Raw genomic sequence first — 127,932 nt, forward strand, 5'->3', positions numbered from 1 at the left:
TATGCTTACTTTTCACCTTGCTAAAGGGCACATTATTTCCTGCATTGGCACTGAATGTTAGACATAGATTGTATGGAATCATCCAATATGAATGTAATTCCTAGTGATACTGGGCTGGTGGTATAGGCAAGATACCACAAAAGACTGTTTCCCCGTTGACCTGTGCCTTCTGACAGCAGAAAAGAGAACAAAATCAGGATTTAATGAAGAATTCCTCTTCAGGGATGGAACAAACCGATGGCGCACCTCTGATGTATGCATGGACTTCTGCAAAGGATGCATCTTTAATCTTCTCTTTCCCCTTTTCCACTTGTTCACATAAATGAGTCCTAATGAAAAATCTCACCCCCCCCCCCCCCGCCTGGTACCGCTCCTGATGTGAAGTTGTTCCTTCACCACCACACCTGTGCTTCCATACCTGTTTCTTTTCCAGCTCTCTTCCTCCATTCCTCATTCATTGATCCCTCCATTGTTGAACACCTCCATGTGAATAATGTATAACGTGTTCTGAGAGAAGCAAGCGAGACATGAACGAAGGTGCTGTTTAGGTCGGGGAGCTTAGCGCCTAACTTATTTCTTGCCAGTGGTCTGTTGTCTCTGACAATTCTCCCGCGTTGTAGTGTATGCAAACACATTTCACATTGGGGGTATACACTCATTCACATGCATACATATGAATACATGCATGCACACAAACACAGTACCGTGAATCCATCTTTTGTTGCAATTTCTACCCACCCAACCATAGAGATATTGCTCATGGCCTCCTGTACTGGCTAATAGACCCAATTACTGCACAGCCCTGTCTGAGAGCTCCACAGAGGTCCAGGCCCTGGCACTTTCTATGGATGTGTGTGTGTGTGTGTGTGTGTGTGTGTGTGTGTGTGTGTATTACAGTATGTTTATGCACTTGTTTTTTTGTGCCTGTAAACATCTTGCATGGCATGCAGACAAAGACTCTGGAACAGAAAATTCAAGGCCAAACAGATAAATGTTGTTTCCTCTGCCCCATCAGCCCTCCCAATAAACAGCAAAACATGCACACACAAAACTACAATTTGCATGCTTGCCAAGAGGTGCACACACAAGCCCATGTGCAATGTAAGTCACAATACACACACTCACATTGAAATTGACCCTGGTGAGATGAGGCTGCAAAGTTTACCCTCAAGAGAAGTAGGTGGGGTGAAAAGACAGAGAGAAAGCAGGGAGACAGTATCCAAAACAGACAATAGAAAAGAGAGCCAGAGAGAGAGAGAGAGGGAGAGGGGTGGGGGTTATTGTGGAAAAAGTACATAGTGATGGAAAACAAGGGAAGATGCAGAGGGGGGTAGGGAAAGGAGACGAGGCACAGATAGAAAAAGATATAAGAGGCATTCTAACTGTGAATAACTGCCACTCTGCATTCTGGTTACAGAGCTAAGAATTTCGCTCTCTGAAAAGTGTCTCTGGCATTTGGCAGTGAAATGCCACCCATATAAACCAGTTATCATGGCATGAGAGAGCTTTTTAGCTGTAAACTGCCAGCGAGCACAGAGAAAGACCATTATAGACTTTGATACCCTGACACTTAAGAGGTCATTACAAGGCAGAGCACACACACACGCGCGCACATCTGTATGCACGCACACAGACATACAAACACTAAACAAGCAATCACGAGCGAAAGTGCCTTGTGAACTGTCTGGTTCTTGTGTTTGAGTGGGTTATGGCTATTCACACAATCTGGAGGGGGCCATTATTCACATTGCACCCCACATTCACTACATATTATGGCTATCTGTCTCTATTGTGAAAAATGACAGGGACTTCAGTTCACTGAGCTTGAATAACCCCCACCCTTGTCCCCCTCTGCCTTTCTTTCTCTCTCTGCCTTCCTGTCACTCCCTTTTGCTCCATCTCCTCTCTCTCTCTCTCTCTCTGTCTCTCCAGGACTAGGACGTCCAGCTGCCATTGAGATGTGATTCTCTGGGGGTTTCATTTCACTTTGACAAAGCAAAGTACACTATAACAGGTAAGAATATGTGTACCCGTATGTGTGCGTGCAAGTTTGAATACACGGTATATCACCCCATGATAATTTTAGACATATTTAAACAGGGATGTTGACTCAGAAAAGCATTCTTATTTACAGCAGGCTTATTTAGGCCGGGGGGATAGTCACGCAAATACATACACACACCTGGTGTGTTGTTTTTGCCGACTCTACAGTACGCTTTATGCTTTTTTAGAACCCAAATATGACCCAGCGTTCTCCCCGGAGATGTCAGGGTTCCATCTGTGCCAGGAAGTGCTCTAATTGGCCCGACAAATGTGTCCTCTCAAACTGCTAATCCAATCAGATATGAGCCACCGAGCTTCAAAAAGAATACAGAACAGCATGCAATATGCAGCGACTGCAACAACAGAATAGAAGAGAATAGAAGAGAATAGAGTCAAATGGGTAGTGTAAAGACAGTGTGTGCTGTTAGCCCCAGAGAGATTAAAACACAGCACAAAAATTAAACAAACATCAAATGAATTGCAATCAGCCTGCTGTTCTCTTGGAGGCATCAACAGGAGTTAAACCACAAAACCAGACCTTCATCTGCCCATGAAGCCACTTGCTACAACTTATTTACAGTGTATTTACAAGCTGAGCTGGGCCTGTAAAATGTCGAATTTACGAGCTCCTTTTTAATTAGAAATACTGTCTCCTAGAGTTGGGCTGATGAATTGCACATTCAATTTATTGACGATAGAGGCGGGTGCAGTTCTTGGGTATTGACAGCTAGTCAGAGGACCCTGGTTGACATCAGTTTTTCACTAAGAGGAGGAATATGTTGCATCTCTGCTGTAGAAAAACCCTGAGGCCATGTTTTCATGTGGGATCCTGTTTTTAATTGATTGAATTGGCTGAGAGTAATGTGAATGAGGCAGCTCTCTCTCTCTCCTTCTGTGTGCTTTGGCAGTTAGTTTTAAGTTTTATCTATTTAATGGCCAAGGTCATTTCACTCAAGTGTCCTACCACTAGAATAAAATATAAAGACAAAATACACAAAGACATGTGTGGGACAAGTAATTCCAAAATATGAGTTGGGAGTATCAAAAGATTGGCTAGTTTGGAGTTTTGTTTTTACAACAGAGGTTGTGTCAGTGTATTTAACTCAATTCAAGTTTGTGTTTTTATTAAAGCTTGAAGCTAAAACATTTGTTTATCCTTATCATATGTATATTTTCTAGTTAATGATATAACCTTAGTGTGCACATGTGTGTGTGACGTGTGTGTGTGTGAGTGGTGAGTTTGTGTGTCCATTGTAATACACTTGTGTCCTGTCCTGTGTGTGTGTGTCACCCTTCATGCTTTCCTTCCTTGACTCTCATGTGACTCTGAATGCTTGCTTTGAAATCTACGTCTGTGATATCAAGGCTGCATTTTGCCTTTATTTTACTGAAACAATGAGTGAATAGAGAGAACAACAGGAAAAGGGATATATCATTCTTCATATGGGGGATGTGCTTCTTTCTCTGTGTGAAACAGGTGTTTCCCGCTCCACATGGATAAATACACAACCTTCATTTACCACATTACTAATGAGAGCGAAGATTGAAATACAATCCGTATCAGTTTCATTGGTTAAACAACGATTACATGTAAAGTGAGTCACACGGCAGTACAGTAGACATATGCATGGACAGATAAGCAGATGAAGGCTCATCTGGACATGGTACATTCAAAACAACAATTTAACACATACTGGGCACCTAAGAAAACTATATGTGAAACTGAATCTTAGGAAATCTTATCTACTTGTAAAAGTAACATTGTATAAGAGAGGAGAGGATTTTTAAAATGTTCTGTCTCTGGATAAAATTATTTTGTCTTTTTGGCATCTGCTTTATTTGATAGGACAGTAGAGAGAGGGACAGAAATGGTTAGGGAAAGGGGGCGGGGGGGTGACATACGGCAAACGGCCCAGGCTGGATTTGAACCCAGGCTACTGGGTTAAAATTCCAGCTGTAGCAGCCCTTACACAAATTGCACCTGATGTCACACACACACACACACACACACACACGCACAGACACACACACTCTCCTTGGCCCCTGTTGACACCCCCCATGACTACAGGCTTATTGTCTTATAATGTGACCTTTGCCTTGAGTGGAGAGGCCTTTGTCCTAAGACAATAGGGTCCATATTGTAAACCATGCCAGTCAATGCCGTCCACACAGCTGCCAGAGAATGGATGCAGATTGTCCAGGGTCCAAGTTGAAGGCTTTGAGGCAGGCACTTGTGGTGTGTGTGTGTGTGTGTGTTTGTCTGTGCCTGTGTATTTTTGTCTGTACTGTTTGTGTCTGTGAGATGCAAGCCTGTTTTCCAGAATCAGCAGATGGGCCTGTGCAATTAGACTCAGCCTTCTTCCCATGTGTGCATACATGCACGCACAGACACACACAAACCCACACAGCCACACGTATACACACACACACACATACACATACAAACACACCCAGGGATGGGCATGAAGCAGATGTCTTTGAAACACTAGACCTGACAGATACTGTAATGCAGGTGGAAACTGAGGAATGAGTTGCCAGGGCAACCACTAAACATCACTCAAAAAGTTGATCCACCTAACTACTGTCTATCAATTCAATTCAAAGGGCTTTATTGGCGTGAAAGCTTATCTATCTATCTATCTATCTATCTATCTATCTATCTATCTATCTATCTATCTATCTATCTATCTATCTATCTATCTATCTATCTGTCTATCTATCTATCTATCTGTCTGTCTGTCTACATTAAAGGGTACAAATCTCTGCTCATAAACAGAAGTAGAATACCATCTGACTATCTCAGTACACCATCTCCACATTCAGCAGCACCAGTCATGTATTAACCTGTAGTAACAGATAGGCTCAGAGGAAATGAGCTTGTGACTGAAAGGTCACAGTTTAAAATCTGAGTAGTACAGTTGCTGTGAAAATCCTGGCAGTTTAAATCCCTCAACAACCACCATCAGGTCTGTGACCTCTGGGCACTTAACCTTTAACTGTTCCAGTGGAGCAGCTCAGTGCCCAATAGTGTGAGACCGTGTGGTTGTGCTGTGCAGCTCCCAGGTGTGACTGTGTTAATGTGTGAATGTGGTCCGGCTTTCCTTCCTCCCAGCTACTCCCCCTCAGCCGTTCATGCAAACATGAATGTGTCCTTTCTTAGTCAATGAGCCACGCTAAATGAGGCTTATGACTTGATAGCTTACAAATGTGTGGCATTTTCGGTTATTACTCCAGCTCTGAGTGTTACCTATTTCATTCCTAATTTGGTGTACTGCATCAGTGACAGTCAGGGTAAATTCTGTTGATCTTAGATTTGCTGTTTATTGTTGACACATGAAATTTCACAATGTCTGCTGCCTGGTGGCTGAGCATCCTGTTGACTGTGCTAAAGATACCAGTCTGTCCCTTATGAACTCTTTTTTTCCTTCCTAGGATCGAGACAGGGCAGCAGGGGAGCAAACACACACACACCTACTCAGACACACATACACACTGACATAAATGCATAAACAAAGACTCACACATACACCTCTTACAAACACAAATACATTGCCACCTGAGTGCAGTGGTACAATCCCCCAACACACCGTACACAACACACACACACACACACACACACTTGACAACAGGGAGTAGCCCACAGAGATGCTCTTTGTCAACAACTTGGAAGAAAGCAGCTATTTAGGGCCACTTTATTCCTGGAAGGATAAGCCATCTTATTTGTGTGAAGAGCCTGTGTGAAACAAAACAAGTTATGGCAGTTACTATCACTCTCTCTTCCCTACTGTGTCTTCTCCTATTTGTTGTGTTCTGCTTATGAACCTGTGCTAATTGTGCAAAGCAGAGTACAGTATATTGTGAATGCATTTCCAATGGGCTTGGTGTGATGATGAGCAGATGCACTCGCAGATGTTTTCCCTCCATGTGTCTGTTTACCAGTTCAATTATCCCCATCGCATACTGTAGAGATTTGTTGTTCTATTTAGGCGCTTCAGCACAGATTCCAACAAAAACACTAGTTAGTGAAGTATCACAAGCCCTCCATTCTTGCTGGCACTAGAAAGTCAGCTACTGTTTGTTTGATGCATTTGTGAGTGTGAAAAAGTAAAAAATAACCCACTACAAATGTCAAAACTTTAATACACTTTAACTTGGTCAAAGATTACTATCTAATTGTACTGGTAAATATTGTGCAAGCATAGGTGTTGCTGTGCCAAGTGTAATGGGCGGCTGTCAGATTTTTAATAAAGAAACAAAAATAAATTAGTCTATCCTACCCATTGTTAGAGAGGATTAAATCCGTTGAATGTCCTCTCTGTATACATTTTCATCAGTTGTATGGAAAGATGCAGACCTCACTGGCATCCATATGTGACCCGCACATTCAACTCATGTTGTCGGAACTTGAATCTATCCAGAATTACAATTTTGACAGGGAATCAATGTCCTCTAGACCTCCAGCTACAACCTGAATATGAGATCTGAGCAGCATAAGATGAATTTTTGATCAAATATTTCTCACTGGCTCAATTAAGCATTAATGAAACAAGGGGAGTACATAGTTCTAGTTTTTCTTTTGGTTTGGACTTTATAAGAATAAACTAGTTTCTCACTATTTCTGTACTTACTGTAATATAAAGCATTGTATTTGTCATTTTAAAATGCAAAACTCAATTGAAGCACATCAAATTGTTCAAAATGCCAATGGTGATGTAAATATATGTATACAACAGCAGGGAAAGCCCTTATAGGTATTATTGCAATGGCATTATAGAAAGCAACAATAACGTGCTGTATATGAAGTATGGCATATTACATGTATGTCAGCATTATACAGGAAACGATAAACATTCAAAAATCTATTACAGAAGGGAGATGCACAGTAACAGTTGTGGTCCACCCACCGCTCCCTTGAATTATTTTCAAAGCATCTGCCTGCTCTGGTTTGTTGATTGGAATACATCAGCACACCAGGGATATGAAACTGCAATAAGATCCAGACCTCTACTCTGCGTGATTTGAATATGAAATGATTAGATTATTGATTTGGGTTATTTGGGCCTCGCGCCCCGAGATGATATTGTGGCAGCGCAATCACCATGGCTGACATTTAGCACTGTGTTTACCTTTGCTGTCTCCATTGATTGCTTCAAAATCACCACCCATACATCCTGCCGGAGCTCATTGTATCACCAGTTTTATGCTATTTCAGAAAAGTGATGGATACAGCTTATCAAAAATGCAACAGTTTTGGTCTGTGCCGGAGCAGAAAATAACCACATTGCCTTGCAATCACGGAACAGTGGTTCTTACAGGCCTGCATTTCAAACACCATTGAATATCTTTGTAAAGATAGTAGATGCAATGCATATGGGGGGTGACTGACTCTAAAATAGGTCTTTAACATAGGTTTGATAACACAGGAATGAAATATATAGCTTTCTCCATTAGACTGATGAAGGTTTGAGCTCAAATCTAATGATATGCCAAACTTTTTTTCACCCTGCAAGCTGAAAACTCAGCCTCGTCTCAGCAGGGAACCGTAACAAGTCTTGATTTTTATGTATTAATGTTCCAGGTACATTTCTTGCACTGAATAACCACCGCTGCACCTCTTCAATCCCACTAAACCTTGAAGAAAATCTCTTCTTCAGTTCAGATTTTTCGATTTTGTTTCCGGAGAGAAGTGAAAATGTAATATCTAACAAAGCGTTTGCTGACAAATACCCCAATATCACTGTGGACATCTGTCATGAGACATTTTACACGCATCATTGCTCTGAGTGGCACAGCCGGCAAAGTGACTCAAAGAGATTAGTGTTAATGTTACTCCAATATATCTGTGAAGGAATATATTTCTTTTCGTGTCCACCAGCGCATTTTCTTACGCAGGAGTCAAGGTGACGGTTTGCAAATGAATGAATGTACTCCCCTCTTAGGTAGATCTCTCTGTATTTCCAATGCCATTTTCTCAGCAGTTAGACAATCCAGTGTTAAGTGCCTCCTCTTATATTTATATACCAGTGTTGGTGCTTATGCATTATTAAATTATGAACAGGGCCCAGTAAGCGCCCTAGAAAGGCCTTTTTGAATAAATATTTCAAGACTCTGATATACACTGTTCATATCTGCTCTGTAATTCAAGAGGTTTGGTCCTAATGTCTTATGCAGAAATCATCTTTTTCTAACGGAACCAGTGGAATCTACATTCGGACAGAGTTTTTGAACTTTAGTTTGCTGATTCTGAACAAATCTTTAAAAGTTTGCATGCATGTGTTTCTGTGGATCTATCTAGCATTTGGAAAGAAAAAAAACATACTGCCTTAGTAGGAATCTCATTATCTAGGTCCTGAGAATCTGAGAACAGGATTAGTCTTTTATGTGAGGTTATTTTGAAATGGAGAACAATGGGTGTAGAGGACCTGAAGACGGCAAACATTTTTAATCTTCTTTACAGAGAAACAGAGGGAGCTGGATTGGCAGGGCGGATGATAGTGGGGACAGATGAGGCAGCATGAGAGAGAAGACAAAATGAAAAAGGAAGGCAGAGAGAGGAAAGAACTGTTAAAAGCAAATAAGACTGGATGGTGGATAACAATAGGGGATGAAAATAAACTGAGGAAGGGAGGGAAACTGAAAAAAAATAATTGATGAATTGAAGAAAAAGCTCAAAAACAAGAGTAGGCTACATGTGAACATTTGAGTGTATTCTCCTGCTAACCAAGCCCGGGCCTTTCACGAGGGTTTCAATCTAGGCCATGAGTGCCGTATCCTGCCTGTTTGTCTGCCTCCTCTTTGATGCAGCATCATTCACTGCTGAGGTGGCTGTTCTCTGTACTGTACAGGACAACTTTTCTTTCTCTCTCTCTCTCTTCTCTCTCATAAACACAATCACGCACACACAAACTTTGCCTCTCTCTGCCTCTGGCTTTAAGGCATGGCTTTGATGGATCCATTGTGACAGTACTGGGTTCAGAGCACAGTGACAGAGAGGAGGAGAGGGAGATGGCGATGGGGGGGGGGGGGGGGGGGGGGGAGAGAAAGGGTGGTATGAAGGAGAAGACAGATAAATCAAAGGGAGGAAAACAACAGCAGTGGCAGTGGAATCAACATCACTGCATCTCTAGTTGACATAATTGATTGTATCAGAGGCAGTTTTGTAAACCATTAACTTCCCCCTTATGGGTAACTCGGCTGCACTGCCACGCAGAATTGAGAGACTGCACATGTGTGTGTGCATATGTATGACTGTGTGCTTGTGTGTGTGTGTATTTTCGTGTGGCACAGCCGTTTGTTTTGTGCATTCATTTATTTATTTTTGCCATGTTTTTCTCGCGTTGTCATTAGCAGAGGATTCTCGCATGAGCCAACCTACTCATGAATAGGAGTGATGAATTCGATTGGTAAATTAGCTTTAGCTAAGTCTAGCTGTCACTGCACTCCGGCTAGCCTTAACTAGCTGGAGTGTGGTCACTGCAGTTTGGTTTAACCTTTAATTTTAGGTTTTCTTTTAGAAAATTGTACATTTCTATGGCATTATTTTTACATGGTGAAGCAGATGGAAAAAATGTCTGATTTTAGCTCAGTTTTTACCAAATATGTAGCCAGCTCCTGTGTTTTTGCTTTGTAGTATAGTTTGTTATGTTTTCGAATTTTGCCATTTTAATAATTCTCCCGTTATAGTCGATGGTTGATCTTTTTATACCACTATCTGATGTCTTCAGGTTTTGTTTTATGAATCTTTGTCCAAGTATTTGAGGGCACTGATTGACAGGGAGGAGAAAGATAAATGCCTTGGGTTATTAACTTGCTTTAAGAGTCTCCTCGACTCACTCTGATCGCTTTTGGCACTCCCTCTCTCTCCCGCTGCCTCCCTCCATCCTCTCTTGTCTCCATCCCTCTGTAACTCCTCCTTTATCCCATCTTTCCATCTCTATCATCCTCAGCCTTTTTCCTTCCTGACCTCATCCATGTATCTCTTCCTTCATCTTCTCCCCCCCCCCCTCTCATATCCTTCCCCTCCCCACCCCTCCCCTCTCCTCCATTTCTCCTCCTCGCTCTGTTCTCCCTTGCACATCTCCGCCTTAGCCCATCTTGTCTCATGAGGGAGGGAGGGCGCGCAGAGTTGATTAGACTGGAGCATTAGAAAGTTCAGAACAGAACAGAGCATGGTGTCTAGCCGCCGGGGCGGTGAGGAATCAAAACGGCAGTTCCTTACAGACGAGGTCGTCGGCGGTGGATTTTCAGGGTGGTTTTGGTGCATCGGATTTCTGGGAGCGTCCTCAGAGGCAGCCATGCGGAAACAGCAGTGGTCCGGTCAAAGCCGGAGCCTCCCCAGACGCAATTTTCTGACGGGCATAGAATGTCGAACATGGAGGGAAAGGATGAGATGTGCAGCCCAAAGCTTTGAACTATTTTAGTGTGGAAATGATTTTAAAGGGCTAGATCTCTTTCAAATAAAAATGATGCTAAATGCAAAGGAGGTCAGATTCATCCTTACTCTGCTCTGTCACAGTCCATTATCCCAGATCATAACATGTTAAAATAGAATACATGCTTTGATTAAATTATTAAAGAAAATGGTATAAAAATGTGCAATGAGAAATTTAAACCCAACAAATAGGGCGATTACCAAAGTCAACCATTATATGACAGTGCTAAACTGCTGCCATTCATTTTTCACAGAGGACTTTGAATTTAGACCACAATGACCAAAACATGTCACACTGATGTGGGGGTGACCTATACCTTTAAGGCTACACTCCAGCACTCTGCAGTTCTTTGCTGTGAAGCCACACAAAGGATTTACAACCAGCGCTGTACAAAATAAATTGCCAGCCAGGCCACTTGTCTTCAGGGCACAATGACAATTGTGGACATTCCTACAGTGAAACAGCCCCTCACCCACCTACTCACACATACATGTGTGCACATGTGTGTACTGTACATGTTAGAAAATACCCAGTGGGAGCAACCATACTGCATCTGGCTGTACCAGCCAAATGTATAGATTCAAAATGAGAGACACAAGCTGACATGACTGTTTGTCTTGTTGAGTTAAGATTTAGACAGCACAAACATGTGACATTGACTTATTATTATTAATTGTGATTTTAATGTGGTCCGAGGGGGCTCCCCCTCCCAAAACACCACGGCTCATGCAACAGTACAGATACATGTTGTGGCCGACATGTCAAGACATTCATATTGTTGGGAGCTGACAGTATGTTTTCCCTGAGCCTCCGGTCACACCGAGGGGCCACTCTTTGCTAATCAGTATCTCAGACTTCATCAGCACAGGGCAATTATGAGGGCGGGCCCTCTGTCCAAAATCACTCTTGACAGTTTGTGTATGCATGTTGTATGTGTGTGTCTTTGTTTGCATTGTGCGTACTTGGTATGAGTGTGTGTACATGTGCTTGTTTGCAAGTGCATGTGTGTGCTTGTGTCTTATGTCTCTTATTATAGGCCACAGGCCAGACTCCCACCAGGTCCTATCCTGATTAGTCATCTCTTCAGCTCCACGCTGCCAAATTACCTACCTGAAGTTGTGTGTTTGTGTGTGTGTGTGTGTTTGTCCGTGTGTGTGGGTGCATGGTCACGCTAATCAAAATTCTCCCAGCCTGTCTACCTGCGCTGATGATAATTTGCTATACTACCCATATCCACTTGCACTCTGGCACCCACACAACCTCATTCCAACCTTCTCCATGCACACACACCCACACGCACACCCATGCACACACACACATAGAAATGGTCCATGGTGGTTAAACCTACCCTAGCAAGCCAACTGGAGGTAATTTACCGTAGCTTGGCGGACACATGCCATTTTACTGAACACGGTACATGGCCCCCTGAGCTTTGTTCCGCTCAGACTTCTCTCCAACAGAGCAAAGAACGAACAACTGAAGAGACTAAAGAGAAGGAAGAAAACAGAACAGGTGAAGAAAAACTAAATGAAGAAAAATGGCAGGGGGAAAAATAACGCATAAGTTGCTCAGCTTCTACCTGTGCAATTATAGCCTTTTGCACAACGGATTGGTATGACTAAATATATATGTATAAAATAGAACATTTGAAGATATATGCATCAGTGCATTATTCTTTTCTGGACAAATACATCAAATGCCTCCTCTTACTGTACTACAACAAATGTTTTCAAAATAATTTCTTCAAATTGAGAGGTTTAACTACTGACGAGCATTTTTTCTGTCACAACTGAAGAATCCCATCTTGTTTACTTTCACTCCGATTAAGGAGAACACGAAAATGCAGTTACAGATGGACTACAAAATACTAGAATTTGTTGTTGTATAGTATCTTTTTATTTTTTGTGATTTACACACACACACACACACACGCACACACGGTATTCTTTTAGGCATACGCACAGGGTAGACTACAAACGCAGCATCGACACTCTGCCTCTGAGACTCTCTGCCTGGAGGCTGAGGGAGTAGGGCATCTGGTCTCCTAGTGATAAGCATGTGTGTGCGTAAATGTGTGTACGTGAGGGCGCGTGCACATGCGTGTGCATGTGACGTGTGTTGACAAGGTAGCCCAATCCGGTCAGCACTCATTAGTGAAAGGGAGAATCCCCGAATGAGGAGTGCTGCGACAGGCAGGACTCTCGTTAGGGGACTATACTCACACATACACACACACATAGGGTCAGACTGCTTCGGTGCATCAGCCCAACATCAATTAGTTCATGGATGCATGCAATATAGTCTGTAAGTGTAGTGGCCCCGGCAACAGCTCTGTCAATGCCGGGGAAGGAAATGAAGATTCAGGGCAGGAAAATATAGCACATAGAAACCAAGTCACTTGTGCATGCAAGACTACTGGGGAGCAGCTTGTCCTAGTGGTACACTAAATAATAGGTAGCTGTTGAGAAACAATTAACTCTATTTAATAAGATCACACTAATCTAAACATAATTATAAATCTTTTTTGTCACAGATTTTGTGAATTTTACTATACATTTTGGTGGCAAAATAGTCTGAAAGGAACAAAAATGTGACATATGTTTATGTTTCTGGAATGATTAATAGATGTCTGCCGAGCAGATAAAACTAGGGCAGAAATGGATAGAAACAGCAGGTAGAGCAAAGGACTTGGATCCAGGGACAGCTATTTGTTTTGGTCTGATCCTGCTTATTAGCTGATGTTTTCCTCAGTTTTATGCAGATGCTGCTTATCTGCCAGGGAGGGTCTCCAGTGAGATATAACTAGCTCAAGATGGGAAATATTGAGTTCATTTAAAATATATGGCTCGATTATTTCATCACTTTAACAGTGAGTGAGGTTTAGACGGGGCATATGATGATTGCTGAACCTTATGTGCATGATCAACTGATGAATACGGGGTGTAAACACATCACATATGTTCTGATAATTAGCACCATTACTGCCTGTTTATTCATAATGTATTAACCAATCACCACATTAAGATAATGAAAGGGAACAGGTTAGAGAAAGAGGGCAATGCTTTGGGCGATCACCATTGTCTGTGCACTGTGGACTGAACATATTTCGTTATCTGAGCATATGGGCGTGTGCTGCCCTGCTGAATTATGAACATAACTCGAGCGATTTGAGTTTAGATTATTCCTGGACTGCTCGAGGCTGTCACGGAACTATTGTCTTTAAAGGCACCGTGAGCATGGTGGAAATGAGAGGGTTAATTAACTGATGAGTGAGATGGTGGTGGTGGAGCATACGGGTTGATGGAATAGCTTTTGAATTATGGAACAGTGGAATGCTGTGGCTGGTGGCGAACAGCCATATGTCAGTGTGCGCCTCCTGTGTCTCACTCGGGACAGCTGGTCAGATTGCTCATGTTCAACTGCGTTAGGGACCAATCAATCAAAACGCGGCAGCTTGTTGAGTTGTTTAAGGGGGGGAAGAATAAAGCACGGGAGTCTATTGTGATTCTATCACTTTGGTGCCATTATGGATTTGTCAGGAACTGTTAGCAGATATGAAATCACTCTCTATCGAATCAGTTGCACCACCTCATATTTAGAAAGGTGAATATGTTGGTAAGCGCGGCATTCTGGGTTATTTGAAGAGGGTAAAGCCTGAGGTCATCTAAACTGGAACTTTTGAATTGTGGGATTAAAACCTTACTCTTACTTTTACTCGTCATCCCTTTTGGTTAGTGTAACAAAACTATGCTGCCATTTTGACCAGAACTTTATTGCAAAATAGATTTTGATATCAAGAGACCAGCCTGGTTAAGCAGAGGTCACATAAAAAAAAAATAAAAATAAAAACTTAGTCACAATCACAGGTCAGTGTTGTTAGAACTCATGAAAAGAAATGGTAGTTAAACCTGTGTTCTTTCCTTTCAGCTGATGGCAAGCCATTACAGACTTGTCAAATGGAAACGTGTAGATTTGTGTCAATGAACCAAAAGAATTAACTTCCTAAGAACTTTCACTTTGTTCCACTATTCAGATCTAAAAATAAAACATCTTGAAAATAAAAATGAACTGACTGAACTGAACTGTTTCATGCTGGAATGCAAATAACTGTCAAAAATACATTTGTTTACTTGGAACCTGACGAGCTCGCCTTGCACACGAGCTAGAAAGATGATCTCTTCTTGCTGACATCTTTAACTTTTCCTTTTCTCCTACAATCGTTCCAACTTTGCAAAAATTAATTTCGGCCTGTTTTCTTTATCGCGGTAATTTTAAATGAATTTTCAATTTCAGGGATTTATTGTGACATCCTAAAAAGAACGGAGTCAATAAAACCCCCTGATGACTACACAGCTCTTATCTGACTGTGTTTCTCTGGTATGGGTCTGTGCCCAGAGATTCAGATTCTGCTGTGTGTGTGCCTCTGGGTATATCTGTCTATTTGTCCTGTCTGCAGCGAGAGGCCTTTTGTCATTGTAGATGTTCAGAAGATGCATTATGCATATGTAGCACGTCGCTGGTGGTTATAGAAAGGTCTGTATCATTCTGACAGTTTCTATAAATAAAAAAGGGAGCTGGTATTCTTATATCAGTAGTTGTAGTTATCCAAAAATATCTAAGGGAGAGACTGTGCCAAAGCGGCTATTTGCCCTCACAGCATGCCGTGACGGAGATAGCTGGCTATTGTCTTAGTCTCTGCTGGGCCAAAATGATATGGTCACACTGATCAATAGTCTCTGTTGCACAAGATGTATTTCCCATGGCTCTGGCTGTCTGCTTTACTCCATCTGTCCCAGGCTGTCGCAAATTTCTGCAGTCTCACACACACACACGCACACACACACACACACACACACACACACGCACGCACACACACACACACACAAACTCTACATGCCTGTTTATTTGGAGCTGTGTACGGGTTCCCTTGAGAACAGTGAACATTTAGGCAGAAAACAGGACTGCTTTTACCTTTGAACTACTCCCATGAAAAATTATGTTTACTTGACATCAGCCAGGATGATGCAATGTCGCTTCTGCAGACTTGAAAAGATACGATACAAACACAACTCAGAGTGAATATTCTAGTTTTTCATCATCAAAAAGTGAATTTGGGAGTGCAGAAAGAAGGTGGAGTTAGTTGCTGGTTGAGCGAGTGATTGAACAATGCTGGTCAGCTTAATCAGTTTAGAAAAGAAGACGGAGGAATGATGCTCACCAGTCTGTCACTGCTATATCTAATAGTAGCCCATCCTCTTATTAATTGTTTATCGCTGATAGACCATGAAATGAACAATTAGATTAGAGCATCAATACATTTCATGCTTTGATGCTGATGTGGAATACCAAGTGAAGTGAATCCTAATACAAATGGCAGCGTCATTATGCAAACATTAAGCACCATTTTGTTGTGTTTTACTATTTTATTCTACAAGGCCAACATTCAGCATTTAGTCCTGTATTGGATTTGATCTTCGTGGATTATCCAGCATATGGTCTGTTGCCTTGTGAAATATGCATTTGTACCAATTTTCCTGTTTGTGTTTCAAATTCAGTGTCATCTTAGTTTTACTCCAACTGTATTGGAGCTGTAAATGCTACAAAACAGCTCTGGATTCCTTTAGAAATAATAACAGCATAATGTGAGATAATATGAGACTCCAAAGACAAAAAAAAGACGATTTGAGAACAACTTATTGATGAATGAACTTCCTAGTTGAATCTCAGACAAATTAATGTGAAATTAAAAATAGTTCCTCAGCATGAGTTCCACAAAGTACAATGTTTGCCATCTTGCAGTATGTACACATGCATAATTATGAATATTATCAACCTTATCTCATTGCACTTTTGCATTGCACTCATTGTTTGACTTGTCTGTGTACAGTACACTTATGAATAGTCTCACCACGCCACCACCGCCAACCCAAATCCACAATTTCCCTCTTCTAATTATATTTTCCTGATATTCTACATATTTTTCATATTCTATAAAAGTTGGTTCACACACAATTACCATTTGAGTTACTATTATGCATCTTAATCATTTCAAGCTCTCAAGATAATTACTGATTACTGTCTAGTCCACTGTGACATACGTTGACAGGAAGCTGCATTGACCTTAGTAAAGTACTGTTTGTTAAAGCATCAATCTGCCATAAATAAACAGAGTAAAAGGAGGTCAGGGAAATCTTTTGCTTTTCTGCATAACCTTTGTAAGGGTAATAAGAGTTTGGTGTTTAAGCAGTTTATCAGTAAAGATCAGGATGATTAGGATTTCTTGTAAGCGCTTAATAAATCTATGCGTGAGATTTTTTTTTAATTCACAGTTCACGAACAAATACAATAATTAGTGGTAAATTGGTTGCTTATACTTAATGCACATGATACAGATATGTCCAGTACATAGAGATAAGGCACCTTAACTTTTTCAAATATGGCATCCAAGTGAACAAATCCTCTCTGTGTGTCAATTTGCAGGCCCGTATGGTGTCAGGAACACTGAGCTGTGAGAAGAACAGCTCACCACAAGGCCGTCTGGGCTCAGCAGGAAGTACCTCCATATCTACTTCCAGGTCAACCTCAGACGTCATGTGGATCAGATGCCTGCTCTTCGTCTCGACCTTGTTTGCTCCCATCGCCATTGGTAAGATACAAGACCACACAAAGTACAGAACTAAACATACATTTACATCCAAGACGGTGCACGGCAACCCAGGCTGGGAAACACAAAATGAGACATTGTGGTTTAACATGTAGCCAATCTACGGTTTGGAGGTATTTACTGACCATCAACAACTAGCTTAACGCTAACCTTGGAAAGTGCATGCAACGCTCCCGTTCTCACAGTGAAGCTGCACATGGTTTTTGACATGTCACAGCAGGAAAAGCACAGGTGTAGATGATGAAATGAATGATGGCTGAATTCCATTTAGCTCCTTCAGTTTCAGGGTCCTGGTATTGTGCATGCTGGCTTGCTGTCACACACTGTCATGGCTTACTGGGACTCTTGAACAGAACAGAGCCATCGTTAATGTCACTGGCAACACCTGTTTTCCTACTCTGACTGACTGTCTAAATGTCGTCTAAGATAAAGGCTTATTGCAGTAGTTTTTACAAAAAAAGAGATGGTATTTGTTGCAGCGCTATTGTAACAAGTTGCATTTCATTGGAGGTGTCTCTAATTTTCTGGTCACTCAGGATAAATCTGCACACACTTGCAGGCATGTGTCCACCGAGAAACACATTTCTACTCACAGTGATTTACTATAAAGTTTGGCTCCTCATGTTCCACAGATTTACTTTATACGCCCACAACTACAAATGGAAGTAATGACTGTACAGCACTGACTCCTTCTCCACACACCCGAACACTTGCTCGAAACACTGCAGCTGCAAAACCAAGGAAACACTTAACTCACTTACTCTTGTTCATTTACACACATCCTCTGTCTTATTGCTGGGCGCATTTATATCTTTCACTCACTCCCCTACGGTCTCTCTCTCTCTCACACACACACACACACACACACACACACATTTGCACTGCACACACACAGTCACACACATTTATACTGCACACACATACACAGTGCAGATGCAGCCCCAGTAGGTTGTCTGTATGTTTTCTTCTCTCCCCTGTGACGGTGGGCTTTGAAGAGTCCTAGAGGGAGCTCTGGCCCACTTGGACTTAATCCTATTAATGGCTGCTGTCAATCACACAGAAAAAAACTGCCGCACACGTGCAGACACATTCAACACACACACACACACGCTCGAGCATTTACTTGTTCACGTACCTGCTGACATGCATGTGCACACTTTAAACGCTGATATATACCGTGCGCCCACATGGACGCAGATTCTCCATACAAACACACGCACACGCATAAACACACTCAAGTGCACGCATGCATGCTCACAGGCAGACACTTAGACACACAAACACCAAGGGCTTTGCTTTCACACCAAGAGATGAATTTCAGTCAAAGGTATTTGCATCAATGTCTAAAGAATAAGTCGACATATGCAAATCATGCTGTTTATACTTAGCAAGGATTAGTTGAAACAAAGACAGTTTAGCTTGAGGACACACAGCAGCGAGCACTCCATCGCTCCCACTGAGCCGTGTCTTGTCATTATTTCAGGGTTGTGTAGACAAATAAAAGAGAATGGGAAAGCATAGAAATGTATGTAAACCCCAGAAAAATGTATCTTTTCTGTGGTTGAGAGTATATTTCTGGCATGAACAGTGTTAAACCTGATAGAGTGGACTTGTTGATCATGTTGCCGCTGGAAAAAATGCTACAATTGTCGCTGCAGATGACCTCAAATTAATGGTGGCAAATATGGACATTTCACAGTGTTGAAGGTAAGGCTGTTATTGTTCTATATTTTTCCTGTCAACAAATACCATGAAAAGACAACAACTAAAATATATAAGTCCATTCCTTAATACTTTCTGTACCTGGCACTGGGGGTATTATCCCAAAGTTATTTATTCCTACTAAAAACGAACACATTTTTAATGAAAAGCTAACTCGTTTCTTAAAGTGGCCGGACACTGTAGTTTTTAGCAAATGTCACTCAAACAGGAGTAAATAGTGCATTTGGCGTTTTTTTAGCTACATTTCAGAAATAAAGTACAATGCCCATAGTCAGAAAGTGTGACAGAAACGTGTCATGCAGTGCAACGATGTAGCTCATTTATGTGCTTTTAATAGTTTTTTGGACAATGATAGGAAAACCAGCTGCACAGCCCAGCCTGTGCAATATTCATTTATTGAGGCAACTTTTTTAGTCAGGAACCTTTTTCAAGAGTCCCAAGGGAAGTGGTTCCCTGACCAAAAGTTCGCCTCAATAAAATTGCACCAACTGGAGTGTGCGGATGGTTTTGCTATCATATATTAAGCCTCGGCTCCAGCACCTCAGAAATAGCCTTTATTTGGTGAGCAGTGAATTTTATATACTGGACATAAATTTAAGTTTTTGGACAACAATGGAGCTTTATAGCACAGAGGGAAAAACGATATCAGGCTTTGACTCCACAGGCAGAACTTGGGTCAATTCATTGTAGGTTTTTGTTTTTTTCATGGGATTTATTGACAGTAAGAAAAACTTAGAATATTGCAAGCCTTATCCTTTAAAATATCTTTTGCACTTTAAAAATGTCTTGTCTCTGCTTTAACTCAGAAGACCCACATTTCAGACACGAGCACTGGCCAAACGCTTTGGCAGTTCGAGTGAGAGATCACCTTTTAAATCTCTCTCCTCTCTCCTCTCACCCTCTCCTTCTCCTTCCTTCCATCTATCCACCTCTTTCGCCACTCTCTTGTTCTTGGCCCAAATGTAAAAATCGATATCCTTTTGTTTCAACCCCCTGAGGCAATGAGAGTGTCTGAATAAGATTGTCTGTACTGTCTGTGGCTGCCAAGTTTCTGTCACCACTTACACAACTAATGACAGACACATTAACATACGCTTGCCAGGTCACAAATTTTTGCATGTGCGCATAGACAGAGCTAAATATTGGCGCGTACTGCATGTGCGTGAGTGTTTATGTCATGTGTCTGTATGAAGAGGTGCTGTGTGACTGCACATGCTTGTTTGGAAAAAAGTGACAGAAATATGAGCAGAATGAGTCCTTCGGAGGCATGTTAAACACGGTGCAGTTTTATAGGTGAGGCAGCTGATATAAACAGATGGATTAAAAGGTGACAGACGAGACAGGACGGTGTGTGCGAGTCAGAGCATTTACTGCTGCTTATGAAGGCAGAGTGGCTTTTTAATTGGAATACAGATAGACCCCTTATTTGAATTGCGTGTGTGAGAGTGTGTGTGTTTGTGTCATAATGCTCTCTTTATGCCCAGCGGGGACTCTGTAAGGCAACACTGTAAGACATCTGATCCAAAGCCAGTCTGGACAGCTGCCTTACAATACTGCGTATTGATCCCCTCGCGCTTCAATTAACCCTCTCTTCAAAATTTACATTCATGCTCACGAAGGCGGGCATGATGCAGCCATTGAAAAACTAATAAACTAACACTCATATTAACACAATAATGACCCACTGCCCTAAGCACTCCCCTTTTACAAACACAAAAACGCATGGAGTCCTTCAAATCCTCAGCCACCACTGAGACACACATCCTGACTGAATGTGTGCTTAAGGTCTAAGCATAGCCTGCGGTGATATTCGTGTGTGTGTGTGTGTGTGTGTGTGTGTGTGTGTGTGTGTGTGTGTGTTCATTAGAGGGGACATTTTCATTAAATGTCACTTATATATCAGTCTTCTCTCTAAGCTAGCGCCTGCCATTATCAATGTAGTACCCTCAGGTACCAGCACCACACAGATGTTGGTACACTGGCTACGAATTTCTGCCTCTACGTGTCATCACTCAGGGCATTTGTATGCCTGTGTGTGTGTGTTCGTGTGTGTGTGTGTGCTTGTGTGTGATGTGGTGAAGGGCAGTATTAAGTAGAGCCCGGGCAGAGTGTCATTGAGCTCATTCAGATTCTTTGCAGCATTCGTGTAACCATGACGCTCCTCCAGCCAATGAGAGAGCTAAGGGAGGGAGGACAGGGTTGCTATGGTTATCGTGACAGGGAGAGCAAGGAAGGTGGTGCTGTGCCTCGCTTTTCAGGGATGTTGTAGGTCTGTGTTTGAAGTGCGGGTAGCTATGTGTGTTCATACATTCACATGTGTATGCACGTGTGTATGTGTGCTTTTAAGAACTGATTTGGAAGGCCTTGAATGCCCGTGTATTCTTCAATAAAAACTGCAAACAGTCCGCAATCACTGGGCCACAAACTACAGACGGTATCAGATTTAATATATTTTATTTGTTTATTCGACAGGGACAATACATATATTATGTATATTGCACCAGATATAGCTGCAATTCTCAGATGAGGTGCTTTGGCACGCAATATGAAGCTGTGTAAAATTAAACGCAATAAAATCTACATTACAATTACAGTCGGGCTACGTGATAACAAAGACGAACAACACAAGTGAACACCTCAGCTGATAACCTATCTATCAAGGGATGATGGCTGATGCACACAGGGATCTATGCTCCCATGAACAGAGAATAACAACATCCAAGCTACACCACAACAACCAAAATCCCTGGGAACATCCAGCCCCACACCATCAATACCACAGCACCCTACTCTAATCACAAGACAATATGTATCTAGTGTGTTAATAAACACAATTAAGGAATAAGCACACATAAAACCGCCACATTTCTTCTATGATGCTGAATATAGTCAGTGCTGGGACCATACCTTTTTAGTTTTTGGATGACAACAGAGTTTTAAGCTACACCAGGGTGTAACTACATGGACAGTAATTGTTAGCAGAATAAGATAAAATACCAGAATGTTGGTTTTGGTATAGTATACATGGTTTTAGTCATAGGTTTTGTTGTCAAAGGTTAGAAAAGATAAAATAACTCCAGCGTTACTCAACACATGCAAGTAGTACAAGTATTACACACATCTGCAATATTTTTTAATCTATTAATTAAATGAAATCACTTACTGATAGTATACTTTTAATAAAAATACCATTAGGTCATGTTCTTAGGACAAATATTTTAATAACATACAGCAAAAACCTAAAATGTCACATTATAGTACTGATAGATCAGACATAGATAGATAGACATTTTGACTTGTCACAGCAGGAAAAGCACAGGTGTAAATGATAACATTAGAAAAGACTGCATTCCATTTAGGTGAGCTAGTTTCAGGGTCCTGGTATTTTGCATGCAGGCTCAGTGTCATGGTTTACTGGGACACTTGATGTGACTGAGCCTTAATAAAATTTGTTTCACCTGTGCTTTTCCTGCTGCAAGGTGAGGCATCCCAGAAGCAGAGCGGCAAGCTCATATTCTCTTGAAGCACTTTTTTTGTTGTTGTGCTTTTTGGTTGCAGTGTGTGTTGTCTTGGAATTTGAATGGGAATATGAAGAGCACATGCCCCATCATATCATATGCCTCTCTGCACCACAGAGTCACCACTACAGTTCTCATCTGTGGCGCAGAAGCTGCCACTGATTCCTTTTGTGATGATCGCCAGACATTCAGTTTATAGGATATCTAGACTGGATTAGTCAATGGCAACTTGATTTCTGTTCGGTCTTGGAGATGTTTCATCATCTAAGAGGCTTCATCAGTTATATTCATTAAACCAGCAAGGAAATAAAGCAACAGCAGTAAAAAAAAAAAAATCAGTCTCATTGGAATTAATGACATTGTTTCCTATTTCAGTACGGTAATATTGGATGTATGCATTAAATTTGTCACTTCTGAGAATATTTAAGCATTACCATCTTTGAATAATCTCTGCAGCACTAAATGCCTGTTGAAATTGCCAGGCAATTACTCTCTATCTAGAGTGATGTCTAAAACCACTAAATGCAAAACAGTAATTACCAAGTCGACTTGCGACAGTGGACATGCCCTTATGAAAAATCTTCAGTGATGCAATTGTTTTCGTATAGTGTGGATAATTAGGCTATATGACAAGGCTACAAATGCAGTTTTAGTTGAACACAAATCTGTGCTTGTACAATTTGGCCTCCAGTGCACACATTTTAAAGACAGCCCCAAAAATAAGTCTCGTATTCCAGTATTTTAGTAGGTGGGAGAAACAGTTATTATAATGTCATACATCATCTTTGTACTAATGTGTGTGTTTTTTGTGTCTGTGTGTCTAGCCTACGGCCGTGCCCCGATCCCCATGGCAGTGGTGCGCCGGGAGCTGTCCTGTGAGTCCTACCCCATCGAGCTGCGCTGCCCGGGCACAGATGTCATCATGATCGAGAGCGCCAACTACGGCCGCACCGATGACAAGATCTGCGACTCAGACCCCGCCCAGATGGAGAACACACGGTGCTACCTGCCTGATGCATACAAGATCATGTCGCTCAGGTCAGTGTACAGTATGTGTACATGTGTTTGCGTAAGTGTTGCCCGTGATAGTGTGAAATCCAGTGCTGCTATATAGCTCTTGTGTCGAAAGTTTCCCTCAAGTCTCCCATTTCCAAATTTTACAATTTAACAAAACCACAGTGAAAATAATTAATTCTCTGTATTGCATTGTTAATTACATTTGTCCCATGGTACGCTTTGGTGCAAAATGCACAAGGCCTCATGGCACAAAGAGCTTTAGCCAAAACAGGAATACTTGTTTTAGTTGAGTTGTTTTACTTATTCGTACAGCCAAAGAGACCGACAGCTGTGCTGTGTCAGCTGTTCATTTAGTATTCATGCTGGTGAAGTGTCAACGTTAAGTTCTGCATTACTCACACGTTAACCCACTTTCACAAAGTTGACAGCACGCAACAACAGGATAACAACGACACAACAGCGCAAGCACACCTGTCAGATGTAGTGTGATGGAAAAAAGGAGAAAGGTGATGAGAAATCTGTGGAAACCAGTGTAACCCGTGAGCACCACCTTACGCTGCTGCTCTCAGTTCCTGTGCATGCGGTACAATGCCATACAACTGCAGAACCTTATCAGACAATGGAAATTACTCAGGTAACACTTCCTCTACAGCTGGCCAGTGTGATCGCCTCCTCTCCTGACAGCGCAGCTAGGAGAACAGCAACTGAAGCCAAGAAGAACGCTCCACAGAGTTGGCAGTTTATCATTGAACAAGGGTTACAATACACGCGTAGTATTGTAGTATAACAACAGTATAACAACCCCTGAGGCATTCACTGCTGCTTCACATGCCAACAAAACAGCCACAAAATAAGCATGAGACTTGAGATATAGGTTAGGTATCATAGTTATGTTAGCCAACAATGCCCTGACTCCCACCCATGTTTAAAGAGTGCTTAACTGAGTCTCAGGGGCCTAAACTGGATAATTAGGAGCTTGATAGAATATGTAAATTGTGGATGAAAGACAGAAATGATCATCACTAATATACAATGTAAAATTTTGTATCAGCAAGTTATTTTTCCACCTATCAGCTCTGTGAGAAGAAAATGTTTTTTGGTTGCAAGATGTATTAATGCTGTCTGCTTCTGCTGCTCTCGTACCTCCTCTTTCCTCATTTAACCCTGCACAGCGCTCGCTATTTCTCCAAATTACAAATTGAACTTTTAATAACAGGAGACAGAGCGCTGTTTTACTTACTGCTTGAGTGATTTGAATTTTGTTCTTAATGAACATTTTGTTAACACTTACTTTGGTCCACAAAGTTCTCAAGTTTTACTGGTGCTAGCTATAATTATGAAGAAGTGGTCTTTTGGTTTTTGGTTAGTTGTGTTGTTAATGGTCTTTTATAGCACTGTGGTCTCTATACAGTGCCAACTTCTTGTATTGGGCAGGTATGATGATGAGACTTAACTGGAAAATAATAGCAGAACAAAAATAGCAATGAGGGGAAAGGAATGCTCTGTGTAATGAGAATGTCTGGATATAAATAATTCATTAATGTCACCATTAGTATCTCAGTTTTTCAGATCACGTGTTACTCTGACTTTGAGGGCTCTTTCCTGCTGTCTCATTATTTTCTCTCTCATCTTTTTTCTGTCTCAATATTGCTGACATCTTTCTCTCTCTCGCTCGCTCCACTGTCTCTCTATCAAACCACCTGTCCGTGTCATGTGGTGGTGCTCTGACTGCGATTGCTTTGGCCTGCCTCGGCCTCTGCACTCGCTCTGGCAGCTGCAGTTTGTGTGGCCACTCTCCTACAGCCCTAGCCATCCATAATTTATACACATGCGCGCACACACACACACACACACACACACACACACACACACACACACACACACACACACACACAGCATGTGCCACACACACACACGCATACACTGCCCAGGGGCTACACCAGACTTTAAGCTCCAATTAGCAGAGCCAGAGGCCAAACTTAATCTTAAGGGATCCTCTATGGAGGTGACTCAGACCGGAAACAACTGTTTATCACATATATTTTCAGTGTTTGTGTGTGCTGAAGGCTGTATCAGGGGTTTTACACACAATGCAGTGGGTTTGGGTGTGCTTTTTCCCATACTCACTTCTCTTCTTCAGTCTGTTTCAGCCTGTCTGGTTTCCACTCTGTCGTTCCCTCCATGTCTGTATCGTCTCTGGTTTTCAAGCCCAGCTCAACTGGCTGATAAAATCAGAGCATGTTCCGCCTGCCCAGTGTTTCCTCAGTATCACATTCTCTCTTTGTTTTCCTCTCTACCACTCTCCAAGGCCAGGGAGTGTGTGTGTGTGTGTGTGTGTGTATGTGTGCGCGCGTATGTTTGTGTGCGTGCGTGTGCGCCCATACCACATAATTGGTCTTGATATCAAAGCCTCATATCTCCAGAGGGTCTCACAAGGCTTCTCAGGCAACCTAGAGAGGACCTGATATCGCTGCATTTCCCAGATTATCTCCCCATTGGGATACACTGGGTTGAAAGGGAAACAAAGCCGTGGCCATGAAAGTTACGCTTAATCTGTTTTAGCGATATACTGGCCTCAGTTCAATGACTCACTCCGTTTTATCGCGTTTTGAACTGAAATGCCTCTATTTTAAAATGGCTACTGAGCAGTCTTTGTTTTAAGGCCTGTTGCGGCTTACTTCAACTTTATATAGGTTTTACCTTTATTATTTAATCAAGAAAATGCGCATGTGATTTCAATTTGTATTGTTTTATTAGGCTCTACTCTACCCTACTCTCCTCCACTGCACTCTTATGTGTTTTCCTAAAAATCGGAATCAATTTCATTGTATTTTTCAAAGCAGCCGTGTTGGCTACAGTCAGGGTGTGGTTAGGTTGAGTGTACATTAAAGTGTCACTGGGGAGAGTTATATCAGGACAACAGAAGCATTTGAAGGTTTGGGTTGTTCAAATTCTGCTCAGGGAGAGAGCTGCAAGCCAAAATGGTGGAGTGCCTGCAAGTTATAGCGATCTACTGACATAAAAGTGACTTGATGGCTTCTACGGAGATGCTTCACAATGCACTCCTTGTCCCTTACTGATACTTGAGTGCTTCATGGACCGAGTACCTTTCAGCGCGCTCTGTCTCATTCTGTCTCTCGATCTCACACACGCACACCTGCATTCAGGCACTTGAGGTGGCAAGTGTGAACACAGAATGTATACAGTTCACACAGGCACACAAACTCTGTTTTGCTGCCTCTGCCACAGCTACCTTGTTAGAAAATTACTTCTGGACTTCAAACAGACTTTCCCCTGACACTTCTCTACTGCCTCTCCCACCTTGTCACCTTGTTTGCCCTTCACCCTTTCTTTTTCTCTGTTTCTCTCTATTGCTCTCCTATCCCTCTTGAAGAAGTCCCTCAACACAAAGGAAAGGAAGACAAGGGTAGGGAGTTGTTCCCCCTTCTCTTCAGCTCCCCGTCTCTCCTTTGCTTTTCAAAGTGTTAAATAACAACATACTTCATCTCTTATTCTGAAGTATATATATTATATATTAATCTGTCACTCTCTTGATATCTCCATTTTTGTCACTCCATTTCCAGGTTTATTCCTCCCTCTTCTCATTCCTCAAACTGCGTCTCGCCCCCACTTCTCACCCTCACTGTCACTTTTCCTTTCCCAGTCAACATCTATTTTAGTTTTCATCGCTCTTTCCTGTTTTTCCATTCACTCCTTTCTTTCCCCAGCTCAGGGAAAAGGTGGGGTGGGGTTGAGGCTGAAGTGCACAGGCTTATGGGGTTCAACATGTTGCCTGATTTCACAGTATTCTATATCGACCATCTTGACCGAATGGACCAGGTTTGAAGGCCAGAGAGACAGTCTCTAGATGAAATGCCAGCATTCAGTGGCCACAGGGAACCTAGGTGCACCATTGCGCACACACCAATGAATACACATGCATTCATGAACATTCTTACTCACTCATGCATGCCTGCTCACACACTCTCTTGCCCACATACACAAACACACACTCAGAGAGAAATTGAGAGAGTTGCTCAACAGTTCCCCAGCTTGGTCAACTTCTTCTGGCAGCCTGTCTCTTTAGAACTGAGTCTCAGCCTTCAAAGCACCAGGCTAGTGTGCTAGTGTGCGAACACATTTGTGTGTACGTGCCTGTGTGTGCGCGTGCGCATGTGCGAATGCGTACATCTATAGTTGCTTTGCTTTTGCATGCGTGTTGGCGAGCGTGCACCCCACGTTTGAACCATTGAGACTGTAAAGAAACCTCTGAAGTTATTTTCCTTTGATTCTCTGAATTATACAAAAACACTTGAATCATAGACTGCAATCTAGTGCTAGCCATGTGCTGCAACACGGGACTGCGTAACCAGTGAACTATGCCATTCTGGCACTTTTTTTTTCAAGCATACCTGCCCTTCATCTGTCTCCTCCATTTGAGTCTAATCCATTTTTGTAAACACAGGAGGCGAAGAGAGAGAGGTGGAATAGATAATGGCAGAGACACGGATACATAAATGCTCTAAACCTTACATAAATCATACATTTTTGATCATTATTCCAACCAAGTGACTCCGAATGCAAAAACAGTATTATCTGCTAAATTGAAGTTTTGCTCTGAGGTGACTGAGGCTGTGACTACTGGTTTGTGTATGTGTGTGCGTGTGTGTGATGTCTTGCAGAGGTGGACTCACCAGGATATTTACAATTATTTCTACCTATTATATCTATCTCTGACTTTTTCTCTCTTCTGTTCACTGATCTTCTCCCCTCCCTCCATTAACTATCCTGCTTCCCACTGAATGAGGTCATATCTGGAAATGTCCTACTTAATGTATGTATGTGTGTGTGACTGCGTGTGTGTGCGTGCGCTGCCACCCTCATATAGTCACCACGGTTACAGGAGATGCCCTGCGGCACCCTAGGGGCCCAACTGTCACCCTTGCTCAGTGCGGTAATTAGGGCCCACACACATACATACATATGTACACACACACACACACACACACACACACACACACACAGATATATCTAGAGAGAACCTGGAAGAGAAGATACACTTAAAGATGGACAGATTCTGGCATACAGTCAGTCCTGAAACACGCATACAGTAACATTCCTTCAGATATGTGACAGCAATGAACACAAATGTTCCTTTATAATCTTATCAACACATAATATTTTTGCCCCTTACACATAACTGCATTCTCCGTCCACCCACTCACGCACCAATATACATTAACCCTGACTGACAGCTGTGCAGCTCTCCCAAAACCTCTGTATTTCCACATGTCAAAGTCTCCACTGTCTGACCCTTTTCTCCTGTCGCCACAGCTCTGCTAACCTTAGTTATCATGCTTCACCGAGCACCTAAGCTACATGGCGGCCTGAGAATGGTTTGAGAATGGTCTAGACACCACACGCTCTCTCTTTTTCTCTCTCTCTCTCTCTCCCACATGCACACACACAAAGCCTGACACATCCAGAGACTAGCATGTGAGTCAGTGCCTCAGACAAGCTGGCATGTAGACAGTGACTGACTTCCTGACTGAGTTAATACTTCGACATTGACACTGAAGTGCAGGACCAGGACTCGAAAAATAGCCCTCCTCCCCTTTCTCGTGCACATACAGGCGTAGACACAACAGTATGCACTTTTTGTGCATCATGAGGTGAGGCTAACTAAATCCTACAGCGTCTCAGTGTGGTGTGGCTCCGTCGTCTTGGCGGCGATGGTGTCTTACATGCTTCTCTGCTTTTCACCAACCAAGACAGACAGCCCAGCTGTCTGAAATGCTACTCGTCTTTTAGCTTTTAGGAGGATTTGGAGTTTGTGCAAGCAGGTGGTCTTGGATTAAAGAGGTGTTGCACAGAGAAATGCACACAAACACACACAGATGTAAGGCAGAGAGAAACACAGGAATGTCAGCACAGGAATGTTGCTAGGTGGAATCAAGAGGAACACTCCCCGAGTGTGTCCTGGAATCGGACGACGTGGAAGTTGCCATGGTTACCAGTGGAAGAGGAGAAGGGAGGAGAGTAGAGGAGAGATGGCGGAGCTCAAAAACTACTTGGCCCTGAGCCTGCTAGCGAGAAAGAGGATATAACGTGGTTGTGTTAGCATTATTTGTGTGGCTCTGTGTGTGATAAGACATAAAATATTAATAATATTATCCCAGAAGATAATTTCCTGTTGAAAAAAAAGAAAATGATTTAAATATGATTCACTATCACCAACAAAATTGGTCCATTTCAGAGGTTGTATTAACATGCATCACATATTCTATCCAGTTAGGATTTATACGCTCTGACAACCTTACCCTAACATTTCACATGTCTTTTCTTACCATATGTTGTCTTAACAATGTCACAGGCATTATGTATTTACTTTTAAAAAATATTTTATCATCTGTTCAAAGAAATTAGTTGGATCCAGGATGAAAATTTGATTTACTTTTCAAGTACACTTGACTTTTGAGGTTGACTTGAGTGATTACCAAAGTGTATGCGTGAGAATGCCAAGTATACAGGGAGGTGCCGTTTGTCTGACAGAAACTGCATATTGGACATCTAGCATATACAGTATTCATGGTATCCACAGTATATATTGCATGTTGTATGTCAAAAGTGACTCTTGACATGCTCAGAAAGAATGGGAGAGAAATGGGAGAGAGTGACATCCTCCAGCCAAATATTAATAATGTAACACATTTCAAAGCTTTTTCCCAGTAGAGAAAACAACATTATTTTACCTGTGGCTTGTCTGACAGGCTGCTCGAGAGCTGACAGAAACGCATTCAGGGACCGCAGACGAGTGCGTCAGTGTTTGTGTGCATGTATAAGTGTGTGTTTGTGTGTGGGAGAAAGAGAGAGACAGATCTGTCATTTCTTTATAAGGGTGGTGTGGTGGTGCTGGCACAGGATGTGATGCATCTGCTTCACTATATCCCATGGTAGACGTATACACAGACTGACTCACACAAATACACACACACCTGTCTTTTGCTCCCTTTCTCTTACCTCTGTCAATCACTGTCCCTGCATCACTCTTCAATTACTTACTACATCCCAGTTCTTCTGCATCCATCCACAGACCCCCCACCCCCCCCTCCCCTTTTTATTCCTCCTGACCGACATACATTCCCATCACTCCATTTGTCCATCTCCAAACAGCCCTACTGTATATGTGTGTATAACCACATCAGGGAGCTAATAAAGCAGAAACGAGGCCAGCAGCAGCGGAATCTCATATGTGGTGTGTATGTGAGAGAGAGAGTATATGGCCGGCCTAACTGCTTTTTTTCTTGTAGCGAGATACAGTAACTATGCTCTGTCTGCTGTCAAATGGGTTTCCTGAACTCCCGCAGGACATAAACAGCCCATGAAATCATCTCTCCCCCTTCCTTTTGTTATTTTCACAAACTGTCTTCTATTTTATGTTTTTCCAACTGCTCAACTCCCTTTGCTTAATTTTTCCCAGTTTGGGGATTTTAATTGAATTTCCTTCCAGAATGAGTTAAAGGCTTACAAAATCAATCTTTTATTTTTTCAACCATGGGAAATATGTTTAGGCTTATTGTAATACTGTCATCATTCATTCATTTTCAGGGATAATTTGGACCACTGATACAGTGAAATTTAAAGTGGCATTATCTGGAAATAATAATAAATTGTGTTTAATCTGTTTGTTTGAACTAAATTCTCGCTAAAGGAAGGAGGAAACATATGGGATTTATGTTATCTACAGAGAAACAATCTCTAAAGGCCTCTAGACAGCAATGACAATGAACATAAATATTTTTGATTAAGGAAAAGGCAAACATGTGATCACGAGGCAAACATATTCATGTGATGACATCAACTCCTTCACCATCCACTCTTCATATTTTTGTTTCAAATAATCTGAGTAAGTGTTGAGCCATCCCAGCCATCCCCACCATTTTCTCCATATTCTGCTTATGCATGAGTCCAACTGTCAAAAGCAGAACATGTTTTCCAGTCTGTTACCTCACAGTGTGGGTGAACTAGCTGAGAAAACTAAAATGGTGACATTACGTGCACCATTAGTCCACATTGCATGTTCCAACCATTGTGCAACTCTCAGGAGGAGCTCTACCAAAAGATTTCCCAATATTCTGAACCATCAATGCTCCGGCTGCCAAAATATGCTCAGTAATGCAGTTATGACACATGTTGCAAAGTAGTTCAAGTGAGCTATTTAGTTTTGTTGTTTTGTTTGTAGCTTGGATGATCGGGCAAGTTGGTCATTAATCAGAGGGTTAGTGGTTTGATCCCTGACACCCCTCTCCCCTCTGTCCATATGTAAAAGTTCCTTGAGCATGATGTTCAACCCCAAATTGCTCTGATGTGTGAGTGTCTGCCAAAATGAATGTAGTTAGTAGAGCAGTTTTGCAGTAGCAGTAATATGTATCAGTATCAAAGTTATCATTAACACTACCACTATGCTAGTAGTAGTTTGTATATGTACAGAGATGGGCACAAATACATCAAAACACAACTTGTTACAAATTACAAATACTTTTTTATCAAATGAATCAAAATAAAATACTGGTCTTAGAATGTATTTAATTAAAGCAATTTGTAATTTGAAAATACAAAAATACATTCTACAAAAACTGATATTATAACATTTTAGGCATTTAGTAGTGAATATTAATAAAACTGTCACCTGGCATAGCAAACACTGTAAAATGTTATCCTTATCCTCAAGAGGACAGTGCAAGCTATTCCCTGACAACTATCAAGAATGGCCGCTATTAAAATGCCTAAATGTAACTATGCTAGACATTTATTTTGTTCTGAGTTACAGAAGTTGCTAACAGTTAATCTTGCTAACGAAGCTTCTCATATGATGACCAACCACAAGATGCAACTGTTCCAGGCTAGGGTTAGTGTGTGTCTGTGTGGTTAGCTGGTATGCTAATGTTACTAGCTATTAAGTACATTTGGAGGAACTCAAATGAAATAAGGTAGTTCACAATAAGAGTATTGCTGGACCTGACTTAACAGTTTAAACCTGGGGATAGAAAAAATGGCTGAGAATAAAATGACACATTAAATAATGTATTTTAATTAGGCCTATTTCAAATACACAAATACATGCTTGTAAAGGTCAGTACATTTGATTGAAATTCTGCCCATCTCTGTGTGTGTATAATGTCCTAGTTTTGTTTTGTATGTTTTCAGAATTTTCAGGCAGCACAGTGTGTGCTGTTTGTGTGTGTGTGTGTGTGTTCACGATATTCAGACACCGTTCCAGAAAGTTTGTATGTGTTAAGCATGTTCATACAGTGTTGTAGATGAGTGGAGTGGTTTGACTGTATTCGAATGCTGATTCCTGACTGTGCTGAGGCTTTGTGCGTCACTCACTCTCAGACACCTCTTTCAACTCATAAGGATTAGTTCCCAGCTCTCACTTGCTCTGTAATTACATAGTTCTTCAACACATCTGCACTCAAGCACATACGCACATGCAGGCAGACGCGCACACACACACACACACACACACACACACACACACACACACACACACACACACACACACTCACAAATATTTATTCCGTTTTACATCTGCTCACAGACACATGCATGTGCCAGCGCATATGCACACACATTCCCACACACACGCTCCATCCGCCAGCGTCAGCCTCATCAAATCATCAGTCAGTTATGTTTATATGAGGGATAGAGACAGAGAGACAGAGACGGAGTGAAGGGAGGTCTGCCAAACAAAGTGAAAAACATCAGAGACAATAACAACAGCAGCACCCACTGCAGCATCGCAGCTTTCTCTTTCCCTGCCTGCCACAGCTCGGCTTTGTTAGTGAATAGTTTGTTTGTGTGTTTGTGAGCGTGTGTGTGTTGCTCGTTGCAGGGAAGAAAGCCAGCAGGCAAGGCGGTATCCAGGCCACTGCCTTGTTTTGATGTGGTCATGCTAATTAAAAAAGGGAGCTTTTCTGCCAACACCAAGAAAAAACACACACAAAAAATATTGAGCTATTTTGGTGTGAAAAAAAGCAATAAGTTGAAAAGGTGTGTGTCTGGTATGTGCATGTTCTGCATCTAGGTCCATTATGGATCAGAATGCAGAGAGGACATGAATTTTTTGCTGATGTCTTTATGTTTTGTTAGGCTGCTGGATAAACACATTTGCAGAGAGTGAATGAGAGTAACAGAGAGAGAGAGGAAAAAAGAGAAGGAGATGGAGGTACTGGGGACATAAGGGAGTCTTTTTTGGATCTGACTCAGACTACTGGCTCAGACAGAACGGTGACGTCAGCACAGGCTTTACTAAGGATGGAGGGATGGAGGGAGAAACAGGGGGAGGCTGGAGATGACGCCCTGAGGGAGGCAGGAATGAGAAAAGATATTAGGGCGGGAGAGAGGACAGACACAGACAGAGAAAGAAGCAAGCAATAAGAGGCCTACCACATATATAGTATCTGGGTGTGACTTCGGAAACTGCAGCTAAGTGGGCTCAAGACAGATAAACAGACAGAAAGAAAAGAAAACAGACAGTCGGAATGAGAGACAAAGAAGGAGGAACGGTGAGGAATAATTCCTTGGCGGCAAGGATGAAGACAAAGGCTGAGAAAGAAATTAGTTTATTATCTGGGCTTATGGGGTGTGGGGAGAAGAAAAAGAAAGGCAGCGCAGACAGAAATAGACAGAGAAAGAAGGAGTGATAGCGAAGAGATAGAGCGCGCAAGAGATTATGTCAAATCTTTGCTCCATACCCTCTATTTAAAATACCAGTCAATAACCTTCAGTGCTTTATGACTCAGCCGTGAAAGTCCCAAGAACGGAGCCTTTTTTTGCAGTATCATAAAGTAGAAATAAACGCACACACATACACATACTCGCAGCTTGTGCAAAACCTACATTTTCTCCCTTTCTGCTCTCTTCGAACACATTAGCATCTTCTACACTGCCTGTTCCCTGCATCTGGGCTTTTTTTTAATGTATTGTATTTCAGTTACTTATGCATTCTGCTGGCTTTGTGCTATGGCTTTTTTTGTGGTGGTTTCACTGCCCAGTTCACTAGCATCTTTTTGTGTCAGTTGTATTTTCTTTCCCTTATTCTTTAGGGATGAGACATATTTTTATAAGCCCCTGTGGTTTCTTGGTGTTAACAGTGTTCAGGTTCTTTCTCCTTAAAGTTTGTGAGTGGAAATAATTTATCCTACGCTTACGCCTGTGGCTGTGACTTTTGAGCACAAAAGTTTGAGTGAAACAGGAAGCTCTAATCGCTTGTCTTCATCTCCCAGTGTGATGACATCATAACTATTGGGTGTTTTTTTTTGCGCTAGCAAATATGAGAGGTCATTAAATGGGGTTTAGCGCTCTGATTCACCACTGTGTGCCAGCCAGTCGTGTCCATTGGTGGGTGTTGTGAGCAAAGTTGTGGCGGCGTGTCAGTTTGTGTCCCCCCCAGTCCACAACTTGCACTGATGACAGGTGACCGATGATGAAGGCACCCGGGCAAGAAATTAAAAAGCACAGAGGCGAGAAAAAAGAAGGGAGGGAGAGAGGAGAGAAGACTGGCGGGTATTGTTATTAGAATATGACATCGCAACACATAGAGTTTGAAACCTTTTAAACTCCAATAACCCCTCACTTGACCACGGACGCACTGGTCAGTAATAGACACCAGTATAACAAGTGGATGTGCCGCGTACATTAGTTCTCTGTGTTATATGTGAATATTGAACTATATATTAAATTAGCTCTCATGCATATTTCATTATGCAAATGATGGAAGGATACTGTAAGAAAAGAGACTTGAGGGGTTTGGCATGCTCATTAAAAATATCTCAATGGGAGAATCTGAACGTTTTTAAAGTGAATGTCGCCTGTTTGACAGGTGCGCAGAGAGGGAAAGAGGGAGAGACAGAACAGTTGTACTAATTGAGAGAAAATATTCAGATGAGAAGAGAAATGGCTCATCAGCCTTCCTAAAATAGGCCTTCTTTTTCTCCTTACGCGTCCCTACTCTTGCACATGATATATTCTTCATTCACGTTATTTCAATAATTTATTTAAACCAGGAAGCGCCATTTAGATAAAGTGGCACTTCGTTGTGGGGTAGCATTTTATGTTATTACATGCATCTATCATGATAATGTATGGGCTCCGACCATCCCTCAACAAATCATCTTCGGGTTGTGAGGACTGGCCTTGGCAAGTGTAATTACAAACACTTACACATAAATGTCATATATGCATTTTTATAGCCGCACACCTATATGCATGCAAACACAAACCCTCACAGGCGCATAGTAAATATACGCAGTGTGCTGCCTTACATAATCTGTGTTAATACGAGTGAGAAATACTTACTTTTTGTGAGTCAAAGGAGAGGGCCCCCCCCTGATAATTAAAATTAATTATCTGGAGTCTGGGGCAAAATACTCTTAAAGCCATAGGTTATTTTTCTCACTGCTGCACACACACACACACACACACACACACACACACACACACACACACACACACCAGAAGTGTTCTTGCATAACAGCTCCTCAGTCGCCATTGTGGACCACCTTGTGTACGAGTGAACTCAATGTTTCCTGTTAATGTAATGTTCACTCCAGGTGTACCAGTAAGGACTTATTGTCTGCTCTCTTGTCAATATAAAGGGTCCTTGAACATAGATGGCTCTTGACTGTCAGGGTGAACGTTGTGAATCATACGCGTGGATATAATACATCTCACTGTATATTACAATACATGTGTCAGGGTCTGTGTGCTGCATTATAGAGCGCTTTGGCCTACAAAGACACGTGTGCATCCTTCAGTGGGTGTTTGTTAGCATATATCTGTGCATCAGGATGTGTTCAGTTAACATGTCTGCCTCTTCCTTCCCCATGTAGATGCAACAACCGTACCCAGTGTGCAGTGGTGGCTGGGCCTGATGTCTTCCCTGACCCCTGCCCTGGCACATACAAATACTTGGAAGTCCAATATGAGTGCGTCCCATACAGTAAGTCACCCCCTTTTTAAAGTTTTCTAACATTTTTTGACCTCTTATCTCTATGACTACCACTAGTCGCATGTTTGAGCGTCTCGTCTTCAGTAACATTAATCATCCACATAATGTGAATGCCAGTGAAATGTGTCTGAAATACTTAAGTCTTTGAAACAATCAAATTTTAAGATCCCGATACATATTTGTTGTTTTTTAAAGTGAGATAAACCTGCAGTGTTTCATTCTGGCTTACCCTAACAACATGCAGTTTGAGTCAAAAGTGAACGTCAGTAACTTGTGTGCCAGAGTAACTGGGCTCCGCTCCGCTCACTGGGAAAGTCCGAGGGAGGGAGGATGAGAAAGAAGGACGAGCTCCAGTGATGACAGATGGTGATATGACCCTTGACCATGCGGTAACAGACTGGGAGGTCGTATTCACTGGAGTGAAACATTCATGGGACATGGTCGCAAAATTCCCAACAACTGTGAAACTTTTTTTTTTTTTTTTTTTTTTACCAGAACAGTTTTTTACCAAAATCTAGGTTACAGCTTGCTGCATAATAAAAGGGTTCAGGGTGGAGACTTAGTGGATTAAAGACATCTATTTGTTCTTGATGTTTATTTCACACTACACTCCAGCTTGGAGGGTTTGTCCAAAAGCAAAGCTAAAATGCAACTTCTGTGTCTGTTTTAGTAACAAGCTAAATCTCAAGTGATTGCCTCCAGTGCTGCCTCTCTTTCTGTCACAAGAGGCGTTACAATTTACTTTGTTCACATGGTAGTTATAGTTTTGCTACATGTTATAGCAGAAAACCTTACCAAAAGACAGCCAAGCAGGTGAAAACTCAATTGTTATTTGGAAAAACAAAATGTAGTATACTATATGCCAAAATTATAGTGCATTTCAAATGCAACGAGAGGGGATCTATTACCCAACACAGAGAACCGGCACTGAACAGAGTAGAAAATGAAGATACTTTCTCAATACAATAGAAGACTACTGCACTTAAGTCTGTGGAAGATTCCAAACATAACTTTCAGATGAAAATAGATGATAATCATTTTTTCTTAACTTTATACGTCATTCTACTCCATATTGCATGACCTTTATACGTGGTCTCCTTTGTAAAGCTCCCATAGGACATACAGAGTTGGAGTTGAGATAAAATATAGTTAGGTTATATTTCTATCAAAAAAGTCCATTCCTTCTTATCTGTAAATCTTAAAATCGGGTGAAAAAGTGTACTGAGCCTCACTTGTTTTGAAGAAATTTGAAGTGAAATCTTGTTATGAGTAAACTGCCTTGTTTCAAGTTATTGTCAGTACTTTAAAAAAAAAAAAAAACAAGGTAAATGAGCTTCTCCTTAGGCAGATTTTGTTTTATGTGTTAGGGAAATTTTTGAGTCAGAATGTTCAACTTTTTTTCGCTGTCTTCCTACATTAAGAAATGTGTCTGTCACATATGAGCACGTTTGGAACAAATATTTTGAACTTTAGATTTTTATTCATAATTCCTTCTAAAGCGCTACAGAAATCACAGATCCTTATTTTGAGTCTTATATCTATAACATTGTCTGAGTGTACAGCATTGGCACCACGGTCCATACAGACGGCCAAGGTGATCTCCCACACTGAAGCATTCAATTATGTCTGGCTAAACGGCTCTTGCCTGGCGTCTAGAATGACCAGCAGATTAAATAATAGGACTATCAGAGTCCTCTCTGGAGCAGATGGAAACACAACCTGATACCTGCTTAATGCCCCTCCAAGTGCACGCACACACGCTCACGCACCACACACATGCATGCATTCAAACAGGGTGTGTGTTTTCGCTCTCGTCTCATCCATTCATTTGAGACTTGCCTGCATGTTCTGTCTTTATTGTTGTTATAACTCCACGTCTGCCTGGAAATACAGCACTCCTTATTTCACTGATTAATCACTGTAAAGAACAGTTGCTCAGGAACAACTGAGTGCAAAAGGGAGATGAGTTGCGTGCTGATCTGATAAACAATGGGTCAGTCAGGGTAGCGCCTGCCCCCGCAAAAATAGACAGCATCTGAAACCAAAGTCATCAGAGAGCTCAGCTAACAGAGGGAGGGACATAGAGAGATGGAACACTGGAGTAAAAGGTAGAGAAGGAGAGAGAGATGGAGAGAGAGAGAGAGAGAGAGAGAGAGAGAGAGCCTTTGACAGTACATTAGCAGTTTCCGTGTACTGACTAAGTGTTCAGGCTGGATCAGGTAGCGCTGTGATACACTACCTGGCTCCTGTGGGTGTGTTTTAGCCGTGAGAGATGTTGCACAAAGTTGCAGAGAAATATATGTTGTATAAAGGCGAAACATGTCCTTGGATACCATGACTCCACACTTTACACTGTTTTGTCTGAGAATAAGTCAAGCTTTGCGTGGCAAGACCCTTCACAGAGCCCTCATATCGCATCCTTCAAATATTTATGAAATCAATTTTCTTTGAAAGGCGTAATAATGTCTGCGCCTTAGAATAAGATACTTCTGTTCGCCGACATTCAGGCATCCAGCCGTCTACGATCAAGCTGGCGTGCTTGACATAGCAAATCAATGCTGTCAGCTGCGTTGTTGTGAAAGATGCATTTTGTCAGACATTAAGCGGTGATATATCTCCAAAATGTTGCCATAAATCAAGACTGATCAATAAAGGAGGCTTGTTTTCTGAAATATATGACAGTGTACTCAAACTGTCGCATTCCTAAAACACTCACAAGCTGCAACTTTAACAAATCATCATATTTACATTCGAAGGCAGGGTTTGCTTTAGTGCACTCAAATGGCTGTAACATCAAGGGACGTCCAAATCTTACGTAGGTGTCCCTCGACATTTCAGCACACTGGTTGCGCCGGTTGTTGAGTGTAAACACCTGACCCCGAGCGATCACCTCTGAGGCCAGGTGCTGCTAATCAGAAACTGATTGCACGGAAAGAAAATGAGCTGAGCTCCAAAGAGACACCACTTCATACTGTAGATGTACTTTTCCCGAGCACTGATGTTGAAGTAGAGCTGTTATGTTTCCCTCTACATAGATATTGCAAACAAATCTCAAAGTGGGTTGTAAAACAGGTAATTAAATTATGTACGGTTCAGTTTTCAGGGAAATTTTGCCCCTCCACCTCCCTTCCTTTTTTTTTTTTTCTGGAGGATTTTTGGCTTGCACTACCTTCACAGCTCTTCATCTCTCCTCCCTACGCTGCAGGTTTTTGGCTTTTTTCCAAAGCTAAAATCAAGTGCTCTCTCACTTTCCCTCTCTGGCTCTCTGTGGTATGAGTGTGTGGCTGTCATGTGCCAAACTAGCCAGCTAGCTTTGGCAGTAATTAGCCACCTGTGTATACTTGCTCATAGCACTGCAGGCAGACTATAAATATCCATACATTAGCACACTACTGTACAAAGTGCTTCTCCAAGGCAGCTCTCGCACACGGATACGTTTAATCTCTACAAATACGCTATGCTGCAGAAAACAGATATATGATGATTAGTATTGTTTCATTCATTGTCTTCCATCAAAAAAAAAACCCGGGAACACTTGGGATTATGTCTATCCATTTCCTAATCTACATGCAGTAGACCCTGGCTCTCCAACTGCCGTTATGAAGCAATTAGCCTACTACCACATTTAGAGTATTAATCAGAAAAAAATAGTGATATGTTATGCAATACCCATGCAGTCTATTTTAGACAATAGAACTTGGCTCAGTAGGAAAGCTAATTAAAAGATAAAATCACCTTCTTGTCTGTCCAATTAAAGACTTCTGTCAGATTGGACCCTTGGAATAACTTCATCATGATAACATGAGAAGAGCTGTTTGTGTGTAAGCGCATGTGTGTGCGCTTGTTGACGTGGAAACAATTGCTCGCAGCTAGGTTTCTGTCCCTGTGTGTGTGTGCAAGTGTCTCTGTATGTGCATGTACAGTATATACTGTGTGTGTGTGTGTGTGTGTGTGTGTGTGTGTGTGTGTGTGTGTTTGTGTATGTGTGCACATATGCAGGCGATTTTGTGTTTCCCAGAGAGAACGAGGGAAGATGGAAAGGACCCAAAGAGACAGAAGGAGAGACGGAGTGAGGAAGCCAGGGAGAGGGAGAGCGACAGCTGAAACAGAGATAGAGAGAAATAGGTTAGACGAGGCCGGCAGACGAGGAACAGAAAGAATGAATTAACTGATAAAAGACACAGTGTGAGAGGTGGACAGGGTTTGGGGTTGTCGGAGGTGGTGGAGGTACAGAGGACGTAATGTGGAGAGAACAGAATGGAGTGATGAGAGAGAATGGTGAGGATGAGAGGACAGAGAGAAAGAATAAAATAATGAAGGGAGGAAGAAGAAATGTCCATAAATGACCTTGGGCTTCAGTCGGCTGAGCTGATTGGAGATCAGAGATAATAGTGGTAAGGCTGCTGTTGCCACTCGTCTGCTGAAACACGCACGCGAGCGTCCAATGCACACACGCGTATTATACACACTCATGAGCACACGCGCCGTCTTTCCTCCTAGACGAATACCTCCTTAATAAACCATACGCTTTCAATAAAAATGCTAATTATCTTTACACCGCAGCGCAGTCAGGTTAACACTGCTTCTGTGTGTGTGTGTGTGTGTATGAAAAATAGAAATGGGAAGAGGGAGGGAAAACGACAGAGAAGGCATCCAAGGTACAGTGGCAGAGATGTTACTGTCATTAAAGAAATTTTGAAAAATTTAGAAGATACTAACGCAGACATTAATGAATATTTAGATGATTTTTAATGAATGTGAAACCAGACAGGCGACACATTCTCACAACACAGCCTTGCTGTTGTTCTGCTATTGTTTTCTAATATTCATCCAAAGCCTTGCTGGGAATAAATGAGCTGATTTGTTTTTTTTTTGTAGCTGCAGAACTAACTCTTCAGTAGTGCAGTGTATGTGGTTCTGCAAATGATCAGTCAACGATAAAAACATGCCACACCTCCGCAGAATTCAATTATGAATAACACCGAGAATAAGATTGAGAGAAGATGCTTTCTTGTTGATGTTTTCTTGGAAACAAAGACGTTTTCTGGCAAGTTGTCATAGTCCATATTTTTTCTCTTCTTCTCCTCGGTGCTGAATTAGCAACAGCACAAAAGAACTCTCGTCTCTTGCATCATCTTGCATGCGTGAAGTAACCTTGAGAAAACCTTTCAACCAATGTCTCACCAACCTATATTCACTCTGTCAAATCCTGCGCGCTGAAAGATGAATGACTGTGATTCGTGAAAAACGTTCTTACCTTTTGTCACAGAGATTAAAAAACAGAGTTGCCTCGAAAAAAATCTTGCAATGAGGTCACCGACAGGGGCATCCACTAATCTAGTGAAACAACGAGCAGCAATACAAATTGAATGACATTTGTTTGACATTTTGTGTGCCATTTGGTATACTTGTTGCCGCCACACTTTTTCATTTGAAACCTATTAGTTGCTGGGAACCTTGAACTTGTGTTTTCCTTTGTGTCTGGGTTGTACAACAGAAGTCCTTGTTGTTCGGTGTCATTAATCCCCATCTTCTCAACCACAATGTGTCTCTTTTGTGTTGTTTAAATGTGTGTGTGCATTTCTTACATCAATATCTGTCGTTCCATTGCTCACACACCGCCCTGCACGGACACACGATCTGCTTTCTTTCCCGGCTTTTCTCACAGGGGGGTGGCTTCCTTGTGGTGAACCATTTTATATCTTCACTTGTAACAGCACACTGAATCACACACACACACACACACACACACACACACACACACACACACGCATATACACACTTGTTTTAGGTTTAACACGATCTCCTTCCAAAGATTGCTTATTTATCGGGAGTTGTGCTAAGCCGCACTAGTTACCATGCATTTTTCATGAGACTAGGATTTAATGGTTGCTTGTGTTTGTGTGTGTGTGTGTGTGTGTGTGTTTGTGCATACATCTGTGTGTTTCTGTGTGTCACGTGTGTTTGTGTATGTCTTGTGGTTGGTGATGAGTTTTGGCTTTAATGTGTTAAAGAATTTATGCATGTACTGTGCAATATGTAGTGCACTTGTGCTATATATAAACATGTGCCATCCAGAAGTCCTTCCAAATGTTTTTCCTTTGAGGACTCTGCCTGTCTCTGACTTCATCCTCCTCTCCTCTCCTCTCCTCTCCTCGTTTCTTCTCTCGGGGGACCAGTTCCATTCAGCAGGTCTCTAACAGTCTTGAAAGACACAAGGGCACTGCCTGCAGGATTAGGTTTCTGCCATGTTCACATTCCACTCAGCCCCCCCTGGGAGCGAGGTGGAATGGAATTCATATGTTTAAGAGGTTTCGAGCAAGTGTGCACATTTCATTGCGGGGCGACATGAGCAACCCTCCGTCGAAGCTCTAAGGATAACGCTTTGAATATAATAGACAGGGAATTGGTGTTGGGGTTGAAGCAAACCAGTATGCTGCCACCTCCACACACAGATGATTGCCGCACTCATACACACACACACACAGTCGCAGAGAGTAGGTGACATGCACAAAGCATTTGCTCACCCACTGTGCATCAGAAAGCATTTTAATGTGGCAGTTTTGGCTGGTCCACTGAAATGCAATCCCAGCAATCAAATCAATTTTCTGGTTTTCATTGTTCTGTTGCTATTAGCATACATTAAAGAGCTCATTATCTCAGGTCATTTTGTATTGCTGTATTTTGTTCTGCACTAGAGATGGGACCACTATGGATACTGTGAATATGTGTGTGTTTGCTGTGTCATGCCCTTGTGTGTTGGCTCTCAGTCTCCCTCTCCCTCTCTCTGTGTCTGCATGGCACGTGTGTGTCTGTTCCCCCATATGTGTTTCTGTGTGTGTGTGTGTGTGTGTGACATATGTGAGATGCATTACTGTCAGCTAGCTTCCCCGTTGCAGTGGAGCCTCCTCAGACGCTTACGTAATGTTATTACCAATCACACATGGAGAGCATCCTGGCGCTCTCACAAGGTTAGAATGAAATATGAGAACGATTATGGAAATCTGAGATTGTGTTATCATGATTTCCTTATTATTGCATCATTAATCTATTTTTGTCTCTTGTCTCCATCTCTCTTTTTTTCCCCCTTCAAATCTTTTGCCTATGGCTCATGCAGAAGTAGAACAAAAAGGTAAGTCGGTGAAAAAAGCACGCCCACATTCACACATGCACACATGCTCAAAATCTGGGGTTGGGGTGTCACTTTTTGATGCCAGTGCCTGAAGCGTTTTGTACCTCATGGCAGACTGACATCTCTTTCAAAGTCACTGCTGCTATATTAAGACAGCTTGATCGCAGCATATAGAGGCAATTTTGAAACACTGGTTCTCATTAGACACACTCTAGGCCCATATTATTCCATGGTATCGTGTAGAATGTCACTTAACAAACTCTCCACGGGTCGAGCACATTTTTATGATGAGCCAATGAACAGAGAATTACATTGACATTTAATATTTCAAATGCTTCCCCGTGATATGAAAATTATGCCAGCGCTTTGAATAGCCAATGAAAATTAAATCAATATTCCCAGCCCTGGAATTGTATTATTGGGAAGAATGGGAAAACCACAATGCACATCTGGCCCGGCTCTGTGTGTATCTGCGTGTGTGTGTGTGTGTGTGTGTGTATGTGTGACAGCATTCCAGTTAAATTACAAAGGTCCCTATGACTCCGGTCGCACTGGCTTCCCAGAATTTACTACGTCTCCCACATCACTCATAAAACATGACCCCAGTATTCTAAGATGGGAATACCAAGCACAGAGTGGGAAATGAATTATTGTAACAATTGCAGAAACAGCAGGCGATAAAAGACGTGTTCGGGTCTATAGTTGGTTGTTACTGACAGAGATAGAAAGGGAGAGAAAGGAAGAAAGAGCTATGAGACTAATGAGGAGCCGGAGAGGGAGGCAGGAATGGGAATAGAGGGAAAGGGTGGGGGTAGAACAAAATGTGCCATTTTCTCTTTTTCTCTTAGCTTTGAGAGCAGGGTATTATCTGTTGAATAGGAGGCATGCTGTTGCTGTGCTTAAGAATGACAGTGACTATACAACATCCAAATCACAACACAGTAAGCCTATCATGTCATCCTCACTCACTGGTGGTTAAGGTTAAGTTAAAACACAATGTAACATTTATGAAAAGAGGCAAACATTTCACAGGCACTGTCAGAAATTCTAGAGAGAATAGTTGACATTTTACTGCGACTGCATAAAAATTAATCTAATGTGAAAATTTTGTGCCACAGTATTTCTCTGCCCCGGCATTCTGCGAGGAGTGTACCAAAGCGAACATCTCTTTGAGTCCGATCACCAGTCGGGTGCGTGGTGCAAAGACCCGCTGCAGGCCTCAGACAAGATCTACTACATGCCCTGGACGCCGTACCGCACAGACACACTGACAGAGTACTCGTCGAAGGAGGACTTCATTGCAGGCCGTCCCACCACCACCTACAAACTCCCACATCGTGTGGATGGGACCGGGTTTGTCGTATATGACGGTGCACTGTTCTTCAACAAGGAGCGCACCCGCAATATTGTAAAGTTTGACCTGCGCACTCGCATCAAAAGTGGCGAGGCCATTATTGCCAATGCCAACTACCACGACACCTCACCATACCGCTGGGGGGGCAAGTCGGACATTGACCTAGCGGTGGATGAGAATGGACTGTGGGTGATCTATGCAACAGAGCAGAACAACGGGCGCATCGTGGTGAGCCAGCTCAACCCGTATACCCTGCGCATTGAAGGCTCCTGGGACACCACCTATGACAAACGCTCTGCCTCCAATGCTTTCATGATCTGCGGAGTCCTGTACGTGGTCAAAACCGTCTACGAAGATGACGACAATGAAGGGACGGGGAACAAAATCGACTACATGTACAACACCGATAAGAGCAAGGAGATGACGGTTAACATACCGTTCCCTAATTCCTACCAGTACATCGCTGCAGTGGATTACAACCCGAGAGACAACCTGCTGTACGTGTGGAATAACTACCACGTGGTGAAGTACTCGCTGGACTTTGGCAACAATGGTAGGTCCACCCAGTTCAACTCTTTCTCCACCTCTTCCTGCTCCTTCCTCCATTCTTAATGTCTTAATGTTGGTTTTTCGACTTAACACCAGTTTGAGTACTTATCCCCGCTAAATTTATTGGACAGGCTGTTATGTGATTTTCTTAAATCTTCACATGAAATACCTTGGCATATTTGTAATGCTTTTAATATTCATTCATTTTAATATTCATCATGATAAATGCTTTTTTTGTTGTGACATAAGGAATACTTACAGGCACTAATCTTACTCCAATAATTAATTCTGCAAAATGACTTAAAAAGACAGAAAAGCACCATCTGTGCTGTCACGATTCTCAATTATGACTGTTCCCCCACCGCCCCACCCATGGTATGTGCATGTTTTAAGAATAAAAAAAAAAACAACCATTAAAAAAAACTTTTTTAATGCCTTCAGAGGTGATCCTGGATATACCGGTGTCATTTAAATAGTAGATGTCTGCAAAGTGACTATTTGTGGAAGTGTTTCTGCCTTAGTTAACCAAAGAATAATTCACAAAGACATCAAACAGACTACCTTGATTTCTACCTTTAGAAGAATATCTCTTATGATGTCATGCTGAGCCTTACATACTGTAAATGTCTCTTGCCTTTTACTGTACCACTTGCCAGCCTTCTCTTTAGTTTCCCCAGCTGCTTAACAAATCATAATGCATTCCTCAAGAATGGAGCCAAGGGTGTCTGGAGGGAGCAAGAACTGATACCGCTTTCATATGGAACATCCGCTTATGATGACAATCTGAAGACACTACAACCTGTGTTTGATTCATTTGGGTTTTTTTTTGTTTGTTTGTTTAATGTTGACCCATTCGTATGAGGCTGCTGCCAAAGGTGTATCCCTGGTTGTCACAGAGGCTCAAATCTGCAAATGTAGTTCCATACATATTACCACTCAAACACACCAGATCAACAATTTTGATAGGTACTATTTCTTCAGTTCCAATGAAAACAGTTGGCGAGGTTTTCTCTAGAAAGACGCGTTGAGGTTTGATTTTTTAAAGCTGCACTGATCAATATCTTTATATCAACAGTATATCTAATGACTACATGTAATGTGAAAGGAGCCCACAGAAACCCACAGATGATTATCAACCGACTCTGCTGTTCCCCTCAGCTCTATCAAGTGTTTTAGCATATTTCAGCTCATTGTTTGGGTTTTATAACTTTTTTACAGCCGCAGCTGTTTTTAGCAAAAAGCTTTGAGAAACTGACTGAACGCTACCTGCACAGCACCAAACTGCAGACAGACAAGGTTAAAGACTAGCTGGTGAACATAGCGGAGTATTTAGCTGCTAAAAGCCAAATATTTCACTCAGGGGTTGGTGGAGACCAAAACAGAGCTAACAGGAGAGTGAATATTGAACTTACATTCATTGCTGAATGTATAAATAGGCAGCTTTTTGCCTCCACGTTTGCAGCAGCAATTTTAGTGGGGGTGATAAAACCTTGTTCTGCTGCCAAGTGGCCAAAAAAAATCAAGTATTGCCGCTTAAAGCTTTTAAAATCGTTTTGCAAACGTAATTCCATTCATCTTTGCGTGACCAAAACCAAAACTCTTGGCATGGCTAGATACCACAAGGGTTACGTAAGAAAATATGAGAAATCTGGGTGAATTGATGGAAAGCACTCTGGGACGGTCATGTGTTGATCAAGTGACATGCAGGTTAAAGTTGAGTTTGGTTAAGCAAAAGAAATAATATGCTGATCTTCTGTATGAAACTTATATAGATATGCCTGTTTATCTAAGGTGCACAGTGTCTGACCCATTTTCAGCCCAGGCCAGGGGGGTGATGGATCCAGTCTGCAGGTTGACTCATTCAGATCAACCTTCATTGTGGGTTTTAACTAGCATCCCTGTGTCCATCTGAAAGGACAAGGACTCTGTCTAACCCAGAGTGACTTTCAACTCTGGTGTGAGGTTAGAGTCGGCCCTCCCCTCCTTCCTTCCTCTGGATGGAAGGGCTTAGGCCCCTGGAGCCTGAAGGGCTATTTGCCCAACGTAATTGCCTTTCAGCACCTTTCTATGGAGTGGTCAAGGCAGTCTGGCTGCGTGTCTTATTAAATGATGTCTGAATTAATGCATGCTCTTACACGCAGTTAGGAGGCGCAGTACAAGGAATTATAGAGAGAGGCAGCATTAAACTTGGTTTCTACCGATCAGTGTGTGTGTGTGTGGAGGTAGGCCACGCTGTAAAAATATGTGTATGTGTGTTTATGCATGCATAATGGCGAGCATGCCCATGTGCTAATGTACTTACAGTATGAGTTTGTGTTGCTCTATTCATGAGCTTGCATATGTGTTTATTGGTGTGCGGTTGAGAGTGTGATCACTCTCATAATGGAGCTCTGGGTGTCTCAGGAGGCTCTAAAGAGGAGATCAATGGGGATTCAATGTGGAGAATGACCTCCAGTGTACAGCTGCAAGCCAGACTGCTGACCAGCGGGAGATACATACATACAATCAATGCTGCCCCACTCGTTTACTCTCCTCCTCGCTCCGCTCCCTCACTCAATGAAGACAGGGAATAAATTAACTACCTTAACTGCACGATTTTCTCATTCTTCGGAAAATGAGGCTACAAGTCGATTCATTCAAGTTTTATTTTGTTGTTGTATCCGGACTCTATATTTGGCTCTTCATTCCTTCTTGACTTGTCTGAGAGAGGTGTTTTTCTGTACTCACTATAAATATATTAAGCATATACTTTAAGGTGACTATGGTCAAACCTGCTATGTCCCAGCCATGGTGTTTTTTGTTTTTTTTCCCTCTAAGTTAGTTCAGGAAACAGGCCAAGGAAAGGGGCCATTCTGAGGGTTTCCGCTCATTACTGATGTAGCGTAATGCTCGCCCTGCTTTTGTTTCAGCTCATATGGACTTCTGAAAGATATAAAATGAGACAGGAAATGGACCATGAAGTAAGGGAAGGCTGAGGTATAGGCCACTAAGGACTGCAACACAGAGAGGACCAATTACTGCGTTTTGTCTGTCCAACTGGCTAACAAAGGCAGCTCACTGGACTGTTTAGAATCAGTCATTCTGAGGCATTGTCACTGTTTGGACTAGGCAGTTTATTTTTTAAGACACATTTCTGAAATGAAGTTAAAATAAGTCTTAATATAAGTCAGAACTTTGCCAGTTCTGTACTACTACATTTCAGCAAAGCGCTCATGGCTTGTTTTTATCAAATAAACAAAAAATGGTTTAGAAAAAAAGTGTTTAAATCTCTCAAAGTATAAGGTCTAAGGAAGTATCCAATTGATGCCAGTATTGAAAAATGTAAACGTCTAGCCTAGCCCTATATATCACATGAGGTTTGCTTTAAACATAAGAATTTAAACATCACAGGCAGGGGTGGGCAATATGGCCAAAATCTTCTATCACGGTATATGTAATTTTATATCACGGTGACAGTATATATCACGATACATTCATTCTGTAAATTAAGAAAGGAAAGCTCCCGCGGTGGAAACAGTATATTGCCAAATCTACCGGTGAACACATTTCCGCCGTTGCACTTTATATACCGTCATAACACCTAACCCTTATCACAGGGAAGAAATGAAAATAGCAAGGTTTAGTTCACCTTAGGCCAACAGATAATATTAAGGTTTACTCCCATGTCTTCCATCACACCATTGATGCAGCATGCAGCAGAAAATGATCTTTGTGAAATGCATATTCTTCCTCCCTTGGTACTTGAGAAGAAAGTGAACTGCCTCCTACATTTATTGTTTCCCATGTCTGTTTGTGTTTCTTCTTTGTTTCTTCCATTCTTTCTCTCTCTGTCTCTCACTCAAACACAGACACTCACAATGGCAGGAATCTCAATATTTCCCCTTCCCCTTCTCATATATCTTTCTTTGTAACTCTGTCTTTTCCACTGTTTTTCTCTCTGTCGCCCTTATCTCCCGCTTAATCTGCCCTCTTTTTCTGCGCTCAACCCTTTCCCTCATCACACAAGGCTATTTCATCGAGTGTTCTTAGATGTATATATTATAGAGGCCTAGTGCGTGAATGCCTACATAGAGTCAGAGTCAAAGTCACTTGTCTCTGCATTACCCCTTCCTCCCACCCCACACTCCGCAAACACTCTCTCTCTCTCTACTGTTTATGGAGTTGTTTCATCATGTCTTCTTACATGCATATTATAGAGGCCTGCCCTACGCAAGCGGCATGGCTCCGATGAAACATTTGAATAATTTATCACCTCCAGTCTGCCTTGCCACACTTTAGAAAGTTTTCCCAACAAAGTCGCAAAATTATTCATGTTATCTGCATCTTCGGGATGGGAGGGGCAAACAGCTGCCTTTCCCATCTTTGTTGCGCCTTTTTTTCCTTTCTCTTCATTTCTCTCTCACTTTCTCCTGCTACTCCACTTTTCTTTTCTTTTTTGTTCTTTCTTCTTTGATGCTAATTGTCACATGCTTAAAGTCTTGCAGGTACCATACGTTGTGCTCGTAGTGCTGTCTCACTTTAGACCTTTAAGTTCATGATCTGCTTAAGCTCTTAAATTCAGGTGAAATAATCTGATTGCATATTCCACAGGAATTATGAAAGTTTCCTGTGCAACCCTGGAGGTGTTTTTGTTCTATCATATAGTGTTAAAGAAGTTAATCAGAAGAAAAATACACTGTTTTACAACTGGTTACAGGCATTTTATAATAACTTCAACTACAATTTATGTCATTCACTCTATTAAAAATTATTTCAATGTTTTTACATGTATGTGCAATGTTCAATTTTGCCGTTTTAAACATCTGTTGTTACAGAAATATTACTCAAAAGCAACCACCAAAGCTTTGCGCATGTACTGTACAGCTCAATTTCTCCAACCTCTTAATTATGCTGTACAAAACAATAATAGTGAAAAAGAGATTTTTATTTGCATTTGAGAGTTTTTGCATTTTGCTCAAGCATCAAAAAAAGTCAAAACTCAGAGTGAAATTCATGTAACCACAAATAAAAACTCAATGATGCTAACCCATCGCTCACTTCAGTCAAATGTTTGAAGTGTCAAGAGTGATATCCTCACTCTTAGTTAGAGAGTAATTAAAAACTGGCATTCTATTCTAATCTATTAAATACGCAGTTATATAGCGATGACCTCTAATTGCCACTCTGTCAGTTTAGGGAAATTTAAAGGTTCACCTTTTGAACTCTTAATGGCTGAAATGGCAGTGTTCCATTTCCTAAGGAAGTCAAGCATGGAGTATCTATTGTCTTCACCCCCCCCCCCCCCCCCCCCCACTTATTTACACCATCCTCCCCCACCTCTCCTCTCTTCTCCTCTTCTCTCCTTTTTTTCCTTCCTTGGCACCAGATTGCAATCAAGCGACAGGGCTAAGCAGTGCAGGAAATGTTGGAAACAAGCTAAAGTGGGCAGAATAACAAGAGTTAATGGCTGAAGTGGAGACCCTCTTTCACCAAATCACTGATTAGTCTAACCCTCAGCACATTTCTATTCTGGCTTGTCACATCAAGTTGTGTGTGTTTGTGTATGAGTGTGTGCATACTGTGTGTAAAGTCCTTGACAGACCTGGCTGTTCACACCACTTGAGATGATTGAGCTCTGTCTAAATGAAAGACGGTTTACTTCGTATGTTTTATGATTGTTTGCAAAACATGAACCTTTAAATAAAACTTTTGCAATTGTTTAGTCGTTATCCTAGAATCAGAACATTTCATATGTGGCTTATTGGATCCACAATCCTGTCCACGATCCACAATCCACAGTAAACAGTATTATACAAGGCAACATGAATACATGGTGTCTTTCACACCTTAGTCTGCACGCCTGCTCTCACTTCTGCCCTCTCTCTTCTTCGTCTTTTGCCTCCTCCCTCCCTGCCTATCTCCCTTTTTCCCAAATAACATTACGACATAGTCGTCTCAGAGTTCAGTCTCTGCTTGTGAGAGTCTGCTGCACCTGTTCCCAGCCTGCAGTGTGTGTCCTTATCGATTGAATTGCCCCAGCCGGGCCCGCTGCGTGCATTTGGCCTCCGCACCGCTTCTCCTCTGCCAAAAAGCAGATGCCAGATTAAGCAGACCTAGCCAGGACAACAGGGTGGAGGGGAAACCCACAGCCTCGCAGGAAGTAAATACAGAAGAGAGCAGCGAGCAGAGCGTGTCACCATGGCTGTGCCCTATTCAGATTTCATTTTTGAAATTTATGAAAATGCACAGGAGGCCAACAAAGTGGATACCATCTTAATCTCTAAATTATGGGCCCTGGTGATAAATTATGGGGAGCAAAATATTGAACAGCCACAGGGTCACTTGCTGGAAGATACGGCTTTCATTCTAACACAGTAATGGGATTTTGCTGGATTCCTACTATATATTCAAACTGTACCTGTTGCATCCTTGACAGAAATTCAGTGCATGTCTGGAGAGGCCTCAATCTGGACTTTAAAGGAATATGCTGATGAATCCCTCCATTATTAAACAGAAAAACAAAATCGGTCCGTCCCATTAGCTTTTTGCTTTGAACGAGGGAACTTCCCCTGATTAATAAGGAAGCATGTAATTGGCCAACTTGCTGCAGGTGTCTCCAACCTCGGCGGTGGGATGACATGATTATGCAACTGGTAAGCCAACAGGGCTGAGCGGTGATGTGTCTGTGTGTGACACGTTAGCTGTGGAACGCGGTGGTGCCTGGCAGCCATTTTGAGGGAGGCTCTATTAGTTGAGGTTGTTTTCTATCTCCAAGTATCACTGCTTTGAAGTGCTCCGTTCTGTCTTATCAGCAGGCCCGAGCCACTCGCCACAAGCTCTGTGTGCGCATGAGTGTGAGTGTAAAAGTGAATTTCTGCTCAAGCGTGTGTATCTGCATGCATATGTGTGTGTGTGTATGTGTGTGTGTTTGTGTGTGTGTGTGTGTGTGTGTGTATGTATGTGTGTTGCTTGGAGTACAACTGACAAAGTAAGTGTCTGTATAAGCATGTGTACACTTGTGTGTGTGTGTGTGTGCACTCCAGCCATAGGGGCAACGCGTTATCGCAGTATGCAGCCCTATTCAATGTCTGTGCTACTATCCAGCCTAGAAAGCTTTGTGCCCTCCAGATTATAATTTTGCTGTTACCCCTCTGGATCCATCCCTCCCAACTGTTCAGGGTGGTGTGGTGTGTGTGTGTGTGTGGAGCCAAGGAGGCAGTAACTTTTAAGGAAACTGCAAGAAAGTAATCATCTTGCATATTAAGAAGACCATACCAGTATAATAGACACTTCATCTCAGTTCTGTGAAACTTCTGTCTTAATTCAAATCCCTCTTCTCTTTGCTTCCGCTTCACTCATCCTCCCTCTCACTCGCTGTCTACCGCTTTTCTGACGATGTGGGAAACTTGCCAGGGGAAGTTAATTTTCCCTTTCCTCTGCCTTCTACCTTTTGTGTTGTGGATTTACGATCCCTCTGTTTACCGAGTGAGAAGTCAACAAGAGCATTCTCGGCAACTGAGCAGAGGCAGAGACAGGCAGTCTTACCCACACAGAAAAACATCACCACACACAGCCATACACACACACACACACACACACACACACACACACACGTCTGTCTGCATGTCAGATGATCATGTGCTAGCATCCCAGGCTGACAGCATCTCTGTGGCCCCTCCAGTGTGGTGACAGATAGACAACTCCAGGAACAAGTTTACTGCCAGCCTGACATTGTCTCACCTTCCCCTAGGCTCACCACTGGTCAGGAAAACAAACAGAATAGAAAAGAATAGAATAGAAACGGAAAAGAATAGTCAACAAGTCTCACCATTTCCATCTCTTCCGGAGCTTTCGAGCATACCAAACAGTCATTAATGATTTAGTTAAATAATTTTTTACATCTTGCATGCATATACAATACAACCTCCAAACCACAAATTTATTTAGAAAGGCAATGTCTCAATATCAGTCGGATCTTAGTCACATCACAAGTGTTAAAAGACAGTTACCACACCCATAGCTATCTTTTCATTTATTCTATTTTCAAATAGATTTGTGCCTACAAGTGATGTGCGTCTAATTCTGCTTCTTCTGTTTTGCATACATATGCCATTTTGTGATATATTGACATTCTTTTTAATATCGTGTGATTGATTGCAAGTATTTTGCCCGATGCTAAATAGAGTAGTTAATGCTGCGATAGGACTTTATCCTGAGGGCGGAGAGCCAATGCAGCAAGAATGCAGAAAGAATATAAAAAATCTAATTTCTTACATTTCTGCAGTTGAATGTTGCTGTTGAAGAGCAATGTTTAGGCATGTGATGTGATAACTGATGTTTCTACTAAAGCATCTGTCAAAATAGTCACCCACATGCATGTGCAGGGCATACATATAGTGCAAAAATCGTAACAGAATTTCTGACTGTGTTTTTGCTTTGTGTCACATATTTGTTCTTGTGGCATCAATCTCAGCAAAGAGCACAACGTTTAGGTTAGCTGACATCATGAAGTTGTCATGGCGCATTTACTCAAGGCCTCCTAAGCTTAAACGCAAGGAGATATGTCAGTCGCCATGAGCACAACCTCCAGCCTTTTTCTCTATAAATGTTTCATGAAGCTGTTATGTCATGTTGCTGTAGTTCCCTACAGCATCTTTCACAGCGTCCTGAGTGACGCCAGTGATGAGTTCATCACATTGCAAGATTTTTTTTCTTTTTTTTTCATCGAAATGCTGCAAAAGACAAAGCAAAGGAGGACAAAATAAAGACACAGGCGAGCACACTTGGGAAGTATGATGGGAGGTATAGAAATTGAAATAGGTAGAATAAAAAGTGTGGCAGAAAGTGAAAGAAAGTTGTGAAAATCAGGTGGAAAATGTCAAGAGAACAGCAAAGGACGGAAGAGAAGGAAGAGATAGAGCTGCATGGGTAGTGATGTGCTGTGGCCCTTTGCCTGTGACGCTTGCAGGCTTTTGTGTTACCTCACCTCAAGCTGCCAGCCCCTGTGTTTTCTCCCCCTGTACTCAAATGACAGCAGACATCAACCTCAGACACACACACACACCATTACTCTTCTATTGTTGTGGCAGAGCCCCTAATGGAGCTTCCCGTTTGAGTGCAGATAGACACACACACACACACACACACACACAGACACACACACGCACATAGTCACTCTCTGTTTACACACACACATACACACACAGATTGACAGCTAGTCCCTAGGCCACTGCTGCTACGCATGATTGATGGCAATGTTCCGTGGAGAATGCATGAGGCAGGGCGGCAGTGATTCAGGAACGGGGAGCAGCACAGTTTAGGTACGGAAACACTCCATTGAGTTGAGGAGGAAGAGAACAGAACGTACAGGAGGAGCGGGACGTTACATGGCTGTCAGTCAAGCAGACGGACAGACAGAAGGGAGAGAGAGAGAGAGAGAGACAAGTACTGTGCATTTAATTAAACTTAAAATCCACAGGAAGGGACAACTTCAGTTCACAGTAAATAATATAAACACCCACTCTTTCCTACCACTCACCCGTCCACGCACTCATTCCACACATCATTCTCCACGCTCACACCTTCCCTTCACCCCCAAAGGAACAAAAAAAAAACCCATCAAAATTTACCAAAACTAATTTTGAGCACATCACACCCCAAATCAGCCCTCATGGAAATCTAGTCCCCTCAGATTAAGCACATGCTGATGACTTTCATTACACCCATACAGTCTTTTATACAGTACACCGAAAAACCCATTGCAGTTACAAATGTGTCCAATTATGCCAGCCTGTACTAAATTCATACAATCACAGCCCTTTCCGGAGCAAAACATACAGCCCCATTGAGAGACGAGAAACTCTATAACCCTTCAATGTCAATGACCAGCATGTAGTACATATTATGGCCTTAGGCACACCAAACCCTCAGACAGAGAAACACAAGTGCCCGTGCTTTCCATTAGTGCTGAAAATCATAGAATCGGGAATTTTAACATCAGGGCAGACTTAAAGCTGCACAAGGCAACTTCACACTTTCGCTACCCCAACTGGCAGCAAGTGATATCTGACTTTTTTGAGAGCTTGAAGGACTCCATTACCCAGAAATCATGTAGTGTGGTGTCGGTATATTGCACACTCTTCAGAGAAAAATAAATCTTACTCATAGTTGCTGGTTGGCGTGGAGGTGGTGAGGAAAATCTTTTAAGGCAAGTTCGGCCAGGTCCAGCTTTCTCTGCAGTATTTCACTGAAAGGTTTGTGTGTAGGAGATATTTTCAGCCAGACTTAGCATGGAAACTGAGATTATGATGAATATATATTTCTCTTGTAAAAGTGGCATAACATAAAATTGCTAGAATTCATATTTGAGTAGTTTTGTGATCTGGTAGAGCTGTCTCTGTGTTTATGTTTGTTTGTGTGCGTGCTTGCCTTTATGTGTACTTCAAGAAATCCACACACTATGGAATTTTAACAGGAAGAAAAAGTATATGCAGTGTGCTGTGTTGATTTGGCATAAGTACTCAGTTGTAGTTGTATCTAGAAGAACCAGGTGCAAAAGTATATAGTATACAAAACCTCTGTAGGTTCAAACTTAATACACTGTGGTGGGTTTGTTTTCCGTAATTACACATTTACACAAGATATTCTTATAATTTACATGTTTTCTACTTCAATGTGTTTAGGCAGTCTCAGCTGTATAATAGAAGTATTCACAGTGAGAGACAAAGCTGTTTCCTGCTTTGTTAAAGAATGTTTCTAAGTGAAGACGTGGCTTTAGATAATGGGCTCCACCTGTTTGCCGTATTGCACATAATGACAAATCCAAATGACTTGAGACTGATAGAATAATTCAAATGGAAAATGATGGAAAACTGTAAATAATTATTTCCCTCTACCAAAATTTCCATCCTGCCATATTGATTTGTGCCACGAAAAGCAAAGTGGCGTTGAAAGCAATGGGGGGGTTAGCTGATAGTGTGAGACACACTGGTATAGTATGTTCACAAGAGGACACTGTACCACTTCACAAACACATGCTCTCTTCCTCTCTCTTCCCATCATCTCATCCATTCATTCTTTATTTCTGTCCCCTGAACAGGGTCAATGTGAATAATTGAGCCTTTTTACAATGAAATATTGACAATAAAAGAGTGTGTCATATGCATTTAAGTGGCCTTTCTGCCTCTCGTGATGTCATGGTGTTATGAATCATGCATGACACTGAGAGAATGTTTTTTTTCTGCCAGGTTAGGCAGCAAGAACCTCCACTATGCACCAGTCCCATAGGAAAGACCTATGGGACCGGTGCAACCTTGTGCATGTTTGCAGGACAAACCAATTGTCGGTCTTGCTTGGACATTATTGCAATTATTGTACCACTTTAGCACACACATTCATGTTGTTCTGTAATAACTGTTGCTGGTTGAATTGTTTGGAAACATGTCCTGAACTTTGGAGTAACTGAGAAAGAAAAAAAGCCCCACAGAGATCTGGCATATGACTACATTGACTAAGGATGAAACACTAACGTTGAGAAGTCATCAGAAACATGAGCTACTCCCTGTCAAAGCTATTTAGAGCTGTGTAAATGAATGCCTGCAAATGTGTTAGTGTCTGTCACTATAATATTATTTACACTTGTAAGCCATTGCTCACATCACTTGGTGCCGATATGTTTTTTTTAACACTGTTATTCTTACTTTTTCATCCTGGGAATACTTTTTGAACTCTTGTACTGACATAAAGCTCTGGCTCTTAGTTTAAGAATCCATGCGCTGTGTTTTTGTGAATTTAAACCCTGTCTCTTTCTCATTTCTGTTCAGACTATCGCCCACCTCCCATGATCCCTCCCAACCGAGGAGGCGGAGGAGGAGGTCCAGTTAGTGGCGGAGGTTCCTCCTCTTCATCTACCGGCCGCACCACCACCACCCGTTCTCCTCCCTACTACACCACCCCACGGCCTCTCCTCACCACCTCCCCCGGCCAGCGCTATCGGACCACCACCACGGTTCGCCAGTCTGTCCTGGTTCCTGCCGGTGGCTCGTCATCTGACACCAACCAGATTCCAGACACCAACCAGAAAGCTGGAGGACGCTCCCCTCCGGTGCCGGTCCCTCCAGCAGTCCCACAGCCTCCTGCCCTGCCTCCCCAAGACTTCTGCAGTCCAAGGGTGACAGCTGACATATCGTGGCCCCGGACACAGCAAGGCCAGACAGCCAAGCTGCCCTGCCCTGTAGGGACACTGGGTAAGTAAGCTGCATGGGTGGGTGGATACAAGAATGTATAGAGGCGTGGTAGGACCACTATATGGTTGGTTAGAATGTGTGTGAAAGCCTTTTCCAGTGCAATGTGTCTTTCTCTATGTTGTTATTACATTACAAGTGTTTGCTCTTTTATCTCCTCCATTCTTTCATCTGCAAAGGTGGAAACATTTACCATCCTTTGCTTAAAAAAAGCATCAATACCATGATTAAATACAATAATGTTGTTGCGGTTTTATGTACTCCACATGCCACTGGCTAGTAGTATTGAGCATTATGTGTGTTTGCATGTGAAACCTTGCCCTGTAAACTAATCAGCATTACAGGGAACATGAAAACGTAATTATTTGTTATAATTAGAATTGATTAATTGTATTTAAAATTTCCCTTTTAAGTACGTTGGTAAACATTTGTTGTTTTCAATAAATACTTGACGTGCATTGACAATTAAATGATTCAAATGAAAATAAATAGACACATTATTTTAGTGTAATACACACACACACACACACAAAAAAGATCACAAGATGTTAAAGTGGCAGTGTAAAGGACAGTGAGGGATAAACTTTTCTACAGCAACGTTAAATGTTCGATCACCCTTTTTAAGTTCAAGGGGTGATCGAACAGTAAGAGGAGAGCAATAAGATAATGGGTAATGGGTCTGAAAACGGAATAGGGACTGTTAAAAGGTAAACATATACATTACAACATATACAATTCCCTCTGAAAGCGTAGTGGAGTTGTAGCCACAAAGTGTCATGAGATGCCTTTTGTTGTGATTTGGCGCTATATAAATAAAATTGAATTGAATAGTATGAATCTCACAACACGCACACATGCACACTTCTTGAGGACAAATTCTCCTATTTTAATCAATTAGTTCACATGACCAGGATGATTCTTCTATCCTCCAACTACCATCCATGCACACACAGACGCACACACTGACTGCTCAGTGAACCCCAGGCACCTCAAGAGTCTTCGTGTCTCCTGGTGAATGTCAGCGCTGTCTTACCCTGTTTGTTTTGCTTGTCTTGCAGGCGTGGCCACATACGTGTGCGTGGCCCATTTGGGCTACTGGGATCCCCAAGGCCCTGACCTCAGCAACTGCACGTCGCCCTGGGTCAACCACATCATGCAGAAAGTAAGTCTGAATGCTTCAGCAGGCCCTCGTGCCTCCCACCGAGCCCTAGTTTAAGGGTATGTGTTATGGATATAGTCCTGGAGCAATTTCTCACGCATGAAGACGCACTGACCACAGGGGAAGATATAGGCCACGTATCCATCTTCATTTGTTAACCTTAACTCGTGTTTGAGATCTTAGAGATTCTCTATAGCTGTAGGGGAATGGAAATGTCCGATAAGGTCATTCACTCACACTGTGCCAACATCATAATAGGCGTCATGATAGGCTAATTTGCAAAGAATGCATTGCTTTTGCATGGAGAACATTACTGTGTTTGACTCTTACAGATACTTTTATTCTGGTGCTTCCCCAGTTATCACAACTTCCTGCTATTTCAATTTATTGCTTTGTGTCTGTTCTTACATGTGCTGCAAGGCTTTAAGGCTTTTCAAAACATGGGGAGAATGGTGCCTGTTAAATCAGCATGGCAGCAGAGGTGCTAAACTGGGACATCTTTCTGTAAAGTATTTGTAAATGTTTTTATGATAACAGTTGTAAGGTGCTGGAAACGCAACGCTGACTTCCTCTTGCCTCTTTCAATAACTTTATCCCTCTTGTCCTCTTTATGCTCCTCCATCACATCCTTGTTCTTGTCTTGCTCACCTCCATTCCTCCACATTTACTTCTCTCACTCCATCCGTCCTTAACCTCTCTGCCCTTCCTCTCCTGTCCTTTCATTTTTCCATCTGTCTTTCGCTGTACTCTTCTCTCTCCTCCCTCCCACTGTCTTCTTCACGTTCTCACTAACCTTCTCTCCACTTCCCAACTTTCCCTTCACTTCTCACCTCATCTGACTTTTTCTTTTTTTTTTTTGCTTCCATCCATCTCTCTCATTCTTTCACTTTATTCCTCTCTCCGCCTCCGTCACCCTGTTTGGCTCCCAGCTCCGTTCGGGCGAGACAGCAGCAATCGTGGCCAGGGAGCTGGCAGAGCAGACCAAAGGACTTCTGCGTCCTGGCGATGTGCCATCTACAGTGCGGGCCATGGCCCAACTGGTCGAACTGCTGGACGTCCAGCTCAGAAACCTCACCCCCGGGGGCAAGGACAGCGCTGCCCGCAGCCTCACCAAGGTAATGCAGCCCCTGAGGTCAATGTATAGTGAGTGATTGAGTGAGATTAATGATTTTCTTGCAGGCACTGGTATGAGAAAGGATGCAAGGTAGATTAAGAGAAAGAGGGATGAGAGAGAGAGAAGGGAACAGATAGAGGGACTCTTTCAAGTTAACAGTAAGATGAATAGCGTTGGTGGTTAGTGTTTTTGTCTTACACTCATTCTTCAGGGGTTAGAAAAGTCTCTGCGTGCAGAGTTTGATGAAAAACCATACATAACACTGTAGAGTTCCAGATGATAAATAGCTGCTTTTAGACATTATTTTATCCTCTTCTGTGTGTGGGTCTTCGTAGCAAGTTTTGCTCAACATTGTGGGTGATAGATAACTGCTTTTAGTCTTTGGCAGGATTCCTCAACTCTTTCCAGATCAGGACTGAAATTTAATAAAACTCTGTCTCGCCCTGGGAGTTATTCTCATTAAAACATACAGTACTTGAGATGAAAACAGGCTTGGGACACGTTTTACGTCACAGCTCATTGTTTAATGAACTTCAGTCTTTGAGCTACGGCTACGAAGATGCTGTCGACAAGCTGGCTTGAGTGCTTACTTCAGGGTTACATTAATGGAAACTCGATCCTGAGTATGCAAAGGATCTGTTTTACTACTACGGTAGACAAGGAAAGAATTAAGTTCTGTACTTTGTTCAAGTAAGCATTCAATTAAAGTGAGTTAAATCATTGGGGAATGGCTGACTGGCCGGCTTGGCTGGCTAATTGACAGACTGACTTTATGGCGGACTGTTTCTTGATTGTCTCTGCGGAGGTCAACAGTGATAGGCGGGGTTTAGCAGCCAGATTGACAGCTGGTGCCACCTCTTATACAGTCGCTGGCTTGTTTTTCCTTCTCAGCTTTAGCCTCTGAGTCACTGGATCTGCTTCATTTTCGCTCTTTTTGTCACACTATCACACTCTTCTCTCTTCATCTCCTGTGCTCCCTCTATGTAATCCAGTAACACAAGTGAAGTGAATACATACTGGAGCATGTGAAAGTGGATTCAATTAATATGTGTTTTGCTGTTGACCAAATGGCCTGTTAAAGGTTGAATTTGTAGAAAACAAGAAGAAAAGCATTCCTCCTATTTTCAATAATGACCCAATTATATGTACCTAATTGAGTAATATGCCGGCTTATTATGCTAATTCTTGTTAGGAAATCGAATATGACCAATCACGCACAAGTGGCATCGTAATTAATGCCATCAATTCACTTGACGGTAGATGCAGAGAGTCAGTGAAAGGAAATGGAGGAACAGAGGAAATTATGAAAACAATCTGGAAGAAAAGGAGAAAGGAATAGAGACAGAGGCAAGAAGGAATAAGAATATAAGAATATCAATATATTTCAGCCACAGAAGTCTTTTTTAGCAATGTTAATTAAGTGGGTGTGACTGTCTTTGTGTGTGTGTGTGTGTGTGTGTGTGTGTGTGATGGAAAGGTGTTATATCGCTAACAGCTGAATTGTTTGAATTTGCAGCTTCAGAAGAGAGAAAGGTCCTGCAGGTTTTTCACACAGGTATTTCCGCTTCCTGGTATTGTTGATTACTTTGCCACACCGTAGTCCCACTTTCTTTTTTCAGTGTGTTTTATTTTCACACTCAGCATGTAATCCCCAAAACCAGCTTGTGTGTGTGTGTGTGTGTGTGTGTGTGATCACACATTACAACGCTCTACGTAGAATTCTAATTCTGTGTTGCAGCATTTGTCTTATGAGTTGCATCTAACCCTTTGAAGAGGGCGGTCATTAATGTCTCTTCTGGTCCTGAACTACAGTGTGCATCAGAATCGCATTGGTAACCATCCACTGGTGTCTGCTAACAAAAGTTTTAGTCTCCTCAAAGGGTTCGCTGCCATTCTTTTGTTTTCAATTTCTTTTTTTTTTCTTTTTTTTTGCATTCAGAATCAATGGCACTGATAAGAGGCCATGATCAATATCAATAATAGCTCATCTATTTTGCAGTTCTGTCTGCAGAATTGTAAACAGGCCTGCCTGGAACCAAATGACTCGCTATCCATCTCCATTCAATGAAATGTCCTCTCAGCTGCTGTATCAATAGTAGAAGAACTGAGTGTGATGGATATTCTGTTGCATATTGCTTGGTCACGGACTCACTGCCTTCAAAATAATACCACCTTGTGTTTGTGGCTCATTATTAATTTATTTGTCTGCTTGTACTGATGTTTGTTCGTGTTGATGCCATGGGCTCACCCCCGTGAACTGAAAATTCAACTTCATTTAGACATGTTTCTGGTCAGCTAAAATCACTATTCAGAACATCAAAGGACCCCACCTTCCTCATCCATGTGCTGTAGATAGACTGCAGAGTCTCTCTTTTTCTCTCTCTGCATCCTCCGACACACACACACACACACACACACACACACACACACACCCTTGATGGGCTAGCTCTTTTTCTCCTGATGCAGGCTTTTTTCCACTCTCCCCTGAAAAAGTCTTAACGTCAGCACCAGTCAGCAATGTCACATCATAGAACATGGCTTAGGAATATATGCAAGCTGACACACACACACACACTCGCACGCACGCACGCTGCAAATATATAAATATTTTTTCAACAATGATCTTATGCCGTCACATCAAAACAGTCAGCCATTTTGATGTGTCTCCTTAATCCAATAAATGCAACATTTGAAAGAGTGGCTGCTTTCAGACAGCTAGTTACAGGTTAAAATCAAAAATGTTCCACCACACACCTTGGGTACTGCAGGGGGCTGGGAGTGATCGATTATATAATTAGCCTTAGTAATGTGAAACAAAATTATACCAACAGTCCCTTACTCCGCCAGATAGAAATGTGCGTGATTAGGGATGTGGTGTGGTGCTGCCCTCTCCTCGTTAATTATCTACAGCACTAATTGCCAAGTGAGGAGAGTGGGCAGGAGGTTTGGGTTCCTAATAGAGACAAAAAATAATTGAATTCTCTCTCTCTGTCTCTCTCTCTCTCTCTTTCTCTCTCCCCCTCACTTCATCCCTCCTCCTCTCTCACTTCGTTTGGGGAACTGGGGACTCGTTTCATGTATACTAAATTGGCAATTTATTCATGATGAAGTTGGTGGTGTGGAGAGGCTTTGATGCTGTAGGGTGGATTGATGGAGCGAGGTAGAGTCTGCAAGGTAGACTGAGAAAGAGAGAGGAAGATGGGGGGGACAGGGCGGGAAGAAATTAAACAGAAGAAAAGAGATTCACAGAAACAGAAATGGAACGTGAGAGAAAGAGAAAAACAATAAAGGGGGCAGCGAGGAGACAGTGATGCTCAATGACAATGTCTAATTTGCCCTCTATTTATGGATGGCGGGTCAGAACACGGCATGCTGTGAATTTAAAGCCTGATTTAGCTGCAAACTCATCCTGTCAGGGAAGACAAACTCCAACAACAACTGACAGATAAGCCTGCTTCTCTGATGAAAACATTTTCAAAACATGCACTTTCTCGGAGCCCAGCCAAGCGAGTAAAAGAAAAAAATTCCATTCTTTCCTCTTCTCTCACCCCTTTCCATGCTTCTAACATCCCAACATTTTTGGGAATTAATAATTTGCTGCAGCCACGAGCCCAATGTGTCCTACTGTGCGTGAGTGTACACATACTGTACATCCATGCACATGAGCCTGTGCGTGTACCCGCGTTCCCCTTGCGTAGCTGGGAGTAGTAGAACAGCCCAGCTCTAGTCTGTCTTGCCGCTGCTGTTTACGCTGGATTACCCCAACGCTTCAAAGCATTTCACTTCTGCCCCATTTACTGGTGTGTGTGTGTGTGTGTGTGTGTGTGTGTGTGCGTGCACGCTGTTTGTACGTGCACACACATGCACGTGCATACCCTGTAATACATAGTCACACACACACACACACACACACACACAAACGACACCCTTATCTGTCTCTGCAGAGTCTCTCCCCTCTTTGAAGACCCCTAAAAAACCTGTCTCCATTTTAGCCCTCAAGTCCTCATACTTGTGCGGATAGAAATGTCACCAACGGCACCAGAGCTTACAGGCACATCCACACACACACCCACACACACACACACACACACACACACACACACATCCATCTTTGAGTTTCTGATGTGTAGATGTCTGGACCTCAAGGAAATCACACCCCTTCTTCTCCTTACCTATCTCTCTCCTCTACAGATGCAATCTCTGCGCCAGCGAATTAAATTTCAATGAAAAAATTATATGAAATTGAAAATGCAAGATAATCAAAAGTTCAATAAAAAGCAATGAAAAGTTTAATGAGAGTAGAAAAGGGGGGTTATCTGAAGCACATCAAAGTGAGCATTTGGGAGCAGCACCACCAGCGTGAGTGAATGGAGAGCAGTGCCACTGCTGTCATATCTGCTGTGCCCACAGAGCATCCTCTCCTCTGCCTCTCTCTGCTGCCTGGACTGCTACTGTATAGCAAGTGGAGCAGAATGATGCACTGCAATGCTTCTCCCAGCCCCTTGTGCACACCCTCAAACACACACACGTTTTAATGCCAACACTCACATGAGCACGCATGCATCCCATACGCTATGCAAACACACATACCTGCACATGAAACAAATGCACCGCCACATTGTATGTATGGCATGCATATGTCAGTGCATATGGACTCATTCATACACACACACACAATACAGCTCTAGGACCACAGAGAAAGTGTTATTTCCACAATACAAGCAGTTAAACGGAAATTCTGTTGTCATACAACTTGGGTCCTATTTTTGTAGTTTTGGCTGTCATTCCTATCAGTGATAATTGTACTCACCAAGTTAATTGCAGAGATCTGGGAATGCAGCAACATTGCTAATGTCCAACAAAGAAATACAAGTTGTTAGATGATTATGCAGGTTTTAATCAAATCCCCAGATTAGACAAAGCCATTTGGACGAGATAACAAAGGCAAATCGTAAAATTATTACCGTATTGTCTTCTCTGTGCCAGACATCCATCACACTTACCATAGACTTAGAGCACACTGTTTGTTTTCCTGTGCAATGTGGGATTGTTACCAAATGTTTGGGTATGCTCACTTTCAGTTTTACCTCCTAATAAAGTGCTTCAGATAATCTGGATAAACTGTTGGCTTGTTTGAGGGCTTCAACTAATGATTATTTTTATTATCGATTCATCTGTCAATTATTTTTTTTACGATTAATTAATTGATGTTATTTATTTGCCTATAAAATATCAGATAAGAGTTTAAAGAATCACAAACCCCTTCCATGTGCACAAGGAGATCTATCACAACAATATGCATGCAAATTACAATGATACAAAACAGCAGCTAGAATCATTATAAAACTGTTGATATATGAAAAGAGAAAAGCAGAGGGCCAAGAACAGAGCCCTGAGGTACTCCATACTTCACATCAGAACACACAGTGTTCTTCCAGAAAGATTTCAACCATGTGGGAGCCAAGCCAGAGACGCCAAAATAGTTTTAGAGATGATCTAGGAGGATGCCAAGATCACTCTGACCACTCTCAGATTTTCTGACCACTCGTGTTTCCGGCTCCCTCTGACTTGTCGTTGTGTTCCCAAATCATCACTTTGGTGTCTACAATGTTAGTTGTAATAAAGTATTGGTGCTTGTAATCCTCCGTCACAGTCAATCAAACGATGGAGATGGAAACAGATTTGCGGGTGTATGAGTATGCATGTGTGTGCTTCATATCCACTCCTGCTTATTCTGGTTGTTTGCTGAAGCAGTGGATTAATTAGTTTTTGTTTACATGTAGCCCTCCCAAACTCATCCGATATGCATCCCAGCTAATTAGCTGCTAGCGCTAAAAAAGGACATAATATTATCATATTAGCTTGTTGGCTAAGCATCCATTTCATGTGTGTGATATGCTGTATCTACATGTGGATATCACACCCCCAAAATAAACAGGTAGGATTAGCTCTAATCCCAGAGGCCAACTGCACGTTTTGTAGCACATGCCATCAACACTCACATTAGTCATCATCTACAGTGTTTTTCTATCTAGGGCGCTTTCCCTACCCATTGCACACACACACAAAAACACACTCTTTACTTATCGACAACCGCTGTTGCTGTCTCCCCTCCTCTCTCCTGGTCTCTCACTTCTCCCTAACCCTGGGTGAAAGGGGCAGGGAGGAAGTCAAATGGTTGATGTGTGAATGCCAATAAACTGATGTCTCTCACTCTTCCTCCCTGCCCTTGCAATTCCCAACTGGAGACCCCCTTTGCTTATATAATGGCACCTGTGTTCCTTTTTCCATTTTTTTTCTCCATCCACCTTCCTCAAGAGAGAGACTCATTGAAAGAGCGAGAGATATGTGAGGGATGGGAGTGTGGAAAGGGTGGTTTACAGTCAAAGCAAGAGAAAGAGAAAATAAAGAGACGGACGGGAGTGTGAGATGTGCGTGTTTGATAGCACCTGTATTCGCTTTTCTGCCTCCCTTGTTCCCAGCGGACGCCTGTCACCATGGACTCACTGGACTGTTTTATCGCTCTCCCATGGCTCCCCCCTTCTTCTCCCCCCCTCTCTCTCCACCGGCTCTCTTTTCTCTCTGTTTCTGTATCTCTCCCAGGGTCTTTTAAAAATGTGTGGTGCTCATGTCTGAAAATGAGGAGGTGAATTCTTAAGAGCATAAAGGAATGTGAGCTGGAGACAAAATAAGTATTGTTTATAAGTAACATTTCATCTATGTGAGCCAACTCTCCTCCGTTTGGTAATATTTTTGGATTCAGAACTGTTCTGCACGGCTGGATATGACCCAGCAGACATTATCTGATAAAACTCTAATTTCTTCTCAGACCCTCAAGCGCAAGTTTTCCAACTCAAAGATAAGACTGTTGCTTTTATAAAAAAAAAGAGAAAAAAAAATGAACCAGGTTTGGGGGTGTAGACACATGGTGATTGCAATCAGCTAATTAGCTTAGCATGATTTTCAGAACATCTGTGATGGATTTTCTATCACAACATCCTTTTATGAAGAGATTTTTTTTTGGGGGGGGGGGGGTGATGAACATTAAAAAGTGTGGACTACAACTTTGGAAATATACTTTTTATTTAACAGCTTCTGTCTTTTTTGCCTTTGCCTTTATGTCTGCATGGGAATGCCACATTTGCATCGTTAACATTTTTTTGTTGTCATGATTTATCTTCATGATAAATGAAAAGCCACTGCATTCTCACTGTTGCATCCCACTGACTGCTGTCTTCAGTAGTTATGGTGTTGCAATGTTATTTGCACTATGAATGGATTTGCATTAATTTTCACATTAGCATCATTGACTGAAAGTGATAAAAAAAAGTGTTAGCATTGGCTTCCTCCATGTGACCTCTGTGTTTCTGCTGCTGCCCCAGGCTATGGTGGAGACTGTGAATAATTTGCTGCAGCCACGAGCCCAGACAGCGTGGAGAGAGCTGCCCACCAGCGAGCAGCTGCACTCGGCCACTCTGCTCCTCGACACTGTGGAGACCGGAGCTTTTATGTTAGCTGACAACCTCCTCAAGACTGACACTGTGCAGGAGACCACTGACAACATCCGTGAGTACATTTGTTGGTTCCTTCCCGTCCTCCAAACTCAGCTGGACCCTGCAGCTGTCAAGGAGCCTGTTGAGATGCCCTCAAGCAAGGCACTTAACCTGCATTTGCTCTGGTGCAGCTACACAGTGGCCAAGTGTTGGAGGCTGTGGCTGCAGTGGGCATGTCTTAGGTGTTGAGCTGGAGGAGTGCAAAGTATGGCTCGGCTGGAACAAAAGCATTTTTGCGATCTGTTGACTTTACCTGAATATGATGTAATGGAGGTAAGAATTTCTAGAACGCGCCCTTATTTTGGCTGAAATGTGGTTCTTAGATTTCACTATTTTTTTTTTCTTTTATAGATCTTATGACAACGTAAACCAGCTCAGGCTGCTAAAGATCTAAGAATATGATGTAATATCATTGTAAGAGGCAACGCTGACAGCAGGCATTACTGAGCCCGCTGCCTCAGATCTATGTTTTATAATACAAACGAGAAACAAAGTATACCATCTAACTTCCAAGTTCGTGAAAAAATAACATCATCTTTCATGTCTGCAATTACACACACACACACATACGTTCTGTACATGTGAATGGACATGAGTAGACATGAATGGAGGTAGGGCAGAATAATGCTATTGAGAGAAACGTATGTAAGATTAGTTTGTAGTTTGTGCGCATGAATCTGAGCTGCAAGGTGAACTAAACAGCACCTGGACTACACATGACTGGCTAAACTATTGCCTAATTGCATGATACATAAGTTACAGTGACAAGAATATGAAATACTTTTATACTGACTTTTTGGACAGGTAGCCAACGATACCTTGGTAAAAATCTGGCGTATTTAACACCACTATAATATTGTATACAGCATTATGTGTTCATATATTTGTCATATTATCTGTTTTTAAGGGGTTCTAAAAGAAAAAAAATAAGATGGGGGGTTGTAGATGAAGATGTGCTTGTTAATGTTGCACTGTAGTTTCATGTAGCTCCCACTAGACAGGACTTTAAGAAATTCAGACTGACTCCTGAGTGTAAAATATTTAATCATTTTTGTTTGTGCTACTTGATAAACCACTCTGTCCAATTAATAATTTGTGTGCATGAATAAACAAAACAGAAATAAAAGAGAAATCTGTTATCTATTTTATATATATATATATATATAAAACTGTTTATTTTGCACACCAGCATGTGTGCAGCTTGCAGCCAAAGCTGACCAGCAAGAGTACAAGAGAAACTACTGAAACAAACAAAAAAAAAGTGCGGCAAGGGCAAATGGAGTGAATACAATAACAACCATATGAATGTGAGGGAATGTATTGAGTAATTTCACAACAAAACACAGCCTTTAAATGACCAATTTGTGGTAAAATATTATCAAAACGTTTACCCTTAATACCTGACTGGCTCCATAAACGTCCGTATAGACGCACAAAAAAACCCAACAATAAAAACAGCTGAGTAGGCTTGTAAAGCTGTCAAAAAGAGGTCATGATGAAGAGGTCCAGGTTGTTGCGTGAGAGGCTTTGAAGGGTCAAGTCCACAGAGACCCAACCTAACGAAATGCAGGGAGAAAAGAAAAACTGGCCTTGATTCTTCTAAAGCAGGGATGAATTGTTTGCCAGAGACAATCATTTTTATTTATTTATTTTTTCCGTATTTCCTTCCCTCCACTTGTAGGCGGAATTGACAAAGCAGAACAAAGCTAGTTATTATGGCGTTGTGCACACCACTCTCCTCTCTCTTTCTCCTCCTTCCATCATCTCTTCTCATCTTCTCTCACTGATCCTCTCATCATCGGGCCATGGAATAAGGCAGAAAACCCTCTTTTGCTTTTCATGCCTTCAGATGATGATATATCTGTGAGCCTTCGTTTCATCTGCACCCAGACCAGTGAGTTGCACTCACTTATGTTTCCCTTGATAATCCTCCTGTTTACTCCCCTTTTGATTTGATATTTCAAAATTTCCTACACATCATCTCCCCATTACTAGGATTCACTGTGCTTCTATGTTACCCAGTCAGAGATGAAAAGTGGCTTGAGGGGGATGATTGTGGTGGAATGTCAAATGATGCTCTGAGGGGTTTATTTTGCTCACTTTCACATCAGCAAGCAATAAAATCACAGCTATTTAAGTCACACGATGTGGTGATACAATTTTTTCTTATCACAGACAGACAGTAGAGACAGATTCCACAAAGTCAGTCCGTACAACATGACTTTGTCTTGTTTAAGTACAACAGTTCATCCCAACGACTGCAATTCTACACCATTTCACCTCACATAATTTCCTCCAATTCTTATTTCCCTTCTCGAGCGCACCGCATACATATGGTTACATAAACAGTCATCAAGATGTAGGCTGCCACATCTCTGAAGAACTTAAAACAGGAAATCATCTTTTTGTGGAAAAATTTGTCTCCGCATTCCTCTCCTTTTTGTGCTGTTAATCTTCCCTCCCAGCTAATCCAGTGGGCAGATCCACCGTGATTATCTCTTCCCTTTATTCATAACCGGCCCGATGCCGCCTCTCATCTCTCTTTCTCTTCTTCCATCCTGGCTTCACTCTCTCTCTCTCTCTCTCTCTCTCCATCTCCTCCCTCTCTACTCTCCTCATTGCACTTTTTAAGCCCCCCCCCCCCCCCCCCCCCCCTTCTTTTTAACGAGTCTTTCAGAGGAGAGTGAGCGGCAGGAATAAATTATTTGAATGACGCATATTAAAGAAGCCACTGCAGCTACTGTAGGTGATATTGTTGTGTGAGATTGTGTGTGTGTGACTATGCGGCGCAGTATTAGGCAGATGAATAAATAGTGTTATTATTAGAACCAAAACAGTGATTTGAAGGGATAACACAGCGGTAACAGCGTGCGCGTGTGATAACGATAATGAACAAGTGTGTTTCTTGGGAGGAGGATTGTCATGACAAGGATGCTTTAATTAGATTAGACTCAGCGTGTTTTGATATCCCGCCACTGTGTGTGGGTGTGGATGTGTGTGTGTGTGTGTGTGTGTGTGTACATGTATGTGCATGTGTGTGGGTGGGTCAGTGTGTTAATGTGTGTGTGTGTGTACATAGCTTGAATGTTTAGTTTGGCTCTTGTGCAAGTGAGGAACCAGTGTTTCTCTTTCTTTCTGCCAGTATTTGCATATCGGTGTCTGTGTTTATGTCTGCCTGCCTCACTCTGCCTCCATTTCCTCTCTCCCAGACCTTAGTATCTCTTGCCTTTGTGCCCCATCTATTCGTTCTGCCTATCACCACTCTAGTCCTCTCCTCTCAACGTATCTGCTCGTTTCCCATCTCTCATCCATTCTGCTCCTCTGACTACCCTCTTTACTTTTTTTTTCACCTCTTTCCACCACTTCTCCCTGACCTCCTCAACTTCCTTTCCTTTCACCCTCTTCTCCCACTCCACCTCCTCTTCCACTCTAGTTTCCATCTGAGCATGTCCTTGTGTTGTTTATTTGATCAGGGAGCTGTTTTCACCATGAAAGCAGTGTCTAAATCACCAAATCACTCAGAAGCACAAGATAGCGATACACCAAAGGTATAATTAGTCCTTAATTAGAAACTTTATCTAATACATTACACAGCCGTAATCGGCAATGTGCTAACAAACCTGGATGGTGAAATTAGATTCCCACAATGCAAGAGAGAGGCTGGATTATCTACCTCAATGTGTTGGACCCAGTTGCCTGGAGACATTGTTGCCTTTTTTAGTATAAAAATCCAAGTTATTTCACTTCGATGCGTGTCAGGTTTTTTCATTTTCTTTGTTTAGAAGAAACTGCTGCAGGATTCATGCCTGCGTTCGGCTGTGAAGCACTTAGTGAGAAAACATGGTTATTACAAGAGGCTGCAAAACAAACCTGATGTAACGTGCTATGCTATGACTTGACATTAGGGTGTGTGTTCATGTGTGTGTGTTCCAGAGCTGGAAGTGGCCAGACTGAGCACGGATGGGAACCTAGCAGACCTGACATTCCCTCAGTCAGAGCTACATGGAAACTCCATCCAGCTGTCAGCCAGCACTCTCAAACAGCACGGCCGAAACGGTAGAAGAGAAATCTCACATTCTCTCTTCCTCTCACTCCCACTATGCAGTCTATGAACCCTCTCTCTCTCTCTCTCTCTCTCTCTCTATCTCTCTTTTGTTACGACTTGCAATCTCTCGCTCTTTCTCACATCCAACCGTCTATTTCTGTCACCACAGTTTAAGCCAACAATTGTCGAGTGCACCTCCTCCATGTTCCCGTGTGTCTTCTTACAGGCGAGATCAGGATGGCCTTTGTCCTGTACAGGAACTTGGGCTCCTACCTGTCCACAGAGAATGCAAGCGTTAGACTGAGCAGCGAGGCGGTCTACCCTAATTACTCTGTTATCGTCAACTCCCCGGTCATCACGGCATCCATTAACAAGGAGAGCAATAAGGTTTACCTGTCTGAGCCAGTGGTCTTCACTGTCAAACACCTGCAGGTAAGAAAGGTGCAAGGTGATGACTTCTTTTTTTGTCAACAATAAAAAAAGAACTTGCTGTGGGATAATGGGACAGACATAGAGGTTAAAGGATAAGGCTAGTGATATTCTGTGTTTTATTAATAAATTCCATGAAGAGACCAAAACCAACAACGAGTTAAACCTACTAAAAAGTATTGTTGAAGCTTGAAATACTTTATTCCTCTGTGCTATTGACCTCCACTGTAGTGGGCACTGTAGTTTACTTTACCGTTCTGGTGCTATAAATACTTACTAGAGCACCAAATGTGTGTTAATCCACAGCTGAAAGTTCCCAGCAATTTCCCTCTGTTTGAATGTTTGCTAACAGTGCCCAGTTGTTTTAGTGTTTAGCGTTTTTAAAAAGGAAACTATACATTTGTGACTTGTTTTTAAAGATTTTTGTCTTCAGGAGGAACGATTTGGGCCTGAGTACCACAGACAGACTGGGGAAGTTGCAAAGTATTGAGAAATGTACTAATGCATAGTTGGTTCTGGTCTTTTCATGAGATATATTGACAGAACAGAACAGAAGCCCTATCCAAACTGTAAATGGTAATAACCAGAGCTGTATACTCTAGATTTGAGACTGTCAGAAATTAAAAGCAACAACATTCACTCATGTTTTAAGAATATAACAGAGAGAGCCACGCAGCTTGAATGTTTAATTATAATCAAGACTTGTGGACCTACCCCAAAGGGCATGAGAACTGCTCTGGTATTAACAATAATTACAGACTGAATTAGGGTATAATTCCACATTTGCTTCACACTGTACGAATTGTGGTGCTCAATGCATTGCGTTGCTCATTCAACAAGCAAATGCTGATCCAGTTGGTGATCCAGCTTGTCGGCAACAGAAAGATCCTCACTGTTTCACTTGCTCATTTTGAGTGTAACTGTACAAACCCAACACACACTGCTTCATCAGTTTACACAACACAAGCAGCTCCTACACTCACACAACAAGCACGGACACACAGCACTGTCACCTCCTGCCACGGCTCTATGTTTATTTGTTGCTGCACTCTCGCATTCTGTCCCTTCTGTTTGTTGTTTTGTTGTTGTGTGTGCTTGACTCCCTCTCTGTGTTTCTTCCGCTCCATCCCTTTCTCCACTAATTCCTCCCACCATTTTTCTCACTTTTTTTTTGGCTCTCCCACCACTCGATGTTTCTACCTCCCACCTCCCCATGACTAAGTATCTGTTCTCTGTCTTCTTGCTTCCCCCAACCCTCCTCCTCTTTGTCCCTCTCTCTCTATCAATTTCTTCCTCTTGGTCTCGGTTTCTCTCTCTCACTCTCTCTCTCTCTCTCTCCCTTCCTCCTCCTCCTCCTCCTCCCTGGCCCCTAGCATTCGGAAGAGAACTTCAATCCCAACTGTTCATTCTGGAGCTACTCCAAGCGCACCATGACGGGATTCTGGTCTACACAGGACTGTCGTCTGCTGGGCACCAATCGCACACACACCAGCTGCTCCTGCACACACCTCACCAGCTTTGCAGTGCTCATGGCCCACGTGGAGGTCAAGGTAGGCGTTTAATCTGCCGTGCCTGCCGGGGGGGGATTGGGCAGGATCAAAGGGTCAGTTGTTCATCATTTGATTAGCTGTGGCTGGCAAGGCTGGTCAACAGATTCTAAAAAAAAGAGGAAGGAAGAGAAGGAGACCACAACATCTGGAAAATAGATTATAACTCTCCAGACTCTCCAGCACTGAGTAATCAAACTTGGCAGGAGAAATTTTTACAATTGATTCGTCAAGCCAGATGATGATATTGGGTTGACAAAATAAAAAAATCACTTCAAACAGTCAGTCTATGGAGTTGTGGATTACCAAAACAGATACATTTTAACTTACCATAGAAACAAATGCTGCTGGTCCTATTTTATCGTAAAAATTATATTTGACAGATCAGAAATTTAAAGTGGCTCATTTATTTTGATATCCATGAGCCACTGTGGGCGGCGGATAACAAACGTATTGTCCCGCTGTGTGTGGGATAAGTAGTTTTTGTCTCCCTCTTTTGTTACGTTAAGACCAAGTTCCTTCTCACAAATCGGCTCTTGTAACTCTGGATATTGTGTGACACCCAGTCTCTCCCTCTGGGCCAGAGGATGTGTGTTACTTCTAAAGGGGTCATGGTCAGAGCTAGCTTGGCAGCCCTTTGTGAACACAGTGTGAGGGTTTGAGCAGTAGATCCATCACAGCAGTGCTATGTTGAACATTGCTCTGCCTGCCAGGTTGCAGGACACTGATGGATAGAGCCAGCACACCTGTGCAACGCAGCGTAACGCTGTGGCCCTGAACGTTCAGCGACACACAGCCAGACTCACGAGTCAGGGGAGGGGGGGATGTGTGTCTGTTCCTACAGTATGTTTCATGTTACAACACTATGACTCATGTATGTTTTTAGCAAACCGAGGCTAAACATAGATAAATATAGTAGCTGTAACAAGCCATTAGATAATCCACTCAAGCTTGTCTCTCTCTTTTCTTGCACTTCCCACAGAAAGCAGACAGCATGCACGACCTGCTCCTGGACGTCATCACATGGGTGGGGATCCTGTTGTCGCTGGTTTGCCTACTTATCTGCATCTTCACCTTTTGCTTCTTCCGCGGGCTGCAAAGTGACCGCAACACCATCCACAAGAACCTCTGCATCAGCCTCTTCATCGCTGAGTCATTGTTCCTGGTCGGGATCAACAGGGCCGATCAACCGGTAAGAAGGCTGTGATTTTCTTTGTGAGTGTGTGTGTGTGTGTGTGTGTGTGTGTGTGTGTGTGTACAATTTACAGCATGTGCACATGCATATTCTTTTTACTACTAGCAATGAAATGGATAAATAAAAACAAATATTTTGCACACAGGCTCCATTTCAAAATGGGCTTTTTTAGTCATGCTGTGTTGGCGAAGGCTTGGCATAACTGTCCACTGACCAATACCACTGATCATACTGCATTGTTGGCAGAGCAAATTGTGAAATGTTTACTAACTTGCTGTCCGTGGTTGACCACATTGCCACTACATGAATAAGAAACAGAAGATTTGGTACATGCAGCGTTCCCAGAATAAATCGAAAACAGAAGTTTCTCTTCGTGACTATTAAACAAACCATATCTGTGTGTTCAAACCAGCCTGGATTATGCAACTTTTTTTCTCATAAATTGTGAAAGGAAAAAACAGAAACAGAGTTTACTGGCATTGTTTGTACTGCAAATGCTGACGTTTCCATGAAATCATTACTATACTGAGTGCTACAGCCCTCCTCAGATTAAGTGCATTATAGTTTGCGGCTAATGCAGAAAGGATTGCCAACCAAGGCAGAGACAAAAACATTTCTATAACATTAGGCTACTTGCACAGTTAGGTTGTTATACTTCTTGAATGGCAAATTAACCTAAATATAATAAATATGAAGAGTAAAAAAAAAAACTAATTTGCCTAGTCTTTGGTCTGTTCCCAGTTGCAACAGAAATGATTTACAACACACAAAGTGCATATTACACAGACTTGCTTATTGGCTAGATAATGTATTAAAGCTTGTGTATTAGCTTTGTTATAGCTTAGCTGATATTAATGCTGTGCTCCAGTTAGTCATTTCCCCCCTCAGGCTGCAGCTAGCTGCAGTCTATCTCCTTTGCCAGGGAATCCTGTTGGTTATGAGGGGGATGTTTGTAATAACATTACAACTTTCACAAACAAAGCCCATAGGAGCAGGGTAGTGAGTATGGGTTCAACTTGCATTCGGCCATTAGAGTGCTGTCAGGAACAGTAGTTTCACACAAGACCCATGTGTGCACACATCAAATTGTAGAACTACCTTGTATAAATCCAGCCATGTGTGGTTAATAGAATTCCCTTTGATGTTGTAATATTTACTCTGGATATTGATCATGAAAGTGCAGGCAAAGTGGTGACACTTATTTTCTTTATCTTCTTCTTATAAAAAGTTGATGCTATGCAATCAAACATTTTCAAGTATCTCTGAGACTGAAAAGAGCAGAATTTATGTTCGCTACATGAATGCTGCCAATATGTGACATAGAGATTTATAGTAGAGTATAGTTGTACATTTATAGAAATTTCACATGAATTCAATTGTCAGTGTAGAAACACTTACAATATACACCACCATGTTGCAAGCACCATGAGCAGGTCAGGCCAGGTCAGATAAGGCATGCTGATATTCACACCAACCTTGGGGTTAACTCTGGGTCACTGTGTCAATCTGAATTGGCTGTATGTCATTATGTGCGTCAAAATGTCGAGCAACATACTATACAATGATCCTCGTGCTTCAGAGTCAGCTGTACCCTCAAGTAAAAACTGTTCATGAATGCAGCATGCGCTACACCTCTATGGTCATAGCAGTAATATTAGTGATGGACAAACCTCTCAAGCCCCTCTGCTAGTATCAATGACGCCTTCTTTAGAGTAGCAGGTTGATTGGCTCAACTGGACTCTAGATGGTTGAAATGTTGCTCAATGTGAATTCCATCTAACAGCGGTGCTACTCTCTGCAGCCATTGAGGCTTGTGCAAATAGGGGCAAAAGTGACTTAAATAGTTAGAAACCTAATTGGTCACTCTCTGTTTCTCACTCCCACTGCCCGAACCTTACCAGATTGGGACTTTCTATTACGGTTAATGATGCATGACCTCTACTGCTCATGTGCTCAGCTTTCGCAGCTCAGAAGAAGATGAAGAACAATAACAAAATCAACAGATATATGGAAAAAGATATGTTGTAACAGCTCAAGGTATTGGGTTGTTAGCGAACTAACATTATCTCGTGCGTGTACTTGTGTATAGGCAGCGGGGGTTGGTTGAACTTATCTTGGTTCCACGTAAAATACAATTTACACGAGCTAAATAAAATTTAAAAAAATGTTTTTTCTGTGACAGTACATTTCAGGTGTTGTTCTTCTACTGTGGTGTTTTTTACATGTGGAATAGAGATGTGCATTTTCAGTACAACTAATGCACCCTAAACTGCAATGGTGCTGATGATGGACCCATAAGAAATAGCCCTGCCCCTACAGAGTTTTAAAAATCCCAGAGTCACAATTTGTGAAGCAATTTTTACATATCAGCAAGCCAACCAGTGTCATGCTCCATCCCTAATGATGCACAGTGCAGTTTTGGCTCAATCATCAGAGTCCATATGGTCTGCATTCCAACCACAGCCCATGTTGTATAATCCATATGGACTGCATTCAATACGCCAATCACGGATTAGGGCTTTAAACCTCACTTGCACAAAAATCGTATGGGTCAGATTCTGAGAGGAGACGTTTTCCTTTAATTCCTCTGGGCAAGGTCACCCAAATATGATCAATATACTTTAGGAAACATCGATGTGTGCGAGTACTGTCATAGTCATACTGTACTATGTATGTACACAACGCAGTTTCCAACATTGTTGACGTCTTTGTGCTAGGTAGCCTATGTTTTCTTTGTCTGTGAGCTGTTTGAATCGTGAGTGTATGTCTGTGGGGGAGGATGTGCTCAGGGCTGTATCCTTTATCTCCTCCATAGTATTCAAGATACCTCAGAGCAGCCGCAGGTCTTTGCATCCCGCTGAGCGTTCAATGAGAAGAAATTCTCATTGCAAATGAAGAGACAAAACATATTTGATAGAATGTGTTTTGACATTGAGGGTTTTGTCTGTGTGTGATTGTGTGGGAGGGATCATGTTTCTTTGTATGTATGTGCGTCCGCTGTATTTGTGTGTGTGCCGTTCTCCTGTTAATTACTGGTGACTATTTGTGACCTCCATTAACATCCTCAGCGTCACTTAGCTCGCAGCCGGTTAAGCCAGTAATTCCAGCAGGAAAACTAAATGACTTTGCATAAGCAGCCCCCTTTTTTTTTTTTTTTACCTGTGTGTGTGCGCGCATGTGTGTGTGTCTTTGTGTGTGTGTGTAAGCTACACTGTGCGATCATTAGAAATGGAAATGAGTGACTCCCTCGCCCCCTAAACTCATTGTCTCTCAGACATTAGGTAATTGTCTCTCGCTGCAAACCCCTCCATTATAAAAGTCTGTCTGTTAGCTCTCCCATTCAATGATTTAGGAGTGACTCTTTAGATTAGAACATTGCCATGAACGTGACGGGCCAGATCTCACCGTTCATTCTTTCCTCTTTCTTAAGCGCCCCTCTTTTCTTCCCATCCTATTGCCTAAATTGTTAATGCGGTTTTAGGTTTGATACCCCTCTTTGATTTTCCTACTACTCATCCTTTGCTGCTCTGTTTTTCTCTTTTTTACATTCAGGAGACTCTCTCACAGGGTTTTCTAAGTATTTTATCATCTGCCTCTCTAACTCTTTTACATCCCTTTCATCCGTCACTATTCACTGGCTACTAACAATGTGATTTAAAATCCATTCACTCACTTTCAATGTGAATGTATAACCACTGGTGGGTACCAATGTTAAAATTTTTATTTGATATTTGATAATTACCATTTCACAAGAAACTAAATTAAGAACCTGTGCCGTATTTTGATCATGTTATTCACTTAAAACATACAGTTCAGCTCTAGTAATGGCATAAAAACTGTAATTTTCCCTCAGCTATTCAGTATCTAAACTGATGTTACAGCTGGCTTTTTCCAAGCTCAAAAATGTGTCAAATTTTATGTGTGCTTTGTCTCTTTCATACCAATCTGCTGAGTCATTTTTGCAGCAGTTCCACTCATTTTTGTTCATCCTTGGCATTGACGAAAAATCATATTGTATTTTCAAGTGTTGCCAAGTCGCTCGCTCCTCACCAACACAACCCTCCCCTCCCTTTCTCTCTCGGCCCCATTTGAAAGTGCTGTGCTACTTTTGTTTGAAATGTGGTCAATCAGCAGAGGCTGCTGCACCAACTTGTCACTTATGTTTTCTTAATTATCTTCTTGAATAACTTGTAGATGTAGACGTGGGGTAAAGTGTGAAGGAGGCTCGACTAATATTGCTATCTTGACGTGATTTTGTTGCCTGTAATTGCTGTTATAGTATTATGATTATGAGTACTATGATTGTTAGTTCCCTCTATATCTATTTGCCTTATCCTCTCCCTCTCCTGTCTATTTCAGTATTGGCAGCCCAATTTTTAATCCTTCACATGTCCTTCCTCATGTGAATATGTTAAATGATTACATTCTAAGTCTGACTCATACCCCCATCGCCTGCAGTGTTTGTGTCTTTTTTTTCCACTTTGTAACTCATCAGTGCAAATGTCCACCAGATTAAATATTTCCTGAGCGTTATTGTGGGTTGTGTTACTGTATATTCAAATCCTCTCCATCTTTTCTTTCCCACACCAGATTGCCTGTGCAGTCTTCGCGGCCTTGCTCCATTTCTTCTTCTTGGCAGCCTTCACCTGGATGTTCCTGGAAGGGGTGCAGCTCTACATCATGCTGGTAGAGGTGTTTGAGAGCGAACACTCCAGGACTAAGTACTTCTACCTGGCAGGATATGGAGTGCCTGCTGTCATAGTGGCCGTCTCCGCTGCAGTGGACTACAGGAGCTACGGCACAGACCGAGTGTAAGGATCGAGGGGTGGTGAAGAGAGCGTAGCGTTAAGGAAAGATGGGTGATGGGGCGAGAGAGGGAGCTGGGGGGGGGGGGGGGGGGGCTGGAGTGCCTGCTGTCATTTTGGCTGCATCTGCCACAGTGGACTCTACAAGCTGTGGCACTTCTGAAGCGTCAATACAGACAGGTTGAGAGGGGAGAGAAGCAGAGAAGGAGAAAGAGGGGGAGGGAAGTAAGTGGACAAGCAGGAGAGGATGCACCACAGAGTGCCTGCATGAGCACAGCAGCGACAATGTGTGAATATGGAAGGATTTAACTGGCAGGAAAGAAGGAAGGGGTGCACAGTGGAGCAGATTGAGGGAGAAAAGGAGTGGTTTAAGTGTGAGAATGGAGGGATGGCGTAGTCTGTCAGAGTGTGTACACGTCCACATTGGCTTGCCCTTCTGTGTGCGTGTGCTTAAGAAAAAAGCTGGCTTCCCTGGAGGAAGCACAGAGTAGTGAGTGAGATGAGGACGTACATTTAGAAAACATGGTAACATATTCATGCATGCTTGACTTGTCCAAACCAAGACACAGGGTGAATCCAAGAAAAGGCAGCCAGCATCTCATTCATATGAAGTACATGCATAACAGGCCACCTACAAATACACTGGAGTGAACATAATAACACTTCCACATGCGTGACCTGTCCATTCCATTCACGCTGGGATTTTGAAAAGAAGCCAGCATTTTATTCATACAGTGCACATGCATAATATGTGCTTAATGTGCATATAATATATATATGGTGCACATGTCTGTGACCTCTCCTGTATCCTGTGATGGTATGAAATCATGAGGACTAAAGAGGCCATTAACAATCTGGACATTGCATTTTAAAACTTGTATTAGAAAAATCTCTTACCTCAATTGCTTATAAATGAGCGGCTCCCTATAGAAAGTGAAAAATGACAGGACACTATGGGACTGTTAAATGATTCACATGCTCAAATTGTCACGTTCTCTGCTGCTCTTGGGGCCTTTTGTAGTTCAGACCATGTAGCTTTCCACCAGCTACACATCAGCTCATGGAGGTTTGAAGACAGTGAAAAGGCTTGAATTTCACTGTGTTTAACCGTCAAGCCACACCAATTCTTATGCCACTTAGATCAATATTTCATTGTGGGATGATCATTTAAACATGAGAGTCTGAATGCCAAGATCTGGATGAATAATCAGACTGCATGCCATTAGACTAGGAGACTTGAATTGAGACAATGGCTATGGTTTAACAGTAAAAATGCAAAATGAAGTGATATCTTTTTGGAGAATAATGTAGAGCTTATCACGCTGAAATCAGTGAGGGTGTAAAAGATTCATGTCATCGCCCAAACAATCATTGTTTCTGCTTTCAAATGGCCTCATGCCTCGTGGATGTGAAAAGAAGTTCAGTGGAAGAAGCATTTTAATAGCAAAGCACATTTCATTAAAAGCAGAAAATAAGTTACATGACTCATTTATCAGTCCAGCCTGGAAAATGCCACCGCTTATCATGTTTGACATAACACATTGAGACAAAACCTCTGAAAATATCATCTGCCATCCCTGCTGTGTCACCTTGTCACATAAAACACCCCATTCTCCCCTATATTAGCCAGTGGCACTGAGTCTCATTCACCTCCCATAATGAAGGTTGCTATGACTTAGCAAAGGAGCCCTAATGGAGGATGCAGTGACACAGGCAGGGACCCATAATGGAGGGTTCTCTAATGTGGTGGAAATTGAAAGATTAATAATTCAAAAGCAGCTGGCCATGAATCAGTCGGCCATTTTGCTCCAGCGGTTTTTCTCTGGCACCTTTTTCCTGCAACCCGTTGGGTCTGACCTCAGTGGAGGGCACTCTGGGACATTTCTTTCCCTTCCCTGCTAGCTGCAACTGATGAGTGAAGATGTTTGGGGTGATATAATTTAGCATACAGCAGTGTGTCTTTTACTACAAATGCTAACATTGTGGTCAGAAATTAATGTGTGGTTATGTGTGTTCATCATGCGTGTTTGTTATATATGTATATATGTGTATGTGTATGTGTGTGTTTGTGTGTGTGTGTGTACCTCCTCTCTCCTTTAAACTCACCACAGCCATTCCCAGACTCCATAAATAGCCTGGTATGAGGGCTGCATCCATAACTCAGTATTCAAATGAACACAGTCATGTCATATTTTTGCGACCGCAGGATGCGGCCGTGTCATATATCTGTGCCCTACGGGGGGAAGTTAAGGTTTATTTATCACAGGTGCTCATCCCTTGTTGTCTCCCCCTCTGTGTGTGATGTATGTTTGAGGTGTGCGTATAGTCTGTTTCCTTCATCCCGCAACACCTTTCTCACTGTTCTTCATCTCTTTCACTTTTACACCCCCCCCCCCCCCCCCCATTCCTTTCCTCCCTCTATCGGGATGCATTTGATATACTGTATGTCATGTTTTTTCCTTGCCTCCTTTCTGTGTGTGTGTGTGTTTGATGCATGTCCTGTCCTGATGGTAAATCCTTGCTACCCTACATCCATCTGAGACTGGAGCATGTTTTTAATCCCTATGCGTCTTTCCTCTCTTGTTCTTCTTCCCTCTGTTTCTCATGCATGATCTCTCTCTCTCTCTCTCTCTCTCTCTCTCTCTCCTCTTTGCTCACTTTTTCCTCTCTGTCTATCTCTATCTCTGTCTCTCTAGGTGCTGGCTGCGATTGGATACATACTTTATCTGGAGCTTTATAGGCCCTGCTACACTCATCATTATGGTGAGATACACACACACACACACACACACACATGCATGCTCACACACACTTGACATAGCATTACATGTACGGAGGAGAATGGCTGCCATATGCAGGAACAACTGGTTACGTTAAGGTGTTCTTTAATCTCCTACAATGTTTGCCTGAGCTCTTCAGCAGTGTAAGTGGAAGCAGAAGGAACTTTATACGTCAATTTAATAATTCCCACACATGGATTAACTCTCAAGTGGGCACATATTCCAAAAAGCTGGAAATCTTAGGAAAGACATAGAGCACAAACCGCAGATTATGATAAGAACTCAACAAAGTTATGTTGCTCTTATAGGCACTTATTTGATGATCCAGGCCCTATCCTTCCTCCTGGCCTTGCTACTTAAATACAGTGCAGCCCAATTACACAGTAGAAGGGGGACCACAGTCAATGAACACTGTCATTGAATGTCAATGAATGATCATCAGTCAGCAAACTGGTCTGAAGAGCAGGAACAGGCATCGTACCTTGAACAAGTAAACAGAGACAGAAATAGAGTTAGAGAACTTGACAGACACAGACAGGAAAAGCAAAAAATATATATAAAAAGCAGTGTTTGGGAAAAAGAGAATGATGTTCCCAATTAGGTGAATGTCAGCATGTACACTGATGCTCTGTACTCATTTAAAAAATGTCAGGCAGGCTATCGCTGATCTAACTGGGGCTGTAAGTGGGAGAGGTGCAGGTGGGACTGCTCTGTTATGACTCGATGCCCATTGGTAAGATATACAGCCTCGGAGACCCAGCACCACAGTCCAGACAGTCATTATTAAACCACCCTGTCTATGCATTAGCAGGCCAATAGAAAAGACAGCATCTGTGAGAATGGATTTCTATTGTAACAATGATCCTCAATGGATGTAATGACTGCTGTATTTTCCCTGATGCTCAAGCTGCTGTGTTTTGAGCACATAAAGGGCTGTTGATTGTGGGCTGATACTGTGTCCCCAAGCCAATTACTGCTGGAAGGGAAAATGAAATGATATGCGCTGTGTGTGAGTGAATTGTTGTGGTGACATTGTGTCTTTAATTAGGCTTGTTGCTGCAGAATATTAACTTGTATGTGTGTGTGTCTGTGTGTCTGTGTGTTTCAGCTGAATGTAATCTTCCTCGGTATCGCCCTTTATAAGATGTTCCATCATACGGCCATTCTCAAACCAGACTCAGGATGTCTGGACAACATCAAGTAAGTACATGTATGGACACAGTCCTGCCATCACATCAGTGCGTCTGGTTTTGAAAGTGGGTGTGATCTTGCATTTTTGTGTGTGTGGATTAAGTTAAAACAGGGATGGACGAGGAATGAAAAATTGCCCTGGAATTTTTGACTTAGATGGGCCCATCAAACCCCCCCTCTGTTCACTGCAGATGTCTTCAACCTGGATGAGTAATTAGTATAAATGAACCTATTAGTATAATATTATAACATTAGATAAAAAGTATAATGTTAATGATATAATGTTAGTATAATATTAATACATTAACTAGAGACCATCTTGCAGTGGGATCACACCAGTTGCAAAGCCCGTCAACATGATGTTCCGACCCATTAAAACGAATGTGGGCCAATGTCCCCTTTCAAACTTCCTACCCCCCTACTTCAGGTGCCCTTGCTCGAAAAACACCCATCTTCAATCTCGGCCTTCATTTTGATACTACACCCCTGTGAAGTATCATGATTGCATTGTCAACGCTGGTGACGCTATCACATTGACAAAATAAGACATAAACACCACACATACTCATAAGGGGAAAACAGGGGGTCAGGGGGGCCAATACCAGCCACACGGTTAGTGGCTGTAATTATATAATGTTTGTATATTCATATAATTTCATATAATAGTAAACTTTATCCCACTAGTATAATATTAATTCCAATTGGACAATACAGCATTTTAGGAAATACAAAAGGTTTTGTTTCTTCATTCTACATTAGTGGTTAGTCTCAAATTTTTAAATGCTAAGAGCTAACTTCTAGGCTGTGATTAGTTCATGAAAAGTGACATTGATGAACGCATCGACTGTATGAAAAGTTGAACATGTTTCAACAAAAGGCCCCCGATATAGCTAAATTAGCCAGCTAGCCAAACCCAAACCTTGCTTATATTATCCCTATTATCTTATTAGCTGCAGAACCTTGACTAGCAGTTGAACTGGTGTCGCTGGGCTCACTGGGCAGCTCTCTCTGCTCTCTCTCCTCTCTCTGCCAGTGCCTTCAGGCTCACTAGGCTGAGATGATTGACTGGCAACGCCGCCAAATGAATAATTTGTTGTTTTAAAACATTTGGCTGCATCAACCTCAAGGGACTTCAACCTCTTCTCTTCAGCTCTTCGGCACCATCTTTACGTTTCGTCTCTTTTTGGTTGTCCATCTTGCTCCACTCCTCTATTTATCCATATGTCACCACTTAACAGAGATGGACAGGGGCGGGCCCCAAGTAAAGTTAGAATGGACTGGACCAAAAGTAATTGGCTGGGAGAGAGACTGATAGATGTAACACCCAACCTCAGTGGGCCAGAAGCCAACTCTCCTAGTCAGTCAGCCACGCAGCACTTGGTTATTTTTATTTAAGCGGGGGCTGGGGTTATTTAAAAATGTATATATTTCGCGTTGCATCGGCCCCAATTGTCAAGCGGCCCACCTGGAAAACTTCCGGTGCTCCAGAGGGTCAGTCTGACATGAGTTAAAGGAATTATTCAACCTTTTTGGGAAGTAATGCTTAATTGCTTTCTTGCCGAGAGTGAAATCAGAAGATTGATATCACTCTCATGTCTGTCCATTGAATGCGTAGCTTGAGCTTAGATTAGCGTAAAGACTGGAAACAAGGGGAAACAGGTAGGGGGTGTTATGACAGACTGCGTTTCCCGGCAAATTATTGTTTTTACTGATAAAACAAACAAGATATAACGTGAATTCATTATATTATTATTCCCAGTCATTATTACTCATATCACCCTTAGAGAATACCAAAGAAATATGACTTCATTTCCACTGAAGACTGTCCACAAAGCTAAGTAATCAGAATTGTGTTATTTGTCGTTCCAGTGCAGCTCAAGACAAAAAAGCTCAGTCTAATTCAAACAATATGCCATGGCTCGGAGCTCAATGCCTTACTGAGGCACAGCTCAGAATTTATAATGTAAATCACAAAATGGCTTACACATTTGATTTATCATTTAAATATTACTGCCAATGTGTCTTTCATGACAGCAGTAGGACTTCAAGTGGGAAGCGTTTCAGAAATAAAGGCAAAACCTGCTGATCTTTGCTTCAGCGCAGTTCAGGGGAATGAATTCCAAAAGCCTGATGAAAGACGAAAATCAAAGAATGATTTAGAATATGATGCTTTAATGACTTTCCTTCTTTCTGAGCACACTGAAGGCTGAATAGATTTTAATCTATTTCACTTCATTAGTCATGTCTTATTGTGGTTCATTTACTTGTTAATCATCATCATGCCCTTTTTGTCTTCTTATTTTTTTCTTCCTTTTGTTTTCTTTGTCTCTTTAACTCCAAGCCATCATAAATTGTCTTTGTTGTGGATTGGCTCTGGTAAGGCCACTCTCCAAATTAGGATGCCTTCCGTCTTCCTAGAGACATTTTGATTGGTTTGCTTGTCGTCTTATTTGTCTGTAGAACCTGCCCTAGAGTCCATGCCTATCCCTAAATTAACCATTAACCTGCCTTGTAAAGGGGATTACTTGCTTATGTGTGATTTGTGAGCTCCTATGACCTATAGACTTAATGTGCTAAATATTATAATGGTGAGATGTGAATGAGGGGAAACAGAGCTGAGAGAGAAACCATGACTCAAGGGAGCACTGGAGGAAGAGGTGGAATGAAGGGATGGAAAAGAGAGGGATGAGTGTACCCTTTATTGAAGAGGGTCGTCAGACGAGCTTTATTGGAGGTTCTGTCTCGCCTGAATGGTGCCACAGAGGGCAACATCAAATCAATCACCTCAGTCTCACTCACTTACTCTCCTCCTCTTTCTCTCTTCCTTCCTCCTGACTCTCCTAATATCATTCCCTCTGTGTTTTCTGCCCCCCCCCCTCTTTCCTTCCTTACTTCTTTGTCTCCATCCCTCGCATGAGAGGTGATCACTGCCCAGTCAGCCAATCAAATTAACAGCCATCTTCTCGGCTGTGGCAGACCCAAAAACTGTGACCTTTAGTGGGAAATGTCATTTATAATGGTGGTAATGTCCCTCTACTTACTGCCCAGTGGAGCCACTCACATGGCCGCATGCACATTCACACACGCACACTCAGGGGAGGACTTACAATGCATACACATGCCGCGACACCACCAAATTCCTCTGACATTTGGCCTTTATGACTCACTTCTGCATAGGCTTTATTTGAAATGGAGGTTCACAGTCTTGAAAACTTTTATTACATTTAATTCCATTAAATTGTTATAGTCACAACTGCACTAACAGACTTCAGTGCCCACTTTTGCCTGTGAAAACGTCTTTTACCCTCCGCCATGTACTTTGAGTGATAGAGTTTGAACTTGGAAAAAGTCTTGTATGCTCGACTTTCTCTGTACTAGGCTGACGTCAGCTGGCTTATAACCTCTCGTCCCTCTCCCGAGATGGTGTCTAAATGAGCAAATCCACTCTCTCTCTATTCTCTCACTCCTTTCGTAAGAGTATAATTCTTTTAGGGAAAACCTCCCACTGCTTTCTCCATCCCACTCCCACAGCGCTGGGACTCCGAATGAACCCTCTCTAACCCCTTTCTCCTCCCTCATGATCCCACATGCATCAAATTTGTCTGAATAGCTTTTCCGATCCAGAGAAAGAGACAAGCCTCTCTTGTTACCCTACTTACAATGTAACCTACAATATATCCTTTACATGTGTAGATATATGTTTTCGAGAATGTAGGATATTGAGTGAAATTTTAATTTTAAGTGATTGAAGCATTTCTCCCTCTCAATTATTTCCCCCCTCCTGTAGGTCTTGGGTGATTGGGGCCATAGCCCTGCTGTGTCTGCTGGGCCTGACCTGGGCTTTCGGCCTGATGTACATCAACGAGAGCACCGTCATCATGGCCTACCTTTTCACCATCTTCAACTCCCTGCAGGGCATGTTCATCTTCATCTTTCACTGCATCCTGCAGAAGAAGGTGAGGGAGACAAACGGAGACAAAGCCGGACAGAAATAGACAGACAGCGTGACAGGCAGACAAATACAAGCGCACACAGACACACACACACATGCTCGCATTGATCAGCAAGGACGCCAAAAATATCTGCAGAGCTGTCACAGGTTTGATTGGTCATTCACTAACCCTCCTGGCTGCTCAATTTTCTCACTGCCTCTCTCTCTCTCTCTCTTTCACTGTCTGCCTTGACTTGTGGCAGCAGGTAACACACTGAGCTGCTAGTCTTACTGTCTTTCAGCCTTTCCCTAGCCAGAAAAGAAAGTTTTTCATCATCAGACAGGGTCATCAAGCCAGAAATAGCTTGTTCCAAGCTAAATATTTAGTTCTAATTGTTTTAAATTTTAGACACATGCAGAGGAAATATATGTCTGTTTTGTTGTCTCAGTGGCAGTTACAGATACACTGCTCTCATGACTTCTGTGATTTAATACATCGACCTCGATCACACAGCTCCCCTCGCAACACCCCCTTTCATTTTGAAAGGATGACCTCCTTTATATGTTTTGGGTTTGGCCTAAAGGATTAGAGGCATTTGTGAGTACATATGTGTCACTATTTGAATTATATGTGGCTTCCAGGAAGAGCCTACACATCCTGGGATATTTTTACAGAGTCTCCCACATGCTGTCAGTGCCTGGGAGTACAGAAGAGGAGTAGGATATGGAAAGAAAAATTCATCAAATGCTTAATACTCTCGTCTGGCTGCAGTCCCACAGAGAGTTTTTAGTTCTAAGTGTACGACCAGTAAACAAGTGCAGTGTGTGTGTGTGTGTGTGAGTGTGCACTGTGCTTAGGTATGTGTTAGGCCGTGGGATCAGGTATCCTGAGAGATGTCCTCAGAACAGTGCTGAGGTTTTCTTTGGCTGCAGCCCAACATGGTTTCTCCCAAGATGCATGGAGCAACTCACCACACAGCTGTTCAAACAGAGCATGTGGCAATACACGTCTGCCAGTCCAACAAGCTTGTTAAAAAGCAATTACATTCCTATTTGTTCTAACTTGATTGGGATCTAAATGCAGATGTTCTGTGTGTACAAGTGCATCGTATGTCTCCCCAAGGAATGTGTCCATTTCAGAGGCATGTGTGGCAGTAATAACATTTTGGGTGGATGTTGATGGGGGAAAGTTTATGGAGTTAATCCTTTAATGTCTAAGTTTTAATGGAGTTAGTGTTTGAACAAGGAATTTGAGTAAAAGGAGAAGTCAACAGGGACAATATATCAAGTTAAACCCTTCCAGTCTGTTTCTTTCCAGGAGGGTCATCTTAAAAATATGCTTCAATATCTGCAAGTTAAAAGTGGAACATCAATCAATCCCCCCACCTTCATGTGTGCCCGTTAGGTTTTATATATGTGCATAGTTTGTCCGTGTGTAACTCTCTCCACCTCACACCTCCTCTGCCCAGGTGCGCAAAGAATACGGCAAATGTCTGCGGACTCACTGCTGCAGTGGCAAGAGTGTGGAGACGTCCATCTCCTCCTCCAGTAAGACCACCACTTCACGGACGCCAGGCCGCTACTCCACAGGCTCACAGGTGAGCTTACCTGCCTGCACACCTGGACGCTACAGCACAGCAGACTCTCAGGTGAGGCCGGAGCATGCCATGAGGGTTTTGGGTTATCGCTGTTCACTTTCAACTAGACTCAGTTCAGAGTTTCGATTTCATGATAGACAAATTTTAAACACTTTTAATGTGGAACTTGTGAATTTATGATTAAGTTAGAGTGCTGTATATGTGCAGATTGAAAATGTGGATTTGCGTTGAAAGTGAGATAGCCCAAACCCTGACTTACAGCTTCACATATTGATGCTGACACACAGGTAGATGGAGTACAAATGGCATTGACGGGTGATTATTTTCCCCCACCTGTTTCTCTCTTGCTGGTCGCTGTTTTGCTTTTTCCTTTACTACCTCTCCTGCACTAATTTGCCCTCCTTTTGCACATCATACCCCCATATATTATGTTTCTTACCATATTTCTTTCCTTCTTTTTGTCATCATGTCTTTCCTCCCTTGACTTGTTCCCGTACCTTCCTTTTATTCCCCCCTCCCCTTCATTATTGCTACTCCTCTGTGTCTTTGCCCATACCTTCTCTACCTCTTTTCCCCTCTCTTTCTCTTTCTCTCTCGCTTCTTTTCTCCTGTGTATAGAGTCGTATCAGGCGGATGTGGAATGACACTGTGAGGAAACAGGAGTCTTCCTTCATCACTGGAGACATCAACAGCTCCGCCACGCTCAACAGAGGTAACCACGGGATACCTACCATTTGCATCCTCATCACTGTCACCATATCTACTTTATTAATAGCAGGAGGCTCAGACAGCATACGCTGTCATTTAGTAAAGTGGTAGGAGTCCAAACTTCTGATAATGGTACTGTGTTCTTGTAGAGAGGAAGATTAGCAGAAGAGAGTGTAAATATCACCGACTACTTTTTTGCTGCTTCAAAGGATGACTTTACAGGAGGGAGAGTGAGGAGCAGACTCTTATCAAAACTGAAACATCAACCAGTTTGTGGTCCCATTATAAATCTACAGAGTGCAGAGTTGACTATGCTACAGAGGCTGCTATATTTCTTTTTCCAAGGATAGTCATCTTTTGACTATCCTTGTGAGTGATAAATCCTTTAAGTTAAAGTATGTGTGCAAGTCTTGAGCTGAACACCAGTGGTCCCTTTATTATTATACTGTACGTTATGCAGAGTTGCGTTAGATTAATGCTTAATTATCAGCCGAATGTAGCTTCTAAATGAGTATGAGGCAGGATCACAGTATTTCCACTGTATTCAGAGCTGCCTATTGCTGTCCCTCCAGAGTGAGCCACTGTAAGAACGGATTCCATGAGTATAGCTGTCTGAGGGCTAGGGTAATGAGGACATAGACACCCCAATGGCTAGACATTTTGACACACACACACACACACACACACAGTGGAACGCACACACACATACACTGCCATTTGTTAGTCTCTTAGTCGAGGTGTGGCCCTCACTTCCTTCAGGCCACTAATAAGCTGTTAGCATGACAGATTGATGCTAAAGCAGACACGGTGTGTGTCAGCGCCTGAATTATCACACACTTAGTGAGGCAGGGCTTAAGACACCCCCACCTCCTCCCTCCCTCACACTTTAAAGTATGGTGCAGAGAGCTACTTAGCCAGTAGATTTCAAATGACTATATACTGTGGCTTAGTGAATAAGGATGGGGTGGAATAAATTGGATATTCTGATAGGAGATTGACTTGTTGAAACTAGGAGAAGGGTAAAATGGAGACGGAATGTGTTCATTTTAACTTTGAAGTTCATTTTAAGACATTATTATGTCTGTTGTATATAAATTCTTTTTTAGTGGTGTTGGGACTATGGGTGCAAATTTGCTCACCCTGACATATTAACCATGATGTTTTTATAATGTCAGTATTGATTAATGTGCATTGTCCCCTATAAATAAACAAATGCATACATAAAGTTTACAGTGGAGCAGTTATAATATAATTTTTTTTTTTTTTACCCTAATGCCCAGAAAATCATTCAGTATTCTCCCACATTCCACTTTCTCCATTATTTCTAATTTATTCTATCTGGAGCTTTATTTTGTGGGCCAAGTTCAGGCTGCTGGCCAACTCATTTCTGAAAGGAAAATGGAGCTTTACTAATATGAACTGAACTGTGGTATCCTCAAACATTAGATTTAGGAGTTGGATAACTAAAACATTGTGTCATTTTCTTTTAACTGAACACCTCGACGCTGTGCCTCTTAGCAAACAAAAAATTGTTACCACAGGGATGGTTTAGTGTCTCATTTTATTCCCTCTAACCTATGTTTTCATGCTCTATGACATACAAACACTCTTAGGAGTAGTGGTAGAAGTAGCGTAGTGCTTGATACAGTGGAGAACATGAGGATGAATGTATAGGAGCTGTCGTGATCATCCATCTCCTGTTTTTCTGCAGTGTCTTTATGTGTACATGATCTGTCTCCCACCTAGGGAAGAAAATGCACTGAGAACACTTTTTTTGTCGGCCCCTTTGTCCATTAACTATCCTGTAGTCATGCTACTCTGCTCAAGCGTAGTGAACTGCAGCACAATCTTCTCCAAGCTATGCTACTCTCTCTTTGTCTCTCTCTCGCTATGTATCTCTCTCTCCCTCTCTCATCCCCTCCCTCGGCCTGTACGCAGTGGCTGCAAGAATGACTTGTCAAGCTTTTTCTTGGCTTTCACCTCAAACTATGTTTGCCTGTTTGATTTACTTGTCCTCTTCTCTCCCTCTTTCTTCCACACACTCACTTTCCATCTCACTCTCCCTTCTTCTTTTTTCCTTCTTGCTTACTTCCACTCTGCAACATCTACATGCTCCCTCCTTCAACTTCTATCCCTGCCTTCTTTTCTCGAGTGCTTCTCTCTTTTTTCTCTCTTGACTTGGCTGTTGCTTTTCCTCTCTCTTCCTCTCTCGACTTGGCTGTTGCTCTTCCTCTCTCTTTCTCTATCTGCCTGTACCAGGAGCCATGGCTAATCATCTTATAACTAATGCTCTCCTTCGTCCCCATGGTACTAACAATCCTTATAACACTCTCCTTGGGGACTCGGCAGTCTATAACAACCCAGCCGTGGGCATGTACAACACCCAAGGTGTGCCTGATGTTCCTATTATAAACAATTGACATTTGGAAAGTTGGCTTCGAGTTTTTTTCATTTATTTTACCACATTACATTTATTTTGCATGGTTATTTCATTTAGAAATGTTTGCTACTGTGATGCACTTTTGGCTGCATATCTGATCTAGCCTTATTATGGCTCCCAAGTGAGGTGATCAATCACACTGCAACAATCTTTCACAAAGGACACCCACTGGGCAGTTCTCACAGCACATAAATGTAGAAAGGAAATTCTGTTGATGATTTATCGAAACCAGTTCACATGCTGATTTATTGTATGCTATAGATGCAGACTATACTCACTGGTTGCGGATTCACTATATCTTTCATAAGCTACTTGGGAGCCATGACATATTTGTACTATTTTGTGCTAATGTTCTATTTTATACAGTATGTGCTTCATTTTATATGTTTCAGTTGCAACATGTTGTGTGTGGCTTGTCTTAGTGCACGTCTACTGTATATATGCTATGTTTTAAATAATTTGCATGATGTGTTTTTATGTTTTCTCCCTGATAAATAAATGATAAACCATATGATAGCAGCCAGTTATCAATAACGCCCTGAAAAACAGACTTTGATTTGGAGAATCAGACAGGGTTTCTTTGTTCAACATTTTTCATCATGCTTCCAATTACTGTGCAACTGTTGGTTTTGTAGCTGCTGGAAGTTGTTTCTCTCGATGTATGAACTCACGTCTGTCTTTTTTCTCTCTTCTCCCCCTGCTGTCCATTAGCACCTTACCGAGACACAAGTATGGGCTAAATTAATACTCAACTACTTCAATAACATCGACTTTCTTCTCTCTTTTCTTGCTTCTAAAGCACTCTGCCTAACATTTTCAGTCCAATCTACACCCAAACAGGAGTTTTGTTTGGCTGTCAGCCACGTAAAAGCTTTTTTTCCAAATCACTAGTCAGCCCATGTAATACATTTGTCTTATTTGGTTTAGCACACATTCTTAAATTCATTTTCTAAGGGCAATATATATTTTATATTAGATAAAGGTATAATATAAAAAACAAGCATTACCATTGAATCTCTTTGAATTGAAATATTGTGGATCAAATGTGCAAATTGACATTTGAGTTATAATTGAGATGCAATAGGTTTTCCCTTAGAATGACTTGCAATGTAATAACTTTAAGTGTCACTTCAAAACATTTATCTTATTTTGCACTGAAACTCCAGCTATTCTTTTTGTATTGCTGTAGTGCTGGCAGTAATTGAGAAAAGAAAGTACTTCTGAGGCTTCTCTTAAATGAATTATGGACGCTTGAAGCATTTTTTTCCTTCCAAGAATATTATCATTGCTCCTTTTTAATCCTCAATTCACAGCACATGCTATGATATCAAACAATAATTAAAATCTCTCTTCTGAGAAATCCACTTAGTTTATTTATGAATCCTAATAATTATTACTTTTTAAAATTATTTGTTCCTCAGAGGGCATCCTGAACAACGCAAGAGACTCCAGCGTTATGGATACACTCCCTCTTAATGGTAACCATGCCAACAACTACAGCATGGCCAGCAGTGAGTACTTGAGTGACTGCGTCCAGATTCTAGACCGAAGTGGCGGCTATGGCACCCACAGCAACCACAAGGAGACAACCCTGGAGAAGAAGATCCTCAAGGAGCTGACCTCCAATTACATCCCATCCTACCTCAACAACCACGAGAGAGCCACCACGGAGCGCAATCACAACCTGATGAACAAGCTGGTCAACAGCAGCATGGCCAATGGAGGTGACTGGTTTGATTGAAATAATTTCAGGTTTAAAGAGTCACACACTTTAGGTTTATCTAGACAGGGACACTTCTTGTAAAGCGCGAGAGCTGAACCCACCTTCCACAAGTTGGGTGCCAAAAACAGCATGAGTGTTAAACTTACAGTAACCACTTGGAGGCAGCTGAAAACAACCTGTGAACACAATTTACAATCCAGTAGATATTGAGAAACATTAGCATTCACGTGGTGTACGTGTTTCTGGCCACCGAATGTAAGTTCAATACTCACTCTCATTTTAGCTGTTTTTGGTCTCCACCAACTCCAAAAGGAAAAATCTGGCTCTTAAGCATCCAAATACTGCAGGGTGTTCACCAGCTAGTTGCTAAATTTTCCTGTCTGCCGCTTGGTGCTGGGCAAGTAGCACACAGTGGTTTTGTAGAGCTTTTTCACTGAAAGCTGGAAATGGCGCTGCTGAGAGTGGTGAGCTGAACCAAAACAGTAACGTTGTGGGCCAGAAAACCAAAACAATAAGATCTGAGGGGTACTGCAGAGTCAGGTGATGACTCTCCGTGGGGTTGTCACCCTGAGCATCCCCTTTCACATTATACATAGTACATTTTTTTCCAGCGTTAATATTCATTATAGCCACTTGAGCAGAGATATGCTACAACTATTATTCCTGGCTCTTTCAGGGAGCATGGCAGGAGGCAGCGGCAGCAGCAGCAGCAGTGGAGTTGGTGGGTGTGTGGGCAGTGGTAAAGAGGACAATGGTCCCATGGTGCTGGACAACCCTGCAGCCTTCCCCCATGAGGAGAACCTGGGTTTGGAGATTATCAGAGAGGAGTCCAACGCTCCACTCCTGCCGCCACGGCCTCCTCCACCGGACAGCCACCCCCCACCTCCGCCACCCCCTCACAGCTTCTCCCGGCCACGGCGCATTCCCCAGGAGACCAGCGAGAGCTTCTTCCCCCTGCTGACCAACGAGCACACTGACGAGCACACACACTCGCCCAACCACAGAGACTCGCTGTACACCAGCATGCCAGTGCTGACGGACCTCCCGGATGGGCAGATGAACGGTTTAACAGACGGAGAGGAAGACAGCTCTGGGGAGCTGCAGCCCTGTAAGAGTGCCACTGCTCCGGAGCTGGATGACGTCTATTATAAGAGCATGCCAAACTTGGGTTCTAGGAATCACCTCCACGAGCTACAGAGCTACTACCACATGGGCCGTGGTGGCAGTGATGGATACATGGTGTCCGGCAACAAGGAGGAGTCCGATTCGTCGCCTGAGGAGCCGCCTATAGACCCTTCCCACCTGGTTACCAGTCTATAGAGCCAATCAAGAGACTTCTATCCCTCCCTAGCCCACTCTCACACTTCCAACTTTCCAATGAAAACATTCTGTGTTGTTGACTGACAGACTGAGCTGGCCCGCCCCTGGATTGATGTACATTAACTACAGTTCATGACAATATGGTGGAGATACCACTGGTCAAATGAAAGCAGGGACTGAATGTATTGTCATAAATGGTGCTGACTGAAAGGGCAGCTCTGAGAGACTTTTTGTGAACATCAAACAGAAATGGAACTTTTAACCTGGAAAGGAGACGGAGGGGGAGGGATTCTGTAATTTTACCCTACCTGTTACTTTTATTTTGGAATCTTGGATTGACCGAAGCCCTACAAGTTCCCCAATATGGACCTCTAGCAGATCATAGCATATAGTCTCCACTACCACCACTACAGGGGCGTGGCCCCCAGCCCTGGTTAAAGGAGCTGCCTGTCTGTTTGTCTGTATGTCTGTCTCTCTGTCTCACTCTTAAAGACACTGGGTACTGGGATAGTGTTTCCTTCTCTCCAAAGGGTAGAGCAGGATGTTAGACTCTGGTGTTCACAACATAAACTGGCCTTAAAGAGGCCCCGCCCCACTACCTGCCAATCAAGTGGAGGATGTATGATATATGCCCTCACTACCGATCATCCCAAAAACAATTTTATTGGGCAACCGAACTATAACCATATCACGCTGATGTTCTGAATTCTCTTCCTGTTCGTATCTGCTAAACTGGAGTTGTGTCTGGGCTGGTGTAACATTCCTGCAAGTTGTAGTGACTGCGGCTACTGTGTATTTCACTGAAAACAAAGAAGGAAGATCATATTACAACAGACTGAATTTAAAAAAAAAAAGGAATGGGTTCCGTTTCTTCTCCTTTCTTCTGTAAAAGTTTTCAGTTATCAAAAAGATTATAAAGAAATCACAAACTGTTTCTATGTATTGTACAGAATACAGATACAGATACAAATGTTGCATATGACCAAGTCTTTTATTTTTTAATTTTATGTTGCAAACTTTTTTTGTCTGTGGAACTGTTATGAAATGTCAATGATATGTTCTGGTCACGTGTAGACTGCAGAATGAGAAAGGAACAATCTTTCATGTCACTCTTTCGTAAATACAGAGACAGTTAAGCACTCCTTAATTACATAATACGCATATACCCTACGCACACCTCATTCTGGTCCTTTTATAGCAACACCACTGTCACTTACATTTTGCAAATCAGTTGTTACTATATACTTTACCACTGTGTAGATTTAAAACTAAAGGGAAAAGGAAGTGGCCAAGTTATGAAAGAGACGGTTACTATGGAAATGCTACGTTTTAGTGTTTGCTGGAAGCGGCTCTCATCTCATTTGTTCTTGAACAAAGCGTTTCCTTCCTTTAGGCACAAGGAACAGTCTGGATGGAAAAAAAAATTACAAAGATACCAGATATTTGGAGTTAACACAAGAATGGTTTATGAAGCATATCCTCTCTATTGCCAAATATTCTACCAATTGACATCACCTTGCTGTGCTGTTTCAGATCTTATTGTACAAAAAATAGAATGCTGAGAATAATAAATGTTCTCTAAACAAAAAAAAAAGAGAATTTCCACTATTTGAAAATTCCATGGTTACATCATATATGTGTACTGAAGATGTGAAACCTCTGCACACAGCAGCACTGTCCAATGTGGAAAGCCAATGTTTACTTATTTAGGAGGAAAATTTCATGAGTGTATGAAGTGTAGCTTGCACATGTATCCCACAAGCCCCCTCCATGTCCCCGAGAGAGAAATTATTTATTTATCTGTTTATTGGTTTAAAGACAGCAAAACAAGCTTAGAGGAAAGAAAGCTGGCTTTAGGCAGGAGTAAATAAAGTGGCACTGGGTTTGTTTTATGGTTCCTTTTTTAAATTATTATGATCATGATTATTATTACAATATTATTGCTAATTATTTATTCTTTTTGTATGGGTTCCAAGTTGAATGATCTCATAACTAATATTTGTTGTAACAGTGAAAGTTGTTTGCCAACAAATAAATTACTGACATAGCTTTGCGGTTTTCCGCCTCTTGAGTGTTATCAGTTATTACATCGAAATTAAATGCAAACACAGAGTTAAACCCAACAGTGTTTCAAATATGCATTTCTAGCTATTTAGGAGATTACATTCTGTAGGTATGCCAATATTTTGCTTCATGCATTTCTGTTTTATTCTGGGATGAACAATGTCCATAGGACATCTAGTAGGATACTAGAAAAGGAGATACCGCAGGAGGTATCACAATACGAGTTTGTTTGCCTGTTCATCATGGTTATCTAAAGATCATGTATGTTTTGGTGTAGGTGTGATCAATCCAGCTGTCCAAGGAAGATCCCAGTCCAGGAGAGTGGAGGGACAGACTGCCGTCTGCTGTTCTTCTCTCTCGGCAACAACTCCTAAATCTAAATTGTAAGCCTTACCTTTCTCCCTCATTCCTTCCTGCAAACTGCATAGAGAGAGGAAGTGAGCTCTGCATTGACCACACATGCCATGGTTCTCAGAAATCCTGCAGATGTTAGATGAGACCACCTGGGACCTCCTAGGTTGGCAAAAGTTATTATTACAGACATAAAGTGAGTTGAACTCGGATTCTGGCTGCTGAGATATGTGCCTCTTCCACTTGGTTTGTCCATTCTACATTTACACAGCACTACCTGCTTAATGAACTGTGGCGGTAGGCACCTCCATTGTGGAGCAGGTGCTTAGCGTTGCCCAGCAATAACCATTCCAAATGATTCCATTGGTGTACTATGGTAAATCCCAGATGAGCGATGACCTTTTCCAGTCATTTTTGCCTCCTCCTACATTTGCTTTAAACAGCAGTTCTTGTGTGTGGCTGTACTTATAGAGTGTCACGACACTGACACACTTCAATTGACACCCATAGTCAAGGTAAGGGTGATATAATTGCTGCTTTTCTGGAGAGATGATACGCATCTACATTGGAAAATAGCCTAGTTGCGTATCCTGGCAGATTGACAAGACCCCGCAGGTGTGTCTACAATAGAGAATAGGTGGACAGAAACATATTTCTTTTCAAGACAAATAGTCTTTTCATAATTATTCGTTTGAGTAAAACCAGAGCTACTTTTCAATTTCACTACAGTTATAATTTATTAACTTCAGACCAGACCTAACACTTATGTCATCAGCTACAATCCTTATAACCCAAAAACTTTGGGTTGCACATATAACCATGGTTCTAACCAAGTGAAGAGACAATTTCTTCAGTATGAGACCACTCTGCGATCCATTCCATCAAAATGGTGCTAAAGGAGCCAACTTACAGGTGGTTTGTCTTAAAGTAAGTATCTATGTCAGTCCCTCATACATATAACTACATAGAAAGATGCTGTCTTCACTCAGAGAAGTGTTGATGAAATGGCACTAATGATTCATACTTCTTTCCATTCACTCGTATCCTAGCTAGGTGTTCAGAGCACAATATTTCTAAATACGTTCTGTGAGACTGTGACAAGGCTGACACAATATCTGCTAATGGTACAAGCAAGAACAACTAACACTGTAGTAACATTGCAAGCTGCACCCATCAATATATAATTTCTCTCGCACTGCTTGGTTTGTATTTGTTGTAGCTGTAGATTTCCAGACTTGATGTACAACTGAACAATGAAAAGAGACAAGTTATGGTCATAACACTCCCCAAACAGTTAATATCAGTGGTTGACCTACCATGAATTTCCATTATGTTTGAAAAGAGAAATGAAATGTTTTTTATCTGGCTTAGGATGAATATGAAAAGCTTCACGAAATTGCCATATGCCCTTTTTATTTGTAGCAGTGCCACCACAAATGTTTCTTGTGACTCAGTTGGTTGTAATATCTGCACAGAATCTGTGTATTATTGAGGACTTTCACCATTTCTTATCTGCTTTGATCATAGAAAAGGGAAGAAAAGAAAATAGTGGAGTAAGGGGAGTTGGAAAATAATGAGAAAAAGCAAGGAGACCAGGAAAAAGGAGGGAGTAAAAAAGGGAAAAGAGGTGTGAGGTAAGGAGAAAGACAAAAAAACATGGAAATGTGTTTTAGCTTTCTTTAAAACTAACTGGAGCCACCTTACACTCACACTCCTCCTGTCCCTCCTTCCCTCCCTCTCCCTCTTTCCCCGCCACGCTGCCAGTAGCAGGCTGATTAAACGAGCGTTGGTCTATGTGGGTCATATCTCTGCTGGAGTGCTCTGATCGGTTAGTGCTGCCTGGCTGTGTTATCTTCCCGCTCTCTCTGTTTCCCTCCTTCAAGGGAAGGCATTCAGTATGTCTTACAAGGTGACATGTCTCTCAGACTCAGCTCACAAACCAAAGGCAGAAGACTGCAAAGATGAGCAGAAGTATAAATTAAAGGGAATCAATCTGTTTATTGTATATGATTAATTAATGACTGTGGCAGAGCTGAGTGAATCTAAATGTGGCAACTGTAATGCAGGGACTACAAAAAGCTAAACAGAGCAAGACGTGCACAATAGCTTCCTGGAGAGTAGCTTAAAATAGAGTTGTTGAAGAAGTACATGTTCAGAAATGTTCTACCAATTCTTCAGACTATGCTGAGAGATATGAAAATTCAAGTCAAGAAAGATGGGAACACAATTAGAAGACATGCTCACAGACTGTTTAAAATATCCAATCAGTAATATAGGGATATTTGGGATACAGTACATATAATACTTGTGTGGACAAATAATTCAAGGTCCACTTACTGGCTTTTGTCCTCATCCGCAGATGGAGGTTGCTCATATCACACAGACGTTTCAATGTTGTTTATCTGGAAACAAAGGTTGACTGATTGACTTCATTTTAAAGCTGATCAGTGTGCTCTTTTCTCCCAGTGAGTTAGTCCCTAAATACTTTGTGATGGATGCAACCTGGTATGCAAGTGGAATCCAGCGTTAATGATGAATGTGAATGAATGGCACGGTAACAAGCAGCCTCCATTGTGAAACTGATATTACATTGTGGTCTCTGTTAATTAAGGCAACTATGACATTTAAAGCCGAGTTTGAATGAGATTAAATGCGGAAAATCAGCCCATCCATATACAGTATGACATTTCCAGATTTCCATCCCATTTCCTTCTTCTGCACTGTTAAGCATTATAAAGCACATGAGGCACATTTTGCAGCCATTCTGGTGTCTAGTTTAGGTTCTGATGGAATAGAATGGAATGGAACACATGACCCCACATTCTAGAATTCCCGAGCTGTCATTGGAATTTATTGTATTAAATTACATAATTTCAGTTGTATTGTCTGGGAATTCCATCTATCATTATGTGGCCATTCCATAGTTGATTAGAAGCTCGCTGTGAGAGAAAGCTAATTAGTCTTTCTCTAAGCCACATCATATTAGCTTCTGAATGGCTAGCCTTGCCCTGACCTCTGGAAACACATCAAAATGCACAGGGGTCCCTCCGCTGACCTATGTGTGTGTATGTGTGTGAATGCATAGCCATGTCTATGTTAGCTCATCTGCTTGCGCCGCCCGGCCTGTGTGCTGTAGCATATGCACTCTTGCTCATCGTCTCCTCACCTCAATTTTCCGTGAGAGTGCTCATTGGAAGAAAAACACTTAACAGGTACATACAGGCCACCCTGAATAATTCACTCTAATTGGCAAAAAGGGGAAAAGAAAGGCCTTCACTAAAGAGTGACAGAAGGTGAGCTACAGAGTGGGAAAGACGGGGGAGAGAGTGGCCATCCATCCACTGGCTTTTTTGAGGTCACATACACCCCCATGCATGTTTAATTGGCTTTGGGATGTCATGGTGTTTCTGCTGCCTCTGCTGTGAGTCAGACCCACTATGCCTTTTCTGGAGCGTGCCTTTTCACAGAGGCTCAGCAATGGAGATACTATTTTAGGAGCACATTAGGAGCCCAGAAAACACTGACATTTAGACTATCGCCGGGATGGCTGGGAGAGGGAGAGGGCTAGTCACTAGTGTATATGACAGATAGACACTGGGTTATTGCCAGTGTGCTTTTGTGGAGAGCAAGTACAGTAGGCCAGACCCATGTCAAATTAATTTCTGAAATGGATTAATTTACTGCTTTTAAACTGATTGAGTTTCACCAGCAAAATAATTGATTAGATTGTCCTAAATGTGCAAATCACACATAATTCTAACCACATAATAGAGCAAAGGTTGAAAAACCTTGCAGGTTCCCGCGACTCGACTGCCCCTGTTGCTCTCAGTGAATTGTTGAACGAAAGGTGCTACAGTACCACTGCTGCTGCCAGTCATTACACAGGGCTGCGTGGAAAACAGTTTGCCACCTAATGCAGAGGTACTGTGTCAACAGATTGTAAGTTAAGAAATAATTAATTAAATGTTAAGTGTTTAATCATATATAAAATATATATTTTTGAGAACTACCGTCTTTTAGTTTAACATTTGAGCCCTTTACAAGCATATAGTGACTTTACAAAGGAAGCATGTTGTGACTTTGTGACCATGGTGTATCTTATATATTATAATCTATCTAATATGAATATTTAAATTACAGAAATAATATAAATATAATGTTTCAGGCTCTGCTAGAGATAAAAGTCTACCCTGCCTCTTGATACAGAGAAAAGAGAAGTGTAAGCAGTGTTCCCTTTCACAGTTTCATCATCTCTAACCAGTGGATCTGGCTGTACTATGGCTGTTCCACCTTGCTCTTGATCTCTAAATGTTAAATTACACATAATTTGTATGATTCAAACACCAATGCTAGGTAATTGTAATCGCATAAATTCACATTACCAATCTGTAATAAGGATTGTAGCTGATGACATAAGTGTTAGGTCTGGTCTGAAGTTAATAAATTATAACTGTAGTGAAATTGAAAAGTAGCTCTGGTTTTACTCAAACGAATAATTATGAAAAGACTATTTGTCTTGAAAAGAAATATGTTTCTGTCCACCTATTCTCTATTGTAGAGCAGAGAAGCAGCATGCACAAGCACCTCACGCTGTCACCAAGATAACCCCCAATATTATTTTCTGACCGCACTTTTTTTAATTTGGAAAATCTTTTAAACCCAACTTGCTCTGTCTTCAGTGTTTGATAGTTTGATAGTAACTCTGTATAGAACTCCACCTTTAACTGTCCTTTAACTTATATTTGGTTTGTTTGTTGCTATTGTTGTTTATACAGCTCATGTGCAATAATTTCTGACCCCAATCATCAATGAAACACACACACAGACATACACACAAAAACATTTGTCAAATATGCTCTCAGTTTGTTGGGTTCATTGCAATAGACCAAATAAACATCCACCGCATGTAAGCTGCTCTGTCTATCTTAAATAGGTCTTTTCAAAGCAATGTCGGAAAGCTCAGGAAGACATATACATAAATGAGCAAGGAATGAAACAAAGATAAACCATTAAAAGCATGTCGGAAGCATTTGACAAAGGGTAATTAAATGTTCATAATAATTACTTTTAGGAAGTGATTTGAAATGTGATGGAGAATTAGCCCTCTTATGACTTTTTATTTACTAGGTTGTGAAATAATTAATAGGAACCTGCATGTGTACCCCCATCTCTGCTGATGATGTATTACATTAGGTAAAGCAGCAACATGACTCTGCAACTTGTGTTTTTGAAAATAAATGCGATGTAGGGCATATCTGCAATAGAGCAGACAGAACTAGCTTCTGGCTGTGGCAGATACATTTTGGGGTTTTCATGGGCCACAATAGTGGCAGAGGAAAAATAATGTTATCCATTGAAAATTAACAGCAAAATCTGTAGCCAACTATACAAAAGAAGAAATGTGAAGAAAGACAAACACAAAGAAAGCTAAGAATGAGAGGAAACAAAGCTACCTAGCAACAGAGCAGCAAAACAAGCAAGGTGTTAATAGCGTGCAGACACAGAAAACACGAGACAAACAGCAGAGAGGAGGAGCATCCTCTGTGCTTTGTCTCCACATAGCACCACAGTCCAAACTGATGTCTCCCAGGGGCCATGTCTCCCTTTTTCTTCTGATTGGTAATGAGGCACAGCTGCCTTATAGTGGGCCCAGCAGGCAGGGCCTTGATTGCTGCTGCTTACTTGAGCAGGCAAAATGTGGCAAAGCCGACTGGATTGCTATGTGAGTGCGAGAACGGGGGACTTTTGTAATGAAGAGATCCCAATCTTGGTTATTATGATTCAGAATGGTATTCTCAGCTCTACTAAATGCAGTTCACAAGTAGTTCTGGCTTGCTTATTATGTTTTCACTGGCAGTGAATGTGGTGTTTTTTTTACTGAAGGCTGTAAACGTGGCTGTTCTTTCTGGATAATGGTTTTAGAGCAAATATAGAACATTGCACTGAGTGAAACAGCAGTAATTGCATGTTGCATTTGCATGGTTTTTGTACAAGAACATGAATCTATGGATCAGAATTTTGCTGACAGTTATTCTTTTGGATGGTATACATACCATTATTTCTGATTGATATAAAACTCCTCATCGTATCCTCTTAATTTATTCATTTCCTCAACTGGTGAATTTGAAAACCATCTGAGTCTTAGTGTGTATCCACAGGAGCTGACTCACCAGCAAAGCTGCCAGTCTTACTTTATTCCATCCTGCTGGCATGGCAAAGTTATTACTTCTTACCATCATGCAGTTTGTCAGTACGAGTCAACATGGCTGCGCTCACAAGAAGTAAACAGAAAACAATGACCACAAGTGATGCGCTTAGGATGAAGCGCACGGAGGATGAATGTGATTGTTTTTGTTTATTTGTTTTCTGCTTGGCCCCTCCTCCTCACAGCTGTCAGCTTGACTGTCTGGGGGTGGCAGTTTACCTCAGTATATTTGGATTCTCAGGCTGTTGTTATTTGGATATGAATCATGAATCCTTTTCGCATTCCCTACAGTGGATGCTGGGTGCCAGTTGCTATGGCGACAGTACATCATGGCTCAGAGAGACACCTTGTGAGATAAATTTGACCAGTGAGACTTATTTCTTTTGTCTGTCTTTCTCTCTTCCGCTGATGCTGCTCTAGTTGGCCCGTAGCCTCTTTCACTCTTCGGCACCTCGTGAATAAGCCTCGTGTTGACTGTGTTGTGAGGATTGAAGGTTCAAGTGCAAGGTTGAGTAGCTCACATTTTCAAGGTTTTTCTTTTTCTTTTCTTTTCTTTCTTTTTTTTTTTTTTTTTTACTGTTGTTGGTCCTAGGAAGTTAGATTTAACACATCTCAGAAAAAATAGGAAAAATCAGTCAAGAAAGAGCATGTTAGTACATGGAATGTGAGGAGTGCCCTTTTTATTATTTATTATACACTATATGGACATAAGTATTGGGCCACCTACACATTACACCTACAGGAGCTTTTATGACATTCCATTCCAAATTCATAGGCATTAATATGAAGTTGGTCCCCCCTTTGCAGCTATAACAGCTTCCACTCTTTTGGGAAGGCTTTCTACAAGATTTTGGAGCGTGTCTGTGGGAATTTTTGCCCATTCATCCAGAAGAGCATTTGTGAGGTCAGACACTGATGTTGGACGAGAGGGCCTGGCTCGCAATCTCTGTTCTAGTTCATCCCAAAGGTGTTCAGTGGGGTTGAGGTCAGGACTCTGTGCGGGCCAGTCAAGTTCTTCCACACCAAACTCATCCAACCATACCTTTATGGACCTTGCTTTGTGTGCAGGGGCACAGTCAGATTTGTGTGCTGTTAAACAGTCTTATAGCCGTAGGAAAGAACGACCTGCGGTAGCGCTCCTTCTTACACCGTGGGTGTAACAGTCTGCTGCTGAAGGAGCTGCTCAGGGCCCCCACAGTCTCGTGCAGGGGGTGAGAGGTGTTGTCCATGATGGATATCAGCTTGACTAACATCCTCCTCTCCCCCACCTCCTCAATGGAGTCCAGCGGGCAGTCCAGAACAGACCCGGCTCGCCTAATCAGTCTATTGAGCCTCCTCCTGTCCCTGTCCGTGCTGTCCCCCCCCCCCCCCCCCCCCCCCCCCAGCAGACCACAGCATAGAAGATAGCCGAAGCTACCACAGTGTCATAAAAAGTCCGGAGCAGTTTCCTGCTCACACCGAAGGACCTCAGCCTCCTCAGCAGGTGGAGGTGGCTTTGACCCTTCTTGTACAGGGCCTGCGTGTGGTCAGACCAGTCCAGTTTATTGTTCAGGAGAACACCCAGGAATTTGTAGCTCTCCACTACCTCAATGTCCAAACCCTGGATGTTCACCGGTGTGATGCTGGATGACTTCCTCCTGAAATCGATCATCATCTCCTTCGTCTTGCTGGCGTTGATGTGAAGCTGGTTGAGCTCACACCAGCTGACAAAGTCGCTGATGACCTCCCTGTATTCCAGGTCGTTCCCCTCAGACGCACATCCAACGATGGCAGTGTCGTCAGAGAACTTCTGGATGTGACAGCTGACAGTGTTGTGTCTGAAGTCCGAGGTGTAGAGGGTGAAGAGGAATGGAGAGAGAACCGTACCCTGGGGGGCCCCCGTGCTGCAGACCACCACATCAGACACACAGTCCCGGAGCCTCACATACTGTGGTCTGTTGGTGAGATAGACGATTGTCCATGAAGCCAGGTGACGGTCCACTCCCGCTCCCTCCAACTTCACCCTCAGCAGTGCTGGCTGGATGGTGTTGAAGAGAGTAGATAGATGACAGCGTCATCTACCCCGATTCCGGGACGGTAAGCAAACTGGAGGGGGTCCAGCGTTGTGCTCACCAGGGGTCGCAGGTGTTTGAGTATGATCCTCTCCATGGTCTTCATAAGGTGAGAGATCAGGGCGACAGGCCTGTAGTGGTTGAGTTCCCTGGGGTGCGCCGTTTTTGGTACCAGAACCTCGCAGGAAGTCTTCCACAGGGCCGGGACTTTCTCCAGACTGAGGCTCATGTTGAACATGTGCATGACCACCCCACAGAGCTGGTCTGCACAATCCTTGAGCAGTCTGGGGCTGATTCCGTCCGGCCCCGAGGCCTTTCTCACCTTGATGGATCTCAGCTGCCTTCTCACCTGGTCCGCTGTTAAGGAGAGGGAGGTGGGGTGGGGGGAGTTGTGGACTGGTGACAGTCTGGTGCTAATAAGGAAGGGGACGAGCAGGGGGGTCGAGTGGAGGGCAGCTCGGGGAGGTGTGAAGAGGGGGCAGGATAGGTGGGGGAGGGAGACTGGGCAGAGTCGAATCTGTTGAAAAACAGGTTCAGTTGGTTAGCCCAGTCCCTGTCTCCACTGTCCTGGTGACTCCCCTCACCTTTTCCATGTCCAGAGATCTTCTTAAGTCCTCTCCAGACATCCCTGGTGTTATTCTGCCGCAGATGTTCCTCCAGTTTCCTCCTGTAGCTCTCCTTGCCCTTCCTTATTTGTTGCCGGAGCCGCTTCTGGATGCTCCGCAGCTGCTCTTTGTCCCTTGGGAGGTAGTATGGCCGAATACCAACAGCTAGCAGCTCAATGTCTCTGGTGCAGCGCTGCTCCTTGATGCTGATGTGTCCCGGGCTGCACCATCTCTCGTTCACAAACATAGCAACACCCCCGCCCTTCTTCTTACCGCTCTCCGCAGCTTTCCTGTCGGCCCGAATGAGATGAAAGCCATCCAGGGTTGCGTTTGAGTCCGGGGAAAGTTCATTCATCCATGTCTCGGTGAAGCACATGAGACTGCACTCACGATACTCCCTCTGAAGCCGGGTTAGCGCCGTTAGCTCGTCTTTCTTGTTGGGGAGCGATCTTACGTTCCCCATGATGACAGACGGTATACATGGTTTATACCGTCTTTTCTGCTCCCAACGCTTTATTCCAGCTCTGCAGCCTCTCCTCCTTCTCTTTATCTCCGCGGGGATGTCCGGTCTCTCTGCACTGAGAAGCGGTGTGCGGCTCAGGGCTAACAGCTGATCCCGAGTGTAAACAATGGATCCGTGAATGAATGAGTTTCCCGAGGCAGAGTCCAAAAGTCCGAAAAACAGCAAGAGGCAAACTACTAATGTCACCAGATGAACATCCATAGTTGCGTACTTGCTGAGGGGTCCGTGTATATATAAAAATAAATTTAAAAAGTAAACAAAAAACACACTTAAGAGACTAAAACAGATCGAAAGTTACGGAGCTGCTGTAACAGGCTGCCACCAGCGCGGCGCCACTATACAGTATTACATGATGCCAGACTTTACAGTTGGCATAATGCAGTCAGGCAGGTAACGTTCTCCTGGCATTCGCCAAACCCAGACTCGTCCATCAGACTGCCAGATAGAGAAGCGTGATTCGTCACTCAACAGAACACGTTTCCACTGCTCCAGAGTCCAGTGGCGGCGTGCTTTACACCACCCCATCCGACGCTTGGCATTGTGCTTGGTGATGTAAGGCTAGCATGCAGCTGCTCGGCCATGGAAACCCATGCCATGAAGCTCCCGGCGCACAGTTTTGGTGCTGATATTAATGCCAGAGCTGGTTTGGAACTCTGCAGTTATTGAGTCAGCAGAGCTTTGGCGACTTTTATGTATTATGCGCCTCAGCACTCGGCGACCCCGCTCTGTAACATTACGTGGTCTGCCACTTCGTGGCTGAGTTGCTGTGGTTCCTAAACGTTTCCACTTTGCAATAATACCACTTACAGTTGATCGTGGAATATCTAGGAGAGAAGAAATTTCACGAACTGACTTGTTGCAACGGTGGCATCCTATTACAGTACCACGTTTGAATTCAGTGAGCTCTTTAGAATGACCCATTCTTTCACAAATGTTTGTAAAGGCAGACTGCATGGCTAGGTGCTTGATTTTATACACTGGGCAATGGGACTGAATGAAACACCTGAATTCAATGATTAAGAGGAGTGGCCCAATACTTTTGTCCATATAGTGTATATATATGCAGCACCGTGGCTCTGAATCTCAAACTCCAGTCAGGTTTCAGGAGATTTATGTGAGGTATAGTTAGCTCACATAAATCAATGAATGCAAGAATACTGAGCACCTACACAAAACTCCTGAAAACAAAGGGTTTGGTTTGGGGCACACTGCCGATGAAGTATGTGGGGTGAATATTGGGTGCAAACATTTACCGGCTCATATCTCCATCCTTCATGTACCTGCATTATTTGCATAGATCATAGATATTTGCATAGAGTCACTGGGTGAGCCGGGTTGGTACAGTAGACTATTGACAATAACCAATAGATATTTTGTTTGAGAAGGGGCTGTGCAAATGTTGGAGTTTACAGAAGAAATTGCCGAAGCATCATCAAACATTCAATTTGATTAAATTTCTGCTAGCATGATTACCTGCTGTAATGGATGTGCCTGATTGAAAGACTGTTAATTAATTTCCACAGCCCAAAAACTTAACATAACGCAGGCACATGAGCACACACACATACACACACACACACACAAACCCTGGCATGGGTGTGATGTGCAGAAATGAAGTGTTGTGCATTTTGATTGGATGCTTGGTTCCTTCCTGAACTTCCTCTGCAGGAACTAGATGCCCCGAGCCCTCCCTCAGCGAACAGGACAACACATTTGTCAGCTAACTGAAACAGCTCATCTAAATTTAAAATGTAATTTAGGAACCATTCAAATGTATACGCCACAATGCACCTCACAATATTAACAATTTACCAACACGCTCTCAGCATGAATGCCGGTCACCTGGGAAGATAAGTGTGTATGCGGGTTATATTATGTATGTATCCCTACATCCATATATGTGTGTGAGTGTTTTGATGATCTGCAGCCTCTTTTTGCACTTGTTAAACTTCCTCCTGAGATCTGTCCAAACTCAAACCCCGATGCTACTATTTGTTGGTAAATATTCAACCCTCATTGGCAGGGAAGGGATTAAAAAGCTAGCTGTTTGCTGTAGCATCCAAGGACTCTTCATTATGTATCTGCTGCCTCTTTTTAAACCACTGAGAAGTATGCTCTCATATGACAGAGGAAGAGAGAGAGAGAGAGAGGAGGGTGGGGGGGCATATATGTGTGTTGTGTGGAGGAATGAAGATCCTTGTACTGTTATGTGCAAACAAAGGTTTCCACGGCAACCACATGCACCATTAGTCCCCTTATCAAAACTCAGGGATGAAGCGCCTCAATTACCCCTCACTCTCATGCACGCACGCATATATGCGCACACACGCACTCTTAACCCTCAGATCTGCAAGGGTATCTCAGCCTTTGATTGAGGATCGCTTTGCACAAATGGTACCTATGTATGTCGAGGGACAATACAAGGGGGTTTTGATCTCTTGGCTGTTTGACTGAGAAGAGGTTCTCAAGGACGAGCGACAATGGCTGATTTATTGGAAAATAATGTTGTGAGAAGAAAAAAAACAGACTCTCCCCAGAAAGGACAAGTGCTCTGCGTTTCAAAACAAGCATCCACCTTATTGCGTTGATGAGATTTGACTCTTCTTCAGATTCTTCTTAACAATAGGGACTACGGCTTCTGTTAAGCTCCAAATGGTCTTGACAAACTAACAATGGTCTGCTTGAAGTTTCATTTGAAAATGTTCAGGACTGCAGCTCCAAACATATTGTCTGTGGCAAGTTGTATGGGTGAGTAGGCTGAATGGACAGAGAAAGAGAAGGGAATTCAGTTTAGGGAGAAAATATTTTAGGTGCCAATTTTGAATTAAAAGCAAATAATAAATTGCTTCCAGCAACAGGCCCTAAGGTATGCAGATTGGTTGGTCGGCTTATTGCTGCGCCTACGCCACTTCCCAAGATCCTAGATTTTATCTTTATTATTCAAGGCTTACAGAAGCTTACAGTCAGGAAGTATACAAAAACTTAGAGATGCGCGACATTAACCGGATTTGAATTTGTATATTGTTAAAATTAAAATACCCAGTAATTTATCTAGTATGAGCTAAGCCACAGAAATAATTTGATTAACTTGCTTAATCGCCATATGTAATAATGAAGCATATTGTGGTTTTGGTTTTGCACAAATAGGTGATTATCTGTTTTTGTTATTCATCAACTATTCCCTCTCCTTCTAGTTTTATTCATGTGGTGTATAACTTTAAAACCCTGTCTACAAGCTCAATTCCCAACCAAAATCAAATTTATAATTAATAACTGAGCTCAGAATTCTGTTTTGAATTCAAAGTCTATTTTATTCTGTCTGTTAAAGTCAAGCCCATCTTTGTGAAAATACAAGACTGAAAGAAAACAGTTAAACACCAAAAAGGAAGAAGAAACACGAAAAAACAGCAGGGGAAATATGAGGGTCAAAGTTTTTACTTTCAGGTCATGGAAACTCACACAAGCACACACACACACACACACACACACACACACACACACACACAGTCCCTCATGCATGCCTGCTGATCCAATCATAGGGCCTGGCATAGGATGACAATCTGGGGATTGCACCGTCATCAGAACAAATCCAACCCAAAGGATCCCCCGCTCTCATCTGGACAGACAGCCGTCTCAGCCCATCAGGTCAGGGGCAGCAGACTGCTGGGCTGAGTACCGATACCCTGAATTCAGACTGCTGGGCTGAATACCAATAATCATCCTGTTGTGTCCTGTTTATGGGTTCAATAAGATGTTGAAATAAGAGTAGATTTACCAACAGCATAAACCCACACAACATGCAACATGTCTGGGTCCTTCCTCATTAATATCTTCATTCTAATACCTGTGTTTGTCTTTCAGGCAGACACTTGGCATATGACACACTTTACTTGCACCGCACTGCTACACCTTACCTGCATACTACTTATGTTAACCTGTTACATGTCTGTGTGTACATATATGTGTGTATATGGGCATATATATGTGTATGTATATATGTATGTAAATGTACATACAGTATGTGTGTGTGTGTGTGTGTGTGTGTGTGTGTGTGTGTGTGTGTGTGAACCATCGCAATTTATATATTTATGTGCCTACTTATGTACATTGTGTTCCTACCTGTATAACCGGTTCTCACTAAGCAAATACATTTACTACATTACTGCACAACCTCAGTCTACCTCAGTATTATATTTTATTTAATTGTATTCTACTTTATATATATACACCACACTGAAGCAGTGCAGACAGTGTAGCAACCGTTCCCCTCTGTGAATTTGAATCACGTTTTCTGCTTGTTTCTGTAATGAGCTAGTGTAGGTGGACAATATCCTTAAGGGAAGATCACAAAAGCAGCCAGCACAGCACAGTGATCAAGCTGTGTGACCTGTTGACCTAATGGCATTGTTGACCTTCCTTTGAAGATTTGCAATTCCATAAAGTGGCCTTTTTCACATAAGGGTCACTCAGTGAGTATAAGAGTGCAAAAACTGTAAGACCTCTCAGATGTGTCTCTATTCAAGCCTTCAAAGAGTGAGTACATGAAGTGAAGCCTCTTAAATATATTGAAACGTCAAGCTAAATTTGCCGTCAGTGAATGCCACACCATCAGCTCTCTGACACACACAGTAGTGTACTGCACTAAGGGATAGAAACACACATTTGTAAACTGTCTCTGCATCTCACTCATACAAACACAGACATGCTCCCACAACACCAGCACATAACACAAGTAGCCTCACAAACACAAAGTATCACCATGGAATCTACAGATTGACTGATGGCTTACAGATCTGCTGCGCTAAGCTTTAAATATTTATCATACACTCTTGTTGTCTCTCATCTACTGCCACATGTTCATCGACCCAGTGCCCCCTGCTGTCAGCCATACGTGTGTGTTTATGTGTGTTTGTGTCATGTTCTTATGGATATTAAGGTGGAGGCCGAAGTTGCTGCTTTGCTGTGTGTGTGAAATTCTGTTTAAAATATTTTATTGAAATAATTTGATTAAAGCTTCATGTAGCATTTTACCATCAATAAACTATTGATTCTGAGACCTAAGATAAACAAATGAGATCATCAACACGAGGGATGAGATCCTCATTGTGTCCCACGGGATTGGATTTTATAGGAACCCAGCTAGATTGTTTTACACTGTGTCATGGATTGCATTAGGAAAACATGAAGCCTTTTTGCTTTGTAATTAATGCAGAATATCATTATAAGCCTTGTAGCTTCATCATAATCCAAATTCATATTCACTCTTATCAAGGCCAGGTGACAAGAAACAAACTCTTTCATATAGAGGGTTTTTTCACTGACAAAATAATATTAAATATTGCACCGTGTGTGAATGAAATTTTTGCAATTTATTTGACCTTGCTGTCATCACCTCACTGCGCATTCACCAAAATCAGTGACCTCGTTATACAATACAGTGGGATAGAAACGTTTCAATGCTCTGGTTTGTGTGTGTGTGTGTACACACATGTATAAGTGCATCTTTGTGTGTGTGTGTGAATGTACTGTATACGTGTATTTTGTGTGTTTGCCACAGTGCCAGCTTTAGGGGCTCCATGCTGGTGGAGGCCTGTGGGTCCAACATCTGCTCACTGCTGGTGGGAGACGTGCGGAAAAAACCTTCGGTCTCTAGCCCACTTCACTCATCTTCCACTCACACCACAGCACCTCTTCCCTTTTTTTTTTATCCCATCTCTTCTTTTAATCCCAGAACTCCTCTTCCTCACTTTATCAAACACTGTCCCTCATGTTCTCTCTTCTCTTCCTTATCCCTTCTTTGCCCATGAGCTCCCAAACTGCACAGAGACATATTATTTCTAATGAGTCCATAGAGAAAAAGAGATTGGAACATGGCATGAAAAGGCTTCAAGAATTACAGAGAGCAGGTGACCTAACAAACTGATGTAATAAGAAGCCGTGGATTGGCTTTAATAGCTCTAAATTCTCTATGAATATTAAAAAGATTTTTACATTCAAAGAGCTATTTCATTGTAAATGCTGCCAAAGTAGTTTTCAACATGTGAGAAACTGCAGGATTCTATAGAAATGGAAAGTATTGTATTTTTTGACATGATCATCTGGTATGTAAACTTGAGTGTTATTGAAGTAAATGCCGCTAGTAAAAGTGTAAGGAAGCCCTAGGTGTAGCTATTAAATGAGAAATATGTAAATATCAGAACCTTTTGCACTTACTTACTGGCAGGCAGAACAGACAATTACAATTAGTTTATGCCAAATGCACTTCCTAATGTAGAAAGTAAACACAGTACACTATGGGAGTGATTTCGGACACAACCGAGGGAGTTGTTTGTGGCAAGGCCACCAACACCGATGTAATAATAAATTTTAAATTCTGAGTTTCCTCAAGCACTATGTTAAACACAACATCTTTGGAAAGTCATTTGAAAATCCGTTCACTGTTTGGAAACCACATTGAGTTTGGCTGTAGCTTTTAGTCGACAGTCAGTCCAAACTGATACTGTCCATCTGGACACTGGTCAGATGGCTCAGTCTTTCTGTCTTTCCATGTCTGAAAAATAACGTGACCAATCCCAGCATGTGTAATACATTGCATCTTTTTCGGGAAAAGTAAAAGACGTATTTTACTTGCACTGTCTGAACCTTGTCTCCAATGACCTCAACCCACTTTATTGAAATGTTCCACTGAAATGATGTGACATTGGATAGCAGAGCTTCCTACCAAAGACAAGCCAAGCTAAAACTGGCAAGCTTGAGTTGTCACTGGTACCACATTCCCGAGGGGATATTTTTCTAAAATAATCAGTCTCACTCTCTTATGCAATGCAAATATTCCTGTCGGTAACTTTCAGAATGGATGATAGACAGTAAGGGTTGCATACATTTTGGAAAACATGAAGTGTATAATCTGTATATCCTGCTCAAAACAATGAAATGAACACAAACTATATGCTGTTATTCTTGTAAACATTGACGTTACGAGCCACCTTGATCAAAGCAAGCTTGTATCTCATTCCTGCGTTTTTACCACATATAGCATAAGTAGGCCAACAGTCCAGGTGGCTAGTACAATGCAAAAGGCATTTGCATTCAGACTTTTGCCAACACCAGACACTGTTGTCTGCCCACATAATCATTCTATGTCACACTTTAAGTTGGATAGTCCACCAACTCACACAAAACAACACCTCAGGCCTGAAAGAGTCACGCCTACAGACACCATGGATCCCAGCAGGCCCACATACATTTTAAAAAACATCAAACTTTTACATTTAACTTCTATACATAGAGAAAGGATAAACTGAGATTTGCTACTGCCCTCTGCTGTTCTCAGCAGAAATACCAGAGATGAGTTTTTAAATTCACAAATTTATATTCTGTTGCCCGGGAACCAAACAAATCTGTGAGCTCATGTTTTATTTGCTCTGGCAAATGCGTCTGGCCCCTCTCCCATTCAGACAGGTTTCCAGCCAACCTGGGCGGAGCCGGGCCAATCACAACTGTTTATCTAATGTGAGACGGATTTGATACAAGGACTGACAGAGGAGTGCTGTTGAGGCATTTTTGTAAACCAAGATGGCTGCCGCTTATGTGGAACATTCTGTTGAATCCACTATCGCGTCAATATTAAACAAACTGGACGGTATGTTTTCTCTATCTTTCTCTACACCATCACAGCTCATCTCTGCACGCTGTAGTCTGTTTACATTTTTCGGTCGTTTAGTGCTACGCCGCATGGTTCGTTGCTCTGATTGGTTGTAGATCTATCCAACCGCGTTTAGAGGCATTTTGGTCTGCACCCGTTGATAACACCCCTTGGAAATCGAAAATGAACGGAGAGGTCTAATTCAGGCTAATTCACAAAAGGTCTGACAATGCCCGGCTAGACATTCTGTATTACCAGCACCAAAAACATACCGACAGCTTCTCCAAAAATACGTTGTTTGTCCATGATTCTGTTTTACCGTCTAACAATGTGATGATTATGGTTTGTTGAGGTTTTGGCACAAAAATTACTTGGTTAGGTTTAGGGAAAGATCATAATAGTGGGTTAAAAATACAATTTTGTTAAATTAAGGGGGCCTTTCGTTGTCTTGGTTACAATAACAACCACGTGGTTAAGGTCAGGAAATGATTGTGGTCATGGTTAAAAGAAATGTTGAATGTCAGTATTAAATGGGAAATGAACAGTTTCAATCTCCCATGCTACAATAGCGTCACCCGACTTCCTCCTTTGCTCTCGATGGACAAGAGTCATGATTCCTGGCCAGACCGTTAGCTGCATGTCATACCCCAACTCTCTTTCCCCACATTTCCTGTCTCTGTCTCTCTCTCACTATCAAATAAGGGCATAAAATGAAAAAAAATGTCTTTAAAAAAAAAAAGAAAACCACATTCCAAAAGGGCGTCCCATTCAATACTATGTAAGTTGCTCAATGGATGCACTTTGGGACCAGTGTTCATCACGATCCTGCAATACAGAGTGCAGCAAAATGTCCTCTCAACCCAGTGCTGCTCCTGAACCATGCAAGTAGTCAACAAGCTTTTAGCACCTCCTATTTTGCCAGGACATGTGGATGAACAACGTAAATGGAACACAAATATGCCTTACTCAATTCTACATGTTTGTGTGAAAATTAATTTGGGGGTCACGAAAATGTTGGGACCTGTTTATGTCAAAAAACGAGAAATGATGCATTAAAAGCTTCCCCTTGAAATTAATGTTGATTATAATGACCACACTCCCTATGCTGTTCAAATCTAAATTTAAAGCTAGAAAATGCAGCATACACAATGTACCATTTTAAAGAGGACACACATGATCACACACACTCACAGATACACACACACACACACAGAATTTGGTATAACCTGCAAGGCTACACACAAATTTCTCTCTCTCCCACTATCACACACTGCCCTCACTTTCTCACTCTATCTCTACCTCTCCTTTTCTCTGGCTCCATCTTTTCTATCCATTCCTCTTTAACACCCACGCAGTACCACACTCTCCCTCCTACCCTGAGTTATCTGTACTACACCACATAAATTTACTGCATAGTCAGAGAGAGAAGGAGGGATGATGGAACATACAGAGGGAGAGGGGGAGAGAGAGAGAGAGAGAGAGAGAGAGCGCAGGTAAGAAGGACTGAACGCCTACAGTACATGCATACATAAAGGCACCAGTGCAGACTGAGATATTGACACCCACATCCCATCTGTCACATGAGAACCTCACACCGATAATGACATTTCTTCTCTTGATATGACACTTTCCTTTGTAGGGGAAGTTTTGTTACACTGTGACCAGTGCAACACACACACAGACACACCAACACACACTAACAGGAAGTTTAACAATGAAAGCACCATCTATCTATCTATCTATCTATCTATCTATCTATCTATCTATCTATCTAACGTGAATACAAAATTCGTGGTCTGACTGCAGATTTGGGGTCACAGTTTGGTGAGTTTTCAGTACAGCTGTAAAAACAAAGAAATGCAAAAGAAGAAATTTCTGTTTCTATTTATTTTACTAAGGCACTCAAGCATTTGCATATGGTCAGATAGTAATCTGAAAGAAAACAAAAGGCAAAATGTCTGTGTTTTTCCACCTTTATAACAAAAATATACACATTAAGGACCATTATAGCTGGGCTCAAGCACTTAAAGCATCATACTCAAAACCAGTGCTCTGATTCGTATCTGTACTGACAAACACCAGTGATGTTGACGTGGTCTGAAACTGCAGCCGGAAGCTGCTTGTTTTTGCATTCACTCAGCTGGTGTGCAAGGTGAAAAAGTGTTGTGAATGTTTAAGACGAGTGTAAATTTATTACCATTAGGTACATTTTCTGCAGAGTCCTCCACCAGCCTGCCTCCCTTTCTCTCTGGTTTTGTGTTCATCACTGCTGAAGATAATCTGAAGTACACCGCCTCCAGAATCACAGAAGAACATGGTGAACATGGATCGAATCCCAGTGGAGTTAAAAGCAGCAAGCACACAAGGTGAAGTGACTAATAAAAGAAAACAGTTAAGTGACAAATAAAACGCAAACAACCACATTCATCTTTCTTGGGCAACCGATAAGACTAAACCCCCCTAAAAATGTGCTATTTGGTCTAAAAACAAATAATATATTAAATTAAGAGTACTATAACCGAAAACCAAGATGCTTGAAACAAAACCCCCAAAACACACCAAATAAATACAAAAAAACAAAACAAATATATTATATGACACCACTAACAAACATAAAACTTTTGCTACACGATTAGGACTGTGTTGACTGACTTTGAAAGTTTAAGACAGACAATTAAATAACTGAGTATTTTTTTAAATAAAAAAAACAGATCCTCATCTTTCAGTGACTTTGAATTGTCAACCTGTCAACAAGAGTAATGAACAAGCAGATGGTAATAATAGGTAATCTGCAGTGTCTGTATCTCTTCGCTGCTGTCTGTGTTGCCCACTCCTCTATAACACTGCCCACAACAGCCAGTGAGCTCCCATCACAGACAGTTGACCATTCATATATAAGTTAAATGTCACAAATGTTGTTTCCTGGATCCTCTAAGGCAGTTCATTATAACTCTTCAAGAAAGTGACAACATTTTTCAGAAAGCTACCCCTGTGAGTACCTCCTGTGGAAAATGGAGGCAGTTTAACTGGACCGGGGTGTGTTTGATAAAAAAAAAAGAGGGATAGTGGGAGTAGAGGGAGGCAGGAAAAAAAAAACGATGGAGAGAGAAAGAGAAGCAGCACCCACGCTGCACCTCATTAAAGTTCTGAAAGAGAGGGATCAAACGGAAGGAGGAAAAAAAAGACAACAACATAAAATCAAGTTGTTTCTTTTTTTTTTTGACAAACTGTGTAATTTACATGCACTGAAAATGGCCTCTTTGTTTCCCAAGGAGCTGGAGCTCTTACCTGCTATTACCTGGAGCGCAAGTCTTTCCATGACAACGGTACTGAATAACATTGTTGACTCACTCGTTCAGGTTATTGCATTTGAATAGGATTTGCATATTGGAACACACACATTGTGTCCTGTACAATAAACGAACTCTGAGCTGTCATGATGTTATGTAATTTGTCTGCCCCTGTGCAGTGTGTGAACAGAAAATGTCGTATGTCCTGTGTGTTCAAGGGAACAACAGTGACAGTTTATAAAGGCTGATGTTCAAAACAATCTAAACTAAGCTTTGGAAAGGCTTTCTGTTCGTCAAGAGCCACTTCTTTACCTCAAACCAAGAGACAATCAGACGCATATTTGCATCACTGAGTGCCTACTGGAATTTACAAAAATCAACATAATCCAGTGCTGTGTTTGTGCATTTGTGTGTGTTTTGAGTCTACATGCATGAGTGTGTGTATTCACTTGCACATTAAGTGGGATTCACCGTGTGTTGTTTCCCCTGACAAATCCCCCAGGTTGACAGTTTTATTACACTCCCTCTCTTTTTCTCTGTCACACACACACACACACACACACATACACACAGTCACATGCACGTATGCACTCACAAATGCACTTAAACACACACAGCATGGCGATAGTTGACTCACTGATCTTCCCTGCTCTTTTGTTCCTGATACACCTGCTCAATTTACCACCTCCCACACACATGCATGCACACACACACACACACACACACACACACACACACACACACACACACACACACACTGGTAAACACTCACAGCACCTACAAACAGCTCAAGCAACTCAAAACTTAGTTCCCATGAGAGCAGTAGTGGGGGAGAGAAAGAGAGGGAGAGATTGAATGAAAGTGAGAAAAAAATGGGAGCAAAAAAAATCTTTGCTACGCCGCTTGCTGCTCTCCTCGTTTTTTTCCTCGCCCTCTCCCCTCCTTCCCTCCTCCCTATTCCCATCTACCTTTATTTGCCCTCATATCTTGTCTTCTTTATTCCTGAACATCCTATTTTCAGCTCCTCTCGTTGCCTTTTCACCTCTACCTTCTCCTTCTCATCTTGGGTGCGATGGGTTACTATTTGTCTTCAGGTAACATGAATACATTCTTGCATGACAGAGTTTTTGTTTACCTCTGGATCTTGAGAAGTCATGCCAAATTTAGCCACTTCTCCCTCCATTTCTCAGTATAATAGGACAAACATGGACACGGAGAGAGAACCTCGCTACAGCCAGATGTCACCCATTTTACATCTGCCACTGTGGCCTGCTACTTTATAATGCGAACGTGTGTGTGCAGCCACTCCAGCGCACATGCTAGCCTGCCCGTTCGCTTCGTTGGCTGCCAGACAGTTAGATTTGCTCTCTGAGCACAGACGTTTTCCCCTGCCAGAACAGTTTGTCCCAGTTTCCCACTGAGAAACTCTTTTTTGTTGGGAAACGTGTGCGCGTGTGTGGGCATGTACAGGCATTTGAATGTCTGTATATGTGTAGATGGATGTACACTGAGGTGTCGCTGTGTTTCTCTCTGTGTGAATGATGTCAGGTCTTGTGTCCTCAGGGAATCAGGCAGAGAAGGCACGAGGCGTCGCTTGCCTATAGATAAAAAAGCCAAACTCTCAGAACTGCACAACATAAGCGTTGCTTGGCGTTCGTGGTTTCGGGGCTGTCTGCAAGGCTTGTAATTATAATAGGCTTCAGTCCATGCAAATCCCATCCTCTGACACTCCATCTCTCTATCTCTATCTCTCTCTCACACACACACACACACACACACACACACACACACACACTTCTCTCCCTCACTTTATAGTGTTGCTATATTCCTAACATACCATCCCAACTTGCCCCAAGCCTAACTCATTATAGAGGTGATTCAGCCGGACAGGAATGGTAACATGCATTAATGTTAGACATCAATGTAATCACACTACTCTTTCTTATCAGTAACACAGCAGTGTAAGGCAATGCTGTTTTATTTTGGGTAAAAATTATTTCCATGTAATTAAAACCTGTTTTAATATCTATCAAGGAAAATCTATTTTGTCATTGTGCTTACTGCCAGGAAGAAGTGGAGATACTGTTATTTTTGAATTTGTGCAATTTAAAGAAAAGAATATCACCATTAAACATAATCTGAATCCAGTCCAGGGCATCCTGGTGGCTTTTGTGTTTTATTGATCCCCGGGGGGAAATTACAAGGGGGGAAATTAAGATGCTCATCATGAAATCACAGCATCAACCCCCCCCCCCCCCCCCCCCCCCCCCACCATTCCCTGTCATCTCTCTACTGTCAGTATCAAAATGAATACAAAAGTCCCCGTCCTGTCGAGAATCTTCGAGCCACTGAAGCAAACTCAGCAAGCAATCTGTTGAAGCACCTCATCAGAAAGCAAGTCCGTGTCAAAGAGCCCTGGTCCTGTTAGGGATAATAGTGGAATAGAATTCCTGTACCCCTACCGAACAAGCTAAGATCAGTTTTCGACAGGTAGAGGAGCAGTAACACAGAGAGGAATGATGCCTTGTGTCAGGTTGTGTAGTGAAGGAAATTCTGCCAATGTCTACATCATCTGTCAAATTCTGTGCAGGATTCCATTGGCAGCTGATTGGTATGACTTTCAGAGGGTAAGATACGATAGAGCAATGCAAGTAAAGATTATTTGGATTGTATACGTTTGTGTATGTTACTTATTATGATTGCGCCTCAATGAGTAACAACTGAAATAATCCTATTACAGTTTAAGAAGTCAACACAGCCTCTGACACCTGTGTTTTTTTTTACAACGGATCATAATGGGAGCGATTGACACACCTCAACAAAAATAACAGAAACGCTAACAGGCAGAAAATGCTGAGGACTCCATCATTCTGACCTCAAACACTCCAACAAACACATCCCGACTCTCTCAGAGCTTCCTGCAGCTCTAACTCCTGGCTCTCCCAGGCAGTTCTTACTGATTGGTCACAGGGAGTCCACCCACAGCATGGCGGCAATGCGCTGACTGTTCCTGGTCTGCTGGATGTGCTGGATGTGCAAATAGTTGCCTTTATGTGTATTATTCATCAGGTGTCCATCTGTCTGCATTGACTAATTGGACAGGTTAAGTGAAGGAGATGTGAGAACTAGAAATAGAGAACATTAAGTGAGTAACTGATTTCAGCCATACACTTTTCATATTGCTGAATATAACTAAATAATTTTTCTAGTATGTCAGGTTTGAAAGACCACACCACGGGGGTATGCTAATTTACCAATTACAGACTAGGGTGGTTATCTCGGCCAGTGCCAGCTGAGATTGGTTCCTGCCCCCTGTGACCCTCCAAAGGATAAATGGGCATGTGGATTGACACATTGTGCTGTCTGAAAGAGGTAACAATCCATGGCTTGTTTTTTCACTGGTTTACTGGTTTTATAGCTATTCATAGCTATTTTGACAATGTTGTGACCACATTCATATATCTCATCTCATATATTATTATATCAATAAATGTTATGAATGTTCCGAACATGAGGACATTTCTTTTTGTTTTTCTGACTGTTACCCATTGGTCATAAAGCAACTGGGCAGAATTCACTGGAACTGGAAGCAAAAAGCAAAACAAAAAACAGTTTTCATTTGCAGCTGCAGGCGCCATCAAAACGTTAAAGTGTCATTGGCCGCTGGAGTTGCTTCATTAAAACTATCCAAATAACAGAAACTCTCAACACTCTAAAAGTTTCACCTTTAGTATGTGATGTATTTTCCCAAACTCTGAAATAGTTGGAATAGCAGATATAGTTGGAAATGAGACAATGAAAATGTCACATAGTGACACAAATACACACCACACACACACACGCACACACACACACACACACACACACACACACACACACACACACACACACAGACATGATAAAAACTCAACAGGCTGATGCTGCTATTAGGCTGACTATGTGTGCTTCTCTCAGCGGTATTCTTTTCTTTGTTTTCTATATCCATCCTCACTTAACGTAACTGAACCGCCTTGTGGGTGTCTGATTGTAACCATGGAGATAAACTTGAACGACCCCATCAAAAGGAGCCCTAACCTTAGTCAGCCAAGCCCAGCTGGCAAAGAATAACAATATCAGCGGTCCCAATCTCCCACCTGACACACACCTAAACACACGTGCCCTGTACACACAAACACACATGCCCTCAAAAACACACACTGACAAATTGCATATGCAGAAAGGGAGAGAGAAAAATGCTATATGTGTTTATTCATCCCCCATACTGCTGCAGCATAAAGAAATCACTCCCCAATACCCCTGCACCTGACCTTCAGTGTTATTAAGGAGCCTTCTTTATTCCTGACACTCTCACAGCTCTTCCCTGAAGAAAGCAATTCATCCATTTTCCAATAACTTACCACCCTAGGCAATTATGTCTGTTTTTCTGCCACCTCTCTGCCTCTCAATAAAGTGCTCATAAATGGGGAGTGCAAAGATGTGAATCAAGGAAGTGATTTTGAAAAGATTGCTGGGTGTGTGAGGAAATGAGACAGTGAGAATGTGTGTGTGTGCGAGAGAGTGAGAGAGATGGTTGTGCTAAGAGATTCGTGAAGATAGCAAAAGTGAAAGTGATATTAAAAGGCAGGAGTTAAAAGGAGAGAGTGAGTGGAGGTTGGGTGGCAGAAGTTGTGAATTTGACATGTCTGAAGCACAGAGGCAGTGTTCAGCTCAGCTGGGTGCAGAAATTGCTTTAGCAATGCATGCAGTCACAGAAAAAATAAAGTCATAGCTCCATTACATCTCCCACATGGATCTTTTACTGGCTTACCTGGTTGACAAATTCACATTGTTTAGTTTTTATCCAAACAGTTATTAAGAACTGAAGTCATTAATACCGTAAGTGACCTTAGTTATAACAATAACTTACATAATTATTCAACAATGTAATATCAAACATACTTCACAATATGCAGTAACACGGGCAAATAAGTATATAATGATAATGTATCAAATCACTCAGTTTTAACTGCCCATCAGTGGTACAAAATGTCATTAATGAAACAGATATTACAGTAATATTTTCTTTTTTTGCTTATTTCTAATTTAGTACAGACAACAATAAATAAGTGCTTTAGGCCAGACTACATTTATAAGCCTTAATGCATCAATTTCCATTACATCATTAACAAACTAAGGATGCTCCAATCGATCGATTAGTGATTTATTTTCCTGCTCTAGCATTACAGAGAAACACAGTCGTGTTTTCAAACATCAAAAGTCATAACACTTATAAAAGGTATATATAGATAATATAATGCAAGCTATGCCCTTTACAGGGCCTCTTATGCAAGATCTTTGTGTCAAAATGTAACAAAATAACAACAGTTTACTCATCTGTGAAAGCCAGAAAAAGCGAAAATACATACACCAGAGGCATAAAGTACTGAATGTTAATATTATTATGTCAGTATTTGGATAAAAGTCGTAAAGGAAAATAAACTGTGAAAAAAGTAATTTAAATTCATTCAGTAAGTTTTAATTAAACAGTTTGATAGTTTAAACAATTAGTGGCTACGGACACATTACATAAGTGTCCTATTGCAAAGGACTAAAGAGTGAGCTGCAATGTTCTGCAGAAACATGCATCAACTATGAGTTGCATGCACAATCACACACACATACACTCAATCCTGTTGAGTGCCACCTTTGTCTCTGATAACAGCTGCCACATGTTGTGACAGTGACTCAGTGAGAGACCTCCCGGCGTTAAAGCTGACCAAGCAGACATCAGTGCTTTATGGCCAAGGTTGATTCCGTTCAGTACGATTCGATATATCTTTATATCCCTTGGGGGCAATTTGTAAGTGTGGCTTAAGTGTGCCACTGAAATAATTATATTAACTTTAATTGATTTATGTTATTGAAGTTATTAAGTGATTAATAGAATTTGCATTTAAATTGTGCTATTAAAAAACAATTAGTAAAAAAAAGTTTTAAAACTACCTTTACATGTGTTTAATAATTCTCTTCATTATTCTGTCTTTAAATCATAAATAAATTAATGCATTTTAGATGGATTTCCCAAAAAGGTTATTTTTTTTATATCTTTATATTTTGTAGGTCAATTCATCAATGTATTTACATAAAACCTCACGACTCATTTGTCTCATGCTTTACAGTTTTTATTTCATTAACGCTTTAATTTAAAATATGTGAAGTTAATGTGACACACTGACAAATAAAGGACGTCTGTCTGTCCTTGTAACACCAGGGTTACAGCAAGTTACCATTGTTACCCTGCGCCAGCAGCTATGAAAAAAAAATGTTTGTGATCATGGTGAAAAGAGGATTAACTGTCTGGAGTGCCAGATGAAAAGTTTAAACTTCACAGTGAATAAAGCATCCAAACAATCCTGCACAGTCATAATTAATTCAAAAACACAAACTGAGCTCAAACTAAATTCCTGGTTAGAGAGATTTGGCTATAGAGTGGCCTCAACATCAACTTTGGATTCCACTTTTGAGACTTTTTGCTGCAAAATGTTTTATCAAGAATTTCATTATAGAACGAGTAATGAATACAAAAAAATGCTAAATTCTGGGTGACGTATTCCTTTAATATTTATCTCTGTGTCCTCTCTTTGGTTATTTTCTCATTAGTGTGCAACTCCCTCTGCATCCCCGCGCTGCCCATGTCTCACAGTCGGTTTCACCTCCCTCTCTGACAGTGGCGTGATTTGTTTACAGGTGGAGCTCTCCAGAGAGACTAATAATACCCACAAATGAAATACCACTGCTGCCTACACCACACACACCCAGGCTCAGCCAGGGAGAGTGAGATAGAGAAAGCAAGACACAGAGAGAGAGAATAGAATTTGTGGTGTTAACTGTGCAACAGGGGAGAGGAAGTCGAAAAGTGTGAGAGAAACAAAGTGAATTTTAGTATCATCATTATCTTTATTAACAAACACATGTGCTGAACACATTTTATAACATAATACTGATTTTCTCAATTTGCTGATAGATTTCTTTAATCACAAAGGAAAATCATATGCTACCACATATACATGTATACGTGTAGACATACACACTTATGAAATGAAGAAGTATTTTCATGCAACTTTCTTTCAGCTTTATTTTCTGTCTGTCTCACACACACACACACACACACACACACACACACACATCCCTTTCATGTCCCCTCTATACTCTCATCTATTGACACCAAAGTGCCTGGTGATAGCCAGGACTTAACTTGATTGATATTTTAGACCCTTTGCGTAACCACGTATGTGTGTGTGTGTGTGTGTGTGTGTGTGTGTGTGTGTGTGTGTCTATCCGTGTGTTTTCACAGTGAAGTGTTTGTGTGTGGATGCAGGTTCACACACATATATGCACACACGTACAGAACAAATTTACACAGCAGTGAATGAGTGGTTATTGCAGCGCCTTCTGAAGGATCTGCGGCTGCATGTGCTCGACGGGCTGCGGAAGCTCCAATAAAGAGGGGATGAAGGGGAGTGTGGGAGGAGGGAGGGACGCTGGACAGAGGCAATCATCTCTTCATAATGACTATTAAATCTCACCCAAAATGGAAGAGAGCTTGATCCTCCACATTCAGCCTCCCAGACCAGAACACCAACTTCAGATGATTGTCCTCATTATGCAACAACATGCACTGCGTTCCTCTCACCAAGGAGGGGCGCTTCCTACAGGCAACATGGAAAGCCAGAGGAAGCTCGCCTAGGGCACCGGATGTGCTAGGTCCGACCCTGCCCGTTACCATTCTCCTGGTCATTTGAATATTGTGTGTTTTAGTCATCATTTTGCTCATGTTGTAATTAATGTCCTCACAGCATAAAAATGACTCAAAGTTGCTCTCAAATATTTTGAGCAGTATGGTTCTAGGGATGGCCTTCGGTCTGTCCGTCAGCCGGTTGGTCCACCACTTTGGTCCAGACTGAAATATCGCATTATTATCGGATTATCATGCAATATTGTACAAAATATTCATGCTCCTAAGAGGTTTAATTCTACCTGACTTTTCCGTTTGTTCATCATCAGGTCAATATTTCAATTTGTTCAGTACTTTATGACCAAATACCTGCAAAACATTCCAGTCAGCCTCAGCTTTACTTTATATGTAGTGCTTATTAGCAAATGTTAACATGCTAACGCTAAATAAAGATGGTGAACATGGTAAACGTGCTATGCTTGACATCAGCATGTTAGCATTGTTATTGTGCACAACTAGCTTGGCTGTAGATGCTTAGTAGTGTAAGTGTTATTACAATGGATCAAATGATGATGTATAATGTTACGGGTGTCACTTGTAGAAACAAACTCAAGATAATTATCACTCTGTATAATCTATGGAGGGGTTTTTTTTTGGGGGGGGGGGGGGTTCTCTTAGCTATATGTTTAGGTTTCAGCCCACAAACTCACCTGTTGTGTTTCATGACGCAATTTCATGCCATTGGCCAAAAAAATCTTATTAATGCAGATTTAACAGGACAGTAAGCAATCTATGACTCTTTATTTTGTGATCAAACAATTCATAGGAAAGGACAGGTAACTCAACAAGACGACAATACAAACATACAGAAGCCCGTGAAAAGCATGAGACCTCCAGAAACCAAAAAATGGGGATCATTGTTCTTCAGTATTTGTTTTTCGGTTTGTCTATAAAAAGCTTAAAATATCCGTTGAGAAAGAATGCCTGGCCTCAATTGTAGAGAATCACTCTTCCTGTCGCATGATCCAGATTTACTATATTCAGTAGATTTATTAATCAATGCCAGATCGGTTGCAGATCACTACAGACTTCAAAGTCAAATGACAGTTTGACAAAACCTATGATGATCTGCAACTGACATAAATGATGAAATCCCATTTTCACGACAGAAATGTGTGTGCAAACCAAAAAAGGGATTCAAAAGAAATCATGAAGTGAAAATATGAATGTTGCTCTGATTCTTGGGCTTGGGTTCGTAAAGGGGCTGCCAGTGTGCTGAAATTCTACCGGCCCATGGGTGTTTTATCCAAATGAGAATATGGGCTGGAATATGAATTTTGTGGATTTATGTTATACTCATTTTGTGCTATTGGTACAGTAAAATGTTACCCATTACACTCTTAAATATAATTTAAATGAGCAGAGAGATACTGGATAGAATATGAATTGGGCTTTTTTAAAGGAATGGCCTTTAAATTATCAATAATGTCCAGCCTAAACAGCCTAATAAGCTACCCTGTTTGCCTCATTACTGGAGATGATAAGAGGGGAAACATGTGAAGTATTGTATCAGATTGTACTTCATTATTCAATTGGTTTTCCATTTTGGTCTGGGAAACACTTATGAAAAGAGAAGAGGATTATCAGAGAGGCTGGGAAAGCAATGTGCTCCAGCTGATATCATGGGAATTCTTGAATAAATTACACACACACACACACACACACAGATATACATGCAAGTACAGACACTGTCACACACACAAATGACTGACCCTTACTGTTCCCACGACATCTGTTATGACAGGGCCCAGTTGGTCGAGTAGGAAAGCCACAATGATCCACCCTAGAACATAAGAGGAATTCACAAAAACATGAGTGAGTCGGCCCAGAACAGAAATAGATGAGTGCGTATGAGTGGCTTTAGTGAAACTGTGCCATTTCAATCATTTTATTAACAGGTGATTAGTAAGTAAGAATAAAGTAGTGATATGCCATGGATGACTCAGTCACTCATTAAGTACCTGATTCTGGTGAGACATTTAAAACATGGGGTGGCCTTTCTCTATATTTTTTTTCTTATTGTCAACAATAAGTTAGTCTGTCTCTCAATACGTGCCTACTTCCCTACCCTGTCTGTGGCACTCAGGTCCAAGCCCATTCTTCCCTACTGACAACCTCTCCTGGAAATTATGTTTATGTATTACTAAATTGGTTTAACCTTTAACCATTCTGTATCTTGAATGTATATATATAAGAGATGTAATACAGTATGTCTTTAAAGT

The 127,932-nt window shown here is 42.0% G+C and overlaps 1 protein-coding gene across 1 annotated transcript; it reads left to right on the top strand.

Moving 5' to 3' along the window:
- Positions 1-17,066: 17,066 nt before the first annotated feature.
- On the top strand, positions 17,067-95,202 carry adgrl3.1 (adhesion G protein-coupled receptor L3.1). Its single transcript, XM_070912216.1, has 24 exons — positions 17,067-17,121; positions 23,204-23,417; positions 36,290-36,399; positions 43,526-43,540; positions 44,659-45,447; positions 57,245-57,667; positions 58,723-58,826; positions 59,753-59,938; positions 61,454-61,492; positions 67,320-67,503; positions 71,424-71,546; positions 71,762-71,967; positions 73,338-73,514; positions 74,494-74,703; positions 79,297-79,517; positions 82,208-82,274; positions 83,400-83,491; positions 87,270-87,438; positions 88,883-89,011; positions 89,630-89,723; positions 91,979-92,107; positions 92,871-92,888; positions 93,581-93,868; positions 94,601-95,202. The coding sequence occupies exons 1-24, from the start codon at positions 17,067-17,069 to the stop codon at positions 95,200-95,202; spliced, it is 4,644 nt and encodes a 1,547-aa protein (XP_070768317.1).
- The last annotated feature ends 32,730 nt before the right edge of the window (positions 95,203-127,932 follow it).

The sequence above is a fragment of the Enoplosus armatus genome, chromosome 2 (assembly GCF_043641665.1).
Source record: "Enoplosus armatus isolate fEnoArm2 chromosome 2, fEnoArm2.hap1, whole genome shotgun sequence".
In the NCBI taxonomy this organism is placed as follows: domain Eukaryota; kingdom Metazoa; phylum Chordata; class Actinopteri; order Centrarchiformes; family Enoplosidae; genus Enoplosus; species Enoplosus armatus.

Coding starts and splice junctions, on each gene's coding strand:
- adgrl3.1 (XM_070912216.1), top strand. CDS start 17,067: ATGTGGATCAGATGCCTGCTCTTCGTCTCGACCTTGTTTGCTCCCATC. Junction 17,122..23,203: donor GTTTGCTCCCATCGCCATTG/GTAAGATACAAG, acceptor CTGTGTGTCTAG/CCTACGGCCGTGCCCCGATC. Junction 57,668..58,722: donor CTGCCCTGTAGGGACACTGG/GTAAGTAAGCTG, acceptor CTTGTCTTGCAG/GCGTGGCCACATACGTGTGC.